We start from the raw sequence: 144,179 nt of genomic DNA, 5'->3' as shown, positions 1-144,179 counted from the left end.
AAGGCATCAGGACAATAGGCAGAAAAGATTGTTGGCCTCATTTGACTGAAGGACAAAAATGTCCTTGCCTGGACTGGGATGGAGATTTGTAGGTGAGCTTGACCCTTAACAACCATCGTTGATAGTTAGCCTATGATAATATAAGTGAATAGGTTTTGCTGCTATATTATCTCCCTTTTATTTAACAAGGGTGGTAAATGATTAAATGTCCAAGGGCCAAATATATATATATATATATATATATATATATATATGGAAAAGTCAAAGAGATAAATAGGTATCCCATGCATGTCAAGTAAGAAATAAGCAAACCCCATGTCATTAAAGACAGCATAAATAACTGAAAAATAAGTAGTGTGTTGATACATAGAAGGAAAAATAACATGCTGTTTGACATTTTTTTTAAATTCTCAAAATAAATCAAATAGACAGTACAATTTGTGTTCCTGCAACAGTCATAATTGTATCATCCAAGAAGTCAAATCCTATGAAAGGTATTGCATTGTTGAAGAATACAGATTTTAGCTGTCCTGGAGTGGGTGGTAGGCTTCTAATTCTTCTGGAAGTGGTACAGTTCTTTGAGCAAGCATCTCCTCTCAGTGGAGTGAAGGCTGTAGATGAAGTCGTGTGTACTGTGCGTCATGTTCAGTGCCTCCCTGGGATCCTTCTTTGGATCAGTGCCCAAAAGCTGGGCAGTAGGAATGCACTGTCTCTTTTAAAAATTTTATAGTAAATATAATGTCCCTATTCAGCACCTGATTGAAACATTCTAAGACCCCAAGTATATCCCTCTGTCCAATTCTGGTTCAGACCGTAGAGGTAAATTTAATATTTAAGGGGATGCACCATCCCCTTGTTTTAGAATTAGGACCATCAGAATGTGAATCTGGGACATGTATATTAGGATGGGATATATTTTCAGACAAAGAACACAGTGTCTTAAGTGCAAAAATTCTTAAGAACAGCAGTAAGGGGGCAGGCAAGAATGGTAGGGGGTAGCCTGGTGAGAGCGGGTGGAACAACCAGATCAGGTGACAAATAGCATTCAGTCGCACAGCTAAATGAGCCAGCTTTCTTAGGGCAAAAAGGCCAGCCCATAATTGAGAGCAAGCTTTGTGCCTGTGAAACAAAAAGGAGAGCAGAGTGGCAGCTGGTCGGTTACCGGCTGTCTCTCTGGACTTAGATTGTCCTCAGCTCATTTCACTTCCTTAGAGTCAGCTCAGTGGCTCTGCCTCTCAAGAGACCCAGCCTCTGAAGCACACTAGGCTTCCAGTAAGAATTAATAACAAAAGGATGGAGAGATGGTTAGGACCTGAGAGCTAGAAGCCAAGTAGCTGACAAAATAATTATATGGTTTGTCTGCATTAGGAGGGGAAGTTTCTTCCAGGCTGTCAGACATGCCTGATGACCTTGTCCCAAAACACCAGGAGAAAATAACATTTGAGTATTGAAGGGGGGGCTTGCCCAGGGGGGTCTTATCTGACTGAAGCCTCAGGTATCAGAGAGTAAGCTACAGTTAGAGGCAATTGGTTTTAAGGACTCTTTCTGCTTCAATTCCTGAGGCAGGGGTCAAAATTGCATTGGGTTTCCTGCCTCATAGAACCAATAAATGGATTACTAACACTGGAGTACTGATCTTTAATAGAAGCATAGCCCTCCCACGATTGCAGTAGTAGCCCTTCATCAAGCCTTCTCACTGAGTTAGAAGGCCATGGACAAGACAACATTGATCCTGAACTTGGCCACAGCCTCCACTTGGAGTAAGCAGAAGTGCAGGTGCCAAGACTTTCTACTCTTTTCATCCTAGACTAAAGTCTGTTTTGTTTGACAAAACAAACTTCCTTGCAGTCTGCTGCAGACTCTTTCTGAAACTATTTTAGGTACTACCCTGACCCCCAACCTGGGCATTTTGATCATAGGGGCAAGAACTACTGCTGGAGGGATAGGATCATAGGCACTGTCCATGTCAGTGAAGACTAACAAGGAAGGTGACTTAATGCTGAAGACTAACTCCTCACTTGCAATATGGCCAGCAGATAAGGAAGGCTACCTGGCAGAAAACAATTTCTCTCAAGCAAATTATTTCCAAGTTAAGCACCAAGAGGACCAAGTAAAAATTCTTGAGAAACAAAGCAAACAGTTCCACAATTTCAAACACTAGCATCAGTCCAAGTCAAAAAATGAAACAAAAGCCAAAAAAGACACTCGACAATGCCAAAGAAAACAAACTAGACAAACAAGTCCAAGAAAAAGCATTCTATAAGTGAATTCCACAGATGTTGTTACCTTCAGTACCTGGCCTAAAATGCATCTTAACCTTAGCTGCTTCAGGGATTAGGTAGACCATCTGATCCCACCTCCCAATGGGATACTAGAGTGTTCCCTAGATTCCTTTCTCCTCCTAGTGAATCCTCTAGGGCCTTGGTCTGTGACAACTAGCAAGTGGACCTGTCACAGCCATAAGCCCCTTACAGGAACAATCGTGACCACCGACTCGAGTCTAAACCTATTCCTGTGGGGACTCATATCCTTCAGACATCAGAGGGAGACAACACAAGTCAACATGAAACAAAGAGGAGACATGACACAGAGACAAAACAGAAAGTAACATAGAACACAAAACACAGATTTGCTGGAGCTTACCTCTGATCTCTCCACCAATTGTGGTCTGAAGGGACCACAGTTCCTTGTAATGCACCAAAATGTTGTAAGACCCCATATTGGACCAATTCTGGAGCACAACCCCAGAGCACAGTTTGGCAAAGTGACCACTGCAGTAGCATGAGGGTATAAAGTTTTTAATCCACGTACATGGGGTTGCTCATCCACACAAGGAGAGGCAATCATTTACAAAAAGAGCACACAACTTTTATTCATTATAGAGGGTAGACTTCCGTAAAAGGGTTAGCCCATCCATTAAACAATCACTAAATCTCTACTATCTTTTTATAATCAATTGTTCCCTCCTAGGGGAACTATGGACAAATATTTTTACAAAATCCAAAAATTTTTTTTTTAATTTTTAAACGTATTCTTTGTGTCCTGAGTGACTCCCGGAGTCATGTCACAAAAGATGACTGCAGAATGCTTGTCCCATCACTCAGCAAAAGCTCTGGGATGAGATGGGGCTTGGGAGCAAAAGCTCCAAAGGGGAGCAAGGGCTTCCAAAAACAAAGAAGACGACCAGCCTATTCACAGGGAATGACTTTCTCCTCCAGGACCCCTTCAAAGAAATGCTCATTGGGTGCCATTTGTGAGAGGTCTCAGGGTACCTGGAATAGAATTGGGTACAAAGGGTCCCAAAGAAGGAAGTTAAGATAAGAATCTGATCAAGGTGACAATTTTATTTTCCTCCAAGGCTGAATTTATACCATAACATGTGTAACAGAGGGAGCGGAGAAGTAAGAAACGTTTACTTAGGCCAAAGATACAATATTGATGTGGTGAGGAAATCAGCTGATGTTCATAATATCAGAAATGTGACACGTTTGTCATATTATTAGTCAGCAGGACAACTTTAAAATATTATTATTTTTCTTGATCACCAGATGTGTATTAGTATTTTGCACCTGGCTGTGTATTATCCATGAAAATAGTCATACTTAATTCTAACCATAATAATAACATCAACAATGCAGGGTGTCAAGGGCATCACTCCAAACAGAACTGAAGGGGCTTTCAATTCCATAAGAAAAACAACGACACAGAACCAGAGAATTCTGGTGCTAAAACAATATTCTGTGCATGGACAGAACTATGGCTCCAACTGCATATGTAACAGAGGATGGCCCTGTTGGGCACCAATGGAAGGGGAAGCCCTTGGTCATTCCCAGGTTTGACTCCCAGTTCAAGGGAATGTCAAGGTGCTGTAAGAGAGGTTATAGAAGAAGGGGAGGGGGATCAGTTAGGGCTCTTAGTGACAGGAAACTGGGAAAGAAGAAAATATTTGAAATTTAAATATAGAAAAATCCAATTAAATAAGCAAGAAAATTGGCTAAAAAATAAAAAAAATAAAAATGGAAGAAAGAAAAGAAAAGAAACTGCTAGCTAATCTCAACTATTGACTCAGAAACCTCAAGGGTCACTGTCAGGGAATGGTAGTTAGAGTAATACTAGTTAAAGACTGTGATGATGAAATCTCAACTAGAAGCACTTCTCTCTCCCATATATCAGTGTCAGACACAAACTGCACTATAGGAATCCAAAGCCTGGAGGAGTTTACTCGGAGCTAACCACACAATAGTTGTTTTTCCCTTCTTCCTTGGGACCTTTTCTTCCTGACAAAAAGTGTAAAGGTCATGAATTTTAAGAAAACAAATATGCCTTTCACAACACTTTGCTTTTGGAATAAAGTAATGAATGATATAAACCCACTGTCTTCCAGGAACCATAAGAACAGGAATGACCAGATGCTTTTGAGAAGCTCCCAACTTGGGATTCCATATAGGGAAGGCTCAGATAAAGGCAATTTCTTCAGGGATAGCACTCAACACCTACCAAAGACTCACTGAGCTTTCCCAAAAACCATATATTTCTTCCTTGTTTTATATACCAAGACAGAAGGCCAGCTTCCTTCTCTCCATTTCCAATGTCATCATCCTCTTTGTTATCACTCCCAAATTTGCTCTGAATTAGAGTCCAATTACTAAACCCTAGAAGTACTGGAGGTTTTATGAGGGACATTTGCTTTCATGAGAACAGCTGTGACATCACAGAAGCTAGGGCTCTCCAGGTTACAAGACAATTTTCAGGAAGGGCCTAATGGTGATATCAGTGAGAAATGCCATGGCCTACAGTTTTCCTTACACTGACCAGATTCGAGGGTTCCCATTCCAGGTTTGTCTCCTGTGACACAGTGGGAACCCTTATCTACTCCATCTCTCTGAAGCGAGAGAATTCTCTCGGCTTCACTCGTGGTAACATGCTCTGAATGGAGAAAGTTAGTCTGGGTTTGGCATGCTAGAAAATATGAGCATGGAGTGTACTAAGTTCTTCTAGATAATATTTTTATTCCCAGCTTCATTCCTTGGATATACAGTTCAATTTTCTAGGTTTTCTATGTTTCCCACAGCCAGTATTTTCCCTACTGACCTTTAATTGAATGAATATTGTATTTAAATTGCTTATTATAATTTGCTTGTTAAGGGGGTGTGTAAATATTCCTCAATGTGTACTCAAATATTCTGTTTTCCAATTCCACTTTCTCCAATGATTTTGGTCACAAAGGGGGCCCAGATATAGTGTGAGTATAACACTGTAAATACTGTGTACCTACTTCAAATGAGAAACTCCCAAATCCTTATTTTATCGAAAAATTACAAGACATCAGGAAACCAAAAGACAACATATATTATTGAATTCATTTCTCTACTCCCATTTGAAATCAATACACCCTATCCAGTTTCCAGTGTTTGCATGCCCAGACTTGAGGGTAGGATGATTTACCATGATTCTTTCTTAAGCCCAAATGTAAGTTACTGGACGAGGGGCAGGGAGAAAAATGACTAGAGGACCAGTTAAACATGTACTTCAATAGGTTCATAAAAACATGAGAGAGTCTACTTAAAATTGTCACTTGTGAATTCTACATTCTTGACATAGTTGGGCAGAATCCATTTTACTTCTCCACTTAACCTCTTAGGTGTAGGTGCCACCAAATGTATATATGTATACATCAGCCAACAAAGTTAGATAAAATTCATGAAGGTAAGAAGTGCATTCTACCAGGAACTGGATATAGATATTTAGTGAGAGACACAGATATACCATGTGAAATAAAGAAGTGAATGCTCGTAGCAAACCAGTGAACTGAAAATGTACCTGTTGTTGTTAAATTTTAAAAAAAGGATTAGAAGAGCTGAGGGTGATTTCTACCCCATAAGAACAACAATACAGGGAACCAGAGCTTTTTATTACTAGACCAATATACAAAGAAAGTACATGGACTGACCTATGGGTCCAAATGCATATGTGGCAGAGGATGCCCTCTTTGGGCAGCATTGGAAAGAGAGTAACTTGTCCTCTCTAGTTTGTCTACCAGTTCAAGGGAATGTCATGAGGCAGAAAGGGTGGTTAAAGAAGGAAATGGAATGGGTAGGGAACTTATGGTCAGGAAACTGGGAAAGGAAATAGTATTTTAAATGTATATATAGAAACATTTTGTTAAAAAGGAATTAATTTTGCTAAAATATAAAAAAATGAAGGAAAATAAAGCTGCAAAATCATCAGAATTATTGATTCTGAAAGCCGAAGTCATAATCATACTAATACTAGTGGAAAGACTGAGATGATGAAGTCTCAACTAGAAGCCCGTCTCTCTCCCAAATATCAGTGTCAGACACAAACTGCACAATAGGTGTCCAAAGCACGGAGGAGATTAATGGGTGTAGGGACACAATACTTGTTTTATCCTTCTTCCTTAGGACCTTTTCTTCTTGACAAAAAGAGTAAAGATCATGAGTTCTCAGGAAAACAACTGGGGCTTTCACAACACTTGGCTTTTGGAATAAAGAAATGAAGGGTTCACTTTCTCAGGAACCATAAGAACAGGGAAGTTCAGATGCATCTGAGATTCTCCCAGCTCCTGATTCCCTTATGTAGAAGGCTCAGATTAAGGCGATCTCTTCAGCGACCACACACCACATACCAAGGACCCACTGAGCTTTCCAAAAGACCACATATCTCTTCCTTATTTTTATACCAAGAAAGAAGTCAAGCTTCCTTCTCCCCATTTCCAATCTCTTCATCCTGTTTGTTATCACACCCTAATTTGCTCTTAGAGGATATTAGTAAAACCTATTGGTACTAAAGGAATATCTGAGAGCCAGTTGCAGTCACAACAATAGCTGTGACATCACAGAAGAAGGTACGGCACTCGATGTTACAAGAGAGTTTTCAGCGAGGGCTAATGATGAGGTCACTGAGAACAGCCGTGGCCTACCTCCTGAACACCTTTCCTTACATTGACCAGATTAGAGTTTGCAATTTCCAGCTATGTCTCCTGTGACACACTGGAACCCTATACATAACACATCTCTCTAAAGCTAGAGACTTTTCTCTGCTTCACTAGTGGTTACATGTTCTGAATGGAGAAATTTAGGCAGGGGGTTGGCATGGGTAGTAAAGATTTAGGAACCTGGAGTGTAGTAGATTCTTCTAGAGAATATTTTTATTCTGTATGTCACAGTTTTTTTCCTGTGACATACAGTTCAATTTTCTAGGTTTTCTCTGTTTCCCAAAGTCTACTAATTTCCCTACAGACCTTTGATTTAATGAATACTGTATTTCCATTTCTTATTGTAAATTCCTTGAAAAGTGACTGTAGGCAGCTGCGACGTGCCAGGCCTCAAAGTTTGTGCTGGTTTCTGCCTTCCACCCTCACAAAAGTGAGCTCTCTTTTCAGTACACTATTCCTTATTTGGCTCTGCCTGCCTGGCCTGCTGGCTTCCACATAGTGACAGCCTGTGTGCATGACCCACGTGGCTTGCAAGGATTGGCCAGCACTAGCTATTTAGGTGTGGTGCGGGGGTTCCCTGGGGTCAGAAGATTGTATCAAGAATCCAGAGTAAAACTGCTTGAAGAAGATCTTCACTATTCGTGTCTTCCTTGCTGGTCAAGGTTGGTTGCGGCAAGTGATGGCCCGTATGGGGATCTCCTGAGATCAGAACTTCTTGCAGTCAAGGCAGTGCAGGATAGTTCCCAAGGTAAAGTGTGACCATAAGAACTGCAGGAAATAAGTGGCTATAAATTCTCAGAGTAGTTAACAAGAAAGTTCTCGGTAGAAACGAACCGAAATTAGGAAGATGCTTGGTGAACTTCGCCGTAGCAGGGTAGAAAGTTTTTGTCATGGGGACCTCACAGTCTCATCCAATTTTTCTGGCTCTTCAAGAGGTGTTTGAGCATAAGAAAGTAAAAATAAAAAAGAGCACCATAGAGAGATTTTTGAGTGAATGAGATGTCATTGCCCCCTGGTTTGCAGTCTCTGATAATCTTACTGTGGCAATTTGGGAAAAATTTGGGAAAGACCTTGATTTGGCATGGAAACAGGGGACTCTAAGACCTGGGATCCATCCAGTGTGACTCTTTTTTTTTCTTTTTTTTCAGAGCTGGGGACCGAACCCATGGCATTGTGCTTCCTAGGTAAGCGCTCTACCACTGAGCTAAATCCCCAGCCCCTCCAGTGTGACTCTTAGTGCGTAGTTGTCTTGAGGATCAAAAATGTTGTCAGGCAATTATAGAGAAGGGGCAAGCTGCCCTAGAAATGCTTCAAGAGGAGAGGTCAGAAAAGCAGGGAACCACAGAGGACACAGACTCAGAAAAGACAGATACAGAGGAAGAAACAAATGGAACAGACTCATAAGAAGAGTTACAAGAGTTGATAGTTCAAACTCAGAAACAGTCTCTAAGGAATAGATGGAAGAAGAAAAGGAAAAAGCCTAAAATGGTGCAGGAACGTCCTGGTCGGTTCAGCTCGGCTCGTCCTCCTTGCAATGTTGTAGAGGGAGGAAGTAGAGTTGTGGACCTTCTGCCAAGAAGTGTGGAACCACTTCGCAAAGTACTGCATGTGACCAATTCTGTTTAATCAATAAAGGTATCATGAGTCTTTAGACTTTAAGGTGATCAAGTCCCTGATGGAATCAGCAGGACAAAAGGCATTATCATCTCATTTTCCATAGCTCAGGTTGAGGTCTTACACCGATTTTGCATGACTCCTAGTGATTGGACTAACCTTGCTCGGGCCTGTCTTAGTTTGGGACAGTACTTGGGCTGGAGAGCTTTTCTTATTGAGTTTGCGAATGAACAGGCTGCCACTATCTTTGCAGCAGGAGGCAGGCAGTCTGCCTGGGATAGAGGTATGCTGCTGGGTCAGGGACGCTATGCCAATGCTCAGACAGGGTGTCCAGGACAGGTTTAACAGCAGATTAATGAAGTTGAAACAAAGGCATGGAAATCCTTACCTAATAAGTGAGAAGTGAGTGGAAACCTCATCATGATCCTTCAAGGATCTATGGAGCCATTCTCTGACTTTGTAGTCTGATTTGTGGAAGCAGCAGGGAGAGTCTTTGGCGACCCCGATACTGCTATGCCCTTGATTAAACAGTTGGCCTATAAACGATGCACAAAGGAATGTTGAGACACTATCACTCCTTATAAGAATAAGGGACTTGAAGCTTGGATGAAGGTCTGTAGTGAAAAAGGGACCTTTGCCTAATGCTGTTATGCAGATGACACAGAGAAAAGGAGGAAGCTCAGGAGTATTTGTTAAGTGTGATCAACAGGAGCACCTAAAAAGGCTCCAGAAAGGAGAAGTCTATTCAGTATAGGAAGTAGCCAATGTCCAAGTCAACAAGGGCTGTGCCCAAAGTGCAAAAAGGGGAACCATTGCACTCATGAGTGCCACTCGGTAAATGACATCAATGGACAGACCCTTAGCTCGGGTTTGGTGGAGCAGGCCCAAAAAATAGACAGCTGAGTCCATGACCCCAGGGCCCACAAATATATGGGCCAGTCAAGAATCATGATGTAGAACAGTGTCACGAGAAATGGCCATTTCTTCGCCATCCGAGTGTCCAAGGAGAGCCACTAAAGGCTCTGCAGGACTGGACCTCTGCTCCACCGCAGACTCGTACTAATTCCTTGGATGGGGGTTCAGTTGATAGATATTGATTTTAAAGGACCCCTTGAACCTGGCACAGTAGGGTTACTTATAGGGAGATCATCTAAAGATTCAAAAGGATTACACGTCCATACATGTTTACTGACCCAGATTATACCGTGGTAGTCAAGATCATGGTAGAATCACCGAAAGGGATTATTGCCATTACCCCTGGGGACAGAATAGCCCAACTTTACTTTGCCTAGGATTCATGAAAGATTTACAGCTCAGTCTCAGAGAGGGGAGAGAACGGCTTTGGTTTCACAAGCTCCAACCTTACATTTTTAACCTTGGGTTTATACCAATGCCCAGTAATGGAGGTAAGGGTAGATGGAAAAAGGATCCTAGGACTGTTGGATACAGGGGCCAATAGAAGTATAATAGCTAAGAAAGATTGGCCCACTGGATGGCCAGTACAGGCCTCATCTCAAACATTACAAGGTCTTGGTTATGCAAGAGCTCCTGATATGAGTGCAAGACAACTAAGTTGGAGAGATCAGGAAGGGCATTTAGTAGTTATGCAACCCTATGTGTTGGATTTGCTCATTTCACTTTGGGGGAGAGATATGGGTTTCAAATTGACCAGTGAGTATTCTGAAATTTCACTAAAGATTATGAAACATATGGGCTACTTTCCCGGTAAAGGAATAGGGAAATACTGCAGGGTAGGACTAGCCCTATAACTGCCCAACAGGTTACCTGGAAAACAGAGGTGCCGGTATGGGTTCCTCAGTGGCTGTTTTCTTCTGAGAAGTTTGCCACAGCGAAAGCTGGCTACGAAGAATATAAATCCATCAGTATTACCTTGGAATATCCCAATATTTGTGATTAAAAAGAAGTCAGGGAAATAGAGACTGTTCCATGATTTACAAGTTATTAATCAACAGATGCAAATCATGGGCACAGTGTAACTTGGGCTTCCTCTTTTATCCTCTCTGCCAGCCTGTGGGCCTGTTGTAGTGATTGATATGAAAGATTGCTTTTCCGCCATACCTCTTTGTCCAAGGGATAGTGAAAGATTTGCTTTAACTGTTCCACCATGCAATCATGAAAAACCTGAACAACAATATGAATGGATAGTTTTACTACAGGGTAAGGCCAATAGCCCTTCTATGTGTCAACTTTTTGTGGGCAATGTCATCAACCCAATAAGACAGATGTTCCCTGCACTGAGATGCATCCATTTTATGGATGATATCCTTTTAACTGCGAAGAATGAAGAGATTTTAGATTTAGCATATGGAAATTTAGTTAAATTGCTAGAAGATAGGGGATTGATTATTGACCTGGAAATGTACAAAATGGCAATCTGGTAAATTATTTAGGAGTAAAAGTAAGTCCTTATACCATTATCCCCCAGAAGGTTAAATTGAGGAAAGATAATCTTAAGGCTCTTAATGATTTTCAAAAATTACTAGGAGATATTAACTGGGTCAGATGATATTTAAAATTACCAAATTTGAAGTAAAACCAATGTATAATAATTATTTGGGGATTCGGCCTTGGATTCTCCTAGACAATTTACTGATGAAGCATGGGAAGCTTTAAAGAAGGTTGATAAGGATTACAAGGTGCAATTTTACATCAATGGAAGGAGGGTGCAGACATTGTGCTATGAATTCTAGCCACCTACATGCAGCCCACAGGATTGTTGTTGCAAGATCGCCTTCTGCTTTGTGTTTATCCCAAGGCTTCTCCAGCTAAATCAGTAGAGTATTATTTTACAGCAGTTGCAAGATTAGTCCTGAATGGGATCCAACAGTGCATATAATATTTTGGTGTTTCGCAAACCTCTATCATAGTGCCTTATTACAGGTCAGCAAATGAAGATCTTGTGTGGCACTGTGGATGATTGGTCTATATTATGCTGTGGATTCCATGGAGAGATAAATAATCATTATCCAAAACACTCTTTGCCATCCTTCTTTAAAGAACAGCTCGTGATCTTTCTAAGGTTACCTCCAGTGTTCTTATACAGGAGGCGCCAAACATTTTTACAGATGGATCCAAAGATGGCTGTGGAGCTAATGTGATTAACCATCAAGAGCCAATTTTGTGTCAATATCAACACAGCCCTCCACATATAATTGAACTCAAGATTGTTCTGGAAGAGTATAAAAATTGTTCCTTTCCCTCTAATTTGCTCTCTGATTCATCATATGTTGTTAATGCAGTTGAGATATAACAAGTGGCTTGCCCTATTAAAATTAGCAGCACGGCATGCCAGCTGATGAGGGAAATTCAGGAATTGATCTGGAAGAGAGGTCACAAGTTTTTTGTCCAACATATTAGAGCTCATAAAGGTTTGCCTGTTCCTCTCAGTGAGTGAAATGATCTTGTGGATATATGTACCCGAATGGAGTTCATCTTCTTAAGCTCATCATTGGATCAAGCCCGATAGATTCATCAACAATTTCATGTACCTACTAAGACATTAGAGCAGAAGTTTCATCTGTCTTGAGCAGAAGGTCGACAGATAGTTTTAGGATGTCAACAATGTATCACCTTTCACCATCCCCGTAGTGTAGGGGTTAATCCTAGAGGCTTCTTGCCCCTAAAGATTTAGCAAATGGATGTAACCACATATCTGGATTTGGGACTCTAAAATACATTCATATTTCTGTGGATACTTGTTGAAGAGTCATTAATGCTACCCCTATGAGTGGAGAAAATGCATATAATGTTATTGTACACTGCCTATAAGCCTGGGCTGCTTGGGGAAAGCCTCAACACTTAAAAATTGATAATGACCCAGCATAAACTGCCAAATCTTTCACATCCTTTTATAAACAGATGGATGTGCAGTTGAGCCATGGACTGCCTTATAATCCCTAACGTCAAGGTATTGTTGAGCAAGCACATCGCACCTTGAAGGGATGCGTAATTAAACAAAAAGAGGAAATAGGCCACGGTTGAACCTCCAAGGAACAGATATCCCTAGCCCTTTTTACTCTTAATTTTTTTAATTTTGGATGACGATGGGCTTTCTGCTGCTGACCGACATCAGTGTTAGGCGGGCACGTTGAAAGGTTTTGTTAAATGGAAAGACATGATCACTGGCTCATGGCATGGACCAGATCCCGTGTTAGCATGGGCAAGAGGGTCTGTTTGTTTCCTCAGGACCAGCAAGATCTGTTTTGGTTCCCTGAATGATTGACCAGGAGGTGCAACAAGTATGAAGATCCTGCTGTTGCTGACACTTCTTGGTTTGACCCAAATGCTGGTCCAAACAGAGCCTCTGTGGGGGATACTATCAGTGTTCCTGAGACTCAATCCAATACGTCATGACTTTAAGTTCACTTCTCTAATTTTCTAAACAGTTGTCAAGTTATCTTCCAGGCAATTGGACAGGAGAATTCGATTTCTTAATGGATCAGGTACGTGTAGACATCTTGACCGTGAACTCCACATATGCTGATGGCTACAGGATTGTCATCTTGGAATACTAGTGCTATGAATCATCTGAAGGAGTGGGTGTTATGGGAACCCTACCTGGACTCTTGCTGCTGGTCTCCCTAGTGCTCCTGTGTTGTCTCGGTAGAATGAGGTTTGTTTAGTGGTGGCACGCAGTTATGGTGGTACAGGTATTTGCAGACCTTGAAGAAGGACAGTCCCCTCAATCCTGGCTTAAGGTCTTTCAGAAGACCTTGTTGTTCCTCAGGCCTGAGTATGTGTGAGTGACCCTGCCCAGTGATGGGCAACCTCCCTTTTATCTAAGGCATGGAACCTTGTGGGAGACAATGTGTCCTAAGACAGGTTTAATGAACAGATGTTCCTAAGACAGTGGGTTGCGGTGGAGGGGTCTCCATGCTCAGCGGTGCCTTTGCCTGCTTGAATAATTAAACAAAAAGGGGGAACTATAGGCAGCTGTGACATGGCACACCTCAAAGATGGCACTGGTTTCCGCCTTCCACCTTCCCAATGGTGAGTACTCCTTGTAGTAAGCAAGTCCTTATGTGGCTATGCCTTCCTGGCACTGAGGTCTTCTTCAATTTCTTTCCTCAGTGTCTTGAAGTTATTGTACAGATCTTTTACTTGCTTGGTTAAAGTCACACTGAGGTACTTTATATTATTTGGGTCTATTATGAAGGGTGTCGTTTCCCTAATTTCTTTCTCGGCTTGTTTCTCTTTTGTATAGAGGAAGGCAACTGATTTATTTGAGTTAATTTTATACCCAGCCACTTTGCTGAAGTTGTTTATCAGCTTTAGTAGTTCTCTGGTGGAACTTTTGGGATCACTTACATATACTATATCATCTGCAAATAGTGATATTTTGATTTCTTCTTTTCCGATCTGTATCCCCTTGACCTCCTTTTGTTGTCTGATTGCTGTGGCTAGAAATTCAATAACTATATTGAATAAGTAGGGAGAGAGTGCACAGCCTTGTCTAGTCCCTGATTTTAGTGGGATTGCTTCAAGTTTCTCTCCATTTAGTTTAATGTTAGCAACTGGTTTGGTGTATATGGCTTTTACTATGTTTAGGTATGGGCCTTGAATTCCTATTCTTTCTAGGACTTTTATCATGAAGGGGTGTTGAATTTTTTCAAATGCTTTCTCAGCATCTAATGAAATGATCATGTGGTTTTTTTCTTTCAGTTTGTTTATATGATGGATCACGTTGATGGTTTTCCGTATATTAAACCATCCCTGCATGCCTGGGATGAAGCCTACTTGGTCATGGTGGATGATTGTTTTGATGTGCTCTTGAATTCGGTTTGCCATAATTTTATTGAGTATTTTTGCGTCAATATTCATGAAGGAAATTGGTCTGAAGTTCTCTTTCTTTGTTGGGTCTTTGTGTGGTTTAGGTATAAGAGTAATTGTGGCTTCATAGAAGGAATTCAGGAGTGATCCATCTGTTTCAGTTTTGTGGAATAGTTTGCATAATATTGGTATGAGGTCTTCTATGAAGGTTTGATAGAATTCTGCACTAAACCCATCTGGACCTGGGATCTTTTTGGTTGGGAGACCTTTAATGACTGCTTCTATTTCCTTAGGAGTTATGGGGTTGTTTAACTGTTTTATCTGTTCCTGATTTAACTTCGCTACCTGGTATCTGTCTAGGAAATGGTCCATTTCCTGTAGATTTTCAAGTTTTGTTGAATATAGGCTTTTATAGTAAGATCTGATGATTTTTTGAATTTCCTCTGAATCTGTAGTTATGTCTCCCTTTTCATTTCTGATTTTGTTAAACTGGACGCACACTCTGTGTACTCTCGTTAGTCTGGCTAAGGGTTTATCTATCTTGTTGATTTTTACAAAGAACCAACTTTTGGTTCTGTTGATACTTTCTATGGTTCTTTTTGTTTCTACTTGGTTGATTTCAGCTCTGAATTTGATTATTTCCTGCCTTCTACTCCTCCTGTGTGTATTTGCTTCTTTTTGCTCTAGAGCTTTTAGGTGTGCTGTCAAGCTGCTGACATATGCTCTTTCCTGTTTCTTTCTGCAGGCACGCAACACTATGAGTTTTCCTCTTAGCACAGCTTTCACTGTGTCCCATAATTTTGGGTATGTTGTACTTCATTTTCATTAAATTCTAAAAAGTCTTTAATTTCTTTTTTTATTTCTTCCTTGACTAGGTTATTATTGAGTAGAGCATATTCAATTTCCACCTATATGTGGGCATTCTTCCTTTATTGTTATTGAAGACCAGTTTTAGGCCATGGTGATCTGATAGCACCCATGTGATTATTTCTATCTTTCTGTACCTGTTGAGGCCCATTTTTTGACCAACTATATGGTCAATTTTGGAGAAAGTACCATGAGGAGCTGAGAAGAACGTATATCCTTTTGCTTTAGGATAGAATGTTCTATAAATATCCGTTAAGTCCATTTGGCTCATGACTTCTCTTAGTTTGTCTACATCTCTGTTTAATTTCTGTTTCCATGATCTGTCCATTGATGAGAGTGGGGTGTTGGAATCTCCCACTATTATTGTGTGAGGTGCAATGTTTGTTTAGAGCTTTAGTAAGGTTTCTTTTACGTATGTCGGGGCCCTTGTATTTAGGGCACAGATATTTAGGATTGAGAGTTCATCTTGGTGGATTTTTCCTTTGATAAATATGAAGTGTGCTTCCGTATCTTTTTTGATGACTTTTAATTGAAAATTGATTTAATTTGATATTAGAATGGCTACTCTAGCTTGCTCCTTCTGACCATTTGCTTGGAAAGATGTTTTCCAGCCTTTCACACTGAGGTAGTGTCTGTGTGTATGTCTTTGTCTCTGAGGTGTGTTTCCTGTAGGCAGCAGAATGCAGGGTCCTCATTGCGTATCCAGTTTGTTAATCTATCTCTTTTATTGGGGAGTTGAGGCCATTGATGTTGAGAGATATTAATGAATAGTGATTATTGCTTCCTGTTATATTAATATTTGGATGTGAGGTTATGTTTGTGTGCTTTTCTTCTCTTTGTTTTGTTGCCAAGACGATTAGTTTCTTGCTTCGTCTAGGGTACAGCTTGCCTCCTTATGTTGGGCTTTACCATTTATTATCCTTTGTAGTGCTGGATTTGTTGAAAGATATTGTGTAAATTTGGTTTTGTCATGTAACATCTTGATTTATCCATCTATGTTAATTGAGAGTTTTGCAGGATACAGTAACCTGGGCTGGCATTTGTGTTCTCTTAGGGTCTCTATGACATCAGTCCAGGATCTTCTGGCCTTCATAGTTTCTGGCGAAAAGTCTGGTGTGACTCTGATAGGTCTGCCTTTATATGTTACTTGACATTTTTCCCTTACTGCTTTTAATATTCTTTCTTTATTTTGTGTGTTTGGTGTTGTGACTATTATGTGATGGGAGGTGTTTCTATTCTGGTCCAATCTATTTGGAGTTCTGTAGGCTTCTTGTATGCCTATGGGTATCCCTTTTTTTAGGTTAGGGAAGTTTTCTTCTATTATTTTGTTGATGATATTTACTGGTCCTTTGATCTGGGAGTCTTCACTCTCTTCTATACCTATTATCCTTAGGTTTGATCTTCTCATTGAGTCCTGGATTTCCTGTATTTTTTGGGCCAGTAGCTTTTTCTGCTTTACATTATCTTTGACAGTTGAGTCAATGATTTCTATGGAATCTTCTGCTCCTGAGATTCTCTCTTCCATCTCTTGTATTCTGTTGGTGAAGCTTGTATCAACACCTCCTTGTTTCTTCTTTTGGTTTTCTATATGCAGTGTTGGTTCCATGTGTTCTTTCTTGATGGCTTCTATTTCCATTTTTCATTTCTTCAACTGTTTGATTGTGTTTTCCTGGAATTCTTTCAGGGATTTTTGAGATTCCTCTCTGTAGGCTTCTACTTGTTTATTATTGTTTTCCTGTGTTTCTCTAAGGGAGTTCTTCATGTCTTTCTTGAAGTCCTCCAGCATCATGATCAAATATGGTTTTGAAACTAGATCTTGCTTTTCTGGTGTGTTTGGATATTCCATGTTTATTTTGGTGGGAGAATTGGGCTCCGATGATGCCATGTAGTCTTGGTTTCTGTTGCTTGGGTTCCTGTGCTTGCCTCTCGCCATCAGATTATCTCTAGTGTTACTTTGTTCTGCTATTTCTAACTGTGGCTAGACTGTCCTATAAGCCTGTGTGTTAGGAGTGCTGTAGACCTGTTTTCCTGTTTTCTTTCAGCCAGTTATGGGGACAGTGTGTTCTGCTTTCGGGCATGTAGTTTTTCCTCTCTACAGGTCTTCAACTGTTACTGTGGGCCTGTGTCTTCAGTTCACCAGGCAGGTCTATTGCAGCAGAAATTTGGTCTTCCCTGTGGTCCCGAGGCTCAAGTTTGCTCTCGGGGTGCTGCCCATGAGCTCTCTGTGGTGGCAGCAACCAGGAAGATGTGCGCCGCCCTTTCTGGGAGCTTCCATGCACTAGGGTTCCAGATGGCATTTGGTGTTTTCCTCTGGCGTCCGAGATGTGTGTGCAGAGTGCAGTCTCTTCTGGTTTCCCAGGTGTGTCTGCCTCTCTAAAGGTATAGCTCTCCCTCCCACGGGATATGGGTGTAGAGAACTGTTTTTCAGGTCTGTTTACTTCAGGTTCTGGCGGTGTCTCAGGCGCAGTTGTCCTGCTGCTGCTGGGCCCTCCCCTACGGGAACCCAGAGGCCTTATACAGTTTCCTCTTAGGCCAGAAATGTGGGAATGGGTGGGCAGTGTTGGTGGTCCCTTCTGCTCTGCAGCCTCAGGAGTGCCCACCTGACCAGGTGGTGAGGTCTCCCATGGGGTTTGGGAGCAGAGAACTGCTGTGTACCGGGATCTTCGGGTGTGGGACTTCCGGTAAACACAGGAAGTGCCCGGTCCTAGAGGAGTTTTGCCTCTGTGTGTCCTGATTTTACCAGGCAGGTTTCTTGCAGCAGAAAAATTGGTCTTACCTGTGGTTCTGAGGCTCAAGTTTTCCATTGGGTACTGCCTAATTCTTCTCCGTGGCGGCAGCAACCAGGAAGATCTGTGCCGCTCTTTCCGGGAGCCTTGGTGCACCAGGGTTTCAGATGGCATTTGGTGTTTTCTTCTGGTGTCTGGATGTGTGCAGAGTGCAGTATCTTCTGGTATCCCAGGCGTGTCTGCCTCTCTGTAGGTTTAGCTCTCCCTTCAACTTTCTCCCTATTTCTGATCTCTTCATCCTCTTTGTTATCACTCCCCAATTTGCTCTGAATTAGAGGCCAATTAGTAAACCCTAGAGGTTCTGAAGGATTTCTGAGAGGCAGTTGCAGTTATGGCAACACTTGTGACATCACAGAAGATGCTAATGCTTTCCAGGTTACAAGAGTGTTTTCATGGAGGTCCTAGTGATGATGTCACTGAGAACTGCCATGGCCTACCTGCTGAAGACATTTCCTTATATTGACCAGATGCAAGTTTGCACTTTCCAGGTATATTTCCTGTTACACAGTGGAAACCTTTATGTACTCCACCTCTCTAAAGGTAGAGAATTCTCTCTGCTTCACTAGTGGTTACATGCTCTGAATGCAGAAAGTTATTAAGGGACATGGCATGGGTAAAAAAAAGATTTAGGAACATGGAGTGTAGGAGATTCTTCTAGATAATATTTTTATTCTATATGTCACAGGTTCATTCTTGTGACATACAGTTCAATTTTCTATGATTTCTCCGTTCATCAAAGGTCAGTATTTTCCCTACAGATCTTGAATACAATGAATATTGTATTTCAATTTCTTATTGTAAATTCCTTCATAAGGGACTTTGTAAATATTCCTCAATGTGTACTCAAAATATTTGTTTTCCAATTCCATTTTCTGCAATGGTTTTGGTCACAAGTGGGTCCAGCTATACAGTGAGTATAAAAGTGTAAATACTGTGTAGCCACTTCAAATGATAAACTCCCAAATCCTCATTTTATCGAACAATTACCAGACATCAGTAAAGCAAAGGACAACCAAACTAGATAAGATTGATGAAGGTAATACGTGTATTCTGCCAGGAACAGGAAAAAGATATTTCCTGAGAGACACAGATACAGCAAGTCATATACAGAAGTGAATGCTGGTAGCAAACCCGTGAACTGAAAATGGACCTGTTTTTGGTAAACTTTGAAAAAGGATTAGAAGAGCTGAAGGTTATTTCAACCCCATAAGAACAACAAAGGCAATGAAACAGAGCTTTCTCGTACTAGATCAATATATAAAGAAAGTACATGGACTGAGCTATGCCTCCAAATGCATATGTGGCAAAGGATGACCTTTTTGGGTAACATTGGAAAGGGAAGCTCTAGTCCTCCCTTTTACATCTTTCAGTTCAAGGGAATGTCATGCGAAATAAAGGCTGGTTAGAGAAGAAGAAATGGAAATGTGAAGGGATCTTATGTGCAGGAAAATGGGAAAGGAAATAATATTTGAAATGTAAATATAGGAACATCCATTTAAAAAAGGCAAAAAAATTTGCTAAAAAATAGAAAAATAGAAAGATAAAAGGAAATTAAAAGCTGCCAAGTAATCAAGTGGTAGTCAGAGTAATACTAGTAGGAAGACTGAGGTGATGAAATCTCAACTAGAAGCACTTCTGTCACCATAATATTAGCGTCAGACATAAACTGCACTATAGGTGTCTAAAGCATGGTGTTTACTCTGAGTTAGTAACACAATATTTGTACTTCCCTTCCTTGTTAGTACCTTTTTTCTTGACAAAAAGTATAAAGGTCATGAGCTTAGGAAAACAACTGTGCTCTTCACAATACTTGGCTTTTGTAATAAAGAAATGAATGATATAAACTCACAGAATTTTAGGAAGCATAAGAACAGGGAAGTTCAGATGCTTCTGAGAGGCTGCCAGCTCATGATTCCCATATGTGGAAGGCTCAGATAAAGGCTATCTCCCACACAACTCTTATCTTGGACTCACTGAGCTTTCCAAGGACCACATATTTCTTTTTTTTTTATACCAAGACAGAAAGCCAGCTTAATCCCCTCCTCATATCTCTTCATCTTCTTTTTTCTCACTCCCAAATGACTGTTTACTCTGAATTAGAGGCCAATTAGTAAACTCTAGAGGAAATGAAGGAACATCTAAAGATCAGTTGCAGTCACAGCAATACCTGTGACATCACAGAAGAAGCTATGGCTCTCCAGGATACCAGAGATTTTTCATGAATGAACTAATGATGATGTCTCTAAGACTTGCCATGGTCTATCTGCTAAAGAGCTTTCCTTACATTGACCAGATTTGAGGGTTCCCTTTCCAGGATGTCTCCTGGGATACAGTGGAAACCTTTATGTACTCCATCTCTCTAAATCTAGTGACTTCTCTTTGCTTCATTAGTGGTTACAGGCTCTGAATGGACAAAGTTAGTCAGGGTCTTCGCATGGGTCGATAAAATTTAGGAATGGGAGTGTAGGAGATTCTTCTACATAATATTTTCATTCCCAGGTTCATTCCTGTGACAGACACTTCAATATTCTTCATTTTCTCTGCTTCCCAAAGGACAGTATTTTCCCTAAAGACCTTTAATTGAAGGCATGTGTATTTCAATTTTTCATTGTATATTCCTTGATAGGTGACTTTATACATATCCCTGAATGTGTACCCAAAAACTCTCTTTTCCACTTCCATTTTCTGCAATGATTTTCGCAACAAAGGTGCCTAGCCATTGAGTGAGTATAACAGTGTAAATACGGTGTACATACTTCAAATGGTAAACTCCAAATTCCTATTTTATCCAAAAATTTCCAGAAATCAGTATAGCGTAGGACCACATGTAGTATAGAATTCGGTTCTCGGGTCAATTTGATATCGGTTCTTCTATATGTCTGTTCCAGTGTCTCAGGGATAGATTTCAGGTGTTTGGATGATTCGTTCTTAAGTCCAAACATAAGATAGAGAAGTATGGGAAGGGATAAGAACGGTTTCAGGACCAGGGAAACCTCAACTTCAATAGTTTCATAATAAAAGTAGGGAATCTATTTGCCAATGCCATTTGTGAATTCTACATTCTTGACCTAGTTGCACTGAATCCATGTTAAAATTCCCCCTAGCTTCATAACTTTAGAAGCAACCAACAGTATAATATATATATATATATAATATTATAATTATTATAATATATAATTAAAATATTATATTATAATATTATATAATAATTATATAATATAATTATTATAATATATAATATAATTATAATATATATATATAGATATAGATATAGATATATAATCAGCCACCAAAACTATATAAGAATTATGAAGCTAAGAAGTGCATTTTACCAGGAACTGGATATAGATATTTCCTTAGAGACACAGCTAGAGCATGTCAAATACAGAAGTGAATGTTAGTGGCAAACCAGTGAACTGAAATGGACCTCGTTTTGTAAAATTTTTAAAAAGGATTACAAGAATTGAATGTGTTGTTAACCCCAAAAGAACAACGATGTCAATGAACCGGAGTTTTCTGGTACTAGACCAATATTCAAAGAATGAACTTGGACAGACAGACCTATGGTTCCAAATACATATGTGGTAGAGGATTGCCTTGTTGGCACCAATGGAAGGAGAAGCCCTTGGTCCTACCTTGGTATGTCTCCCAGTTCAAGGGAATTTCAAGGGTCAGAAGTATTGTCAGAGAAGAACAGATTGTCAACAGGTAGTGATGTTATGGGCAGGAAACTGAGAAAGGAAATAATATTTTAAATCTAAATATAGACTCATCCAGTTTAAAAACACTAAAATTTGATAAATAAAAATAAAAAAGGAAGATATAAAATCACATTTATTTACTCGGAAATCTAAAGTGGTATTCAGAGTAATACACGAGGAAATACAAAGATGATGAAGTCTCAACTAGAAGCACTTCTCTCTCCCAATATCAGTGTCAGACACAAACTGCACTATAGGTACCCAAATCTTGGAGAAGTTTACTCTGAGCTGAGGACACAATAATTGTCCATCCCTTCTTATTTAGGACCTTTTACTTTGGACAAAAAGAAAAACAACTGTGCCCTCTCCAACTCTTGGGTTTGTAATAAAGAAATGAATGATATAAACACCCTGATATCCAGGAACCATAAGAACTAGGAAGTCCAGATCCTTCTGTGAAGCTTCCAACATTTGATTCCCATATGTGTAAGGCTCAGATCAAGTCTATCTCTTCAGCGATACCACTCAACCCCTACCAAGGCTCTCTGAGCTTTCCGAAGTAACACTTATTTCTTCATTTTTTTATACTAAGACAGAAGGCAAGCTTACTTCTCCCCATCTCTGATCTCTTCATCTTCTTTGTTCTCACTCACAAATGGCTGTTAACTCTGAATTAGTGGCCAATTAGTAAACCGGACAGGTACTGAAGGAATATCTGAGAGGCAGTTCCTGTCAGGACAATACTTGTTACACCACAGAAGAAGCTAGGGCTCTCCAAGTTACAACAGATTTTTCATGTAGCTCCTATTTATGATGTCACTGAGAACTGCCATGTCCTACCTGCTGAAAAGCTTTCCTTAAATTTACCAGATTCGAGTCTGTCCTTTCCAGGTCTGTCTCCTGTGACACAGTAGAAACCATTATGGACTCCATGTCTCTAAAGCTAGAGAATTCTCTCTGCATCACTAGTATTTACAAGCTCTGAATGGGGAAAGTTAATCAGGGGCTTGGCACGGGTCCTGAAGATCGAGAAATATGGAGTGAAAGAGATTCTATTGGATAATAATTTTATTTATTGTTCCATTCCTCTAGCCTATAGTTCAATTTCTCAGATATCTCTCTTTTCTAAAGTCCAGTATTTTCCCTAAAGACCTTTAATTGAGTGATTATTTTATTACATTTTCTTATTGTACATTCCTTGATAGTGGACTTTATATACATATATATATATATATATATATACATATATATATATATATATATCTGAATGTGTAATCAAATGTTCTATTATCTGATTCCATTTTTTTCTATGATTTTGAAACAAAGGGGGCCCAGCTCTAAAGTGAATATAACCGTGTAAATATTTTGTATTTACTTAAATTATAAACTCCCAAATCCTTATTTTATCCAAAAATTATCAGACATTAGTAAAGCAAAGGACAACATAGACTATATAATGCATTTCTGCAGTCGCATTAGATAGCAGTTCGCTAATATCTACATTCCTGTGTTTCCAGGGCCAAACTTGGTGGTTTTGGATGTTTTAACATGATTCCTTCTTCAGTTCAAACATAAGGTTTATGACTTGGGCTGGGAGAGGAGTGGCTTGAGGTACAGTGAATCTTCTACTTCAGTAGGTTCATAAGAATAGGATGTAGTCTATTTGGCTTTGTCATTTGTGGATTCTAAATTCTTGACCTAGTTGCACAGTATCCATGTTAAAAATACACCAAACACCATAGCTGTACAAGGAACAAAATATATCTTAGCCATTCTGATTGGTGTGCTGTGGAATATCAGGATTTTTTTTTTTATTTCCATTTACCTGATGGCTAAGGATGTTGGTATTCCTCAGTTGAGAATTCATTGTTTAGCTCCACACAACACACACACACACAGACACACACACACACACACAGACACACACACACACACATACACACACACACACACACACATACACACACATTCACACACACACACACTGGGCAACCAAATGTAGATAACAGTGATGAATCTAAGGAGTCTATGCTGCCAGTGAACTGAAAACGGACATCTTGTTCGTAGGATTTGAGAAAGGATTGGAAGAGCTGAAGGTGTTTTCAACCCCATAAGAAAAACATTGCAAATGAAACAGAGATTTCTGGTCCTAAACCAATATTCAAAGACTGTACATGGACAGAACTATGGCTCCAACTGCATATGTGGCAAAGGATGGCCTTGTTGGTCACCAATGGAAGGAGAAGTCCTTGGTACTCCCTGGCTTTGACTCCAAGTTCAAGGCAATGTCAGCGGGCAGTAAGGTGGTATATAGAAGAAGGAGAGCAGAATCAGATGGGGCAATTATGGAAAAGAAACTGGGAAAGGAATTAACATTTGAAATGGAAATGTACAAATATCCAATTAAAAAAGCTATAAAATTTTATAAAAAATGAAAGAAAGAAAAGAAACCTGCCAGCTAATTACACGTATTGACTAAGAAATCTAAAGAGTCACTGTCATGGAATGGTATTCACAGTAATACTAGTGGAAAGACTGAGATGATGAAGTCTCAACTAGAAGCTCTTCTCTCCCAGATATCAGTGTCAGACACAAACTGAACTATAGGTATCCAAAGCATGGAGGGGTTTACACTGAATAGGGGAGACAATACTTGTCTTTCCTTATTATCTTCAGACCTTTTTCTTCAGGTCAAAAAGAATAAAAGCCATGAGATCTCAGTAGAACAACTGTGCCCTTCCCAAAAACTGGCTTTTGGAATGAAGAAACTGATTATATAAACTCTCTGACTTCTAGGAACCATATCAAGCAGGGAAGTCCAGACGATTCTGAGAGGATTTCAGCTCCTGATTCCCATGTGTGGAAGGCTCAGATCAAGGCTATCTCTTCAGAGAACCCACTCAACCCCTACCCAAGACTCACTGAGCTTTCCCAAGGACCATTTATTTCTTCCTTTTTATACAAAGACAGAAGGCCAGCTTCTTTCCCTTTTATCTCCCTCCCAAATGGCTGTTTAGCCAGAATAAGAGGTCAATGAGTTAACCCTAGACGTCCTCAAAGAAGATCCAAGAAGTGGTTGCTGTCACCATGACACTTATGACATCACAGAAAAGCTGGGGCTCTCTAGGGTAAAAGAGATTTTTCAGGGAGGGCCTAATGAAGATTTCACTGAGAACTGCCATGATCTAACTGTTGAATAGCTCTCCTTAAATTGACCAGATTTGAGGGTGCCCTTTCCAAGAGTGTCTCCTGTGACATACTGGAACCCTTACATACTATCTATCTCTGAAGCTAGAGACTTATTTTGCTTCATTAGTACTTACATGTTTGGAATAGAGAATGTTGGTCAGGGGCTTGGCATGGGTAAAAAAGATCTAGTAATATGGGGTGGAGGAGATTCTTCTGGATAATAATTCCACTCCCAGGTCCAATCCTGTGTCATACAGTTCAAGTTCCTGGGTTTTCTCTGTTTCCCAAAGTCCAATATTTTCCCTCCAGACATTTAGTTGAATGAATATTGTATTAAATTTTCTTATTTTACATTCTTTAAAAGGGGGCTTTATATATATTCTTGAATGTGTACTCAAAAATTCTGCTTTCCAATTTTATTTTTTGCAATGATATTGGCAACAATGTTGGGCCAGCTAAAGCGTGATTATGACAGTATAAATATTGTATTCATACCTCAAATGATAATATCCCAAATTCCCATTTTATAAAAAAAAATACCAGCCATCAGTAAAGCAAAGGACAAAACGGACCCTAGAATGCGGTTCTGAATTTCTTTTGGCTTGAAAAATTTTGCCTACAAAATTTAGTGGGTGTATTTGTGTCTTTATCCCTCCACTGGTGTACTTCCAGGCTACAGGATTTGGCCTCTTAATGTTCCATATCACAAATGTAAGTCACAGCTTAGGTCATCCTCATTGATTCATGATTGTACCTCCATTATCAAAGGTCTCTTTCTCCTCCTCAAGATTTCCCCTACCTCCTCATCTCTAAAAGTTCAATATTTCCTTTCCTTCTCTTGACTATCGGGTCATTTCTCCTGTCCCTTCCCTCTCAGGATCCATTCACTTCTTCCTTCCATCTCCCTTCTAGTTCCTTCCCTCATGCTGTCTCCTAGACTATTTTATTCCTCATTTTAGGTGAGAGTAAATCTTTTGCACTTGGGCCATTCTTCTTCTTTATCTTCTTTGTACCTATGAGCTTTGTGGAGGATGTCCTGTAGTTTATGGATAATATTACTTATAATTGGGCAATTTCAACAACCCTGTTGAATCATATTTTTATAGTAGTATGTTAACATTGAAAAATATAATTTAGTATGAGTGAATGTCAGGAGAAGCAAATTTGAGTAAAAAGAAACTTAAAACATAGATCAAATCACAGATTTTAAAAATTGCTCTAATAATAAAAAATCTCTACTATCATAAGGAATTACTATATCACAGGCAATTTTTTAAATGGTACTATACATTTGGCAGACAAATGATGTTTTTACCAAATAATTATGGATAATATGACTAAGATCAAATAAGATAAATATATTGTTGGTACTTTTCTTCAAACACGATATACATAGCATTAAACATTATGGTATTAGTTTTACATTTTAATATATTTTAACCTAATCTTTAAAGTAACAGGTCACCTTATGTTATGTTTGTAGAAATTCAGCGTCATCCTTGCTTCCTCAGTTCTTTGTTCCCACCTGCCCTATGTCTCTCACAACTTATACTAGTCTCTCTTCATTATTCTTACTTCTACATTCATATCCCACATGTTCAATATCTTCAATACCACACTGTTTAAAACCTTACGTTCTAATCTCTGCAACCTATACCAGTTAAATGAACTCAAACCACCTACAGTTTCACATAAATACAAGTATATTAAAAGGAGATTTTTTGATCTATATGAGAAAGAAAACATGGTATTTGCCTTTCTGAGTCTTTGTTACCTTACTCGGTATATTTTCTAGTTACATCTATTTTCCTGAATCCATCATAATTTAGTTTTCCTAGGGGTGATTGAAATACCATTGTGTATATTGTCACATTCTTATATATCTAAGCATGAATGAACATTCCTTACTATTCTCAATAAAAAAAGCAATAGATTTCTTTGTGAATAATATGAGAAAGCTCAGGTAGAGAAGTCAAAATTAATTACTGACAAACTAAGGAAATTTTTTAAAGATAAAAATAACTAACATATTGGTGGTTATATTGACTAGAGCAGTGAATGTTAAAGTTAATAAAGGATGTGCTATTTATAATATTTTATACTAATTAAAAATGTAGAATATTCAGTACTTTAGAGAATGCTTATAAAATTCTCAATCACAAAGTGATATTTCCATTAAAAATTAATCTTTTTATAAAATATTTTGGATATATATATGTATATACATATATATATATATATCCTTCAAAATAAAGGAAATTAAGAAGATACTGTCATAAAATTCAATAACAACACTAAAGACCGGTTATATGAATAAACAACAGACCAGGAGATTTTGAAAACTTCTCCAGTTAAATTAAGAGACTTAGAAAAGAGATAGCCTTTTAATAGAAATGGACATGTCAAACAAGATACAAAAATATCCTGGAACTCTACTAAGAATGGTTACTATGCATTCTTATGTGCTAAGGTTTCATCAACAATCATGGTACATGAAGAGAAGGTATATATCAGAAAAATAAATTCATGTTTAACAAAGTAACTTTCTTCATAAAACCCAAGCAGACACTTCTCTTTTTTGTGGCTTAAAAAGTATTTACAAAGCACGGCTTTTGATTATAACACTAATGTTTCAAAACTATCATTAAATATGCAAAAATCTTAACACAAAACCCAGAGTTTTGAGAGCAACCATACAAACTTAAGAAGGAAAAGAAAACATTTTAAAGTACATAGTTATGCGTAACGAAGTCTCCAGCTAACCAGTAACAGACGGGTCATATTTATTGTTCTATATATTCCTTAGAATACTCTCTCCCAGTTCATTGTTCCTTAGCATACATTATTGCTTATCTTTCTCTGTTTCTTATCTTCTGAGAGCAGGTGGTATTTCTCACAAAATTAGTTCAAAACATCTAATCTTCACTCCAACAAAAAGAAGCTGTTTACATTAGAGGAAAACCAATTAAAACTTTTCATTCTTTATTGTGCAACATTTTATATTTGATTTTTATATGCTTAATATATATCTACACGTTAGTGATGACCATTCAAGATTGGCCTGAAATCCACCATTCTTAATTCACAATGTAAAAACCCTTTAGCTAATCACAGAAAAGCCTTCCAAGTGTATTTACATAGGTTTATTAAATACAAATTCAGCTTATAGTTTAAGGGGTATAGTGATGGAAAACATCTTTTCATACATTTTCGGTGCCTTCATATTATTTTAAGCTAAGACACTACATTAGAATCAAGATAAAATTATTAACATCTTACTAAAATGAGAATTTTTTCTTTTTATAATACAGAACTTATTCTTAAACATTTTTGAGACAGTGTTTCTTCTATATCCCTGGCAGTACCAGAACCCTCTCTCTCTCTCTCTCTCTCTCTCTCTCTCTCTCTCTCTCTCTCTCTCTCTAGACAAAGCTGGCCTCATACTTAGAGTTCTGCCTGCTTCTGCTCCACAGTGCTAGGATTAAGGGCCTGTGCAACCACACTCCATGCTTTTCTACATCTTTAACTAGCTCTTGTCTGATTATATTCCAAATCTTATGAAGTTAGTTCCCTAAAGTACCTAGAAGAAATCCAATACCAAAAATATTTTTGGCATTTCTAAGTCCCTCTTCCCGAGATCCTGATTGATCTAGTCACATAGCTAGCTCTCTGAAAGAACTGAAACAACAAATTTTTGCTTTCATTACAGGAATAAAGAAAAGGCCTGTTCACTCCACAATCTCATGATATTTCGGAACAATTCTTCCAACACTACAAAGTGAAATCTCATAAAGAGACCGGTACCAGAAGCCTCTTACCTTCTATTTGGTTGTGCACACTGTGACCACCATTTCATTATAACCAGGTTGAACCCAAAGTTATTCTCTGCCCCAAGGATCCATTTCTATTATATTGTCATATCCAACATAGGATAGTAGTTGTAAACCTCCAAAACAAGGAAGGAAACTACACCCTAGGAAAAAGTAGGGAATTAATATTTCAACAAACCCAAAAGATGATAGCCACACAACCGTAATTCCATTTTTAACAATAAAAATAACAGGAAACAACAATACATTTTATTTAATATCTCTTATCATCAATGGACTTAATTCTCCCATAAAAAGATATAAACTAAGGGATTGGATATATAAAGTGGACCGAACATTTTGCTGCATACAGGAAACACACCTTAGTTATACAGACAGTCACTATCTCAAGGGAAAAGGCTGGAGAGAAATTCCAAGAAAATGGTCCCAAGAAACAAAACGGAATAGCCTTTCTAAGATTGAATAAAATTGACTTTCAACCAAAAGATATCAAATATGATAAGGAAGGACAAAATAATTGTCAAAGAAAAAATAATATTAAGATGAACTATCAATTCTGAACAATTATTTTTCAAATGCTAGGGCACCTAAATTCACAAAAGAAACATAACTAAAGCTCAAAGCATGTATTGCCTCCTACACAATAATATTTGGAGACTTCAATACTCCACGTTCATCAATGGACCGTTTGTGGAAAGTGAAACTAAACTGATACAGTAAAAGTAACAGAAATTATCATCCAAATGGATTTAGCATATATTTAAAGAATATTTCATCCTAAAATAAGAGAATATACCTTTTTCTCTGCACCTCAACGTAACTTCTTCAAACTTGACCATATACTCAGTCTCTAAACAGGTCTCTATAGATACCAGAATATTGAAATAATCCCATGCACTCTATCAGATTACAATGGAATAGGGCTGATCTTCAATACCTTCTTATTTTTATATTTGTTTTTATTATCGATATTTTCTTTATGTAGTATTTATGAAACATCATCTTTCTTGATAGTGTGGCACTGTGCAATCCAGGTTGGGTTTAGCCTAGTGATAATCCTTCCATTTTGCCTCTGTAGTATCAATAGTGAGAGCTCCATTCCATTCTTGGTTTGTATACTACATTGAGTGAACTCTTTGGGCACACAGTGCATTTAATATTTTACCTCTTTTCTTAAATATATATTTGTATTATTTCTTCTTACAAATTTATAGTATGATAATGACATTTTTAATTTCATGGTTTTTGAATGATTTCGATCTTATTTTGTTAATATTTTATCTCCAGTTTAAATGGACTTTTCTTTGTGAATACTTTTCCCTCTTTATCTATCTTTGTGTCATTATGTGATTTTTATTATTGTTTATCAATTAAAAATGCAATTTATTTACACCAGCCGGCATATAGGAAGGGGAACATAAGAGTTAGTTAGCTATTTGAATAGTATGGATAATTATTAAAAATAAAAATCTCTGAAATTAAGGACAGTGATGAATTTCACACTAGCCTCCCAAATTGATCCCAGGATAAAATTTTGCCCGTTAGTGGCCTGAGTTCAGGTGGTGCTGGAAATAATTTAAGAAGAATAAATACACAAACCACAGAAAAATTAAAGAACCCCTTTCCTTCATACACATAGATACATAATAGCATTACAGCATGGTCAATAAAATTAATTGAAGTGAACGTAAAGAACTATGTTGCTACAAGAAAGTGAGGACAAGGGAAGAATTTCAAACCACTGTGAACATTTGTTCCCAAAAAATGGTTTCTGTGCCAGGACAATAACAGTGTACTGAACCCAACTTTTATCTACACAAAGTGGGGAACTATGGCCTTAGTGGAAATAATGAAGACAGACAACAAAAACAATAGCAAAAGGGGGAATTAATAAAAGCAAAATTGGACCAGAAAAGAAATTTCTCCCATCACATAACAGTCAAAACATAAAATGCACAAAAGAAGAAAAAAACCATTAAGAGCAGTAAGGGAAATATATGGAGTAACACAAAAAAGCAGACCAATCAGAATTAAACTAGGCTTTTCAAAAGAGACTATGAATGCTGTCAGATCCTGGGCATATATTACACAGATTCTAAAAGAATAAAATGTCAGCCCAGGCTACTATAAAAACTCTCAACTATCGTAGATGGAGATACCAAGATATACCACGACAATAGCACATTTACACAATATACTTCAACAAATCCAGTCCTACAAAAGATAATAGATCCAAAATTCCAGCACAAGGCAGGAAAGTAAAAACCACAGAAAGCAAAAAATTAATCTACTTTGAAAAAGCACAAAAGAAGCTAAAGAATATAGCCACAGAAACATAACTTGACATCTAACAACAAAAATAATAGACAAAAGCAACCATTGGTCCCATATATAACTAAACATCAAAGGACTCAATTCTACATAAAAAGACACACACTAACTGACTGTATATATAAAGAGGATCCAGCATTTTTCTGAATAAAGTAAACACAATTCAATGACAAAGACAAATACTTCCTCAGAGTGAAAGGCAGGAAAACAATTTCCGAGCAAATGTTCCCAAGAAAGAACCTGGCGTAATCATTCTAATATCAAATGAAAGGGACTTTCAAGCAAAAGTTATGAAAACATGTAATGAAGGACATTTCATACTCATAAAACGAATAATATACCAAGAAAAACTCAATACTGAAAAACTATGCTACAAATTGAAGGGCATACACATTCATCAAAGAAACTTTACTAAAGCTCAAAGCATACATAATACGATATACAATAATAGCTGGACATTTCAATACCCCAGTCTCATAAATGGACAGATCATCGAAAGAGAAACTAAGCAAAGACACAAAAAAACTAACAACGTATGAACAAATATATTTAAAATATAATAATACAGCATTTCAACATAAAATGAATAATACACCTCCTTGCCATGGGCCATCCCTAAGATTGATCTTCTTTCTCCTGTTGGTTCTTCTTGAGGCAGCTGAGGAGGAAGAGTGTTAGCGGAGGGTATGACTTTTCTTACGAGATATGTGGTAAGAATTTGTCTTACAAGGTATTTCAGGTTGCTGTATAAAAATAAGTTTACTTATCTATGTCTAAGTCACTATGCTTTGCTACTGTAACTGGTCTGCCTTCTGAGACCAGAAACTGCAGTCTCTGGCACTTACCACTTCATTCTAAAACAGCAGGAGATAAAGTAGAGGATTACTTGCTGGAGCCTTTTCCCTTTTGTCCTTATGATTCTTGCTTGTCTGTCTAGGGAGAAGCTTGGAGAAATAAACTTCTATTAAACCATGAGAAGTGCATAGCAATTACAGAAGTAAAAAATTTTACATAGACAAATATGCATAAACATATAATTTCACACTTGGATTCAATAAATGTGCATTGATACATTTCCACTCAGATTCAGCTGGGACCACCTTACATGCAATCTCACATTTATATTCTTACACACACACACACACACACACACACACACACACACACACACAGGCATACATTCTCATAATTACATACCTACACAGACATTCATAATTACATATGCATATCGAGCAAAAGACCAAGGACCAGTGGAGAAAGATGAACTCCAATCTTTATTACAGACTGAAAGAAATCACTTCTTTAATGCTAAGTGAGTGAATTAAACCCAAGTTTGTAAAAGAAAAGGCTTGTTCCTTTTAACAAGGCTAAGCCTGAATTGCTATTAAGAAATGACCTTTTCTGGCCCATGGTAAGGACAAACCTGCCTGCACCTTCTGTTCTTTCCAGCTTCTTCTTTTTTCCTCCTTTCCCCTGCATTCTGCAGATTGCTCTCTTATGTTACATAAGTTATTCATCTCTACATTGCTTTTCAGCCCAGATCTTTTTGGCTCAGTTCTACTTAGCTCAGTTCTCCTTATCTCAAACTTGACATTTCAGCTCAGCCCCTCTCCAGCACAGTCCCTCTATCTCTGTCCTTCCTGTTCAGTCCTTCTCTCTCAGTCCTTCTGTTTGCCTTCTCTTTCTCCTCAGCACTTAAACATATTTAAGAATACATGATCACGTGTTACAATATTCATCAAAAGCTCATATGAAAGTTCAAAGCATAAATTGAAATATAATTTACAACATAGAATTTTTACATGAATATCCATCAGGAGCAATTATCTGGCTAAACATTCATCACCAGTGTCAGCTCTACAGGCTCACTGAAGATCAAAAACCATAGTTGTTAGTGAAGTTACATACATATAGGTAAACCCAGTCAATATCTTATCCTCTGTCCTTGCACCTGTAACAAACCGTTAGTTCTCTTTTCATGACTCTTGATAACTGATATGCATCCTCTTGGAATGTGTTCTGAATAGGAGAATGTGTTCTGTTTACTATCTCAGAACAATAAACAGTTGACACCAGGGAGACAGGCAGAGTTGTCATTGCTATTTTGATTATTAGAAAGAGACTTATAGCAGTCCCACTGTAAAAGAGTTTAATAACCATTGATATAATTTTAGGAATTATTGTAGGATCATTATTAAGACTAAAGATTCATCTATTTGTCTGTATAGCATCACTACAGGACAGTACAACTTCGTAGGCCTGCGGAGATATGCTCCAAAGGGGTGTGCTATTACTCAATGATTGTTATATATGCATAGCAAGTGCAAGGCCCTGGGTTCGGTCCCCAGCTCTGGAAAAAAAGAAAAAAAATATATCCAATAATAACAACAGGAATAGTATGTTAATAGCAGGAAACTTTCCCAAAGTGAATCCCTTACAACTTGCTTAACAAAGGTGAACCAGTTGTGGATAATAAAATAATCCGAGGCTGTTCATCTCAGGATGATCACCTGCTAGTTATTAGCTTGTCCTGTTATGGCTCCTGACACTTTCTTCTCAGTCCTATATGGTACCTTTTCCAAAACTGATAATATGATCCATCACAAAACAGGCCTCAACAGATAGAAGAAGATTGAATTAACCCATGCATCCTGTGAGATCACTACAGACTAAGAATTGTCTTCAATAACAAGAAGAACAACCAAACACCCACATATACATGGAAGCTGAGGAATGATTTACTCGAGGAGAACTTGTTAAATGAAGAAATAAAGAAAAAAATTAAAGACTTTTTAGAATTTAATGAAAATGAAGGCATAACTTGGGAACACAAAAAAGCCATGCTAATAGGAAAACTCATAGCTCTGAGCCCCTCCACAAAGAAAGAGGAGATATGATACACATCAGTTTGAAAGACTATATGCCTGAAATCTCAGAACTAATAAAAATCCAAATATACCGAGAGGACTAGACAGCAGGAAATAATCAAACTCAGGACTGAAATCAACCAATTAGAAACAAAAGGAATTCTATAAAGAATCCACAAAACCACTGGCTGGCTCTTCGAAAAATCCAGAAGATAGGTAAATCCTTAGTATTCAAATTAAAAATAACAAAATCAGAAGTGAAATAGAGATATAACCATAGAAAATGAGGAAACTCAAAAAATTATCAGATCCTACTATAAAATCCTATACTTAACAAAACGGGAAAGTAAGGATAAAATGGATATTTTTCTATTCCGATACAAGGTACCAAAGTTGAATCACGATCAGATAAACCTTCTAAATACTCCCATAACTCGTATAGTAGTAGAAGCAGTCATTAAATATCTCCCAAACAAAGATCCCAGGACCAGAAAGGTTTAGTACAGAATTCTCTCAGACCTTCATAGAATACCTAATACCAATATTTTGCAAACTATTCAACAATCTAGAAATAGAAGGAACACTACACAATTCCTTCTCTCATGCCACAGTTATGCTTATAACTAAAGCAAACAAAGACACAACAAAGAAAGAGAATTTCAGACCAATTTATTCATGAAAATCCCTGCAAAAATTTTCAGTAAATTTCTTGCTAGCCAAATCCAAGAGCACATCAAAACAATGGTCCATCATGATCAAGTACGTTTCATTCCAGAAATACAGGGATGGATTAATATACAGAACCAATCAGACTAATTCATTACAAATACCAACTCAATGAAAAAAACAAGAAATCATCTCATTAGATGTTGAAAAAACATTTTATAGAACCTACATCTTCATGTTAAAAGTCTTGGACATATCAGAAATTCAAGTACCATTCTGAACTCAGTAAAAGCAATATACAGTAAACCAGTAGCTGACATCAAACTAAATGGAGAGAAACGTCATGCAATTCCACTAAAATCATGAACTAGACAAGGACAACCAATCTCTCCCTACTTTTTAAATATACTATTTGAAGCCCTAGCCAGAGAAATTAGAAAACAATTGGAGGTAAAGGGATACATATTGCTAAGGAAGTATTCAAAATGTCACTATATCCCGATGATGTGACCCCACAAATTCCACCAGTGAACTACTAAGACTGATAAACAAATTTAGCAGAGTGGCAGAGAATAAAATTGATTCAAACCAATCAGTAGCCTTCCTCTACTCAAAAGAGAAACAGGCTGAGAAAGAAATTACAGAAATGACACACTGGACAATAGTTAAAAAGCATGTAAAAATACCTCAGTTTGACTCTAACCAAGCAAGTGAATGATATATATGACAAGAACACAAGTTTCTGAAGAAATAATATGAAGATCTCAGAAATTAGAAAGATCTCCCATGTCCGTGTATTGCCAGGATTAATATAGTAAAAATGGCCATTTTGCCAAAAGCAACCTACAGATTCAATGCAATCCCCATCGGTATTCCAACTCAATTCTTCACAAACATAGAAATGGCAGTTTGCAAATTTATTTGGAATAAAATAAATTACAGGATAGAGAAAACTTTTCTCAAAAATAAAAGTATTTTGAAGAAATTACCATCCATGAGCTCAAGTTGTATTACAGAGCAATGGTGATGAAAAACTATACTGTATTTGTATTGAGACAGGCACGTAGATCAATGGAACAGAACTGAAGACCCATAAAAGAACCCACACAGCTATGGCCACTTGATAATTGACAAAGGTTTTAAAACCATCCACTGGATAAAAAGATAGCATATTTTTTAAAAAAATTGTACTGTTTCAACTGAAGGACAGAATGTAGAAGAATGCAAATCAATACATTCCTATCTCCTGTACAAAGCTCAAGAAAAAGTGGACTAAAGACCTCCACATAAAACCAGAGAAACAAACTAATTAAAGAAAAAGCAGGGAAACGCCTTCAACACATTGGTACTGGTGAAAATATCCTGAATAGAACACCAATGACTTTTGCTCTAAGATCAAGAATCGACAAATGGAACCTCATAAAATTTCAAAATTAGTTTAAGGCAAAAGACACTGTCATTAGTTTCATACAGCAACTTACAGATTGAAAAAAGATTTTTACCAATCTTACATCCAATAGAGAGTTGATATCCAATATTTACAAAAAACTCAATAAGCTATATTCCAGAGAATCAAATAACACTTTTAAATAGAGGGCTACAGTTCTAAACAAAAGTTCTCAACTGATGAATATTGAACAGCTGAGAAGCACCTAAAGAAATGTTCAACATCCTTAGTCGTTGGGGAAAAGCAAATTAAAACAATCCTGAGATTCTACCTCATACCAATCAGAATGGCTAAGATAAAAAAGTCAGGTGACAAAGACTCTGGGAAAGATGTGGAGAGAAAGGAACACTTTGTCACTGTTGAAATTGCAAGTTCTTAAAACCATTCTGGAAACCAGGCTGGAGGTTCTGCAGAGAATTGAACATAGTATTTACTACCTGAGGACCCAGGTGTACCATTCAATGGCATATACCAACAACTTGCTCCAACCTACAACAAGGACACATGCTCCACTCTGTTCATAGCAGCCTTATTTATAAAAGAGAGAAGCTGGAAAGAACCCAGATGTCCCTCAAAAGAGAAACAGATTCATATAATGTGGTCCATTTACACAATGGTGTGGTACTCGGCTATTAAAAAGAATGACTTCATGAAATTCATAGGCAAATGGATGAAACTAGAAAATATCATCCTGAGTGAAGTAACCCAAACACAAATAAAGGCACATAGCATGCACCCACTGATCTAGAATGTCCCAGATACTAGGGATGCAACAGGTTCTCTGAACCCAACAGTGATGACGTTGGCCAACATCAACAACAACAGTGAAATTAAACTGAAGACACCACCTGCAGTAGATAGACATGGCCCCCAGTCTAAGGATGGGACCACTCCCCTGTCTCAAATATATTCAGTGTTATCCCTGTCTTATGGAAATGCAGGGGCAATTATAGAGCAGAGGCTGAAGGAAAGGCCATCCAGAGATCTGCAGACACCAAAATGGACACTGTTGCTGATGCTGAGTTGTGCTTGCAAACATGAGTTTGATATGCCTGTCCTCTGAGAGGCTTTGCCAACACCTGACTGAGACAGATGCAGATATTCACAGCCAACCATTGAACCTTGAACTGAGCCTAGAGATCCCAAAGGAAGATGTAGGGTAAGGGCTGATGGATCTGAAGGAGACTGTAATTAGAAGTAGAACAATGATATCAATAAACAGAGCCCTCAGAGGTCCCATGGACCTAACCACCAACCAATAGATTATACATGTTCTGGTAACCTACATATGTAGCAGAGAACTGCCTCATCTCACATCTGTGGAAGGGGAAGCACTTGGTCCTTTGGATGCTTGATGTCCCAGAGAAGGGAGATTCTAGAGGGGTGAGGAAAGAATGAATGGAGCTTGTGGAGTCACCCTCTTAGAGACAAAGAGGAGGAATATGTGGAGGTGGGGTACATGGAAAGGGGGTAATATTTGAAATATAAACAAGTACAATGGTTAATAATATGGCTAATAAAGGAGTGCTATTTTCCATACATTACTGCACAGGTTAGCTTGGAACATTTATTGATACCTAGATGTATATTTGTTCCTACAGTACCTGATATCTTGTTTCTCTGAGGAGTGTATCCTTAGATCTTCCTCTTCATTCAAAGAAGGAATAACACGTAACTCCTTTCTCCAAGCAAGGGTGGTTGTAGATATGTCTGTAAAAGGCAGGAGACATTTGTGCAATCTAATTGGGGGTCACCAAAACAAATATTTACAAGCAAAGCTTGTAAAACAAACAGTATATGTTCAATCAACTTTCCAGTATTGAAAGCATCCCAGCATTTCTGGCCAGACAACTGCATACTGTGTCAAGAGACATTTAGAATTTCATTATATGTGACTAGAGAAAATACTTTCCATTGTGTAGCATACTCACTATTTCAAAAATATCATCACGGAAAGAATATAAAGAGCTTTAGGACAAGAAAAAATAGTGAGTGAGACATCAAGGCAGAAGCATCACAGTAACACCTGGAACTCACATGGAATTCTAATATCAATCCCACACATTCTATGCTCTATTCAAATCCTATCACATGCTCATTCCCTTACACAATCCACCAGTGATTTTCTAGTCCCTGCAGTCTCTGAGGAGCAAGGATCTGGATCAGCCTTTCCCATTCTGTTATGAAGCTCCAACACACATCGCAGCACCACTGATGGCCTCCAGTTAGATGGATCTACCCTGGTGTAGTAGTCGTTTGACCGCACAGTCTCCTAAGCACCCCTTGCCCTGTCCATTCTTGTTGCTCCTTCCAGAATCCCGTGTCAAGACCCTGAAGGTGTGCACAAAAGAGGGAGCACTCTGGACTCAAAGGAAGACAGGACAGGGTTCCTCCTCATTCAGAAAGCTTGGATGATCACCCTGCTACTACAAGCAGGACTGACAAGTGAGGCATTTCCTGACTGCTCCGTGCAGACCTCGAGAGTGTCCTGTGCAGACCTCACGACTGCCCCATGCAGACCTCGCGAGTGCCCCATGCAGACTTCGAGACTGCCCCGTGCAGACTCGATGACATCCCCTCTCGAGCTTTGCTTGTTTCCTGAGATCAATGGTCACTCGAATTTGCACTGCTTTGCCTTCTGGACTTGTCCACAGTCCTCGGGAGAGAGAACCATACTCAAAGGATACAGCTTAACTGATCCTCGCCATGACTCACCACTGGCAAGTACATTCACTGCCCCTTCACGGGGTAGTAGCCAATTTGGCATTTCTTGTTCTATTTCCTTAAAGACTAAAAGGCCAAACGTGTGGAGAGAGGCCAGGGAGCTTCATCCCGGACTTTACCGTCTGATCATACACCGCTGATTTCCCAGCCTCCACGGCCTGGGAACACCATTAGTGTCCCCCAAGATGATTATAACACCGGACTCCAATGGGGGAAGCACTTGAAGGGTTCCCAGTCTCCGCAGCCTGGGACCCCCTTCAGTGTCCCCCAACCGGATTACAACATCCTACCCCAACGGGGGAAGCACTTGAACAGCAGAGACTCGAACGACTTTGCACCTCCGGGACTACTTAGACGGACTCGGCACAAGTTCAGATGCACAAAACTCTATGAAGACCAGATATTCAAAAAACCTGATGCTCGTGTTATAGAAATGCTACAGAAACTCAAAGATCATATAAAGGCTTCAGTCAATAAGAGGGCCCTAGACCCCAGAAGGGAACTGACCGAGAAGAAGAAATCAACAGTTGCAATTCCTCTGAGGGTTCCTGAGGGGATGAGTATTCGACTGACCAAGGATAGCAGATCACTGAGTAATCCAATGACCAGGGATACCAGAATATCTGCTTTACAGCCTGCTACCAGAAAACGAGTGGCCTCATCTTTAGTGTCCATTCTTGGGAAGATGAAAAAAAAAAGCGGGTTATGTCTACTGGGTTTGAAGAACATATAAACTTTGACGAGTTGGTAGCCAGAGTGCCTGCAACATCTACAAAACACAGTACTGGAGAGAACAGTGAAAGAGTCAAAGAAGATCACACTGTGCCTGGGCCACCATCTGCTGACTCTTCTACTGACAAACTGGGACAGGTAATTTCCCCACACCTTCCAGGTTCCCAAAATCCTACCCTATCTCGACATGGAGAACTTGGATTTCCCATTTTTCCCCAAGATGTTCCTACCCACCCAGGACTTTCCGGAAATAACCAAAAGTTTCCAATGTTCTATAGGGTTATTCCACATTTTCCCAAGTGTCCAAAATTGTTCCCACAGATCCTGAACGGAAAATCATACATTCTCCTCTTCCAGAAGGAGTGTTTTTCTTTTTCTTCAATTTTTATTAACTTGGGAATTTCTTATTTACATTTCAAATGTTATTCCCTTTCCAGGTTCCCATGTTAACATTTTCTTACCTCTTCCCACTCCGCTTCTATAGGGGTGTTCCTCTCCCGATCCACCCCCATATTACTGCCCTTCTCCCAACAATGGCATTCACTGGGGGTTCAGTCTTGGGAGGACCAAAGACTTCCCCTTCCACTGGGGTCCCTACTAGGCATTCAGTGATACCTATGATTTTGGAGACCAGGGTTAGTTCATGTATAGTCTTTGGGTAGTAGCTTAGTCTCTGAAAGCTCTGGTTGGTTGACATTTTTTTTCATATTGGGTCTCAAGTACCTTCAGCTCTTTCAGGCCTTGCTCTGATTCCTTCAGCTGGGATCCCTTTCTCAGTTCAGTGGCTTACTGCTGGCATTTGCCTAAGTATTTGCTGTATTCTGGCTGTGTCTCTCAGTAGAGATCTACATCCGGTTTCTGTCGGCCTGCACTTCTTTGCTGCTTCAACCATCTTATCTAGTTTGGTGGCTGTGTATGTATGGTCCCCATGTAAGGCAGTTCTCAATGACTGTTCCTTTAGTCTCTTTTCTAAACTTTGCACCCCTGTGCCCTACTATGGGTATTCTTGTTCCCAAATTAAAGAAGGAGTGAAGCATCCATATTTTGGTCATCCTTCTTGAGATTCCTGTGGTCTGTGGATCTTGGGTAATTTGAGCATTTGGGTTAATATCGACTTATCATTGACTGCATAACATGTGTGTTTTTTCTGTGATTGTGATGCCTTACTCAGGGTGATATTTTCTAGTTCCATCCACTTTCGTATGAATTTAATAAAGTCATTGTTTTGATATTTGAGTAATATTCCATTGTGTAGATGTACCTCATTTTCTGTATCCATTCCTCTGTTGAAAGGCATCTGGTTTCTTCCCAGCTTCTGGCTATTATAAATAAGGCTGCTATGAACATAGTGGAGCATGTGTCTTTGTTATATGTTTGGGCATCTTTTGGGAATATGCCCAAGAAAGGTATAGCTGGTTCCTCAGGTAGTTCAATGTCCAATTTTCTGAGGAACATCCAGACTGATTTCAAAAATGGTTGTTCTAGTCTGCAATCTCACAAACAATGGAGGAGTGTTCCTCTTTCTCCACATACTCACCAACATCTTTTATCACTTCAGTTGTCATCTTAGGCATTCTGACTAGTGTGAGGTGATAATAGCCCTCTATCTGTTGTAGGATTGGTAAAGATCTTTTTCCAATCAGTTGTTTGCCATTTTGTCCTAACAACAGTGTTCTCTGCCATACAGAAGCTTTGTAGTTTTATGAGTTCGCAATTGTCAATTCTTGATCTTAGAGCATGAGCCATTGGTGTTTTCTACTGGAAATTTTCTCCAGTGCCCATGTGTTCGAGCTGCTTCCCCAATTTTCTTCTATTAAATTGAGTGTATCTGGTTTGATGTGAAGGTCCTTGATCCAGTTGGAGTAATGGTTTCTACAGGGCAGTAAGTATGGATCAATTTGCCTTCTTCTACATGCTGACGTCCAGTTGAACCAGCACCATTTGCTGAAAATGGTATCTTTTTTTCCATTGGAGGGTTTTAGCTCCTTTCTCCAAAATTAAGTGACCATGGGTGTATGGCTTCATTTCTGCGTCTTCAAACCTATTCCACTGGTTTATTTGCCTGCCTCTGTCTCAATGTCATTGAGTTTTTATCACTGTTGCTCTGTAATATTGCTTGAGTTCAGAGATAGTGATTCCCAAGGAAGTCCTTTTATTGTTGAGGATAGTTTCAGCTATCCTGTATTTTTTGTTATTCCAGATGAATTTATGAATTGTTATGTTGAACTCTGTGAAGAATTGGATAGGAATTTTGATGGGGCTAGGAATGAATATGTAGATTGCTTTTGGTATAATGTCCATTTTTACTGTATTAATCCTGCCAGTCCATGAGCATGGGAGATCTTTCCATCTTCTGAAATCTCCTTCAGTTTCTTCAGAGACTTGAAGTTCTGCTCATACATATATTTTACTTGCTTGGATAAAATTACGCCGAGATATTTTAGACTATTTTAGACTATATAAGGTTGTCATATCCCTAGTTTCTTTCTCCGCTCCTTTAGTTTTGTGCAGAGTTATATTTATACCCGGCCACTTTGCTGAAATTGTTTATGAGACTTAGCAATTCTCTGGTTGTACTTTTGAGGTCACTATGTATACTATCATATCATCTACAAACAGTGCTATTTTGACTTTTTCCTTTCCAATCATTATCCCTTCGACCTCCTTCAGTGTCTGCTTACTCTGGCTAAGATGTCTAGAACTATATTGAATAAGTTGTGAGAGAGTGGGCAGACTTGTCTAGTCCCTGATATCAGTTGATTGCTTTACATTACCCTCCACTTAGTTAAATGTTAGTTACGGATTTGCTGTATATGTTTACGTATGGGCCTTAAATTACTGTACTTTCCAGGACATTTATGATGAAGGGGTGTTGAATTTTGTCAAATGCTCTCTCAGCATCTAATGAAAGGATCATTGGGCTTTTATCTTTGAGTGTGACTATATTATGGATTCTGTTGATGGTTTCCATATACAAAACCATCCCTGCATGCCTGGGATAAAACCGACTTGATCATGAGGGATGATTGTTTGATTTGTTCTTGGACTCGGTTTGCAAGACTTTTACTGAGTATTTTTGCATTGATATTCATAAGGGAAATTGGTTTAAAGTTCTCTTTTTAGGTTGGGTCTTTGTGTGGTTTAGGTATAAGAGAAATTGTAGATTCATAAAAGGAATTCAGTAGTGCTCCATCTGTATGAATTTTGTGGAATAGTTTGGAGAGAATTGGTATGAAATTTTCTATGAATTTTGGATAGATTTCTGTACTAAACCCATCTGATCATGGACACATTTGGTTGGGAGGTTTTTAAAGATTGTTTGTGATTCTTTAGCAGTTATTGGTTGTTTAAACTCTTTTTCTGTTCCTGAGTTAGCTTTGGGACCTGGCATTCATCTAGAAAATTGCCCTTTTACTCCAGATTTTCATGTTTTGTTGAATATAGCCTATTGTAGGACAATCTGATGACTTTTTTAATTAGCTCTTATTCTGCTGTTATGTCTCCCTTTTCATTTCTGATTTGTCAATTTGGACACAGTCTGTGTGCCCTCTGGTTAGTCTGAATATGGGTCAATGTATCTTGTTGATTTTCTCAAAGAACCAGCTTTTGGTTCTGTTCATTCTTTGTATGGTCCCCTTTTTTCTACTTGGTTGATTACAGCTCAGTGGTTGATTATTTCCTGTCATCTACTATTTCTGCGAATATTTGGTTCTTTTTGTTCTAGAGTTTAGGTGTGCTGTTAAGCTGCTGATGTATGCTCTCTCCTCTTTCTTTCTGCAGGCACTCAAGGGTATGAATTTTCCTTTTAGCACAGCTTTATTGTGTTCCAAAATTTTGGGTGCAGTGTACCTTAATTTTCATTAAATTCTAAGATGTTTAATTTCTTTCTTCATTTCTTCCTTGATCAAGTTATCATTGAATAGAGCATTGTTCAACTTCCATGTATATGTGGGTGTTTTTCCTCATTGTTATTGAAGAACAAACAGCCTTAGCAGCATGGTGGTCTGACAGGATTCATTGAATTATTTCTTTCTTTCTGTATCCTTTGAGGCCTGCTTTTTGAATGATTATATGATAAAATTTGGAGAAAGTGCCATGAAGTGGTGAGAATTTATATCCTTTTGTTTTATGATAGAATTTTCTAAAATAACTATTAATTCCAATTGGTTTATAACTTCTGTTATTCTGTCTATGTCTCTTTTAATTTCTGTTTCCATGATCTGTCTCGTGATGAGAGTAGGGAGTTGAAATCCCCTGCTATTATTATTTGCAGTGCCATATGTTCTTTGAGCTTTAGTAAGGTTTCTTTTATGTATGTAGGTCCCCTTGTATTTGTCACATAGACATTTATGTTTTCGAGTTCATCTTTGTGGATTTTTCCTTTGATTAATATGAAGTGTCCTTCTTTATGCTTTTTGATGACTTTTTGTTGAGTGTCGATTTTGCATGATATTAGAATGGCTACTCCAGCTTGCTTCTTCAGAAAATTTGCTTGGAAAATATTTTTCTATTCTTTTACTCTGAGGTAGTGTCTGTCTTTGTCTATGAAGTGTGTTTCCTATAGTGCAAAATTCTGTGTCCACATTACATATCCATCTTGTCAATCTGTGTCTTTTTCATGGGGAATTGAGTCCATTGAAGTTGAGAGAAATTAAGGAATAGTGATGGTCACTTTCTCTTATATTCATAATTGGAGGTTAGTTTATGTTTGTGTGCTTCTGTTTGTTTTTTTGTGAAAAGATTAATTTCTTGCTTTATCTATGATTTTACTTGCCTCATTGTGTTAGGGTTTGCCAGTTAGTTTCCTTTGTATTACTGGATGTGTAAAAGATATTGTATATCAGAAATATTCCATGTCTTCTAAAACATCTAAAAATCAATATTTCTCTCAAACTCTTCCTGGGAAACATTTACCATCAGTCATACAATCCCCAGGAACATCAAAATCTAAAAAGGGGTATCTAGACACTTAACCATCTGCCCAAAGGTCTTTAGGATGTTCAGCAATTTCTCCAAGACCTCAGTGAACCTAGAGAACAAAAGAACTAAAGCCATCTTCCCAGGGTATTTTCCCAAGAACCACATATATTTTCTTTTCTTTTATAGCAAGACAGAAGTCCAGGTTCCTTTTCCACATCTCTGATCTCTTCATCCTATTTGTTCTCCCTCCCAGTTGGCATTTTACTCTGAATTAGAGGCCAATTAGTAAACCATAGATATAACGAAGGAATATCTTAGAGGCAGTTACTGTCAAGACAACACTTGTGACGTCACAGAAGAAGCTAGGGCTCTCAAGAATGCAAGAGATTTTTTAGGCTGGGCCTAATGATGATGTCACTGAGGACTGCCATGGCCTACCTGCTGAACAGCTTTCCCTATATTGACCAGATTCAAGGGTTCCCTTTCCAGGAGTGTCTCCTCTGACACAGGGGAAACCTTTACGAGCTATATCTCTCTAAAGCTACAGACTTCTCTCTGCTTCATTAGTGGTTAGATGCTGTGAATGAAGAACATTAGTCAGGGTCTTGTGATGGCTAGAAAAGATCTAGGAACATGGAGAGAAAGAGATTCTACTGGAGATTAATTTTATTCCCAGGTCCAATCCTGTGACACAAAGTTCAATTTCCTAGGTGTTCTCATTTTTCCAGGTGCCAGTATTTCCTCTAAAGACCTTTAATTGAGTGAATATTGTGCTACATTTTCTGATTGTACATTCATTGATAGGGGACATTATATATGTTCCTGCATGTGTATTCACAAATTTCGTTTTTCCAATTCCAGTTTTTGCAATGAATTTGGCAATAAACGGGCTCAGCTATAGAGTGAATATAACAGTGTAAATATTGTGTACATCCTTCAATGATGAACTCCCAAATCCTTCTTTTATCCATAAATTATCAGACATCAGTTAAGCAAAGGACAACCTGGACTAGAGAATGTGGTTCTCTAGTTCTCTAATATCAACCTTCCTGTGTTCCCGGGGAAAGACTTGAGGATTTTGGATGTTTTACCATGATTCTTTCTTCAGGCAAAACATCAGTTTCTGGGTGATGGGCAGCACGAAGAATGGCTTGAGGTCGAATGAAACCTCAACTTCAATAGGTTATAAGAACAGGAGGGAGTCTCTTTGATATTGTCATTTGCGGCTCCTATATATTTGACCTAGTTAAAAAGAGTCCAAGTAAATATTCCGTCAACATTCATAGTAGTAGGAGCCACCAAAATGTATGTATATATAATATACATATATATAGATGATTTATATAGATAGATGATAGATATATAGATATATAGATATATAGATATATAGATATATAGATATATAGGTATATAGATATATAGGTATATAGGTATATAGATATATTAATATACCAGTCACCAAAACTAGATAGGATTGTTGAAGCTAAGAAAAACCTGCTGCCAGGAACTTGATATAGATCTTTCATAAGAGACACAGCTAGAATATGTCAAATACAGAAGTGAATGCTAGTGGTAAGCCAGAGAACTAAAAATGGACCTCATGTTTGTAGATGTTGAGCAATGATTGCAAGAGCTGAATGGACTTTCAACCCCATAAGAACAACAATTCAACTAAGCAGAGCTTTCTGGTACTGAACCAATATTCAAAGACTGTGTGTGGACAGACCTTTTGCTCCAACTGCATAGGTAGCAGTGGATGGCCTTGTTGGGACCCGATGGAAGGAGAAGCCCTTGATCCTCCCTAGGTTTGCCTCCCAGTTCATGGGCATGTCTAGGTGCAGTAACGGGGGTTATAGAAGAAGGTTAGTGGGACTGTTTAAGGATCTCATGGACAGGAACCTGGTAAAGGAAATAATATTTGAAATGTAAATATAAAAATATCCAATTAGAAAAAGCAATAAAAATTGCTAAAAAATAGAAAAAAAATGAGAGAAAAAAAGAAAATTTAACTGCCAGCTAATCGCACCTATTGACTCAGAAATCTAAAGGGTATCTGTCAGGGAATGGTAGTCTGAGTAATACTAGTGGAAAGACTGAGATGATGAAGTCTCAAATAGAAGCACTTCTCTCTCCCATATATCAGTGTCAGACCCAAACTGCACTATAGCAAGGAGGAGTGTACCCTGAGCTGAGGACACAATACTTGTCTTTTCCTTCTTCCTTAGGACCTTTCTTTCTGGGAAAACTTATAAAAGTCATGAGCTCTCAGGAATCAATTGGGCCCATTCCAACACATGGCTTTTGGAATAAAGAAAGTAATATTAACTCTCTGACTTCAAGGGACCATAAAAAGCAGGGATGTTCAGATGTTACTGATAGGCTCTCAGTTCCTGATTCCCATATGTTGAAGGCTCAGATAAAGGATATCTCTTCAGCAAACCCACTCAACCCCTAAACAGGGCTCACTGAGCTTTCCAATGGACCAAGTATTTCTTCCTTTTATATACAAATACAGAAGGCCAGCTTCTTTCTCCCCATCACTGTGCTATTTACCCTCTTTCTTCTCACTCCCAAATGGCTGTTTACTCTGAATTAGAGGCCAGTTTGTAAACCCTAGAGGTACTTAGGGAATATCTGAGAGGCAGTTGCAGTCTGGACAACACTTGTGATGTCACAGATGAAGCTAGGGCTCTCCAGGATGCAAAAGATTTTTCCTGGAGGCCTAATGATGATGCCACTGAGAATTGCTATAGCCTACCTTTTAAACAGCTTTCCTTACATTGACCAGATTCAAGGGTGCACTTTCCTGGTTTGTCTCCTGTGACACAGTGGAAATCTTTATGCACTCCATCTCTCGAAAGCTACAGACTTCTCTCTGCTTCATTAGTCGTTACATGCTCTGAATGGAGAAAGTTAGTCAGGGGCTTGGCATGGGTAGAAAAGGTCTAGGAACATGGAGTGGAGGAAATTCTTCTGGATAATATTTTTATTCCCAGGTCCATTCCTGTGACGTACACTTCAATTTCCTAGGTTTCTCTGTTTCTCAAAAGCAAGTATTTTCCCTACAGACCTTCAATTGATGAAATATTGTATTATTTTTTTTCTACATTCCTTGAGAGGACATAATATATATTCCTGAATGTGTATGCAAAAATTGTTTTCCAATTCAAGTTTTTGCAATGATTATGGCAAAAAAGGGGCCCAGATAGATAGTGAGTATAACAGTGTAAATATTGTCTACCTGCTTCAAATAATATACTCCCAATTCCTTATTTTTTTAAAAAAAATTCAGACATAAGTAAAGCACAGGACCACATAGAGTATCGAAAAAAAAAAAAAAAAGAAGTGAGTGCTAGTAGCAAGCCAGTGAACTTAAAATGGACCTCTTGTTGGTAGATTTTGAGAAAGTATTACAAGAGGTGAAGGGGCTTTAACTGCATATGAACAACAATGCAAATGAATCAGTGCTTTCTGGTACTAAACCAATATTCAAAGTAGGTACATGAACAGAACTATGGCGGGACTGAATACGTGGCAGAGTATGTCCTTCTTCTTCTTTTTTTTTTTTTTTGGTTCTTTTTTTCGGAGGTGGGGACCGAACCCAGGGCCTTGCGCTTCCTAGGTAAGCGCTCTACCACTGAGCTAAATCCCCAGGCCCAAGTATGGCCTTCTTAAGTATCAATGGAAGGACAACCCATTTGTTCTCCATGGATTAGACTCACAGTTCAATGGAACATAAAGGGGCAGTAAGGGGCATAATAGAACAAGAGAAGGAGCAGGATTAGGGACCTTATGGGGAGAAAATTGGGAAAGGAAATAACATTTGAATATAAATACAGAAATATCAAATTAATAATAAAGAATAAAATATGGTAAAAAATAAAAAAAATGAAAGAAATTAAAGAAAAGAGCACAACCAACTAATAACACCTATTGACTCAGAAATCTAAAAAGTCATTGACAGGGAATGGTAGTCAGAGTAATACTAGTTAAAAGTGGGGACAATGAGGTGTCTAATAGGATCACTTCTCTATCCCAGATAACAGGGTCAGACACAAAATGCACTAAATGAATCCAAATCATGGAGGAGTTTACTCGGAGCTGAGGACACAATAATTCCCTTTCCTTTCTTCCTTAGAAACTTTTTCTTCTGGGACAAAAAGGATAGGAGTCATGAGCCCTCAGGTAAACAACTATGCCCTTCCTAACACTTAGATTTTGTTAGAAATTTATGATATAAGCTCTCTGACGTCCAGGAACCATAACAAGCAGGGAAGTCCAGATGCTTCTGAGAGGCTCCCAACTCCTGATACCCATATGTGGGAGGCTCAGATCAAGGCTATCTCTTAAGAGATCCCACTCAACACCTACCAAGGACTCACTGAGATTTCCCAAGTACCATGTATTCATCCTCTTTTTTTTTTTTGTACCAAGACAGAAGGGCAGCTTCTGTCGTCCCATCTCTGATCTCTTCATCCTCTTTGTTCTACCTAAAATGGCTGTTTATTCTGAATTAGGGTCCAATTAGAAACACCTAGAGGTACAGAAGGAATATCTGAGAGACAGTTGCACTCAGGACAACACTTGTGATATCACAGAGGAAGCTAGGGCTCTCCAGGATACAAGAGATTTTTCAGGGAGCGAATTCTGATGATGTCACTGAGTACTGCCATGGCCTACCTGCTGGACAGATTTCCTTACATTGACCAGATACAAGGTGCGATTTACAGGAGCTTACCCTGTGACACAGCTTATCCTTCACATACTACATATCTCTAAAGCTAGAGACTTCTCTTTGCTTCATTAGTGGTTTCATGTTCTGAATGGAGAAAGTTAGTCAGGGCCTTGTCATGTGTAGAAAAGATCTAGATACATAGAGTAGAGGAGATACTTCTGGATAATAATTTTATTCCCAGTTAAATTCCTGTGACATACAGTGCAATTTCCTTGGTTTTCTCTCTTTCCTAAAGGACAGAATTTGCCCTACAGAACTTTGACTGAATATTCTATTATATTTTCTTCTTGTACTTTCTTTTATAAGGTCTTTGTATATATTCCTTTGTATATATATTTGTGTACTCAAAAATTGTATTTTCCAATTTATTTTTGCACTGATGTTGGCAACAAAGTGGGCCCAGCTATAGAGTAAATCTAAGACTTTAAATATTGTGTTCCAACTTCAAATGATAAATATCCAAATCCTTATTTTATCCCAAAATTACCAGACATCAGTAAAGCAAAGGACAACATGAACTACAGATTATGTTTCCTGTAGTCCCATTAGATATCAGTACTCTAATATCTAAATTCCTGATTTCCCAGGGACAGACATGAGAGTTTTAAGTATATTACCCTGATTCCTTCTTCAGGCCAAACATAAGATTCAGGAGGATGGGCAGGGAGAGAAATCACTTGAGGTCAAGATAAACCTCAACTTCAATAGTTTCATAAGTACAGGTGGTAGTCTATTTGGCATTGTCATTTGTGGATTCTACATTCTTGACCTAGTTTCCCAGAAACCATGTTAAAATTCCTAGCTGTAGAAGCCACCAAAAATGTGTGTTTGTGTGTGTGTGTGTGTACATTTTCTATATACTTTTCATACACCAAAATTAGATAAGATTGATGATGCTAAGAAGTGCATGCTGTCTGGAAATCAAGGGAACTGGAGAAAATTTCCTGAAACACCAATGGACTATGCTCTAAGATCAAGAATCAACAAATGGGATCTCATAAATCTGAAAAGTTTCTGTAAGGCAAAGGATACTGTGGTTAGGACAAAACGGCAACCAACAGATTGGGAAAAGATCTTTACCAATCATACAACAGATAGAGGGCTTATATCCAAAATATACAAAGGACTGAAGCAGTTAGACCGCAGGGAGACAAATAACCCTATTATAAAATCGGGTTCAGAGCCAAACAAAGAATTTACAGCTGAATAATGCCGAATAGCTGAGAAACACCTAAAGAAATGTTCGACATCTTTAGTCAATACAAGTCAAAACAACCCAGAGATTTCACCTCACACCAGTGAAAATGGCTAACATCAAAATCTCAGGTGAGAGCAAATGCTGGCGAGGATGTGGAGAAAGAGGAACACTGCTCCATTGTTGGTGGGATTGCACACTGGTACAACCATTCTGGAAATCAGTCTGGAGGATCCTCAGAAAATTGAACATTGAACTACCTGAGGACACAGCTATACCTCTCTTGAGCATATACTCAAAAGATGTCCAAACATATAAAAAAGACACGTGCTTCACTATGTTCATAGCTGCCTTATTTATACATGCTAGAACCTGGAAAGAACCCACATGCCCTTTAACATAGGAATGGATAGAGAAAATGTGGTACATCTACACAATAGAATATTACTCAGCTATCAAAAAAGGTGACTTTACGAAATTCATAGGCAAATTGATCGAACTGGAAAATATCATCCTGAGTGAGATAATTCAATCACAGAAAAACACACATGGTAAACACTCATTGATAAGTGGCTATTAGCTCAAATGCTCGAATTATCCTAGATGCACAGAACACGTGAAACTCAAGAAGGATGATCCAAATGTGAATCCTTCACTCCTTCTTTAAAAGTGGAACAAGAATACCCTTAGCAGGGAATACGGAGGCAAAGATGAAATGAGAGGCAGAAGAAACACCCATTCAGAGCCTGCCCAACATGGGGCCCATACATATACAGCCATCCAATTAGAAAAGATCGATGAAGCAAAGAAGTGCAGGCTGACAGTTAAAACATGTAAATCTCTACTGAGAGGCACAGTCAGAATACAGCAAATACACAGGCGAATGCCATCAGGAAACAACTGATCTGAGAATGGGACCTGGTTGTAAGCATCAGAAAAAGGATTCGAATAGCTTGAAGGAGCTAGAGACCCCATATTAACAACAATGCCAACCAACCAAGGCTTCCAGGGACTAAGTCACTACCCAAACACTATATGTGGACTGTCCCTGGGCTCCAACTTCATAGGTAGCAATGAATATCCTAGGAAGAGCACCAGTGGAAGGGGAAGCCTTTGGTCCTGCTAAGACTGAACCCCCAGTGAATGTGATTGTTGTGGGGCAGGAGGATGGGAAGGAAATCACCCATATAGAATTAGTGACACAATGGACACCTTTACATACTACATCTCCCTAAAGGTAGAGACTACTTCTTGCTTCCCTAGTATATACATGCTATAAATACAGAAAGGCAGGCACTGGGCATACAGAGAAAAGATCTAGGAACATGGGGTGAAGGAGATTCTTCTGGATAATCATTTTATTCCCAATTCCATTGCTCTGACATACAGTTCAATTTCCTAGGTTTTCTTTGTTTTCCACAGGTCAGTATTTTCCCTACAGACCTTTAATTGAATTAATTTCTTTTTAGATTTTCTTATTTTACAATCCTTGATAGGGGACTTTATAAATATATTCCTGTATTTGTACTCAAAACTTCTGTTTTCCAATTCCAATTTTTGAAATGATTTTTGCAACAAAGGGCGCACAGCTATAGAGTATAATAGTTTAAATATTATGTACCTACTTCAAAGGATAAACTCCCTAAAACTTATTTTATCCTAAAATTAACAGACATCAGTAATGCAAAGGACACCATGCAGTATAGAATGTGGTCCTGTAGTCCCATTAGTTATCAGTTCTCAAATATCTACCTTCCTGTGTTCCCAGTCCCTGACTTGAGTGTTTTTGATGTTCTACCATAATTCTTTCTTCAGGCCAAACATAAGATTTAGGAGGATGGGCAGTGAGAGGAATGGCTTCAGGTCCAGTAAAACCTCAAAACCAATAGGTTCATATTAACAGGGGGGAGTCTATTGGGCATTGTCATTTGTGGATACTACAAACTTGACCTACTTGCACAGATTCAATGTAAAAATTGCACCTAACCAGCTGTACGAGCCACCAAATGTATACTTAGCAGCCACCAAAATTGGTAAGGTTGATAAAGCTAAGCAGTGCATTCTGCAAGGAAGCTGATATAGATCTTCCCTGAAAGACACAGAAAGAATCTGCCAAGTAGAGAAGTGAACACTAGTAGCAAACCTGTGAACTATAAACAGACCTCTTGTTGGTATATTTTGAGAAAGGATTACAAGAGCTGAAGCGGTTTTCAACCCCATAAGAACAAAAATGCCAATGAATCAGAGATTTCTGGGTCTAAACCAATATTCAAAGAGTGTAAGTGGACAGACCTAGGGCTCCAACTGCATAAGTAGCAAAGGATGGTCTTATTGTGCATCAACGGAAGGAGAAGCCCTTCATCCTCCCTGGGTTTGACTCCCATTTCAGGGGATGTCAAAGAGCAGTAAGAGACGTTGTAGAAATGGGGAGAGGGACAGGTTAGGGACTTTATGGGCAGGAAATTGGGAAAGGAAATAACATTTTAATTGTAATATAGAAATATCCAATTGAAAAAAGGAAAAAAAATTGCTAAAATGAAAAAAAATTAAAGAAATTAAATAAAAGAAATCTGCCACCTAATCACACCTATTGACTCAGAAATCTAAAGGGTCACTGTCAGGAAATGGTACTCAGATTACTACTAGTGAAAAGACTGTGATGATGAAGCCTCAACTAGAAGCAATTCTATCTCCCAGATATCAGAGTCAGACACAAACTGCAATATAAGACTCTAAAGCATTGAGGAGTCTACCCTGACACAGTACTTGGTTTATCCTTCTCTGCTGAGAACTTTTTTTTTCTGGGAAAAAAGAATAAAAGCAATGAGCTCTCAGGAAAACAACTGTGTCCTTCCCAAAACTTGGCTTTGGGATAAAGAAATTAATGATATAAACTCTCTGACTTCCTGGAACCATAACAAGCAGGAATCCAGATACGTCTGAGAGTCTCCCATCTCCTGATTCCCATATGTGGAAGGCCCAGATCAAGGCTATTTCTTCAACGAACCTAACCAAACCCTACCTAGGAATCATGGAGCTTTCCTGGGGACCAAGTATTATTTCCTTTTTTTATATCAAGACAGAAGGCCAATTTCCTTCTCCCTATCTCTGATCTCTTCATCCTCTTTTTTCTCCCTCCCTAATTGCTCTTTATTCTGAACTGAAGGCCAATTAGGATATTCTAGAGGTAATATCCAAGAGTCAGTTGCTCTCAGCACAACACTTGTGACATCACAGAAGAAGATAGCACTCCCCAGGATACAAGAGATTTTATCAGGGAGGTCTAATGATGATGTCACTGAGACCTGCCATTGCCTACCTGCTGAACAGAATTCCTTACATTGACCAGATTGAAGGGTGCCCTTTTCCATGAGTGTCTCCTGTGACACAGTGGAATCCTTTACATACTACATCTCCCTAAAGCTACAGGCTTCTCTTTGCTTCATTAGTGGTTACATGCTCTGAATGGAGAAAGTTAGTCAGAGGCTTGGCATGGGTAGAAAAGATCTAGTAACATGGAGCGGAGGAAATTCTTCTGGTTAATAATTTTATTCCCTGGACCACTCCTGTGACATTCAGCCCAATTTCCTAGCTGTTCTCTGTTTTCCAAAGACCTGTAGAATTCTCCCTACAGACCTATAATTGAGTGAATATTTTATTATATTTTCTTATTGTACATTCCTTAGTAGGGTACTTTACATATGTATTCCTGAATGTGTACTCAAAAATCCGTTTTCCAATTCAATTTTTTACAATGATTTTGGCAACAAAGTGGGCCAAGCTATAGAGTGAGTATAACAGTGTATATATTGTGTATATACTTCTTATGATAGACCCCCAAATCCTCATTTAATCGAAATATTACCAGATATCAGTAAAACAAATGACAACATGGAATATAGAATGTGGTTCTGCAGTCGCATAATATATCAGAGCTCTAATATCTACATTCCTGTGTTCCCGGGTCCAGAGTTGTGGGTTTTGGATGTTCTGCAGTAATTCTTTCTTCAGAAAAACATAAGATTCAAGAGGATTTTTATTGAGAGGAATGGCGTGACATCCAGGGAAACCTCAACTTCAGTAGGTTTATAAGAACAGGAGGAAGTCTATTTGGCACTGTCATTTGTGGATTCTACATTCTGGACCTAGTTGCACAGAATCTATGTTAAAATTCCACATAACCTCATAGCTTTAGGAGATACCAAAAGGATATATATATATATATATATATATATATATAGATAGATAGATAGATAGATAGATAGATAGATATAGATATAGATATAGGTATAGATATAGATACAGATAAAGGTATAGATATAGATGATATAGATATAGATATGATGTAGATATAGATATAGATATAAATATAGATATAGATATAGATATAGATATAGATATAGATATAGATGATATAGATATAGATATATAGATATAGATATAGATATAGATATAGATGATATAGATATAGATATATAGATATAGATATATAAATAGATATAGATATAGATATAGACATAAATGATATAGATATAGATATAGATATAGATATAGATATAGATATAGATATAGATATAGATATAGATATAGATATAGATATAGATATAGATATAGATATAGATATAGAGATATAGATATAGATATAGAGATATAGATATAGAGATATAGATATAGATATAGATATCACAGGCACCAAAATGACATAAGATAGATGAAGCTAAGAAGTGCATACTGCCAGGAACAGGACATAGATCTTTCTTGACAGACACAGCTAGAGCATGTCAAATATAGAAGTGAATGTGTTGTAAAAATATAAAAATAACAAAGTAAAATTGCTTTTTAGCTGCTAGCTCTGGCACCATGGTGTCTCATGATATATGCTAGATATCTTGGCTGAAACCCATCCCCACTCCTCAGCGGCCCAGTTTCTCTTTCTTTCACACCCATTCATACACTCAAACACCCTCATAACAGAACACACAACACATTAATATTTGAACAAATTGATAAGATATAGTTGCCCACTTAAACATACAAAGCCCGGTATCATCCATCCCTTAGGAAAATTAATAACAACCTGTAAATGGACAGAGCAGAATCTCAAGGTCACCTAACATGGCTTCTCACACTCTCCTCTTCCTGTCTCTACTTTTTCCTCCGACTCCTCCTCTTCCTTCAAACTTCTCTCCTGCCCATCTTTCCTTCTCCTCCAATGATAGACCATCATCTATCCTGTACCTGCCCCTCACCTGTACTTTACAAATTCAATGAGTAGTTGGTTCTGGTGAAGTCACCTGACTTCTGAGTACATGACTAGGCACCTGTCCTTGGGGCAGTGGAATTGGCAACAAAATACAGATAACTTCATGGCAAACCACAACATTTCCCACTTTTTGTCCAGTTAAAAAGCCTTTGAACTTAACATAAATTGAGTACAATTATTACCATTCTCCCATTTATAAAGCATATGATATACTCAAAACCAAGTCCATCATCATATCAGTTAGACAGAACATTTAGTTCTTCATTCTAGCTTAAGAAAGGCTTAAAATCTACATTATATCTTGGCTAGCTTTTTTACCGTCTGATAACTATCCAATAAATATGTATATTCAGAGTTATACAGCCTGGTAAGTTATGAGATTATAATAAGTCTTCAACCCCATCAGAAATTTCAGAACAACAATATATCTATACACATAAGAAGCCTAAAAGTGAATCTAGAACTGACAGGTTGTAGAGACAAATCTCCACTAGCACAGTTCCCGGTTTGCAACAGGTGAGCGAAGTCTTCAGCCTTCTGGCCCAAAATCAACTGAGAGACTCTTGAAATGCATATTTTGCAGGGCTGATCACCCTTTATTGGCAGGGTTTATCAGTCAACTATTCTGCACAATTTGTCCTTTCCTGAACAGTATTAGTCTATAGATGAAATAGGCAGTTTTGTGCAGTGGCTGCCGAGTCACAAAGCATTGCCTCATTTGGAGGTAGACATGTTCAAATTCTTCATTAAATCCAGCAAGGGGAACTGTTAGGAGGATATATGTTTCAACAAAAGATATGTAACTCTAAATCTCAAATTTTTTGATTTCTGATAGTTTGGAACCCATCTATCTATGTAAGACAATCTGTACTTTTGTCTCCATATCCTAAATTTTATCTTGAAAATACTCTCACAAACTCAGAGCCATGATTTTATTTGAACCTTCACTCACAGTTTCAATCAACTCAGAAGTTTGTAATGACAACAATAGAAGGATTGGCTCTAAACCTTTTACTCTTAAACGTTTCTGACAAATATATTCTTTACCAAAACAATGATTTAAGCTTATTTACCAAATGAGATTATGACTGCACAACTCAATCTAGCTATTTCCTCCCTGTTAAATTATAAACATTTCTAAATTCCTCATGAAAACAAGTTTAGAATAAACACTTTTAGCCCTTCCAAATTCCAGGGAATTGGAGTGATGACTCCTCCATAAGTTCTTTAAGCTGGACATGGGCATTGATATATCCTTGGGGGTAGGGGGTGTGAAGAATCAAGCAAATGCTGTACCTGATGAGTCCTGACTGGACCCAGCTAAAATTCCTTGAGACCCCGATTCCAAATAGGTACACTCTCCAAAATACAACTCTCAAAACAAAGGTTTAGAATCGAGATATCTTTTTGATTGATTCTCCTGAATAAATTTTTCAGGCGGTATACCTCTATCAATTTTGATCAGTATGACTCCCTGAGGTTTCCAGAGCCTAATCACACTTTTTAAAAAGACAAAAACATAATCTTTCTCCCAAAATACTGTGTTCCTTAGTCTGAAACCAGAAAAGCTTGTATCTTGTACTCTCTCCCAGAGAAATAATATATCCCAAAAACTTAAAGTCACACCCATCATGAAGATTAAATAATCTTTAAAAAATTAAGTAAGGTAAACAATGAGACAGATAGCCTTTTGAACTCTGTGATATCAGGAAATTAACCCAAAATTCCTGTGGAGCCTACGTTAAGAGTATATGAGCTTCCTATTGTAAATATCAAAAGTATCCACAAACCCTAGCTAGCCGGCACCAATGAGCCATATGGCCTTTAGCGGGGTAATTCATAAAACAAGCTAAATACCTTTTATCAATTCTAATATCAATAATCAACACATCAAATCAGGACTTTTGCCCAAAATATCTCATTCTGTTTAAGCATTCCTTGGCAACCCAGTGTCTCTTGCTGCCACACACCTTCCTATCCTCAAACCCTCACATAAAAGAACACACAACACAATAATTTTGACCCAATTAATAAGATATAATTGCCCACTTAAACAAAGCACTTTATCATCCATCCCTTAGGAACATTAATAACAACCTGTAAAACACAGAGCAGAATCTTGACTTCACCTTCCATGGCTTCTCACCCACTCCTCTTCCTGTCTCTCCTTTATCCTCTAGTCTCCACCTCTCCCTTCAAACATCATTCTTCCCATCCATCCTTCGCCTCCCATGACAGGCCTACTTCTATCCTGTAACTCCCCCTCACCTGTACCTTACAAATTCAATGGGGAAGTGGTACTGGTGAAGTCACCTGAGTTCTGAGTATGTGACTAGGCAGCTGTCCTTGGGGCCGTGGATTTAGCATCAAAATACAGATAACTTCAGGGCAAACCAAAACAAGTACCTTTGATATCCTAGAGAAATCTTTCAAGCCTTTAAAAATTGCAAATGTGATCATGTACTACTTTTCTTCTCATGCTTGATGCTGAAAAAAGTGATACCCAATACTGTATGAGAACTACTCCCAAGGCCAATGTAACTTCATAAGTAAGAAATTTGTTATAGAATAACAAAGAGTAAGCAAAGTACTTTTTTCAGTTGGTTTCCCTTCACTGTAGGCAGTAATTTGATTTTAGAGAGCAATGGATAAGTATTGTACTATTTATCTTTAAATGTACCCGCATAAGAATCTTTACGAAAACTGAAATCTAAACATCTGTATAAAAATCTCATATCTGCTTTAAATGACCAAAATGCACATCTGTGATTGGCAATCCTTCTTAAATCCTATCATGAAGCTGAGGGTAAAACTGGGTCAGAAATTAATCATCAACAGTCCAGCCTTTGTGACAGTCACACCATTAGCCTGTGCTGCCATTGTTCTTGATGCCTGACATTAAAAGGTCCCAGCCTTTGCAAACTTTAAATTGTTCCATAAATTGTTTTTTACATAAGAGTCAGTAGGGAAAACATCTTATCCAGTTTCACGAACAATTTTATTTTTCCAAGTGCTTTTTAAGTTTTGTGGTCACCGCTGACCATTCTATATTTCTTCCGGCAAAGATGGAAGCACAGAACTGCCCCTGAGGTAATCCCTAAAAGACCTCAACCACTCTTATTGCAAAAGCCAATGGTGCTGCCCTCTGAGTGGTGGGAAGCTCCATGAGCATTTTCATGCACATCTTAGATTAATAGACATATGAGTGCAATAACCGAGCGACACTCTGCATGAAGTCCTTGTTGGGTTCTTGACTCACCAAGGTCCAACGACACTGTCCTGAAGAGTGGGCCGTACCCCAGGAGTTCTAAAGCTCTGCAATTCCTCCTTCACAGGCCTTGACCATATTTCATGTCAGAACCAAATTTGAACCATGCTTTTCCCCTGGATAGATTTTCAAATACTATACTGAATAGGGAGAGTGGGCAGCCTTACATTTTCCTCGTCTTTAATGGAATTGCTTTACGTGTCTTTCCATTTAGGTTGATGTTGGGTACTGGCTAGCTGTCCATTGCTTTTAATATGTTTCTGCATAGGACTGGTATCCCTGATTGCTCTCATGCTTTTAACATGAAGGGGGGTTGGAATATTTTTGCAAGCTTTTTCAGCATCTAATGTGATTATCATGTGATTTTTTTCGTTCAGTTTCATTATATAGTGGATTATATTGATGGATTTTCAGAAATTGAACCATCCCTGCCTCCCACTAGGAATTAATAATTGCATAACCTACAGAAGGGATCCCATATTGACATGCATACTCTAACAGCTCACCAAAAAAAACAAAAACAAAAACATGCAAACAAAAAACCATGCACCCTACAGAACAGATATAGTACTCACATACACACTCAAACATCCCAATCGAAAAAACAAAAACCAAAAAACAAGCAAGCAAAAAAAAAAAAAAAAAACCCTGCTCCTGCAACATCAAAACGGCATGAACTAAATAGGACTTCTCATTAATACCTTTAATTATTAATGGACTCTACTCAACAGTAAAAGGACACAGGATAACACAATGGATTTAAAAACAGGATCCTTCCTTCTGTTGCACTCAAAAACACAATCCAGCAACTGAGATAGACAAAACCTCAGACTATGGGGTTTGAAAAGCTTTTCCAAGCAAATGAACACAAGAAACAAGATGGTGTAGCCATTCTAACATCCAACAAATCAGACTTTCAACCAAAAGTAATCAAAAGAGTTGGGGAAGGACACTTTATATGCATCAGTGAAAAATTCACCAAAATGGCTTCTCAATTCTGGATGTTTATATGCCAAAGACAAAAGCAGCAACATTGGTGAGAGAAATATTGCTGAAGCTTAAATATCACATTTAACCTCACATATTAATAGTGGGGAACATCAATGGCCCACTCTCACCAAGGGCAGGCCGTTGAGACAGAAACTAAAAAAAAAATGATGTAACTAACACGGGGTTTAATTAAATTGACCTCACTGATATCTACAGAATAGTTTACACGAACACAAAAGTACACTCTTTCTTTTCAGTACCTCATGGCACCTTATCCTAAACTGATCATGTTCTCCCACTCTAAACAAGCCACTACAGATAAAGAAAGACTGTGCTAACCATTGGATCTTCTCAGAACGCCATGGATTTAAACTGGACTTCAACAATAAGAAAAAGTCTATAAACTCATGGAAATTCAATAGCTTGCAACTGAAAAACCACCAGTTCAGAGAAGACTTGAAAAAAAAAAGTTCCTAGAATTCAATCGAAATGACAGCATATCATCTCCAAACTTAAGGTACAGAAGGAAAGCAGTGCTAAGAGGTATGTGCACATGCAGCACAGAGCTATTTCATAATGAAACCGGAGAAACCCTACATTAGCAACTTCCCAGCACACCTGGAAGCTCTAGAATAAAAAGAAGCAAATACATATTAAAGGAGGGGACAAAAAGAAATGATCAGACTCAGGGTAAGAGTGATCTATCAGAAACAAAGAGAATACAAATACTAATAAAAAGAAGAGGTGGTTCCTTGTGAAAATCAAGCAGACAGACAAACCCTTATTCAGATAATGTAATAGGAGGTAAGACAGCATCCAAATAACAAAATCAGAAATGAATAGGGAGCCACATCGATGGACACTGATGAAAGTCACAGAATCATTAGGTCTCAAAAACATGCTGTCTACAAAATTAGAATCTCTGAATTAAAAGGATAATTGTGTAGATGGATAACACCACAGGTAATGGGAGGTAAGATAAACTATGTTAATTGCTCTACAACCCCTAAAGAGACACAAACAGTAATTAAAAGTTTATTCACTGCAAAATCCCCAGGGCCAGATTGATATAGCACAGACTTCTACCAGATTTTCAAAGAATTCTCAACCTACTCCAAAACACAGAAACAGAAGGAAAACCATCAAACTGATTTAATGACACCACTTTCGCCCTGACACCTAAATCACAAAACGACTCAACAAAGAAAGAATTACAGATGAATTTCCCTTACGAACATTGGTGGAAAAAAGACTAGGTAAAAAGCTCGAAAACAAAATCCAAGGACAGTTCAATCTGCCATCCAGTGCCATCTAGTAGGCTTGCTCCTGAGGATGCAGGAAAACCCATCAAAGTGATCCACCATGTTAACAAACTGAACTGAAAAAAAAAATTCTGCCCTCAGCACTTCACATTAACATGGGAGCTGCCCTTGGATTTTACTTTTTGGTAGTTGCGTATCATGCAATATATATATATATATATATATATCATATATATATATATATATCTCATATATATATATATCATATATATTTTAATAAAGTAACATATTAAATTGTTATATCCTAACAATATAATATATAACTAATATTAATAAATTATATTAATATCAACATATTGTATTATACATTAAATTATTATATTAATATGGTAAATATAATTAGTATTAATGTATTTTGTTAGTATATTAAATTAATAAATATGATATAAAATGTAACTGATATATTACATTAATATATCAAAATAAATATATTAATTATTAATATATTTAATATGAATTATTAATATTCGCTATTATACAATGGTGTGAAGGAGAAGAATTGAAGAAACAAAGAAAAAATGCAAGACTACCTCATTAGATGCTGAAAAATCCTTGGACAGTATCCATCGTCCTTCCCTATTTATGGTTTCAGGGAGACCAGGGATGTCAGGCACATGCCTAATGCAATAAAATACTAAAATGAATAAAAAATATTACACAAAATGCAATAAACCAAGCCAACAGTTAATATCGAAATAAGGGGGGGAAAGCAAAAGGCAATTCGACTAAATTGGAGAACGAGAACAGACTGCTCATCTCGCAGCATCCTTTCAGTAAAGTCCTTAAATTCCCAGCTAGAGCATTAAAACAAGCAAAGGAAGTCGAGGGGATGATATCGGAAAAGGAGAACTCAGTGTATCGCCATTCACACATCATATAATAGTGAACATATGTGATCCCAAAGTTTTACCAGAAATGACCTACGTATGAAAAACAACTTCAGCCAAGTGGACGGATTAAAAATTAAATGAAAATAATCTGTCATGCAAATGACAGAGAGGCTGAGAAGAAATTAGGGAAGAAATGCCATTCACAATGGATATATATATATATATATAATGCAATATAAAATAACTCTAAATTAACACATCAGAAACATATCTGGCGTGAACTACAAGTCTCTCAAGAGAGAAACTGAGGAAGGCAGCAGAAGACAGAAAGACCTCCCATGCTCACGGACAGGTACGGTTAAGAGAATCAAAGAGGCCATCTTACTTTTGGGTGAAGATACAAAGTTGCTATCTTGCAGTCAGTTGTGACATGGTTGCCAAGGTGCATGCAGGACAAGACGCAATCTTGCAGTCATGTGTGGAGTCAAAGACGACATCTTGCTGTTTGGGTGTGACATGGTTGCCCAATGGGCACATGTGACATCATTGGCTGTGGAAGCAGGTCAACCTGAAACATCTCTGGCTTTCTAGTATGCAGATGGTGTCACAATTTCTAAATCACATAAGTCACCAAAAATAACCAGGGTAAAAATCTCTGACAGAAGATGGCAGCCATTACTGGAGAAGGAAATGGTTTTGATGTATGTAAGAACAAACTGATCATGCCATGCCATTCAGTCAGCCCAAGCACCATTGGATGAGGAGATCTAGATTTAGAGACTGAATGTTTATAATTTTCTTGGGAAATTTTAGCCTGCTCGCGACAGTTCACTGTTATCAGGAAATATTTGAAGTGGAATAATATGCAGCTATGAAAAATGAGGACATTGTGAAGCTGTGGTCAACTAGATGGAACAAGTTGAAAAACCTGAAACTCCTCTGGGTGAGATCATTGAAGGCCTCGAGAAAAAGGAACACTGGGCCTGGAACACTGAAGACACAGAAGTCCATAGAATATACAAGAGAGATGTCTGAGGAAGAAACAGCTGCATCTAATGTATTATGGAGAAATGGTTATAGCCCCTACAAGGGGAGATCTCTATTAACAGAAAATTTGATCCACAAATACTATTGAGGAAAACACACAATCTGATTATTATAATTATAATCTAAAAATGTGTATTGGGCAGATCTAACGTTATCATAACTTATTCCCCAACCATAAAACCCCTTCCTACATATGCTTTCTCCAGGTCATATGGATTGTTTCCATCATTACTTCCTCCTCTTTTCCTTCAGTCCTCTCCCTTCCCCTCTTACCCACTTCTGCCTCTCTACCTAACCGATTGTCAACCATCCAGTACCAACGTTCCCATCAGGCTCTCAGTAATAGGCTCTACCATTTACTGACCAGTTAAATTGGGAAGAAGGTTCATATGCAATCACCTATGTCCATGATAGAGTGCTAGTCGGTGTGAACCCTCCTTTGAGGAAGCAGATAAATATCAGGATACAAATAGCATTTCCTGGGGGAAGAGCAAATCCGTATAATGCTTTGCATATCTATCCAGTGGATTCTGAGAAAATGGGGAATATTCTTCCTAAAGGCCTGGTCTTATATCTGAAAAGACCTCTGCCATACAAAAAGGAGATGTACTCCATCATGTTCCTAGTGGATTTCTTCATAATGAACAGAAAATAGATATAAGCAAGCAGCCCCTCAACCAAACAATGGCTACAGATAATGTGGTTCATTTACATAATGGAATACTACACACATATGAAAAATAAGGACATTGAGAAGCTGTGGTCAATTAGATGGAATGAGAAAGTATTGTCCTGAATGAGGCAACTGAAACCCAAAATAACATGAACATATTCACTTAAAATAGGGTATTAGCCGTAAAGTACACAATTCACACACTAAGATCTACGGAACCAAAGAGGATAAACAAGTAGAAAGTGCCAAGAAACATGCTTGAACTTCACTCAGAAGGAGGAGTAAACTAATGAGAGGAGGCAGAAGGAAGGAAAGGATTGGGTGCCTAAGGGGATGGGAAGGGAAATGGGGTTTGAGAATCATGTCTTGGGAGAGATGGGCAAGAGGGACAGAGGGGCACGAGAATAAACTGAAATAAGTGACTGTCCAAGGTGGGTGCTATCTCTATGATTTGCCAGCAATCTGGGATGGGTGAGGCTACCCCTGAGTCCAAGAGGGTGACTTTAGCTGAGACTCGTGACAGTGGGGATACAGATAATGAAATGTTCACTTTCTATAGCCACAGAGGACTCAAGTTGGAAGGATAAGGAGCCAAATCCACTCACAAAATTTTGACCCAGAAATTGCCCCCTCAATAGGAAAAACAGGGACAGAGATGCAATAGGAAATGAGGGAATGGCCAAAGGATATGTGGCCACATGTGAGACTTATCGTATTGGCAAACTACAAAACTGACATTATTAACAGTCCTTTCTTGTGTTTGCAGATGGGAGAGTAGCATAATTGTCCTGTGCAAGACTCCACCGAGCAGCCAACTGATACAGATGAAAAGGCACAGGGCTTGATATTAGGCAGAGCTCAGTGAGTCTCACTAAAGAACTGAAAGAAGGACTGAGAGAGTTAGAGGAGCACAATTGTCCACACGTGTGTACACTAAACATGTTGCCTGTCTGTGGATCCTGTTCTCCTACCCGGGCTGTGTTTTCAGGACCTGGTGGGAGACAATTAATCTAGTCCTGCAGAGACTTGATATGACAGGGGAGAGGGTGTGCCCAGAGGGGTCTTCTACTCAATAAGAGTAGAAGGGGAGAGGATAGGAAGAGGGACTGTAAACGGTGGGCGCCTGGAGGAGTGTCGTGACAGGGCAGCATTCTGAAAGTTACCTGGTGAATAGATACAACCATTCTAGCAAGGGGCGAAGGCATGACATCATGGGGATGGGGCATGACATCATAGGGGTGGGTGAATGACATCACAGTGGTCGAGGCGTGATATCATGAAGCTTAAGAGAAAATAGATGAAACTAGAAAAAAAAATCAGTTCAAGAGGGAACTGAGTCCTAGAGACACAAACATGGCAGACGTTTACCTATGCATGGTATCAGCTGTATGATAAATCATATTCTATCTACAATCTCAAGTGCAGAGAGGACAAAGGAAAGTAGAAGTCCCATGAGGGGAAAAACATCGACCTATCTGAAGAGAAAACTGGAACAGATTCTGTGAGGGAGTGAGGGCAACTGAGGATAGGAGTGGAGGGTCAGAGGGAAAGATGGTAGGATAGCGTGGTGCAGGGAGAACCGGCCAGAATTAGGGGACTTACTGGTTAATGTAGAAACTCGAGGGAAACACTGGTTTATTCATGGCGTCTAGAGGGCCACGTTCAGGAGGGATTAATCTGACAGAGAATGCAGAGTACGAACCTGCAATCCTTTGAAATCGAGCAAGTAGGACGTTAGGAGTGGGGATGTGGCACATTCAGTGGATTCGATTACTGAAGAGGTAAAATGGAGATCCCTGAACAACAGACCGATGCTGGGACAGAGATTATAAAGATATAGCAAATGAGTACTTCCTGGTACCTTAACCCTGCAACTGATGTAAATGCACAGGAAAACCCTTCCTGAACTCAAAGGTTTGTTTAGCCCTTGTTCACTCTGAGTAAAATATATGCACACAACCATAGTTTGTCCCTGAATACCTTCTAACAGAGCTGTGACACTGAAATCCTTGAATGAAGCCAAAATTCACTTGCACGCAGACCAATCTTCTGCTGACTGACTGTTTCCTGGGTTCACTTCATCCTTTCACATCTGTTTTGCACATGGACACTCTATAAAGGAGACAAGAGATGAGTGTATTTGTGTGTGTGTATGCATGCATATGTGTGTTTCTATGTGTGTGTGTGTGTGTGTCTCTGTCTGTGTCTGTCTATGTATCTGTATATTGGTTATCGTCTGTGTCTGTGTTTGTGTATATGTGTGAGTATGTGTGTGTATGTGTGTGTGTGTGTGTGTGTGTCTGTATGTGTTTATGTGTCTCTCTGTGTGTATACAAGTGTGTGTTGGTGTGTTTGTGTATTTGCATGTGTTTCTGTGTCTTTGTCTTTGTCTGTGTATGTCTGTGTCTCTCTGTGTTTATGTCTGTCTATGTCTCTTTGTGTGTGTCTCTGTGTATCTCTGTGTGTGTGTGCATATGTGTGTGTGTGTGTGTGTGTGTATTTGTGTGTGTTAGTCATGCTTAAGCTAACCATACTCACACAGATTGTCTGGATTGCATTTCTCTTTAGAAGGTTGGTGATTCTTTCTCTTGTCCTAAAAGACCACTCTGGTTCTCAACTCTCTGTGAAGCCATGACAGGTTGAGTGATTTTCACGTGTGAGGAGTCTGTCCTATTGAAACTTGCTTTCCTGGATACAATATCACACATCTCAACATTTACTATCCTTATTCAGTGATCCATCGAGGGAATTATTCCATTATTATTATTATTATTATTATTACTATTATTATTACAGGATTATTCCATTATATTGTTATCTGTGTTGTTACCGGAGTGCTAAAGTTCATTGACGGCAGGAAGAAAGATTTTGTTTCATGTGGGTCCCTTTGGAGACCATGGTTTTGTTCTTAGAACTGTAAGATTTATTTGCATGCTTCCAAGAGCAAATATATGCAAGTACAGAAAGTTCCTTGGTATTCTTCATGAGAGTGATACCCTCACATAGTCCTCTGATCTACTTGAGAAACAGAGAATTTAGATGGACAATGAAAAGTTTGGTGAGCAAAGACCAAGTTAGGGAGAAATAAGACAGTTTTCCACAATGTTTCAGGCTTTGGGGATTGGTAGACATTACATAACCATCTTTTAATTCATAGCAGGAATAGTCAAAATTATTAATAGAAGGCAGATAATTTTTACAACATATTTATGCTGGCTAATTTAAATATCCATATTTCATATCTGGAACCTTATATATTCTCTTTCAGGTTCTTCTTGAAGTTCTTTGAAGAAGTGAATACTGGTATGTGTTTATCTGTTCACATTCATAAAACATGGCCGTTGCTCTAGTGATGGACAGATGGCACATCGGTCAAGAGATTAAATGAATTTCTTGCCAAAGAAATAAATCTTCACCTTCATGGAGGCAGTTTCGTTCTTAGGTGCAGAAGTTTAAAATCCCGTGAGAATGCTTACTACAGCTACCATTTCCTATATATTGTAATATCCTAGGAAATGGGTTTTCTCTTTGCATTTTGTTTGAAGTGTTAAGATCTTCAAGGAAGTTTTGACAGCTTGTACTATTTGGAGATGTTGTCTTTTTTCTTTCCTATTGATGAATTTTGATGTATTCCCTGATGTATTTATTGCCTCTGAGTCTGAGATGACTATTGTCATCAACCTGTATATATAAACTTTACCTTTGAAACAAAGTACACTCACATGAGTTTAAGCCTTTGTACTTTTAATTGTGTAAATATTTGCAATAAAGAGAGCTTTAAAAGTAATAAAGTTGTGTGATTTGTGTAACTCTTTTAACAGATTCCCTTGTATAACTTAATAGAATATATAAATGGTTTTCCTTCATGCTGAATGTAATGAAGACAGTGTCTCTTCTAACAATATATGTAGTAATTTTGACCTCTATAAAATTTATTATGTGGATATCTTGCCCAAACATCCACCACAATTACTTATGGGATACTTCCTATACTTACTCAGTGTTTTTTCCTAAATATTGATTCAAAATGCATTCAGCAGAATAGATATTGAGGCAGATGGATGACGGGAGGAAACTGAATGGGAGGGGAGGTAGAGAAGGTAATGGGTAGGAGGAATTAGGTATAGTGGGTTTGGAGGAATTAGGTGTAGTTGGTTTGGAGGAATTATGTATAGTGAGAGCAGGGAAAAGAGAATGGAAATCACAAGTGTGGCGTGCACACCTCTAGGAAGTGCCAGAGACCTGGGAAAGGAAAATCCCCAGGGTGTCTATTGACGTGACTCTATCACTGGGGATACAGATCCTTAATTTGCCACTTCTGTAGCCACGCATGACTCCCAGTGATGTGACAAGGAAAAAAAGAAAAACACCCACATAACCTTCAATCCAACATAAACACAGCCTACAAGTTCTTCAGAGACAAAGATAGATACAGCAGACATGGAAGGAACGTCCAACCAATGTTTAGCACAGATTGAGACCTACTCCGTGGGCAAGCACTGACTCTTGACACATTAAAGATACTCTATCACGCTTTCAGACAGAATCCTAGCATAACGTACCTCTGTGTGACTCCACCCAACAGCTGAGAGAAACAAGTGTAAAGATTCACCACCAAACATTCACTGGAGCTTGGGGAGTCTTCTGAAAAAAAGAAAACTGGTGAAGAATTGATGCCAAGATGATATGAGGGACTACACAGGAAGACTAATAGAATCAACTTACGGGGACTCTTGGGGTTTGCCAAAGACTGAACCACTAACCAGAGAGTGAACGAGGATTGAACCTGAGCCCCCAGGACATAGGTAGCAAATGTGTAGATTTGTCTTTTTACAGGTGCCCCCGAAAATGGGTGTTGACATACTGTTAAGATGGAGCACTGATATTGGGATGTAAAGTGAGTAAATAAATAAGTGAATTTCAAAGAGAAACATGCCCCATCTATAGACAACATGTTTTGGAAAAGCCCATTTCTAGTTGTTCAGTACCTGCATGAAGACAAAGCATGTGGAGTGCTATGCCATTGAAGGCCATAATCCTTTTCATTCTGTTTTTCCATGAGAGTCCCCAAGTCATGGTTTGGCTAGTGTATGTCTGCTTCTGTCTGACTCAGCAGCTTAGTGGACTCTCTCAGAGGGAACCCATCCTAGACTCCTTCCTGCAAGCATAACAGAGTGTCATTAATAGTGTCAGGGATCGGTGCTCATCCGTGGAGTGGGTCTCAATCTGCACTAACCATTGGTTTATCATTCCTCACTCTCTGCTCTATGCACACCCCTTTCATTTCTTGTGGTCAGAATAAATTTTGGGTCAAAGTTGGTGTCTCTCTATCATTCCATTTGGTTTGCTCTCTGGCTACAGGAGATGACTTCTTCAGGTCCATATCCCTAAGGCTGTGAGTCTCAGCTAAGGAGACACCCATTAATTCATGGGCCTCTCTTACCCCAGCTCTCTGCCTCTTTCTGGATATGACCTCTACCTCTACACCCCTATCCATCTAGGCTACTGTGTCTGGCCTCAGTAGCAGAGGATGTGATCACAGAGACTAGATATGCAAGGTGAGGAGATACTTCTGGGGTCCACTCCTGCTCAGAGTAGAAAACGCTGGGGGAATGATTGTGAGAGGGGTGAACTGAAAGGGGGCAGTGTGCAGTATGTAAAGTGAATAAATAAACAACTATGAAAATAACTATGTCTACTTGAAGGTAAGAAGTAGGTGTGTGTGTGTGTGTGGGTGGATGGGTTTGTATGTAAGTAAGTAAACTTGAAGTAAAGAGCAGTTGTGCATGTGTCAGTTTGTGTGAGTGAGTGTATGTGTGAGTCTGTGTGTGTATGTGTGTGTTTGTGTGTGTATCTGTGTGAATATATATATATATATATATATATATATATATGAAGGAAAGAAGCAGGTGGGTGTGTGATTAATATTAAATTATCAAATTTGAGAAAACAGTGGTCTATGCAGAAGACAGGTCATCTTAGGCACTATATTTACAAAAAATGGCATTTGCTGAAGATGAAGAAATGATTCGGTGGTTAATAGCATTATCTCTTCTCCCAGAGAACTCTGGGCCAATCCCTAGCTCCCGAGTGACAGCACAAAAGTGGCTGTAATTTCAGCATCACAGAATCTCACACCCTCTTCAACCTCCTGGACACTAGGCATGGTTGTGTTGAACACATGAACAATCAGGTAAAACTGTTACATATGTACAACAATGTATAAATCAGAAGAGCACTTCCTTGTTGAAATAATTTGATTTTCGTGAATATTCATAGTGATGATCACAGTCAAATAAACACTTTATTGTTCTATAATGGAATTAAAGCAACTAAAAGTTAATGATCACATTAGTCACTTAAAATCTATTTACATAAAAATTGCAATAAAAATTTGCAGTAATGAAATTAAAATTTTACTAATATACGAATCAATAAACATTAATTTTCTCATATAGAGCTGAAAATAATACTTTCCACCTATTTGTTTGGTTTTTATAAATATTGCAGTTTGTAATTAGTTTTTTGTTGGTTTTTGTAGGAGTTCACTTACAGGTATTAGCCCATAAACTCTATATATTCATGAAGAATACAATACAGGAACTTAGGCTCTCTTGTGTTGAAAGCAGGAAGGTTGCTATCTCTTTTCCATCTTGTCTGATCAATTTTCTCTATGTACATTACAAGGATATTTTTGTTCTTGAATTCTTCCACTTTTGTGAAGCTGATAGCTGATAGATGATAAGTGGAGAATATTTTATTTTTGAAGATCATTTTTGAAGCTATTTCCTGATGTCTGCACTATCAATGTTGTAGATTTTCCAATGCGTGGCCAAATGAACATCTATTCAGGGTCTAAACATGCCTTATAACTACAGTTGTTTTGTCTTTTTAAAGAAGAAGTCAAAAGGGATGGTGTTTAATGTAAGGTACTCTGTGAGAGAAAACAGGAAGGAGGACAGCATTTGAGACATAAATAAATTAATAAAATAAATATAACAAAAAAAGCAGATGTCAAACTATACAGGAAAATCAAATTTAATTGATAGGAAACAGTATGGTTTTGTATCATAACCTACTTCCTGAATTTTATATACTTTAATCAATCTAATGACTATTTCTCAAAAATCAGAAAATTGAAAAAAAGTGTTACAAGTAACACAGTAGGTTAACCAAATCATAACAACAATGTTTCTAGAAGTGTACACTTTCTATGCCTGTATCCATTCCAGAAATCCAGTTGACATGTAGTTATTACATTTCCTACATCATTCTATTCTGTGATAATTCATTACTATTTTCATCTTCTGTGACCACACCTTTGTAGATAAATAATTACTTTGCTAGAATGTCTCTGAATTTGGATTTACTCAGTGCTTTTCTCTTTTAGATTGAGATTACTTGTACTTGACACAGATACCAAAAAGTGTTTCTTGCTTTGATTAACGCAGTTAAACATTAGGAGGATGCCTGTCATCTTAACAACACCCAATTACAGAGCAAAAAAATATTTTAAATTATTTTCCTTTCATAGTTAAAATATTTTAATGTGTTTTTCTTTTGTATTTCCTTTTAAAGTAATAGAAGTTATAGAAGAATTACTTAAAACCTATGGAAAGAGTGTGTGTCTCTTCAATACTTTAGGCATTGTTGTCAGGATCTCAGTCATTTTTTTACCAACATTTTGACCTGAGTGGTCCTTACTGAATGTAAGTAGACTCAGAACAATGAGTCAGAGGAGAATATAATTATTGTCTTTCTTTTTGGGTGACTCATGCCTAAAACAATACTGTAGTTTTAGTGTCATGGTAATTTTTTTTAATGTCTTCCATATTTTCAGCACACTTAAATGGAATTTTATTTTTGTTTCATTATACTCATAAAGACTCAAGATGCTAATTTTATGTTATTTTATTTTCTTGTTGAATAGCAAGCTGAATCTAATCATCTGGCAGTAGCTGACTTTTATATTTGTAAATATATTGCCACATGTACACCCACTTCCATTCCTGTACAATGTGTGCATGCATGCTTAGGTGTGTGTGTATGTGTGTGTGTGTGTGTGTGTGTGTGTGTGTGCATGTGTGTGTGTGTGTGTATGTGTGTGTGTGTATTTATCTGAAACTATGATATTGATGTTGAGAATCACCTGGCTGAAATTCTTCTCCATAGCTCTATTAGAAATCAAAGGGTGAAGGAAAGACTACTCCTGTTCCAAAATCATAGGCCCTGGGTGCCCAGAACTGAAGTATGGACTGACCAAATGGTACACAAAGCAGAGCCTAACAATTCAGTGTCCCTAGAACTACTTAGCAGTTCCAGTCCAATGCAATGAATTTACATGTACTGGGGAATATGGAATTGTAGCATCACGGGCTGAGATCATTTACAAACCATGTCTGGAAGATTTCCAAATTTCTCAGAATGGATATAGAAATTTTCAAGGTCCCTGAGACATTAGCATGTGGTTTAAACTCTGCCCAGATGAAAACGTTTAATTACTGGAATAATCTACTAAAGTAATTTAGTAGTAAGCATACTTTTCAATTGTTTGCAATTAAGCATGGTGGTGAACAAAGAGAACATTCTAAAACAAAGTTATGTTTCTTAAAGTTTATTTCAAGACAGCAAGAAAGAGCACAGTGGTTTTGTTTTCTTTCTTTCACAGACTTTGCACCTTTTTGAAAGAGCACTTTGGGACCCTTAATTACCTATTTATTATCAGAACTTTCTTCAGACCCAGATTTCTTCTCAGTGCTGCCTTGACATCTTGGTTCATTAAGCTATAGATGATGGGGTTCAGCATTGTTGGTATGGGAGATGACAAAGAATTTATCAACTCCTTGTGGGTGGTTAGAATTGAGTCTCAAGTAGCTTTATCTCAACCCTAGAAGAAACAAATTCCCCAGGGAACAATTGCCAAATGGGCACATACCTCACGACTCATTTGGGTTGCACAGAGATGCGGGGCCATACAGTGGCCAAAGGCCATGACTGCCAATAGGCAGCACTCAGTTATATCAAAAAGGGTGAAGAAAAACATCTGTGTGGCACATCCCTCATGAGAGATTCTTTGATCAGAAGCTCATGCAGAATGTTTACCATGGGTCTGAGTTCAGTTTCAAATGCTGTATAAGCACTCATTCAAATTAAGGAAAAGAAAACCTTGACTGTATCTCAATTTTTTCCCATTCTTATCATTCACTAGTTATCAATGTTATGCAGAAAAACTGATCAACCCACTCATTTTTATGTTTTCATGTTGCCATAGTTATAGTCTTTTCATTCATAGCAGGAATAGTCAGAATTATTAAATAAAAGAAGGCAGATAATTTTAACAACATATTTATGCCGACTAACTTGAATTCCCGTATTTTGTCTCTGGATCATTATATATTCTCTTTCAGGTTCTTCTTGAAATTATGAAGAAGTGAAAACCGGTATGTGTTTAACTGTTCACATTCATTTTTTTCATCTTTATTTACTTGTGTTTAACTGTTCACATTCATTTTTTCATCTTTATTAACTTGAGTATTTCTTATTTACATTTTGATTGTTATTCCCTTTCCTGGTTTCCAGGACAACATCTCCCTAACCCCTCCCCCTCCTTTTCCATATGGATGTTCCCTTCCCCATCCTCCCCCCATTACCACCCACCCGGCAGCAATCACCTTCACTGGGGTTCAGCCTTGGCAGGACCAAGGGCTTCCCCTTCCATTGGTGCTCTTGCTAGGCTATTTATTGCTACCTAGGAGGTTGGAGCCCAGGGTCAGTCCAGGTATAGTCTTTAGGTAGTGGCTGAGTCCCTGGAAGCACTGGTTGCTTGTCATTGTTGTTCATATGGGGTCTTGAGCCCCTTCCAGTCCTTTCTCTGATTCCTTCAGGGGTTTGCTGCTGGCACTCGCCTCTGTATTTGCTGTATTCTGGAAGTGTCTCTCAGGAGAGATGGACATCTGGTTCCTGTCGGCCTACATTTCTTTGCTTCATCCACCTTATCTAGTTTTGTGACTTAATATGTATGGGCCACATGTGAGGAAGGTTCTGAATGGGTTTCCCTGCTGGCTATGTTCTAATTTTTGCCTCGCTATTCCCTTCTAAGGGCATTCTTGTTCCCCTTTTAAAGAAGGACTGAAGCATTCACATTTTGGTCATCCTTCTTGAGTTTTATGTGTGCTGTGTATCTAGGGTAATTCAAGCATTTGGGCTAATAGCCACTTATCAATGATTGCATAACATGTGTGTTTTTCTGTGATTGGTTTACCTCACTCAGGATGATATTTTCCAGTCCATCCATTTGTTTCTGAACTTCATAATGTCATTGTTCTTAATAGCTGAGTAATATTCCATTGTGTAGATGTCCCACATTTTCTTAAGGGCATTTGGGTTATTTCCAGCTTCTGGCTATTATAAATAAGGAATTCTGCACTAAACACATCTTGATCCGGTCTCGTTTCAGTTGGGAGACCTTTAATGACTGCTTCTTTTCCTTTAGGAGTTATGGGGTTGTTTAAATGGTTTATCTGTTCCTGAATTAACTTTGGCACTTGATATCTGTCTTGGAAATTGTCCATTTCCTGCAGATTTTTATGTTTTGTGGAATATCAGCTTTTGTAGTAGGATCTGATGGTTTTTTGAATTTCCTGAGATTTTGTAGTTAGGTCTCCCTTTTCATTTCTGACTTTGTTAATTTGGACACACTCTCTGTGTCCTCTCCTAGTCTGGCCAAGGGTTTGTCCTGAGATTTTGTAGTTAGGTCTCCCTTTGTTGTTGATTTCAGCTGTGAGTATGATTATTTCTTGCCTTTTACTCTTACTGGGTGTATTTCCTTCTTTTTGTTTTATACCTTTTAGGTGAGCTGTCAAGATGTTGACATATGCTCTCTCCTGTTTCTTTTGAAGGCACTCAGAGCTATGTGTTTTCCTCTTAGCACAGCTTTCATTGTGTTACATAAGTTTGGGTATGTTGTACCTTCATTTTCATTAAATTCTAAGAAGTCTTTAATATCTTTCTTTATTTTTTCCTTGAGCAGGTTATCAGTGACTAGAGGATTGTTTAACTTCCACGTATATGTGTGCGTTCTTTCCTTATTGTCATTGAAGACCAGCTTTAGCCCATGGTGGTATGATAGGATGCATGGTATTATTTCTATCTTTCTGTATCTCTTGAGGCCTGTTTTATGACCAATTACATGGCAAATTTTGGAGAAAGTGTCATGAGGGGGTGAGAAGAATGTATATCCTTTTGCTTTAGGATAGAATCTTCTATAATTATCTGTTAAGTCCATTTGGTTCATGACTTCTCTTAGTTTGTCTATGTCTCTGTTTAATTTCTGTTTCCATGACCTGTCCATTGATGAGAGTGGGGTGTTGAAATCTCCTACTCTTATTGTGTGAGGTGCAATGTGTGCTTTGAGATTTAGTAAGGTTTATGCCCTCTTATTTGGGGCATAGATATTTACGATTTAGAAAGTCGATTTTATTTGATATTAGAAAGACTGCTCCAGTTTGATTCTTAAGACCATTTGCTTGGAAAGTTGCTTCAGCCTTTCACTCTGAGGTAGTGTCTGTCTTTTTCTCTGAGCTGTGTTCCCTGTAGTGCAAAATGCTGGGTCCTCATTCCATATTCAGTTTGTTAATCTGTGTCTTTTTAGTGGGGAATTGAGTTCATTGATGTTTAGAGATATTTAGGAATAGTGATTGTTGCTTTCTATTATTTTCGTAATTTGAGGTTTGTTTATGATTGTATGCTTCTCTTGTCTGTTTTATTGCGAAAGGTTAATTTCTTACTTTATCTATGGTTTTGTTTGCCTCCGTATGTTGGGCTTTGCCATTTATTATCCTTTGTATTACTGGATATGTAGAACGATATTGTGTAAATTTTTTTTTCATGGAATATCTTGGTCTCTCCATCTATGTTAATTGAGAGTTTTTCAGGATACAGTAACCTGGGCTGGCATTTGTGTTCTCTTTGGATATGTATGATATCTGTCCAGGATCTTTTGCCTTTCATAGTCTCTGGTGAGAAGTCTGGTGTAATTCTGATAGGTTTGTCTTTATGTTATTTTTCCTTTTCCCTTACTGTCTTTAATATTATTCTTTTTTATGCATTTGGTATTTTGACTATTATGTAATGGGAGGATTTTATTTTCTGGTCCAATCTATTTGGAGTTTTTTAGGCTTCTTCTATTTTCATGGGCATCTTTTCCTTTAGGTTAGGGAGTTTTCTTCTATGATTTTGTTGAAGATATTACTGTCCCTAGATGCTGGCAGTCTTTATTCTGCTCTATACCTTTTATGCTTAGGTTTGAGCTTCTCATTTTTCCTGGATTTCCTGTATGTTTTGGACTAGGAGCTTTTTCTGTTTTACATTATCTTTGACAGTTGTGTGGATGTTTTCTATGGAATCTTCTGCTCCTGAGATTCTGTCTTCTATCTCTTGTATCCTGTTGGTGATTCTTGCATCTATGACACCTGGTCTCTTTCCTAGGTTTTCCATCTCCAGTGTTGTCTCCCTTCATGCTTTCTCTATTGTTTTTATTTCCATTTTTATCTCCTGGATGGTTCTGTACATTTCTTTCTCCTGTTTTGTTGTTTTTTTCCAGTAGTTTTTAAGGTATTTTTGTGTTTCCTCTTTAAGGGATTCTAGTTCTTTACTTCTGTTGTCCTGTATTTTCTAAAAGGATTTATTTATGACCTTCTTAACATCCTCGATTGTCTTGATAAAATGTGATTTTAAATCTAGATCTTACTTTTCGGGTGTGTTTGGATATCCAGTGTTTGCTTCGGTGGGAGAATTGGGCTCTGATGACCCCAAGTTGTCTTGATTCCTGTTGCATGTGTTCCTGTGCTTTCCTCTCACCATCAATTTGTCTCTGGAGTTAGCTTGTCTGACTCTTTCTGACAGTGGCTTTACTGTCCTGTAGGTCTGTTTCTCAGGGCTGCTGTAGACTTGTTTTCCTGTTTTCTTTTAGCCAGTTATGGGAACAGAATATTCTGCTCTCAGGCGTGTAGTTTCTTCTCTCCAGTGGCTTTCAGTTGTCCTTGTGGGTAGGAAAGAGCAGGACCTGCCCCTACCACTCCTAGGTTCCACTGATGGTGGTTTGCACAGATGGCACAAGGTATTTTCCTCTTGATTCTGGAATCTGGGCAGAGAATAGTCTCCTCTGGTTTCCCAGGAGTGTCTGCTCCTCTGAAGTTCTAGATCCCCCAACCTCAGAAATTGGGTGCAGGGAGCTGTTTGACCAGTTCAGTTCAGATCCAGGCACAGTCTGGAACATGGTGTTCCTGCAGGATTACTCCTCCTATATTCCTGTGTCCAGAGGCACTATGCAATTTCCTCTTGGGCCAGAGATGTGGGCAATGATGGCCAAAAGTGTCAGTCTCTCCTGTCCTGAAGTCTCAGTATAGCCAACACTTCTGGGTGATCAGCTCTCTCTCCCACAGAATCTAGTAGTAGGGAGTTATGGGCCAGGATCAGTGAGGTTTAGGTGCCAACTAGAAACTGGAAGTGCCTTGTCCCAATGGAAATTCTGCCTTTGCATGTCCTGAGTCTATCAGGCAGGACACTTGGAGGAGAAAATTTGGTGTCACCTCTGGCCTCGGGCCTGAAGTCACTCCTCGGGCTGACTTTCAGCTCTACAGGAGTGAAGCAACCAGAAATGTCCTGCCCCTACTGCTCCTACTTCCCTATGCACAGGAGGCTAAGATGGATCTTGTTTTTTTTTCCTTAGGTCAGTAATGTGAGCAGAATTCTCAGGAGTTTCTGCCCCTCTGATGGTCTATGTTTTCCCCACCCCACACGATATTTGGGTGTAGGACGGGGTTTGGACCAATTCAGATCCAGGTGCTGTTTGGACTGCAGGGCTCCTGCAGCTTGACTGCTCCTATATTCATGTGTCAAAAGGCCCTCTGCAGTTTTCTCCTGGGCTAGGATGTGGGCACAGGTGGGCAGAAGTGGCAGCCTCTACTTCCCTGAGGTCTGAGTATTGCCCACTCTTCCAGGTGATCAGCTCTTTGTCCCACAGTGTTTCCAAAGGAGTTTCAAATGTTCATTTTCTATCCTACAGTTCTCAGTCTTTCCAATTCTCCTCCAAAGAGTGTTGAACAAGACCCCTCTGATCAATGGGAGGTCCAACAGGCCCCATCAGATAAAGAGGGCTGTATAACTTCTCTTAATGTTAATGTCACTGATTTCTCAAATTCCACAAATCAATTAAGTCCTGCCCCCTCTCCACATGAGACTATCATACCTTCGCCAGCTGCCAAATCAGGGCAGATAGCTCTGTCCACTCACAAAGACAGTTAAAGATGTCCCCCATCTCCATCAAAGTTCCTTATGCAATCTGCTTCAGGTAAAATGAGTTTGAAAACTGATTCTGATGACAAAGGGGATTTCAGAACTTCCCTTTTAAATGAAGAGGACCTTTACTATTAAAAATAGGTTTAAACCATCACTTATGGTCCAAGGGGACAAAATACAATCACAAATTTCCAAGTGAACCACATAACACACATAACAGCCCAAGCAGAGACAAAATTTTCTGCATGTACACCATAAGATCATGGACCATTGCCAGATTCAGAAGGGGCTCTTGGGAGTTCCACACCCACGCAAGATGTGGTAGAAAATTCTGAGTCCACCCAAGGAACTCTTGTGGCTTCTGCACATAAAAAATGTGATCTAGCACCCTCACCAACTCCCCCAGTACTTCCAATGTCCCTATATAACAGAGAATTATTTAAATATCCTCTACCACCAAAAAGGACCCTCCTTTTTGTCATCAGGCTCAAAAGAGCCAAGGTTATTACATCACACAGTTAATGAGCCATGCAGACTCCATATTGATACAATGTGAAGAGAAGATAAAACATCCCCTACCTCTTCAGGGGACTCTATGTCATTTTGTCCTGAAAAGAGGGGCTCCAAAATTTTCCACATGTACATCAGAGATGCTAGAATTTCCCAAAACTACATGATTCTCTGAGTACTAGTCTATCTCACAAAGAGTCTGTGGGACAAGAATAATCTACAAAAGGAGTTCTACCCACAGCCACATCTTTAGAAAAGACTTGTGGATGTGACACATATACAAAATAATTTCTTGGACATATTCCATCTGTAGAGAATGTCATGGGTCCACCCATATGTAAAAAGGCGTGGTGGATCGTGTAATGCAAACACCAGTGTCTGTAGCATCCTAGACATCTGAAGAAAGGGATTCCTTGGATTCCATTTGTGTGAAAGAATGCATAGTACCTCCGCAAACTTCACAGGAGGTTATAGGAACGTTTTTATCTCCTCAAGAGCAGCCATCTTCCCCAACTACAGAAGATGATACACATTCTTCCAAATGTGCACAAAGTGTTGTCAGTCCTTCTTTATACCCACAAGCATACCCAGAATATCTGACAAATACCTCAAAGGCTCTGGATTTTACCTAATTTTACCTAATTTTCTGAAGGGGCCTTGGAACCTGCTTTGCCTATCAATCAGGCTAGGGAACCTGACACTTGTATACAAAAGTTTGTTTCCAGTTCTCCAGGAGAAGAAATTTTTCTTGTATCTTCCACAATTACACAACGATATCTAGAAATAAACTTATCTGCTCAAGACACTCTCAGACCTCTCACATACGTCCAGTATGCTCTAGGAGATGTCACATCTTCAGAGGTAGATCTAATATCTACCCCCCATTCTGATGTCACTGTTAGGATTTCTACACATATACATGGTACATTAAGACCTTCCTCATCTGAGAAGTATGTCTTAGGATCTACTCCATCTGAACAGCATGCTTTACAACTATCCCCATCTACCCAAGTAGATTTAGTTCACATGTCCACTCTGTGGAGAGATAGTTGACATTCAATGGAGCAGAGATAGCTCTTTGCAATAACACTAGTGTTACTCAAACCTGACAGTCAGAGATCTAATAGAAACTTTGACTATTTCAAAACTTACATAGAAATTCAGTCAAAATAGATCATGGACTTAACTGTAAAACAAGAAAATAGGACACCAATAAAAACGTTAAGACCGAGATTAAAAAAAAAAAGAAAAACAAAAGAAAAGAAAGAAAATAAATCTTCAGACCAAGGCCTTGGTAAAGAGTCATTCATACAAGGAAATATTGAAAAATAAACTTTGCCTGTTAAAGGCCACATTAGCAGGAAACGCTGCAGCAGAAGCTTCTTTGTGTAGCCCTGGCCAACCTGGAACTCTCTGTAGACGAGACTGATCTGAACCTCAGGGATACACCTACCTCTGCTTCCCTAGTGCTGGGATTAAAGTCACGGGCCACCACGGCATGTCTGGGGTAATATATTTTATAAAAACTACCAGATTTTAAAAACTACCAGATGAATGTTACCTAATATGTAAAGAACTCAAGAAATTACAAAAAAAAAAAAAAAACTAATAGGAAATACAAACAAGGGTGGATTGAAAACATACACTGATAATTCATCAAGAAACAAGAAATTCCAAATGAAATGACTAAATTCCAAATTAATCATCTAGCAGAGTGTCACCTGTGCTTGCGAATTGCTCTGCTGAGTGACAGGTCAGAAACGAAGCAGCCTCTGATCTACTGAAGTTCTCCAGAAGTGTGTTAAAAACAAAAAAAAGCTCCTTTCTGGGACTGGGTCAGTGTTTGAGATGGCTGGCTGTTCTTCTTGAGGAACCAGGGTTAATTCCCAGCATCCATTTGGTGGTTCGCAACTACCTAGAACTTCAGTTCCAGAAGGTTCCATACCGTCTTCTGACCTCTAAGGACATCAGGCTCACACATGGTTCAGACATTCATGCAAGCTCAACCTTCACATTCATAAAAATCTTAAAAGGAAGAGAGAGACATTCTCTAGTATTTCACTTATGCTTTCTACATGCTTCTGTCACACCACGGAGCTCAACCAACCAAACTCAGACACTGGAGTCTTACACAGAAGGTAAACCTTACAGGTAGAAAAGGAATAGTATTTCACATTTATGAACCTATAATTTAGATGAGTGCCTCTTTCAGGGAAGTGCAGTTCATAAGGGAGCAATATAGCCAGTCCCACTCTGTCTATATTCCCAAGGTCATGTTCCAGCTCTTGACACACAAGGGCTTTTCACTCCAATGCTTTTTTAAAATTCTTTCTGGCATAGTACTTGGTTAAATTGAAAGAGGGAGGTAATGAAACCTTACTGTAGGGAATGCAAAATTAGGTAAGAGATTAGAAAAAAAATAATTAGAATCATTTAAGTAGTGTTTGTTTGAGGAGGAAGACTTGGGTGGGGAGGTGTTTGGTGTGTAGCTTTGGCTGTCCTCAAACTAAAAATCCTCTTGACTCAGGCTCTCAAGTGCTGATATTACTGGGCTATGCCCCTACACCCAGCTGTGAAGTTCTTGATATAGTGTGTGTGTAAGTGTCAGGGACAAGAAGGACTACCCAGCAGTTTCTACACTTTGTACCAGTTTTCTTTGCTTTAGTCTTTCTATACCAGAGATGAAATATGTTGAGTAGGTTATAATATTAACTTTATTTGGTAAGTGTTGATTCACCTTGTGTAAACAGGTAAAAATTTTGCCTTTAAAGAAGATATGCTCTAGGATCTAATTCAAAACCATTAAAAAATATGTACAAAGCACTGAGAAGCCTGCCTGACTCAAATGCAAATGCTATGTGTTGGTGAAATATTAGTTGATGATGAGATTTTTCTTTTCTTTTCCACTAAATAGAACAGAAGCACTAATTTACTGTATTAAAGAAATTTCTTTCAATGTTTCAATGAAAATCATATACCGCATACTATTCAGAGTATCACTGAAGAGGCCAAGGTGTAGCTGAATATAAGGATATGCTTAGCATGCTCAAGACTTTGTTGTAAATTCCCAACATGTGTATGTGCAATGTGTGCACATTTTTGTCCACTACACTCTTAGAGATATATAGATGACATGTCTTATTAATTACCATAATAGCCAACTTCCTGATTTTTTTCAATACTTCCTTTAAAATGTATTTTATTGGGACTGGACAGATGGCTGGATATTAAGAGCACTGGCTGTTCACCAGAGGATACAGGTTAAATTCCTAGGACTCACGTGGCAGCTCACAAATGTCTGCAACTCCAGTTACAGAAGAGTCTGAATGTATATATGCATATACACATATGCATACATATAGATAGATATAGATACAGATACAGATACAGATACAGATACAGATACAGATACAGATACAGATACAGATACACACACATAAGTATGTATCTCCATCCCCATATAAAAGGGAGGTGAACACAGACTGAACAAAGTTGTCTTCTCATTTCACATGTACATAACGTCACACCAGAGCCCCCATTACATATACATTAATAATGAAATAAAAATGTACAAAGAACATGATGCTAGGCAAATTATACATACTAGCTAAATCATTTCCCACTTGAAATAGCATTAATATCTCTGTTTTTTTTTTCTAATTCAGAGATAACTTATTCCCTGGCAGAGGGAGGATTTACTTTCCTATTGGAGCTGACTCCACACTGTCTGAACCAATGCTGTTGCCATTAGTGGGACGGGCATGTACCTGGCTTGGCACTCAGTGGATGTGGTGATTAGGACAAGGAAACAGGAATTGGGTGTATCTTCTGATAAACGCATGCTGCATTATTCTTGCTTCACTGTACATCTGTGCTTTCTCAAACACAGTTCTGTTACATGGAATAACAGCACAACACCCTATCTGATTGGTTCTGTTTTGTTTACCTAGATTTTAACACTGTGACATTGGGTAGTACTCAGGGCATTTGCCAAGCTTAGAAAGAAGACTAGTACAACAGAAATGATCACAAGGCCTTGAAGTGAATTCTAGCACTGTTATCCATTTGGTAGTGTGGATTTTGAAGTTTGATCTTTTATGCATATTCATACCCTTGGTTCTTCTACGTCCTAACTGGGGGGCTTGGGCAAATATCTTAACCATTGCTTTAAATCCCTTCCCTATAAAATTAAAGTCAAGTGTTTGTCTCTCTCAAAGACTCTCTCATTGATTTGCCTAGCTAAGTTTCTTTAACCTCTCCAGGCCTCAATCCTAGGTGTTGTACTTTGTACATGGGGTCTATATCACCTAGCCCTAACAAGCATCTTGCTAAGTAAGTCTAGACTGTGCAAACCCAACATACATTGGAGCACCTACATCTGCCTTCAGTAAGAACCTGTCAGCTTGGCTTAACCAGGGTCTCTAATCCAATGTTTCCTTTTACGAATTCCCTTTCCTTAATTTCTTGGCTATAAACCCTCATTTCTTTGTTACTGATGTAAGTGGAGTTGCAAGCACAGAAAGAATAATGATCACTTTTCCACAATTACAATGTTTCTCAATAAAATGCCACTTTTAGACCTGACTAGCTCTGCTTCCCCTATCCAGGGCTGCTATGAGCAAAGTTAATTAGTACATGTTAAATATTTCCAATAGTGTCTAGCCATGGACACAGTCCATAAATGTCACATTTGACATCAGAATTTTTTCTACTTCTTCTGTGGGCATAGAGGTCAATGTTAGAGGTCTTTCCTAAGGGACATCCATCTTCATTTACCCCCTGAGATAGGGCCTCTCTTACCCTTAAACTTCCTTGGCTTATGTCTTCCAGGTGATGGCACTATACTTTGTCAGGCTACCATGTGATGTTCCATGTCCTGCAGCTGCCAAATCTACTGTAAACATATTACATGCTTTCATTTTCCTACTGTAGAATGCCATAAGCATGTCTTAACTTTCCCCAAGTTCTCTTCCTATTCTAGATATGGAAAGGGATTTACTGGATCGAAAGATATATATATATATATATATATATATATATATATATATATATATATATATATATATTGGTTTTTGAGACAGGGTTTCTCTGTGTCAAACTCACCTTGTAGACTTTGCTGGCCTCCATCTCAGAGATATGTCTGCCTCTGCCACTTAAGTGCTGGTATTAAAGGCATGAACTACCACATCTGCATAGAAGATAATTTTTCAAAATAACAACTGTGTGAGAATAAATGCTCACTGCCCTGTAACTTTACTGGCAGTGACAACATCACCCAGCAGATATTAATTAACTAGCATTATTCTGCTACAAGTGAACTGAAACACTCCTAATGTGTTTATTCTGCAAAATTATGGTTAAGAGCTTTGAAAATTAAGGAGTCAATTTTGATTGTTTTCCATGTGGAGGTCATGCTGCAGCTGAAATATCGATCATTTAAGCTCCCCATTCCCAAGGCAAGAGTGTTCTTTGCCTCAGTGATGCTCGGTTTGGTGATCACTTTTGTGTTAGGCAGGGCATGCTACATTTGTACCTGCTGTGAGTTTTCTTAGTCAGCAAGAAAAGAGGCTTTAAAACCATTTGTGCAATAGGACTTGCTTTCTTCAGTGCCACACGAGGATCTTCCCTTGATAAGGCTTGGTTCGTGGGGTGGGGCTCTAGAATTAACACCCATGGATCAGCCCCACTCCCTATTGAGAGTTAAGAGCTAAGCACAGATAAAACAGGGCAGAAACAGTTCTACTGGATGAGTTCTACCTACTCCAGTGAGTTTCCAGCGGACCCAAAGGGTTTCCATTATGTAAGGTACAAAATTTTGGGTGCATTTATATGTGGCAACAACAGCTGATGAGTAATCTTACTATGGTGAACTGTATAACACTTTGAAGAGACTCATATATAGTCTTGTCTGCTCCCAAAGTAAGACATATTGTAGAAATGAGACCTTATTGTCTATTTGCCTGCTCATTTCTTCTGCCTTTTCTTTTCCAGATAAAATATGTCAATATAATAAATTCACTGGTTTTCACTGATAGCATCAATATGAAGTCATATGTATAGATTACAATGAAAATTTAGGATTCTACCAAGTCTCAACTTTCTCTCCAATCAGACATTGTTGTAAAAGTTAAATTCAAATAATAATCATCTTTGCTTCCTTCAAGCCTCAAAAATCTTACAACTTCTGAACAATAGAATATTATAGATACTTTAGAATCTTTAAACTATTTTTATGAGTATTACAAAAGCTATATAACATAAATTAAAATGCTGTTTTTTTGTTGTTGTTTTTTTGTTTTTTTGTTTTGTTTTTTTGTTTTTTGTTTTTTTTGTTTGTTTTTTGAGACAGGGTTTCTTTCTGTAGCCTTAATAATCCTGACCAGGTCTTGAACTCACAGAGATCAGTGTGCCTCTGCCTCCCAAGTGTGGGGATTAAAGGTATGTGCCACCACTATCCAGTTGAAATGCTGTCTTTATTATAAGAACAATTAAGAAAAATCAATGTAACAAGAGAAAGAATTAAAACAGAATTAAGGTGACAACACAGGTGTTACTTTTTACAAGTTTTCAGTGAAGAAGAAGGTAAAGGTTTAATTTTTTTCCACGCTATAATTCATATTATATAGAGAAATAATTTATCTATACATGATTTATATATAAAAACAATCATACCTGTTTAAAAATCAGCATAATATCAGCAGAAAATGGCAACTACTAATTAGGAAAAAACCCAATATATTTATATTTTGGTGTCCTGCTATCATCATCTTGGAGACAGATTGTAAATCAGTATCTTCCCATGTGAGGGCATTGAAACGGAATGTAATAACTTCCAAAAGAGTTAATGTTTTGAGCTACTTTCAATAGTAAGGCAAAAATGAGAACATTTATCCAAATATGTTTTTTTTCCTTTTCTTGCTAATAGCACATATATCTTTTAATGTTAAAAGAACAAAAATTTCCCAAGAGAAATAAAAAGCACAATTATCATTTTTACTATAGTATAAGCAGATCAAAATGTGGACCAGAAGCCTATTATTCAGGGCAGCAAAAGAGGAGCAAATGGCTGAACCCCAGAGCAGCAGCACTTCAGGACTACATGTGCTCACTCAGAATAATGAAGCAGCTACTTCTGCAGAGGTCCAGACTGCAACCGAGAAAACCTCTCTGAGAGGATAGGCCTTCAGAGAACACAAAGAGACCAAGACAAGACCTGGGCACCAATAACATGGATGTGAATGAGCTCTACATATTGTATACTTCAAAAATGTAATAACTAATCCTACCTTAACCTAAGAAATCACAGGAAACATGACATGTAAGTACCCCATCCTCATCCGCCACCAATCCCTATTTTTTATGTATACAGTAAGGTTCTAATTCTACTAGGATTTTATGTGTATTACAAAAGGTAAGAAGTTGGGGTTGGGGATTTAGCTCAGTGGAAGAGTGCTTGCTTAGCAAGCGCAAGACCCTGTGTTCAGTCCTCAGCTCCGAAAAAAAAAAAAAAAAAGAAGCTACAAATGTCATACAATCTATTGAAATACTCTCTCCTTACAATTTGCTAGATGCAATAATGTCACATCTTTCTGCTCCTATACTTCCCAAATACCTTTCTCTGCAAAGCAAAGAAATCTTAAAGAAACCAGAAATTATTTAAGTTATTTCCCATCTTTTCCAATCCAAATTTCCAAGAAAACACTTGTGGGAGTTTTCAAATGTGATCATGAAAGAAATATGAATCTTTGAACACAGAGATTGGCTGCTAGCTGAAATCTTTTGTCTCCAAAAATCAATGACAGCAAATAACTTATTTAAAATATGTTTCATTTTTAATATAACAAAAGAGGCTAAATAAATATTATCAGGATTTATCTTCCTAAATAGGCTGCCTAAATCCTCACCTACAATGATTCTAAGTGCAGAGTTAATGAATACACCTCCATCTTAACCAATCATGCAGCATAAAATAAAAACAACCACTTCACTGTAACAATTTTGAAAGTGCACTTCATACAGTGCTGTTACTATTGTAACCCAGGCAGTCTAGTTCATTGAAAGAATCACATCAGAGTCTAAACAAGGTCATGTCATGGTCTTTTACTCTTCTTTCCTCACAAATGTTTCTTTTGCAACAGCCTCAATAGAACAGTATCTACATAATTAGTCATTTTGATTAGATTCTTTTGTCTCAGTAATTATTTCTAAAGACTTTGTTTTATAGGACACTGTCCAATAAAATAACCTAACTAGGGCTGGGGCAATGGCTCAACTGGTACGACGGGACGTCTGCCTAGCAAACTGAAGCCCTGAGTTTAATGTCAATCACCACAAAAATGTGGTTGTTGTTGTTTTTACACATTCCTGTAATCCTAGCACTTAAGAGGGAAACAGAAGGAAGGGAGTCAGAAGTTCAAAGTCATGCTTGCTACATAATGACTTTGAAGCTAGTCAGACCTATGTGTGGCCTAGCCCTGTCTTTTTTAATTCTTATGTGAGACTTGTACTTTTTGATTTGTTTAGTTCTGTTCTGTTTTTTGTTTTCTCCTTCAAGACAGGTCTTTTCTGCTTAACTGTGGCTATCCCAAAATTCAATCTATAGACAAGAGTGGCCTTAAAATCAAAGATCTACCTGCCTCTGCTGCGATTAAAGGTATGCACTGGTACCACCTGGCATGAGATCCAATCTTAAAGAAAGAAAAAAGGGAAGGAAGGAACGAAGGAAGGAAGGAAGGAAGGAAGAAAAGAAGGAAGGAAATGAAATCTGATCACAATTCAATGTCAAAATTTTGCCATGCCAAGTTCTAGACTTTTTGGTACAAAAATTATTTATGTATCCAATATGAAGCAATATTAAAATATTTTTAAAACTTTAGGGATATGATAAACAAAATTAATAAATGACCGCTCCATTTTTATCTCCATGGCATTCATGCAGCAAGCACACTTATAAAGTCTATACCATGATTTCAGGACAATTCTTACAATGATTCTGTGAAGTAAATAGATATAGGTATTATTATCTCCACTGAAAGATGTAGCAATGTGTAAGACAAACACAGCCGTGACAAATGGGTCAAGGGAAACAGAAGAAGGAAGCAGATTTACTTCTCCCTTACACCGCAATGTGATGCAGGATGAGCCCCGTGGCACAGTGACCACATGGCACACCGCACTCAGGGTCCTGAGCACGAGCCTGGTATCACAAAATAAAAATAAGGAGCCAGGCAGTGTTACACACTTCTGTAATCCCAGAACTTGAGTGGTTATGGCAGGAGGATCAGACTTTCATGGAAATTCTCAGCTGCATGTTGTCTGAATGTCATCTTTTATCTGTGGCATAGCAGGCTGTGTGAGAGATTTGTGCTAATGGTTTTACTGATCACTGCTAACACAAAATAGTATAATAGAAGCCTTTCAGAATATGTGGTTTTACACCTCCATAAATTTACCACTTTAATCATTCCTTAGTATATAGAATTTAACAAAGCTCTATAATTTTAAATCAGATATAAGGAAATAATAATAATATAATATGACATTGTTTTGTTTTTGAGAAAAGAATGTAATTTACTATCAGTTTATATATATATATATGTGTAGCAGACAAGTTATCAATGCATCACATATATCAATGTAAAACTGTACCACATTAAACTGTAGTTAAATAGGAAATATATATATATTTACTAGTACAGAACTGCTTCATGTAGATAAATTATGCTGGCTCAAGCTTCTGTTCACATTCCCCAGCCCCCTGTGATACTGGGGACAAAGCATCCATTTCCTCATAAGCCAACTGTTCAAACACAGAGGTCAGAAAACAACCTGATGCAGGCAGTTCTTTTTCTCTACCATGGGTGCTCAGGGACTGAACTCAATTTGTCAAGTTTTGCCTCAGGTGCCTTTACTTGTGAAGCCATTTTGCCTTGCCCAACCCAACCTTCTTTGTACTTCTTCTTACATCGTGCTAAGGACTGACCCCCAGAGTTCCATGAATGACAGGTAAACTTTATATTACTTATTTTGAGACAGGATCTTATTATGTTGCCAGGTTGGACTGAACTCACTCTGTAAGTAAGACAGGCCTTGGACTTGTAATCCTTTTGATTTGTTAAAGGTCTTTATGTAAACATAAATTCCTCAAGGCTGAGTTTCAATCTGAGCTTCATGATTGTAAATTGTGTGAAGACCCTAACCAGACTGCGTTAGACTGTCCCTTTGAAAGCCACTCATTGTTCAATCCTGTGTCTGAACATGCCTGTGACTATCCAAATCTGTCAAATGTGTTCTCTGTGTGTGGAGAGCTTGGCATCAGTGTCTTCCCAGTGTCTACCTTATTTATTGAGAAAAGGTCTCTGATTTAACCTGCAGCTCAATGACACCATAATATGACTGGCAAGCAAGTCACAGTGTCTATCTACCCAGAGCTGGTGTTAAAGGTGCTTACTGCCTTTCACAGCCTTTGCATGGGTGTTGGGGACAAATTAACTACAGCCCTAAAATATGTGCTTAGCAGGGCACCAGCCCTTACAAATTTGAAAGCTAAACATGTTATCAGACATCCCAGATCTATACAGAGTTCCCCTTGTTTTGCTGCAGTCTGCATACTTGCAGTGACCACCAATGTGATAAATGCACTCATTTATGTTTTTCTTTGATCGGTATCAAATAACAATGTGATCACCTCCAGTGGTTTTATCTTGAGTCTGTGCTCCCAGGCTACTAGCACTTAGGTTTGCCCCAAGAATTAAATATCTCTTATTTCCTGAGGTGAGTGCTATATTTTGTGTCAGTAGCACCTACCAGCAATTTTAACTTCCTAATGAATATATTACTAGTATAATCTATCCTAGAACTCATTTATATCAAAAATGGGAGGCAGATGTTTCTGATAATTCAGTAAAAGAAGCCATGTAGCATCTTTTACCAAATGAACTGTCAATTATTTAAATAATGGTGCATACTGATACTGACTGCTGGCATTCCTTAGCAAGAACTTAAATTATGAAGTCGTGGGGATGTGTTTTTCTTCAGTGAAATACTCAATTAAATTCTAGCACTTAACAAGAATGGCTACAATTATCAATACTATTCTATCACAGAACCTATGTCATACTGTGAATGTTCAGGGACTCCAATGTCACAGTACTAACAGTGCCCTCATCTGACATTGCATCAGATACATGTTAGAGCAACAGTAGTTTTGTAGTTCTGAATATATCTCCCGATAGAGCCGCACAGAAAAGTTTACTGAGAACAATTTATGTGAGTATTTAAAAAGGACTTTACTAGTCTGCATTAGTCACAGCTCTTTGCATTGTGTAAAATGTGGGCTGATGCTATCTATTCAGCAGACAAAGAAGGAATACATTTTAGTGCAAGGATGGGAAATCACTGATTGACAGTTCTTTGGAAATGGGTAAAAATTGAAAAGGAGTGTCTGCCTTTGGTTCTGAACTTAAAAGCTTTTTTTTTTTTCTATTCCAAACGGAAGAGCAGTAGCAAGTCATAGCAGGATGCCATGGAGGTGAGAAACTGGAGGGATCAGAGAACTCAATTTGCAGTTAAATGTGCTGTAAACAATCCTTACAAGTTCCTCAAAGAAAATGATTAAAAATATACTTGGTTGTGAGAGGGATTCCTGTGCACCTAGCCATTTCTTAACCTCATTAATACACAAGGAAATTTAAACCTCCCCAGTGCCCCCAAGAAAAAAACAAAAAAACGTCAAAAAAAAACCACTCTAAACGACTAAATAAAAACCCAAGGCACACATAGGTTAAAGCCACTGAGCAACAGACAGTATTGAAAGAGCATCGCAATTCTTACCAACTGACTGAAAGTCTTACTGATAATAACTGTTAATTGAAATGAGATTAAAACTGTATTCAAGGATAAACTGAGATGACCAGGTTTTGGAGCCTCAGCAGAACCAGCAGCAGGGATGGCAGAGTCCAGAACAACAAATTGCAGTAGTAAGGGCTCAGATGGTAGACCTCAGCCTACCTTTGTGAGTGCTGTAAAGGGATGGAAATGTCACGGTGAAGAAAGTCGTAGAATATTTGTCAGGCAGCATTTACTGGATGAGGAAAGGCTCTTCTTGTATCATGGTACCAGCACAGGCACTGGATGAAGCGAAGCCAAGTAGGAATGCACTGAACAGTGACTCGCACTCCATAAGTATATCTGTTGCAAAATTCTGGTTCTGTGAAGATTTTAAAGAAAACAATATCCCAATTCAGATAAATTAACTGTTCATACCATTTTGTCACACAGTACAACTACCCATCAGCATATCCATAAAACCCTAATCCGGGGGTTCACAATCACTTTCTCCTATGCAGACAATACTTGGGCAACTTCTTTAGTGGTTGAGAAACTGGAGAAGATGAGGTGACTACTGGGCAATGGTTTTTGAGATTTCTAAATATCCTAGAACAAACACAAACAACTTTGTACTTTTTTCAAGGGTAATGAAACTACAGGAAAAGAGTCTATGAAGAAAAGGAAGAAAAACACATGCTTTGTTGTATGACTTTAAACAGGAAAATATAGAAATATCATGAGTACCAAGACAGCTTTGTAAGCGGCAAGTTACTATAAACATTTACCAAGAGCACATGTTCTATGGCCTCGTCATAAACAGAGAAAGCTTATGGGTCTTTATTGTTTTTTATTGCTGATCTACAGTAGTTTTTGTTTTGGGGACAGGATTTCATTTATGCACCCCAGAATGACCGACAATCCTATGGTTTCAGCCTCCTCAGTGCTGGGATTGCAGGGTTGTGGTGGCCGGCCATACCCAATTTATCATTATCTTTTGTGAGTACATGCTAGATCTGTCTACATTAGATCTTTGTTATTATTGCAAACTTCCTAACTAAATGAACTTGGCATCAACTAAGCATGGGTAAAGAGCCAGAAGAAGGTCAAGATTTCTGTATTGACCAGGATGTTCTTTCTCAAAGCATCTGGCCTGATTCTAAGCAATCAGTACTTGGATCACTGGCACCTACAATGGCATCCTTAGCATTTCTATGAGGACAAGTTGATGGCACTCTAGCAGTTGTGAAACAGCTACCAACACATATGAACGTTGAGGAATAACTGCAGAATTCTTTAAGTGTAAGGTGTAAATGTATTGGCAAGTGGTTGACTAAAATCTTAATACAACTTAAAAGTCAAATAAATGATTTCAAACAAGGAGATTTTTTTATGTGAATGCTAAAAGAAGAGAATCGTGCTTGTAAATGCATTATGGCTGCTGTGTTTCCCTCTGACTCTCAACACTGCTATCTTCTCTGTACCTGAGGGGAGATAAATAAAGACAGACAGCTGGCCTTATCTGTTTACCCTCCCGCTCACCAATACACACAATAATCAAACAAAAAATGGTTCTGAGGTTAGAGTGTAATGCACAATATTAGATATATAAATTGCATGCATAAATAGTAAACTCAGAGTAATATTATCTATATTTACTAAAAACTCAGCTCGTCATCTATGTTAAAAAAATAAAAAAAAACAAACAAAACCCTCTTTCCCTTTAATTCACATGAAAAGAAAGAATCTTTCCCTGACTTACTTCTTCCCTGACTTATTTAAACTTTTAAGGATTGACTTCCCCCAGTTTTTCAGTACTGGGTACTGAACTCTGGAGTCCATTTGAGACAGGCAAGCATTTTGCTACTGAGCTACACAACCCTCTCCTTCCTCTGCATCCCAAACACTTTTTTTGTCTGCAGACTCATGGGGGTCAAGGTCAGTTACTAGAAGCATAAAGGTGATTTGTGGGTTTACTGGGGAGATAGCACAGTGAGTAGAGAACTTAAGGTGCAAGTGTGAGGATCTGAGATTGAGTGCAAGGAATCCTAATAAAAAGCAAGATTTTATAACATGAATCTATATAATCCCTGTGCTCCAGCAACTGCATGTCTGAGTGAGATAGGAGAATCTTAGACACCTATAGGCCAGTTTTTCTCGCATAGCCGAGGTAAACAGTAGAGAAACCGTGCCTCAAAACAAGATGGAACAATGACTGCTGTGGTCCTCTGATATTCTAACATTGCAGGGGCTCACATTTACATTTATGGAAAATACAAACACGTCAGGTTTTAAGTTACTTATAGATGAACAAATAAAGATAAATTTATTGTAATCCTGTAAATTTAAGTTACTGAGTTCATTGAATAGACGAGGAAACTGCTGTAGAAAAGAAGAGTTGTCCATACGACCAAAACAAAGTCCCACCAATTGTGGAGCTGGAACTGAAATTCAGGCAGAGTTCTGCTCTTTCCAGGGCCGCTTGGTAATCTGGTTGGTTGTGTGTACTGTAGACGTTTCATGTATCCTAGACAGGTAAACTATAATTACCCTATATGCACAGAAACAAGTTACAAAATTATCATAACTCTCATCAATATTAAATTGTATGATTTGGGTACATAATACTTTTAAGCAAAGTATTGGGAAGGAGAACCTTGAAGTTTTGGTTGTAATTGCTCACCTGTCTTTCTAGCTACAGAATTCTAATAATACAATGAAAACAGTCAATAAGAAAGTTCATATAAATGCCCTTGCAACTAGGCTTATAACTTTATGTTATAAAGTAGGCAATTCTGAGGAAAAAGCATCCAAGAAATAATAAAGTTCTGTATATCACTTAATTTCAATTGGTTTTCTCTTTGATCCATTCAGACTAGACTTCTCCAAATATTGTTAAAATCCTATTATGCTCCATGTAGTATTCTAGTGCTTAGAGACAACAGTCCAGCCATAAAGGTGTTTGGGACCAAGTCCAACTATTTCATACATATCAGTGGCATGTAGATACTGTCATGTCACAAGCATTTGAAGAAAACTAATATGGGCTAAAGGGATAGAAAAATAGAGAGGAGACCATTTTAGTGTAGTGAGAACACAGAATGCCTCACTGAAAATACAGCATTAAACAGAGATTTAATTGAAGGGAAAGAATAAGGCAAAGAGACACCCAGGTAAAGAGCTCCCTAAGCAACAGATATGTTCAAAGACTCATGAATTCAACTGAGTGGACACGGGAAGAAAAACAAGATAGGAAGTATCCAACAACTAAGGTGCAACATCCTTGAACATACTCTTTACTATGGAGGAGGAGGGGATGAAGAAAGGAGAACAGAAGGAAACCACCTTGCACAGACCTGTGGTTAGAAGAAGCTCACGGTAGATGCATATTGTTGTACGGTAAACAAGAAACAAATCTTGTGACAAAGATAGTAATACTGGATGGAGTGAAGAGTGATAAAATTCAAAGAATATGAAGACACAGTAATAAGAATTCTTGTGGTCCCACACCCGCGGATCCCGGCCCGCAGCAGCTCTCTGCACCCAGACCCGGTGAGAGAGAGGCCCAACCGCCTGGTCAGGTGGGCACTCCTGAGGCTGCAGAGCGGAAGAGACCACCAACACTGCTCACCCCTGCCCACATCCCTGGCCCAAGAGGAAACTGTATAAGGCCTCTGGGCTCCCGTGGGGGAGGGCCCAGGAGCGGCAGGACCCCTGCCACAGACACCGCCGGACCCTGAAGGAAACAGACCGGATAAACAGTTCTCTGCACCCAAATCCCGTGGGAGGGAGAGCTAAACCTTCAGAGAGGCAGACAGGCCTGGGAAACCAGAAGAGACTGCTCCCTGCACACACATCTCGGACGCCAGAGGAAAAAGCCAAAGACCATCTGGAACCCTGGTGCACTGAAGCTCCCGGAAGGGGCGGCACAGGTCTTCCTGGTTGCTGCCGCTGCAGAGAGCCCCTGGGCAGTACCCCACGAGCGAACTTGAGCCTCGGGATCACAGGTAAGACCAAATTTTCTGCTGCAAGAAAGCTGCCTGGTGAGCTTGGGACACACGGAAGCAGAATTTCTCTAGAACCGGGCACGTTCTGTGTTTACCGGAAGTCCCACACCCGCGGATCCCGGCCCGCAGCAGCTCTCTGCTCCCAGACCCGGTGAGAGAGAGACCCAACCGCCTGGTCAGGTGGGCACTCCTGAGGCTGCAGAGCGGAAGAGACCACCAACACTGCTCACCCCTGCCCACATCCCTGGCCCAAGAGGAAACTGTATAAGGCCTCTGGGCTCCCGTGGGGGAGGGCCCAGGAGCGGCAGGACCCCTGCCAGAGACACCGCCGGACCCTGAAGGAAACAGACCGGATAAACAGTTCTCTGCACCCAAATCCCGTGGGAGGAAGAGCTAAACCTTCAGAGAGGCAGACAGGCCTGGGAAACCAGAAGAGACTGCTCCCTGCACACACACATCTCAGACGCCAGAGGAAAAAGCCAAAGACCATCTGGAACCCTGGTGCACTGAAGCTCCCGGAAGGGGCGGCACAGGTCTTCCTGGTTGCTGCCGCTGCAGAGAGCCCCTGGACAGCACCCCACGAGCAAACCTGAGCCTCGGGACCACAGGTAAGACCAAATTTTCTGCTGCAAGAAAGCTGCCTGGTGAACTCAAGACACAGGCCCACAGGAACAGCTGAAGACCTGTAGAGAGGAAAAACTACACGCCCGAAAGCAGAACACTCTGTCCCCATAACTGACTGAAAGAGAGGAAAACAGGTCTACAGCACTCCTGACACACAGGCTTATAGGACAGTCTAGCCACTGTCAGAAATAGCAGAACAAAGTAACACTAGAGATAATCTGATGGCGAGAGGCAAGCGCAGGAACCCAAGCAACAGAAACCAAGACTACATGCCATCATCGGAGCCCAATTCTCCCACCAAAACAAACATGGAATATCCAAACACACCAGAAAAGCAAGATCTAGTTTCAAAATCATATTTGATCATGATGCTGGAGGACTTCAGGAAAGACCTGAACACACTTAGGGAAGCACAGGAAAACATTAATAAACAAGTAAAAGCCTACAGAGAGGAATCGCAAAAATCCCTGAAAGAATTCCAGGAAAACACAATCAAACAGTTGAAGGAATTAAAAATGGAAATAGAAGCAATCAAGAAAGAACACATGGAAACAACCCTGGATATAGAAAACCAAAAGAAGAGACAAGGAGCTGTAGATACAAGCTTCACCAACAGAATACAAGAGATGGAAGAGAGAATCTCAGGAGCAGAAGATTCCATAGAAATCATTGACTCAACTGTCAAAGATAATGTAAAGCGGAAAAAGCTACTGGTCCAAAACATACAGGAAATCCAGGACTCAATGAGAAGATCAAACCTAAGGATAATAGGTATAGAATAGAGTGAAGACTCCCAGCTCAAAGGACCAGTAAATATCTTCAACAAAATCATAGAAGAAAACTTCCCTAACCTAAAAAAAGAGATACCCATAGACATACAGGAAGCCTACAGAACTCCAAATAGATTGGACCAGAAAAGAAACACCTCCCGTCACATAATTGTCAAAACACCAAACGCACAAAATAAAGAAAGAATATTAAAAGCAGTAAGGGAAAAAGGTCAAGTAACATATAAAGGGAGACCTATCAGAATCACACCAGACTTCTCGCCAGAAACTATGAAGGCCAGAAGATCCTGGACTGATGTTATACAGACCCTAAGAGAACACAAATGCCAGCCCAGATTACTGTATCCAGCAAAACTCTCAATTAACATTGATGGAGAAACCAAGATATTCCATGGCAAAACCAAATTTACACAATATCTTTCTACAAATCCAGCACTACAAAGGATAATAAATGGTAAAGCCCAACATAAGGAGGCAAGCTATACCCTAGAAGAAGCAAGAAACTAATCGTCTTGGCAACAAAACAAAGAGAATGAAAGCACACAAACATAACCTCACATCAAATATGAATATAACGGGAAGCAATAATCACTATTCCTTAATATCTCTCAATATCAATGGCCTCAACTCCCCAATAAAAAGACATAGATTAACAAACTGGATACGCAACGAGGACCCTGCATTCTGCTGCCTACAGGAAACACACCTCAGAGACAAAGACAGACACTATCTCAGAGTGAAAGGCTGGAAAACAACTTTCCAAGCAAATGGTCAGAAGAAGCAAGCTGGAGTAGCCATTCTAATATCAAATAAAATCAATTTCCAACTAAAAGTCATCAAAAAAGATAAGGAAGGACACTTCATATTCATCAAAGGAAAAATCAACCAAGATGAACTCTCAATCCTAAATATCTATGCCCCAAATACAAGGGCACCTACATATGTAAAAGAAACCTTACTAAAGCTCAAAACACACATTGCACCTCACACAATAATAGTGGGAGATTTCAACACCCCACTCTCATCAATGGACAGATCATGGAAACAGAAATTAAACAGTGATGTAGACAGACTAAGAGAAGTCATGAGCCAAATGGACTTAACGGATATTTATAGAACATTCTATCCTAAAGCAAAAGGATATACCTTCTTCTCAGCTCCTCATGGTACTTTCTCCAAAATTGACCATATAATTGGTCAAAAAACGGGCCTCAACAGGTACAGAAAGATTGAAATAATCCCATGCGTGCTATCGGACCACACGGCCTAAAACTGGTCTTCAATAACAATAAGGGAAGAATGCCCACATATACGTGGAAATTGAACAATGCTCTACTCAATGATAACCTGGTCAAGGAAGAAATAAAGAAAGAAATTAAAAACTTTTTAGAATTTAATGAAAATGAAGATACAACATACTCAAACTTATGGGACACAATGAAAGCTGTGCTAAGAGGAAAACTCATAGCGCTGAGTGCCTGCAGAAAGAAACAGGAAAGAGCATATGTCAGCAGCTTGACAGCACACCTAAAAGCTCTAGAACAAAAAGAAGCAAATACACCCAGGAGGAGTAGAAGGCAGGAAATAATCAAACTCAGAGCGGAAATCAACCAAGTAGAAACAAAAAGGACCATAGAAAGAATCAACAGAACCAAAAGTTGGTTCTTTGAGAAAATCAACAAGATAGATAAACCCTTAGCCAGACTAACGAGAGGACACAGAGAGTGTGTCCAAATTAACAAAATCAGAAATGAAAAGGGAGACATAACTACAGATTCGGAGGAAATTCAAAAAATCATCAGATCCTACTATAAAAACCTATATTCAACAAAATTTGAAAATCTTCAGGAAATGGACAATTTCCTAGACAGATACCAGGTATCGAAGTTAAATCAGGAACAGATAAACCAGTTAAACAACCCCATAACTCCTAAGGAAATAGAAGCAGTCATTAAAGGTCTCCCAACCAAAAAGAGCCCAGGTCCAGACGGGTTTAGTGCAGAATTCTATCAAACCTTCATAGAAGACCTCATACCAATATTATCCAAACTATTCCACAAAATTGAAACAGATGGAGCCCTACCGAATTCCTTCTATGAAGCCACAATTACTCTTATACCTAAACCACACAAAGACACAACAAAGAAAGAGAACTTCAGACCAATTTCCCTTATGAATATCGACGCAAAAATACTCAATAAAATTCTGGCAAACCGAATTCAAGAGCACATCAAAACAATCATCCACCATGATCAAGTAGGCTTCATCCCAGGCATGCAGGGATGGTTTAATATACGGAAAACCATCAACGTGATCCATTATATAAACAAACTGAAAGAACAGAACCACATGATCATTTCATTAGATGCTGAGAAAGCATTTGACAAAATTCAACACCCCTTCATGATAAAAGTCCTGGAAAGAATAGGAATTCAAGGCCCATACCTGAACATATTAAAAGCCATATACAGCAAACCAGTTGCTAACATTAAACTAAATGGAGAGAAACTTGAAGCAATCCCACTAAAATCAGGGACTAGACAAGGCTGCCCACTCTCTCCCTACTTATTCAATATAGTTCTTGAAGTTCTAGCCAGAGCAATCAGACAACAAAAGGAGATCAAAGGGATACAGATCGGAAAAGAAGAGGTCAAAATATCACTATTTGCAGATGACATGATAGTATATTTAAGTGATCCCAAAAGTTCCACCAGAGAACTACTAAAGCTGATAAACAACTTCAGCAAAGTGGCTGGGTATAAAATTAACTCAAATAAATCAGTTGCCTTCCTCTATACAAAAGAGAAACAAGCCGAGAAAGAAATTAGGGAAACGACACCCTTCATAATAGACCCAAATAATATAAAGTACCTCGGTGTGACTTTAACCAAGCAAGTAAAAGATCTGTACAATAAGAACTTCAAGACACTGAGGAAAGAAATTGAAGAAGACCTCAGAAGATGGAAAGATCTCCCATGCTCATGGATTGGCAGGATTAATATGGTAAAAATGGCCATTTTACCAAAAGCAATCTACAGATTCAATGCAATCCCCATCAAAATACCAATCCAATTCTTCAAAGAGTTAGACAGAACAATTTGCAAATTCATCTGGAATAACAAAAAACCCAGGATAGCTAAAGCTATCCTCAACAATAAAAGGACTTCAGGGGGAATCACTATCCCTGAACTCAAGCAGTATTACAGAGCAATAGTGATAAAAACTGCATGGTATTGGTACAGAGACAGACAGATAGACCAATGGAATAGAATTGAAGACCCAGAAATGAACCCACACACCTATGGTCACTTGATTTTTGACAAAGGAGCCAAAACCATCCAATGGAAAAAAGATAGCATTTTCAGCAAATGGTGCTGGTTCAACTGGAGGGCAACATGTAGAAGAATGCAGATCGATCCATGCTTATCACCCTGTACAAAGCTTAAGTCCAAGTGGATCAAGGACCTCCACATCAAACCAGACACACTCAAACTAATAGAAGAAAAACTAGGGAAGCATCTGGAACACATGGGCACTGGAAAAAATTTCCTGAACAAAACACCAATGGCTTATGCTCTAAGATCAAGAATCGACAAATGGGATCTCATAAAACTGCAAAGCTTCTGTAAGGCAAAGGACACTGTGGTTAGGACAAAACGGCAACCAACAGATTGGGAAAAGATCTTTACCAATCCTACAACAGATAGAGGCCTTATTTCCAAAATATACAAAGAACTCAAGAAGTTAGACCGCAGGGAAACAAATAACCCTATTAAAAAATGGGGTTCAGAGCTAAACAAAGAATTCACAGCTGAGGAATGCCGAATGGCTGAGAAACACCTAAAGAAATGTTCAACATCTTTAGTCATAAGGGAAATGCAAATCAAAACAACCCTGAGATTTCACCTCACACCAGTGCGATTGGCTAAGATCAAAAACTCAGGTGACAGTAGATGCTGGCGAGGATGTGGAGAAAGAGGAACACTCCTCCATTGTTGGTGGGATTGCAGACTGGTAAAACCATTCTGGAAATCAGTCTGGAGGTTCCTCAGAAAATTGGACATTGAACTGCCTGAGGATCCAGCTATACCTCTCTTGGGCATATACCCAAAAGATGCCTCAACATATAAAAGAGACACGTGCTCCACTATGTTCATCGCAGCCTTATTTATAATAGCCAGAAAATGGAAAGAACCCAGATGCCCTTCAACAGAGGAATGGATACAGAAAATGTGGTACATCCACACAATGGAATATTACTCAGCTATCAAAAACAACGGCTTTATGAAATTCGTAGGCAAATGGTTGGAACTGGAAAATATCATCCTGAGTGAGCTAACCCAATCACAGAAAGACATACATGGTATGCACTCATTGATAAGTGGCTATTAGCCCAAATGCTTGAATTACCCTAGATCCCTAGAACAAACGAAACTCAAGACGGATGATCAAAATGTGAATGCTTCACTCCTTCTTTAAATGAGGAAAAAGATTACCCTTGGCAGGGAAGGGAGAGGCAAAGATTAAAACAGAGACTGAAGGAACACCCATTCAGAGCCTGCCCCACAGGTGGCCCATACATATACAGCCACCCAATTGGACAAGATGGATGAAGCAAAGAAGTGCAGACCGACAGGAGCCGGATGTAGATCGCTCCTGAGAGACACAGCCAGAATACAGCAAATATAGAGGCGAATGCCAGCAGCAAACCACTGAACTGAGAATAGGTCCCCTATTGAAGGAATCAGAGAAAGAACTGGAAGAGCTTGAAGGGGCTCGAGACCCCAAATGTACAACAATGCCAAGCAACCAGAGCTTCCAGGGACTAAGCCACTACCTAAAGACTATACATGGACTGACCCTGGACTCTGACCCCATAGGTAGCAATGAATATCCTAGTAAGAGCACCAGTGGAAGGGGAAGCCCTGGGTCCTGCTAAGACTGAACCCCCAGTGAACTAGTCTATGGGGGGAGGGCGGCAATGGGGGGAGGGTTGGGAGGGGAACACCCATAAGGAAGGGGAGGGGGGAGGGGGATGTTTGCCCGGAAACCGGGAAAGGGAATAACACTCGAAATGTATATAAGAAATACTCAAGTTAATAAAAAAAAAAAATAAATAAATAAAAAAAAAAAAAAAGCATTCTTGTTTGTGTAAGTGATAAAATATGAAGGATATGATTTGAAAACTAAGTATTGGCCAAAGGTCAAGTATCATGTGTGCTGTCCCCAGCGAGTAGTGTTACTAGTAGTAACAGTGAGGAACTGACTCTAACACTATGACAAAAGTGATGTGCCTTCCTACAGACCTGAAGGGTTCAATTTATCAAGGACTAAAATCTTTACGAACATGAGCCAAAAGGAATAAAAGCCATGAGCTCTCAGGAAAACAACTGTGCTCTTCCCAAAATCTGATTTTTGGAATAAAGAAATGAATGATATAAACTCTCTGACTTCCTGGAACCATAAAAGGCAGGGAAGTGCAGATACTTCTGAGAGGATCCTGCTCCTGATTCCCATATGTGAAAGGCTCAGATCAAGGCTATCTCCTCAGTGAAACCACTCAACCCCTACCCAGGAATAACTGAGTATTACCAAGGACCACTTATTTCTTCCTCTTTTTATACCAAGACAGAAGGCCAGCTTCCTTCTCCCCATGTCTGATATCTTAATCCTCTTTGTTCTCCCTCCCAAATGGATGTTTACTCTGAATTGGAGGCAAATTAGTAAACCCTAGAGGTACTGAAAGAATATCGGTGAGCCAGTTGCAGACTCAACAACATTTTGACATCACAGAAGATAGGGCTCTCCAGGTGACAAGCGATTTTTCAGGGAAGGCCTAATGATGATGTCACTGAGAACTGTCATAGCCTATCTGGGGAACAGCTTTCCTTGCATTGACCAGATTCGAGGGTGCCCTTTACAGGTATGTCTCCTGTGAAACAGTGAAATCCTTTACATACTAAATCTCTCCAAAGGTAGAGACTTCTCTTTGCTTCGTTAGTGGTTACATGTTCTAGATGGAGAGAGTTAGTCAGGGGCTTGGCATAGGTAGAAAAGATCTAGGAACATGGAGTGGAGGAGATTCTTCTGGATAATAATTCTATTTCCAGGTACATTCCTATGACATTCAGTTCAATTTGCTAGGTTTTCTCTGTTTCCCAAAGTCCAGGATTTTCTGTGCAGAGCTTTAATTGAATGAAAATTGTATTACATATTCTTATTGTATATTCCTTGGTATAGGACTTTATATATATTCCCAAATGTGAACTTAAAAATTCTGCTTTTTAATTCAATTTTTGCAGTGATTTTGGCAACAAAGGGGGGGGGAGCTTTAGAGTGAATATAACAGTGTAAATATTGTGTACTCTCTTCAAATGATAAACTCCCAAATCCTTATTTTTTCCTAAAATTACCAGAAATCAGTAAAGCAAAGGACAACACAGACTATAGAATGCAGTTCTGTAGTCCCATTAGATATCAGTTTCTAATATCTACCTTCCTGTGTTCCCACGGCCAGACTTAAGAGTTTTGGGTGTTTTACCATGATTCTTTCTTCAGGTCAAACATAAGATTCAGGTGGATGGGAAGGGAGAGGAATGAGTGACGTCCTGGTATACCTCAAATTTAATAGATTCTTAAGAACAGAAGGGAGTCTATTTGGCATTGTCATTTGTTGATTCTACATTTTTGAGCTAATTGCACAGTATCCATGTTAATATTCCACCTAACCTCATAATTGTAGAAGCCACCAAAGTATATACCCAGTATATATATATATATATATATATATATATATATATATATATATATATATATATATATATACAGAGTAACAAATATAGATAAGATACATGAACCAGATATAGATCTTTCCTGAGAGACACAGCTTGAGCTTGTCAAATACAAAAGTGAATGACAGTGGCAAACCAGTGAACTTAAAACAGAACTCTTTTTGGTAGATTTTGAGAAAGTATTACAAGGGCTGAAGTGGCTTTCAAATCAATAAGAACAACAATGCCAACAAACCAGAGCTTTCTGGTACTAAACCAATGTTCAAAACTGTACATGGACAGATAATGGCTCCAACTGCATATGTAGCAGAGCATGGACTTGTAGGGCAGCAAAGGAAGGAGAAGCGCTTGGTCATCCATAGGTTTGACTCCCAGGGAATGGGAATGTCAAGGGCCAATAAATGTGGTTATAGAGGCATTGGATGGGGACTGCTTAGGGATCTTGTAGAAATAAAACTGATTAAAGACAAAATATTTGAAATGAAAATATATAAATATTCAAGTAGCGGTTGGGGATTTGCTCAGTGGTAGAGTACTTGCCTAGCAAGTGCAAAGCCCTGGGTTTGGTCCCCATCTCTGAAAAAAAGAAAAGAAAAAAAGAAATATCCAATTAAAAAGTCAAAAAAATGTTAAAAAATAAAAAGAAAGAAAGAAATCATACAAAAGAGAACTGCCTGCTAATCAAACCTATTGACTCAGGCATCTAATGATTCACTGTCAGGGAATGGTAGTCAGTAATACTAGTGGAAAGAGTAAGATGATGAAACATCGACTACAAGCATTTCTATCTCCTAGATATCAGTGTCAGACACAAACTGTACTCCAGGATTCCAAAGCATGGAGGAGTTTACACTGAGGTGAGGATACAAAACTTGTCTTTCCCTTATTCCTTAGGATGTTTTACTACAGGGCACAGAAATAAATGTGATGAGCTTTCAGAAAAACAATGAACCCCTTCCCAACAACTGGCTTTTGGAATAAAAAAAATGAATGATATAAACTCTGACTTCCAGCAACCATAACAAGCAGGAAAGTCCCGATGCTACTGAGAGGCACCTGGCTCCTGATTCCCATATGTGGAAGGCTCAGATCAAGTCAATCTCTTTAGTGAAAACACTCAATGCCTACTCAGGACCCACTGAGATTCCCATGAATCATGTTTTTCTTCCTTGTTTTATACCAAGATAGAATTCAAGCTTCCTTCCCAAATGTCTGTTTACACTTAATTAGTGGCCAAATAGTAAACACTATTGGTACTGAAGGAATATCCAAGAGGCACTTGCAGACACAACAACACTTTTGAAATCACAGAAGATGCTAGGGCTCTCAAAGGTACAATAGATTTTTCAGGGAGGCCCTAATGATGATGCCACTGAGAACTGCCATGGCCTCCCTGCTAAACAGCTTTCCTTACATTGAAGAGATTTGAGGGGGCCCTTTCCAGGATGTCTCCTGTTAAACAGTTGAAACTTTTATGCACTACATCTCTCTAAAGCTAGAGACTTCTCTTTGCTTCATTATTGGTTACATGTTCTGAATGGAGAAGTTAGTCAGGGGCTTGACATGGGTAGAAAATATCTAGATCATGGAGTGGAGAAGATTCTTCTGGATAATAATTTTTCCCCAGGTTGATTCCTGTGATATACAGTTCAATTTTCTATGTTATATCTCTTTCCAAAAGACCAGTATTTTCCATACAGACCTTTAATTGGGTGAATGTATTATTACAATTTTTCATTGTACATTCTTGGCTAGGTCACTTATATATATTCCTGAATGTGTACTCAAAACTTCTGTTTTCTAATTTAATTTTTGCAATGATGTAGGCAACCGAGGGGGCCCAGCTATAGTGTGAATCTACCAGTGTATATATTGTGTTCTACTTGAAATGATGAACTCCAAAATACGTATTTTATCAAAAATTACCAGACATTAGTAAAGAAAAGGAAAACATGGATTATAGTATGTGGATCTGTAGCCATATTAGATATCAGTTCCCTAATACCATCCTCTAAAATAAAAAGAAGCAAATACATATTAAAGGAGGAAACAGCAAGAAATGATCAGATGTGGGGTGAAATTGATCCATCAGAAACAAAGAGAATACAAAGATCAAAAAAAAAAAAAAAAAAAAAAAAAAAAAAAAAACAAGAGCTGGTTCCTTGGGAACATTAACCCGACAGATAAACCTTCAGACAGAAAATGTAATAGGTGGAGAGACAGCATCCACATAACAAAATCAGAAATGAACAAGGAGCCGTATCAATGGACAGTGATGAAAGTCACAGAATCGTTAGGTCTCACTTCAAAAAACTGCTATCTCCAAAATTCGAAGCTCTGAACGAAGAGGATGATTGTGTAGACTGATTACACTGACCACAGGTAAAACAGGCAAGATACATTATGTAAATAGCTGTACAACAGCTAAAGAGACACAAACAGTAATTAAGTTACCCCACTGAAAGAGCCGCAGGGCCAGATTGTTTGAGTGCAGACTCCTACCAGATTTTCAAATAATTCTCAAGCTACTCCAAAAAACAGAAACAGGAGGAAAATGCCAAACTGATTCCATGACACCACTGTCGCCCTAACACGTAAATCACAAACGGCTCAACAAAGAAAGAATTTCAGACGAATTTCCCTTGCGAAAATTGGTGGAAAAAATACTAGGTAAAATGCTAGAAAATAATATCCAAGGGCATATGAACACCGACACTCAGTACCATCATAGGCTTCCCCTGAGGCTGCAGGAGTGGATCAATCTATGCAAACCTATCAAAGTGATCCACCATATAAACAAACTGAAGTGAAAAAAAATATTCTACCCTCAGCATTTCCCATTAACATGCGAGCTCCACTTGGCGTTAACTTTGTGGATGTTGCATACCATGCAGTATATTTATATATGTGTGTGTGTATATATATAAAATATTATTATAATAAATTAATATATTAAATTTTTATATACTAACATTATAATAATATAAGTAATATTAATATACTATAGTAACATATTAAATGGTTATATATCAATATGATAAAATATAATAAATATTTCTAGACTATATTAATACATTGAATTAAATTATTATAAATAATAAATATATTATATTAATATATTAAATTATTATGTATTGATATCATGATAAAATATAATTAATATTCATATATTATGTTAGTATATTAAATTATTATATAGTAATAATACTATAACTCTCTTACCTGCTTCTGACTCTCTAGCTAACCCCACCCTCAACCCTCCAGTACCAATTTTCCCCTCTGGCTCCCTGACATAATCTCTAGCATTTACTGAACAGTTAAAATGGACACAAGGTTCATATGTGACCCCCTTAATCCATGATAGAGTTCTAGGTAGGGGCAACCTCCTTTGAGGAAGCAGATAAATATCAGGATATAAATACGATTTGCAAGGGGAAGATCAAATCCGAATAATGACCTAGCATATCTATCCACTGGATTCTGAGAAAATGGAGAATATTCTTCCTAAAGACTCAGCTATACTACTGCTGACCTTATATCTGAAAAGACCCCTGTCATACCGCAAGGACATGTGCTCCATAAAGTTCTTAACTGCATTTTTCATAATGAACAGATAATAGAAATAACCCAGATTCCCCTCAACCAAAAAATGGCTACTGAAAATGTGGTTCATTTACACTATGGGATACTACTCAGCTATGGAAATAAGGACATTGTGAAGATGCAGTCAAGTAGGTGGAATTAGAAAGTATTGTTCTGAATGAGGTAACTGAGACTCAAAATAACATGGACATACTCACGTAAAAGAGGGTATTAGCCATAAAGTGCAAAATTCACACACTACGAACTACGGAGACAAAGAAAAAACACCCAAGGAAAATGCTTGAATTTTACTCAGAAGGAGGAATAAAATAATGAGAGGAGGCAGATGGAAGGAAAGGATTTAGTGGTTGAGGGGATGGGAAGGGATATGAGGTTTGAGAATCATTTCTTGGGAGAGATGAGCAAGAGGACCAGAGGGCCAAGAGAATAAACTGAAATCAGTCACTGTCCAGGGTGGGTGCTATCTCTATGGTTTGCCTGCAATCTGGGATGGGGGAGGCTGCCCTGGCGTCGATGACGGTGACTTTAGCTGAGACTCGTAGCAGTGGGGATACGAATACTGAAATGGTCATTTTCTGTAGCCACGGAAGACCTAAGGTGGAAGGATAAGGACACAAACCCACCCCCAAAATTTTGACCCAGAAACTGCCCTCTCTATAAGAGACACAGGGACAGAGATGGAAGAGGAATTGAGGTAATAGCCCAAGGATGAGTGGTTGGATGTGAGACTTATCCTATGTGCAAAGGGCAAACAATGACATTATTAATGTTTCTTTCTACTGTTTGCAGACAGGAGGTAGCATTATTGTCCTCTGCAAGGCTCCACCAAGCAACCGACTGACAAGGAGGCTGAGGCACCCAGCCAAATATCGGATGGAGCTCAGTGAGTCCCACTGAAAAGCTGAGGGAAGGACTGAGAGAGGCAGAGGAGCACAATGGTCTTCACGTGGGTTCACTAAACCCGTCGCCTGTCTGTGGATCCTGTTTTCACACCAGGGCTGCATTTGCAGGACCTGGTGGGAGACGATGAATGTAGTCGTGCAGAAAGTTGATGTGCCAGGGGAGAGGGTGCTCCCAGAGGGGTCCTCCACTCTCTCAGAGAAGAAGGGGAGAGGATAGAAGGAGGGACTGAAAATGGTGGGAGCCTGGAGGAGTGTGGTGACAGCGCAGCATTCACAATGTTACTTGGTGAATAGATACAACCTTTCTAGCAAGGGGCGCCAGCATGGCATCATGGGGATGGGGGCATGACATCATGGATGTGGGTCATGACATCGTGGGGGTAGACATGACATCATGGGAGCGGGACATGACATCATGGGGGTAGGGGAATGATACCATAGGGATGGGTACATGATATCTTGAAGCTTCAGGGAAAACAAATGAAACTAGAAAATAAAATAACACCCCGAGAGTGAACTGAGACCTAGAGACACAAACATGGCGGGCGTTTACCTATGCATGGTATCAGTTGTGAGATAAATCACATTCTATCTACAATCCACAAATACAGAGAGGACACAGGAAAGGAGAAGGCTGGTGAGGGGGAAAGCATCGACCTGTTTGAAAGGAAAACTGGAACAGATTCTGTGGATGAGTTCGGACGACTGAGGACAGGAGCAGAAGGTCAGATAGTGTGGTGCAGAGAGAACTGGCCAGAATTATGGGACATATGGGTTAATGCAGAAACTCGATGGATGCACTGGTTAATTCATGGCATCTAGAGGACAACCTCCAGAAGATTTAATATGATGGAGAATGCAGAGTCCGAACATTCAATCCTTTGAAATCAAGCAAGTGGAACCTCATGGTTGGGGATGGGGCACATTGGGGATGGAGTTGGTTTCTGAGGAAATCAAATGGAGATCCCTGAATAACAGACGGATGCTGCGACAGAGATTATAAAAGCTCAAGCAAATGAGGCCTTCCTGGTACCTTAAGCCTCCATCGATATAAATGAACCCGAAAACCCCTTCCCCCTCTCCAAGATTTGTGTAGCTCTGGTTCAACCTGAGTAAAATATATGCCAACAGCACGTCCCGGAATACCTTCTAATAGAGTTGTGACACTGAAAACCTTCGATCAACCCCCAACTCACTTGCAGGCAGACCAAGATTAATTTCTGTGGCCACTTCATCCTTTTGCTCCTGGACACTCTAGGAAGCATACATCAGAGATGTGTGTGTGTGTGTGTGTGTGTGTGTGTGTGTGTGTGTGTGTGTGTGTGTCTGTGTGTGTGTCTCTGTGTGTATGTGTGTGTATATGTGTGTAAGTGTGTGTCTGTGTGTGTGTGTATTTTTATGTGTGTGAATGTCTATATGTCTATGTATCTGTGTGTGTTTTACTCTGTGTATGTGTGTGTGCATATGTGTGTGTCTCTGTGTGTGTGTCTGTCTGTTTGTCTGTCTGTGTCTCTCGTTGTCTTTTTGTATGTGTTTGTGTACATATGTGTGTGTATTTTTATGTGTGTGAATGTTTGTAAGTCTATGTGTCTGTGTGTGTCTTACTATGTGTATGTGTGTGTGCATATGTGTGTGTCTCGGTGTGTGTGTCTGTCTGTTTGTCTGTCTGTGTCTCTCTGTGTGTGTCTTTTTGTATGTGTTTGTGTACATATGTGTGTTTGCATGTGTGTGTGTGTATGTATGTGTGATAATCATGCACAAACTAACAATCCTCACATACAATCTGGATTGCTTTTTTTTTTTGGAAGGTTGGCAATTGTTTATCTAGTCCTAAGAAAAGACCACCCTGGTTCTCAACTCTCTCTGTGAAGTCATGACAGGTTTAGTGATTTCCACGTATAAGGAGTCTGTCCTAGTGAAAATTGCTTTCATGGATACAATAAACCTTGAAAAACACATCTCAACATTTACTTACCTTAGTCTGTGATCCCTTGTGGGGATTATTCCATTATTATTATAATTATTATTATTATTATTATTATCATCATCATCATCATCATCATCATCATCATCATCATTATATGTTATTATTATTATTACAGGATTATTTCATTATATTATTGTTTGTGCTGTTACCAGTGTGCTAATGTTCACTGATGGCAGGAAGATTTTTGCTTCACGTGGGTCTCATTGGACGGCCATGTTTTGTTCTTGAAACTGAAAGTTTCATTTACATATTTCCAAGAGCAAATATATGCAAATACAGAAAGTTCCTTGGTCTTCTATATGAGAGTGACACCCTCACGTAATCCTCTGATCTATTTGAGAAACAGTATTTAGACAAGGAATGAAAGGTTGTTGTCCAAAGACACAAGTTAGGGAGAAATAAGACAGTTTTTCACAATGTTTCAGGTTTTGGGGATTGGTAGACATTAAATAACCATCTTTTCATTCATAGCAGGAATAGTCAAAATTATGAAATAATAGTAGGCAGAAAATTTTAACAACATATGTATGCTGGCTAATTAAAATTCCCATATTTCATCCCTAGAACATTATATATTCTCTTTCAGGTTCTTCTTGATATTCTTTAAAGACCTGAGAACTAGTATGTGTTTATCTGTACAGATTCATAAAGCATGGCTGTCACTCTAGTGATGGACAGACAACAGGAATGTCAAGAGACAGACTGACTTTCTTGCCAAAGGAATAACTCTTCACGTTCACGAAGGCAGTTTTGGTCTTAGGTGCAGATGTTTAAAATCCCCTAAGAATGCTTCCAACAACTACCATTTCCTATATGTGGTAATATCCTAGGATATGGGTTTGTTTTTTTCATTTTGTTTCAAGATCTACAAGAAAGTTTCGAGTGTGTATACTATTTGGAGATGTTGTCTTTTCTCTTTTCTATCGATGTATTCTGGGTTGTAGAAACTCAGGCATTTTCTGATTCATCTCTCACTGTAGGGGTTGCAAATGAGATGAGTCTTAATCAGGAATAAAGGAAAGAAGACAGGTAAGGTAATAGAGAACTCCCTGATGTATTTATCCCCTGTGAATCTGAGATGACTGTTGTCATCAACCTGTATATCTAAACTTTAACTTTACAACAAAGTACACTCACATGAGTATGAACCTTTGTACTTTTCATTGTGTAAATATTTGCAATAAAGAGAGCTTTCAAAGTAATAAAGTTGTGTGATGTGTGTAACTTTTAACAGATTCCCTTATATAACTTAATAGAATATACAAATGGTTTTCCTTCATGTCGTATGTAATGCAGACAGTGTCTCTTCTAACAATATATGTAGTAATTTTGACATCTATAAAATTAAATAAGTTCATACCTTGCCTAAACATCAACCATAATTACTTATGAAATACTTCCTATATTTACTCAGTGTTTTTTTCCTACATATTGACTTTAAACTACATTTAGCAGAATAGATAGTGAGGAGGATGGAGGGAGTTAGGAAACTGAAGGGGAGCGGAGGTAGAGAAGGGAGTGGGTAGGAGAAATTAGGTATAGGGAAAGCAGGGAAAAGAGAATGGAAATCACAAGTGTGGGGTGCGCATCTGTAGGAAGTGCCAGAGACCTGGGAAAGGTGAGGCTCCAGGGTGTCTATTGGGGTGACTCTAGCAGTGTTGATACAGATATTAATTGGCCACTTCTGTAGCCAGGCATGACTCCCAGTGATGTGACAAGGACAAAAATCCACCCACAAAACCTTCCATCCAAAATGAACACAGCCTACAAGACCTTCAGAGACAAAGATAGATAGAGCAGACATGGAAGTAACATCCAACCAATGGTTAGCGCACATTGAGACCTAGTCAATGGGCAAGCACCAATCTCTAACACTAGTAAAGATACTCTCTCGTGCTTGCAGACAGATTCCTAGCATAACTGTTCTCTCTGTGACTCCTCCCAATAGCTGAGAGAAACAAGTGTAAAGATTCACCCTCAAACATTAAATGGAGCTTGGGAAGTCTTTTGAAAAAAAAAATCGTTGAAGAATCAAGGCCCAGATGATATGAGGGACTCCACAGGAAGAGCATTAGAGTCAATTCACAGCAACTCTTGAGGTTTGCCAGAGACTGAACCACTTATCAGAGAGTGAACGTGGACTGAACCTGAGCCCCCAGGACATAGGTAGCAAATGTATAGCTTTGTCTTTTTACAGGTGCTCCTGGCAATGAGTGTTGGCATCCCTTGAAGTTGGAGCAACGATTTTGGGATATAAAGTGAGTAAATAATACATGAATTTTAAAGAACCACATATCCCATCTACAGATAACATGTTTTGAGAAAGCCCAATTCTAATTTTTCATTACCCGCATGAAGACAAAGCCTGTGGAGTGCCTATATCCTTAGAAGCCATAAAACTTTTCATTCTGTTCTTCCATCATAGTCCCCAAGCTCCACCCATGGTTGGACTAGTGGGTTTCTGCATCTGTCTGAGTGAGCGGCTTAGTGGAGTCTCTCAGAGGGAACCCAGACTATACTCCTGTCTGAAAGCATAACAGAGTGTCACTAATAGTGTCAGGGATTGGTGCTGGTCCATGGCGGACGTCTCAATCTGTACTAACCATTGTTCGACCATTCCTCACTCTCGCTCTATCTACGGACCCTGCATTTCCTGTGGTTAGAATAAATTTTGGGCCAAAATTTGGTGTCTCTATCACTCCATTTTGGTTGCTCTCTGGCTATAGGAGAAGGGCTCTTCAGGTTCATATCACTGAGGCTGTGAGTCTCAGCTAAGAAAACACCCAATGATTCTTGGGCATCTCTCTTACCCCAGCTCTATGCCTCCTTCTGGATATGACCTCTACCTCCCTACCCTTATCCAACTTGGCTGCTTTGTTTGGACTCAGTAGCAGAGGATGTGATTAGCATCACAGAGACTGGATATGTATCATTAGGGTACCCTGTGGGGTATCATGAGGATAACCCTGTGGGGTCAGAAACTCATCAGAGGAGAAAGGGCTGGGAGAAAGATTGTGAGAAGGGTGAACTGGAGGGGGGTAGTGTGCAGAATGTAAAGTGAATAAATAAACATATAACTATGAAAATAACTAAGTCTACTTGAAGTAAAGAAGCAGTTGTGTGTGTGTGTGTGTGTGTGTGTGTGTGTGTGTGTATGTGTTGTCTGTGTGAGTATATGTATATGAAGGTAAGAAGCAGTTGTGTGTGTTAATATTAAATTATCACATTTGGTAAAACAGTGGTCTATGCAGAAGACAGGTCAGCATAGGCCCTATATTTTAAAAAAATGGTGTTTGCTGAAGATGAAGAAAAGATTTGGTGATTTATAGGATTATCTCTTCTTCCAGAGAACACGGGCCAATCGCCAGCTCCCATGTGACAGCTCACAGGTGGCTATAATTTCAGCATCACGGAATCTCAAACCACCTTCAACCTCCAGGGCACTAGGCATGCATGTGTTGTACACGTAGACAAGCATGTAAAACACTTACATATGTACAACTAAAAGTAGAAAGCAGTTCCTGGTTTACATAATTTGATTGACAGGAATATTCAAAGTGATAATCACAGTCAAATGAACAGTGTATTGGTCCATAAAACAATCAAAGCCAGAAAAAGTTAACAATCACCTGAGTCACTTAAAATCTATTTATTTTAAAAATTGCAAGAAAATTTTGCAGTAATAAAATTTAATTTTTATTAATATACAAATTAATAAACATTAGTATACTCATATATAGCTGAAAAGATATACTTTCCACATATTTGTTTAGCTTTTATAAATATTGCAGATTGTGTTAGTTTGTTGTTGGATTTTGTAGGTGTTCATTTCCAGGTATTATCCCATAAATTCTGTAAACTCATGCAGAATACATTACAGGAACTGAGCATCTCTTCTGTTGAATCCACATAAGTTGCTATCTGTTTCCTTCTTGTCTGATCATATTTCTCCATGTATATATGAACAAGGATATTAATGTTCTGGGATTCTTCCAGTTTTGTCAAGCTGATAGCTGGTAGCTGATAACTGGAGAATATTTAATTTTTGAAGACCATTTTTGAAGCTATTTCCTGATGTCTGCAATCTCAATGTTGTAGATTTTCATATGCATGGCCAAATGAACAGCTATTCAGGGACTAAATATGCCTCATAACTACTGTTATTTTGACTTTTTGAAAGAAGAAATCAGAAAGGTATGGTCTTTGGGGTAAGAGACTCTGTGGGGGAAAACAGGAAGGATAACAGCATTTGAGACATAAATAAATTAATAAAATATATAAATACCAAAAATAAAGCATTATTCAAACTATATAGGAAACTCAGATTTATTTGATAGGAAACAGTATGATTTTATATCGTAACCTAATTCCTGAATTTTATATACTTTAATCAATCTGATGACTAATTCTCAAAAATCAAAATTGAAAAAAAAATTTAAAGTAACACAATCAGTTGACCAAATCATAAGAACAAAGTTTCTAGAACTGTACACTTTCTTTTTTTTTCTTTTTCTTTTTTTTATTAACTTGAGTATTTCTAATTTACATTTCTAGTGTTATTCCCTTTCCTGGTTTCCGCGCAATCTTCCCCCTAATCCCTCTCCCTCCCCTATTTTATGGGTGTTCCCCTCCCCATCCTCCACCCATTGCAGCCCTCCCCCCAACAATCACATTCACTGGGAGTTCAGTTTTAGCAGGACCAAGGACTTCCCATTCCACTGGTGATTTCCTAGAATATTCATTGCTACCTATGAGGTCAGAGTCCAGAGTCCAGGGTCAGTCCATGTATAGTCTTTAGGTAGTGGCTAAGTACCTGGAAGCTCTCATTGCTTGGCATTGTTGTTCATAAGGGGTCTAGAGCTCCTTCAAGCTCTTCAAGTTCTTTCTCTGATTCCTTCAACTGGGGTCCCATTCTCAGTTCAGTGGTTTGCTGCTGGCATTCGCCTCTGTATTTGCTGTATTCTGGCTGTGCCTCTCAGGAGTAATCTACATCCCTCTCCTGTCAGCCTGCACTTCTTCGCTTCATCCATATTGTCTAATTGGATGACGGTATATGTATGGGCCACATGTGGGGCAGGCTCTGAATGGGTGTTTCTTCTGTGTCTGTTTTAATCTTTGCCTCTCTATTCCCTCCCAAGGGTATTCTTGTTCCCCTTTTAAGGAAGGAGTGAAGCATTCACAATTTGATCATCTGTCTTCAGTTTCATATGTTCTAGGAATCTAGTGTAATTCAAGCATTTGGGCTAATAGCCAATTGTCAATGAGTGCATACCATGTGTGTTTTTCTGTGATTGGGTTACCTCACTCAGGATGATATTTTCCAGTTCCAACCATTTGCCTATGACTTCCATAAAGTCATTGTTTTTGATAGCTGAGTAATATTCCATTCAGTAGATGTACCACATTTTCTGTATCCATTCCTCTGTTGAAGGGCATCTGGGTTCTTTTCAGCTTCTGGCTATAATAAATAAGGCTGCTAAGGACATAGTGGAGCACGTGTCTTTTTTATATGTTGGGGCATCTTTGGTGTATATGCCCAGGATAGGTATAGCTGGATCCTCATGCATTTCAATGTCCAATTTTCTGAGGAACCTCTAGACTGATTTCCAGAATATTTGTACCAGTCTGCAATTCCACCAACAATGGAGGAGTTTTCCTCTTTCTCTGCATCCTTGCCAGCATTTTCTGTCACCTGAGTTTTTGATCTTAGCCATTCTCACTAGTGTGAGGTGAAATCTCAGGGTTGTTTTGATTTGCATTTCACTTATAACTAAAGATGTTGAACATTTCTTTCGGTGTTTCTCAGCCATTCGGCATTCCTCAGCTGTGAATTCTTTGTTTACCTCTGAACCCCATTTTTTAATTGGGTTATTTGTCTCCCTGTGGTCTAACTTCTTGAGTTCTTTGTATATTTTGGATATAAGGCCTCTATCTGTTGTAGGATTGGTAAAGGTCTTTACACAATCTGTTTGTTGCCATTTTGTCCTAACCACCGTGTCCTTTGCCCTACAGAAGCTTTGCAGTTTTATGATATCCCATTTGTCCATTCTTTATCTTAGAGCATAAGCCATTGGTGTTTTGTTTAGGAAATTTTTTCCACTGCCCATGTGTTTACGATGCTTCCCTAATTTTTCTTCTATTAATTTGAGTGTATCTCGTTTGATGTGGAGGTCCTTTATCCACTTGGACTTAAGCTTTGCACAGAGTGATTATCATGGATCGATCTGCATTCTTCTACATGTTGATCTCCAGTTGAACCAGCACCATTTGCTGAAAATGCTATCTTTTTTCCATTGGATGGTTTTGGCTCCTTTGTCAAAAATAAAATGCCCATAGGTGTGTGGGGTCATTTATGGGTCTTCAATTCTATTCCATTGGTCTATCTGTCTGTCTCTCTACCAACATCATGCAGTTTTTATCACTATTGCTCTGTAATACTGCTTGAGTTCAGGGATAGAGATTCCCCCTGAAGTCCTTTTATTGCTGAGGATAGTTTTAGTTATCCTGGGTTTTTTGTTATTCCAGATGAATTTGCAAATTATTCTGTTTAACTCTTTGAAGAATTGGATTGGTATTTTAATGGGATTGCATTTATTCTGTAGATCGCTTTTGGTAGAATGGCCATTTTTACTATATTAATCCTGCCAATCCATGAGCATGGGAGATCTTTCCATCTTCTGAGGTCTTCTTCAATTTCCTTCTTCAGAGTCTTGAAGTTCTTATTGTACAAATCTCTTACTTGCTTTGTTAAAGTCACACCAAGGTACTTTATATTATTTGGGTCTATTATGAAGGGTGTCATTTCCCTAATTTCTTTCTTAGCTTGTTTTTCTTTTGTGTAGAGGAAGGCTACTGATTTATTTGAGTTAATTTTATACCCAGCCATATTGCTGAAGTTGTTTGTTAGCTTTAGTAGTTCTCTGGTGGAACTTTTGGGATTACTTAAATATACTATCATATCATCTGCAAATAGTGATATTTTGACTTCTTCTTTTCCGATCTGTATCCCCTTGACCTCCTTTTGTTGTCTGATTGCTCTGTCTAGAACTTCAAGAACTACATTGAATAAGTAGGGAGAGAGTGGGCAGCCTTGTCTAGTCCCTGATTTTAGTGGGATTGCTTCAAATTTCTCTCCATTTAGTTTAATGTTAGCAACTGGTTAGCTGTATATGGCTTTTACTATGTTTAGGTGTGGGCCTTTAATTCCTATTCTTTCCAGGACTTTTATACTGTAGGGGTGTTGAATTTTGTCAAATGCTTTCTCAGCATCTAATGAAATGATCATGTGGTTCTGTTCTTTCAGTTTGTTTATATAATGGATCATGTTGATGGTTTTCTGCATGGTAAACCATCCCTGCATTCCTGGGATGAAGCCTACTTGATCATGGTGGATGCTTGTTTTGATGTGCTTTTGCATTCGGTTTGCCAGAATTTTATAGAGTATACTTGTGTCAATATTCATAAGGGAAATTGGTCTGTAGTTCTCTTTTTTTGTTGGGTCTTTGTGCGGTTTAGGTATAAGAGTAATTGTGGCTTCATAGAAGGAATTCGGTAGTGTCCCATCTGTTTCAATTTTGTGGAATAGTTTGGATAATATTGGTATGAGGTCTTCTATGAAGGTTTGATAGAATTCTGCACTAAACCCATCTGGACCTGGTCTCTTTTTGGTTGGGAGACCTGGGTTGGGAGTTATGGGTGTTTTTAACTGGTTTTTCTTTTCCTGATTTAACTCGGTACCTAGTATCTTTCTAGGACATTGTCCATTTCCTGCAGATTTATAAGTTTTATTGAATATAGGCTTTTATAGTAAGATCTGATGATTTTTTGAATTGCCTTTGAATTTGTAGTTATATCCCCCTTTTCATTTCTGATTTTGTTAATTTGTACACACTCTCTGTGTCCTCTCGTTAGTCTAGAACTGTACAGTTTCTATGCCTGTATCCAATCCAGAAATCCAGTTGACATTTATTTATTACATATCTTACGTCACTCTGTTCTGTGATAATTCATTACCATTTTTATCTTCTGTGAACACACCTTTGAAGATAAATAATTACTTTGCTACAATGTCTCTTAATTTGGATTTGGCCACTGTTTTTTCTCTTTTAGATTGAGATTACATGTACATGACAGTGATACCAAAAATGTTTCTTGCTTTGCTTAATGCAGTTAAACATTAGGATGATGCCTGTCATCTTAACAACACACAATTACGGAGCAATCCATTTATTTTAAATTATTTCCTTTCCTTAAATTATTTAAATTATTAAATAATAATAATAATATTTAAAATTTTAATTTATTTTTCTTCTGTATTTCCTTTTAAAGTAATAGTAGTTATAGAACTACTTAATGCCTATGGAAAGACTGTGTGTCTCTTCAATACTTTAGGCATTGTTTTAGCATCTCGGTCATTTTTTTAAAAACATTTTGACCTGAATGGTCCTTACTGCATGGATATAGACTCAGAACAATGAATCTGAGGAGTATATAATAATTATCGTTCTGTTTGGTTGATTCGTGCAGAAAACAATACTGGAGTTTTAGTGTCATGGTAAATTTTTTAATGTCTTCCATATTTTCAGCACACTTAAATGGAATTTTATTCTTGTTTCATTATACTCATAAAGACTCAAGATGCTAATTTTATGTTATTTTATTTTCTTTTTGAATAGCAATCTGAATCTAATTATCTGACACTAGCTGACTTTTATATTTGTATTCTGTCACTTGTAAACCCACTTCAATTCCTGTATAATTTGTGCATGCATTCTTGTGTGTGTGTGTGTGTGTGTATGTATGTATGTATGTGTGTTTGTGTGTTTATCTTAAACTATGATATTAATGTTGAGAATCACCTGGCTGAAATTCTTTTCCACCGCCCTATTAGAAATCAAAAAGTGGAGGAAAGGCTACTCCTGTTCCAAAATCATAGGACCTGGGTGGCCAGAACTGAAGTATGGACTGACCAAATGGTACACAAAGCAGAGGCTAACAATTCACTGTCCCGATGACTACTTAGCAGTTCCAGTTCAATGCAATGAATTTACATGTACTGAGGAATATGGAATTGTAGCATAATGAGCTGAGAACATTTACAAACAATATCTGGAGGATTTCCAAATAGCTAAGAATAGATATAGGGAATTTTCAAGGCCCCTGAGACATTAGCATGTGGTTGAAACTCTACCCAGATGAAAACATATAAGTACTGGACTAATCTACTAAAGATATTTAGTAGCAAGCATACTTTACTATTGCTTGCGATTAAGCATGGTGGTGAATAAACAGAACACTCTAAAGCAAAGTTATGTTTCTTAAAGTTTGTTTCAAGACAGAAAGAAAGAGCACAGTGGTTTTGTTTTCTTTCTTTCACAGACTTTGCACCTTTTTGAAAGAGCATTTTGGGATCCTTAATTAACTATTTATTATCAGAACTCTCTTCAGACCCAGAGTTCTTCTCAGTTCTGCCTTGACTTTTTGGTTCATTAAGCTATAGATGATGGGGTTCAGCATGGATGTCACTGTTATATGTAAGATGACAAAGAATTTATCAACCCCTTTTGGGTAGTTATATTTGGGTCGCAAGTATTTTTTTCGCCACCCTACAAAGCAACCTATTCCCCATGAAACAATTGCCATATCAGCACTTACCTCATGACTCATTTGTGTTGCAAATTGAAGCAGGCCATACAGTGGCCAAAGGACATGGCTGCCAATAGGCAGCACTCAGTTATACCAAAAAGTGTGAAGAAAAACATCTCTGTGGCAAATCCCTCCTGAGAGATTCTTCAGATCTCACTACAAGGCTCTCCATATCTTAGGTATGACAGAGCCAGTGTAACCAATTTCCAGGATACATAAGTTTGCCAGAAAGAATTTCATGGGGTTGTGTAGAGATGGACTAGTATAGATAGCAAAGGTTATGAGAGCAGAATGAGGGTGAACAGGAGGAAGTATTCTCCAGGAACCTCACAGATCTTGGCAATTGCAAAGCATTTAACAGACAAGCTCTTTTCCTGCCACAAAGAGCATTTGAAACAATTGACACTCATCTCCTGGAAGACAGAGCAGTAAGCCATTAGAAGGTTCCTTGCAGATGAGAGATATTAATTTTTTAATACATTTACCAAACATTGAGCCAAGTGTCCAAACATTTACAAAGATGGTGCAAACTTGTAGTCCTGGCACTAATGAAGCTCAGGCAGAAGGTTTACCATGGGTCTGAGTTCAGATTCACATGCTGTATAAAAATTAATTCACAATAAGGGAAAGAAAACGTTGACTGTATTGCAATTTTTTACCCATTCTTCCCATTAGCTAGTTATCAATGTTATGCAGAAAAACAGATCAACCCACTCATTTCTATGCTTTTGTGTTGCCACAGGTATAGTTTCTCCAACAACCCTGTGTGTGTGTTGGGGCCTATTGTCCTCTGATTGCTATTATGAATATTCAAACCCACACAATATAGGTACCATTTCCTCAAGACTCATTATTTTTGAATATAAAGTAAAATCAAATAATCATTTGATAAATAAATGATTACTGGTTTTAATACATAGACTAAAAGGCAAGGCACATCTCGATGTCTGCACAGCAATGTGGTCCTTAGAGAAGCTTTTTCAGATGTGTAAAGTGAGGCATGAAGGTGAAGAGGATCAACCAAACAACACCATACACCTTCATGCCACAGCATTCAATATGACAGCTGGTATTTGTAACTTAATAGTTAATGTCTCTTTATAGAACATGTTTTCTTAGTAGAGTATCACTGCATAGGCATTACATTTCTGTTTTCTTAATATTGTTCATGATATTCTATCAATCAGACTATTGATCTAAATAAAGAAAAAAATAAAAGATGTATTGTCTTGACATGTAGTCCAAGCTAACCTGAAATTCCTAATTTCTCTCCCTCAGTCTCTTGAATGTGAGTATTCTAAGAGCAAGACATGGTGCCTGGCTTGATAGAAATTCCTTCCTATACTTTCATCCAACATCTTAGAATTCCACCAAACTACCTGTATTTCTATACACATAGTATCTATACAGTTCATTCCCCTTTGCTCACTTTAGCATATGGCAACTACTGTGTGCTTGCTAGGTTATTTACATGGAAAACTGTTCATTTCCAGCAGAGCATTGTCTGTTTTCAAATATCATACTTCTCTTCTGTCTATAGTTACACTCTGTTTTTCACAATGTAACTGCTAAAGTAGATGTTAGCATTGTGGTGGTGACTCCTTTTCATCTTCTTCACATTGTAGCCTTATATGGAGACTTAGTAGGGACTGCAAAGTTCTTATCATTATGTTTACCATCCTTACCAATCCATGAGCTCTCGTGTAATGAGAAGCTCCAGTGTTTAGCTTACTTTGCTTCCTTGGGGAATCTGCCTGTCCCTTCCCCTTACATCTTCTGAAATTCAGTCTCATGTCCCTCAAATATTGGAATGTGGCAAAATCATTTTTCTCCTTGTCTGATAACTTTTCCCTTCAAATGAGATGTCCTTTCCTGTTTGGTGGAGTGTATATGTATTTGCTGAAGTTTGTGTTTTGTTGCCAAAAGATATACCACTTTTTCCTGACAAGAGTAGTGTAGGAGACATCACCAGACTGTTAGGCTCTCTCTCTATTCACTTGTTATAATGAAATGTCAGAGGTATGTGAATAGATCAGCACATGGTTGATCCACAAATCAATTGTTGGTTTCAGTATTTCCAAATTATAAGTAAGTAAACATGTTACCTATGTTCATAAATAAAATGTAAGACATACAGTCACATACACACACACACTCACTTTTATTCCACATACACATGTGTGCCTATATATACATGCAGAGACAGAGACACCTAGAAACACAATAGAGAAAAAGCACATAGAGATTGTACATGAATTAAAATGTTAGTATAAGCAACACTAAAGGAAAACAGTATTTGTTTACATTCTCCTTCACCATTTGGTCACTTATAAACATGGCTAAGAAAAAAATGTATTCCCCATAAATATTCTTCTGTGTGAATAAGTTAATTTCCCAAATCACTTAAGTTGATCGGGTGTGGAATGCTTGTCAGCTACATGGGTCATGAGCATGTGTGCATGTCTACCCACAAACATTTTAGATTTACCTTTGTGTACACTCTATTTTGGGGAATTTCTCACCATAATACATAATTTTCGTATCTATTCATTAATTGATCACTACATTAATTTGCCTTTGGGGATAATGAAAAACACAGATCCCCAAAACAACAAAAACAACAAAAAAGATAAACAATGCATAGTTTTCTCATGGAGGAAGGGGACATAGTCAGGTATAGTAGCTTATTAGATCTATTAGATTAGATCTGACCCATTCATGCAAAAGTTATAAAAATCTAAGTTTAGAGATCATAGGGTAGACTTAAAGCTCTGACAATTATGAAGCATGAGTGCTGTTGTACTTACTTGACCATACAGTTGACTCTGCTTTGTAGAAAAAATGCTGGAATGCTAGGATTCTATTGTGATGCATTTCACACTTATTTGGTGTACTGTAAATATTTCTCCATATTAAATTAAAGCAAACACACAAACAAAAACAAACAACCTTCCCACAGTCAGCACAGAAAATGACTACATTTTTAATTTAACATATTTTTAAAGCAACTTCTTTTCATTAGTAGGTTCAGTGTTTGTATAGGTAGCTCTCTAGTTAGAGAGTGAGGCCTTGCCTCTCCCAGTTAAATTTCCAGAATATCAAGTCTAGAACCAGAATGTTATATTTACATTTGAATTTGTGCAATAAAAATGATTCACTAGAAATCCTGAGATTTCATAAAAGAAATCTTACTAAAGCTAAAAGCACATTGTGCACCTGGCATGATAATAGTAGGAGATTTCAACACCCCATCCTCATCACTTGATACTACGTGGAAACAGAAATTAAACAGAGATATAGAGAAAGCAATAGAAGTTATGAACCAAATGGATTTAACAGATATTTATAGAATATTCCGTCCTAAAAATAAAAACATACATTCTTCTCATAACCCCAGGGAACCTTCTTCAAAATTGACCACATAATCGATCCCTCAACAGACCCTAACAGATACAGGATGATAAAAATAATCCCATGCATTCTATCAGATCACCACACACTAAGACTTGTCTTCAGCAATAATAATAATGACAGAGAGTCCACATATACATGGAAATTGAAAAATACTTTACTCCATGACAACTTGGTCGAGGAAAAAATAAAGAATGAAATTAAACACTTCTTAGAACTTAATGAAAATGAAGATACAAAATTCCCAAACAAATGTGACACAATGAAACCAGAGCTAAGAGAAAAACTTACAGCTCTGAGTGCTTGAAAAAAGAAACAGGAGAGAGCATATGTCAGGAGCTTGATAGACCATATAAAAGCTCTAGAGCAAAAAGACATAAGTAAACCCAAGCTGGGTAGAAAGCAGGAAAATATTAAACTCAGAGCCTAAATCAACAAAGTAGAAATGAAAAGGATGATAAAAAGAATCAACAAAACCCGGAGCTTTTTCCTTGAGAAAAACAATAAGATAGATAAACCCTTAGCCAAACTAACCAGAGGTCAAAGGGACTGTACCCAAATTAACAAAATCAGAAATGAAAAGGGAGACATAACAACAGAATCTGAAGAAATTAAAAAAAATCATCAGATTCTACTATAAAAGTCTATATCCAACAAAACTGCAAAATCTGGAAGAAATGGATAATTTCGTAGACAGATACCAGGAACCAAAGATAAATCAGGAACAAATAAACTATCTAAACAACCCCCTAATTCCTAAAGAAATAGAAGCAGATATTAAAAGTCTCCCAATCAAACAGTGCCCAGGTCGAGATGGGTTCAGTGCAGCATTCTATCAGACCTTCTTAGAAGACCTCATACTAATATTGTCCAAACTATACCACAAAATTGAAACAGGTGAATCACTAGTGCATTCCTTATATGAATCCACAATTATTCTTATACCTAACCCACACAAAGACTCCGCACAGAAGGAGGTCTTCAGACCAATTTCCCTTATGAATATTGATGAAAAATACTCAATAAAATTCTTGCAAACCGAATCTAAGGACACATCAAAAAAAATCATCCATCATGATAAAGTAGACTTGAACCCAGGGATAAAAGGATGGTTTAATATAGAAAAATTCATAAATGTAAGCCATCATGTAAACAAAGTCAAAGATAAGGAGCACATGGTCATTTCATTAGATGGTGAGAAAGCATTTGACAAAATTCAACAACCTTTGTGGATAAAAGTCCTGGAAAAAATCACAAATTGAAGGGCCATATCAAAACATAGTGTAACAAATATACAGCAAGCCTGTAGCTAACATCAAAATAATGGAAAGAAACTTGAACCAATCCCACTAAAATCAGGGACAAGACAAGGCTGCCCAACTCTCTCCCTACTTATTCAAAAAAGGACTCCATATCATAGCCAGAGAAACCAGACAGCAAAAGGTGTCAAAGGGATACAAATTGGAAGGGAATATATCAAAATATCACTATTTGCAGATGATATGATAGTATATATTTAAGTGGCCCCAAAAGTTCCATCAGAGAACTTCTTCACCTGATAAACAACTTCAGCAAAATGTCAGGGTATAAAATTAATTCAAACATGCCAGTAGCCTTCCTCTCCTCAATGGATAAACAGGCTGAGAAAGAAAATAATGAAATCATACACTTCACAATAGTCCCAAATAATAAAAAAATATCTTGGTGTGAGATTAACCAAGCAAGTGACTGATCTGTATGACAAGAATTTCAAGTATCTGAAGAAAGAAATTGAGGAAGATTTCCGAAGATCGAAAGAGCTTCCATGCTCATGGATTGACAGGATTAATATATTAAAGATGACCATTTTGCCAAAAGCAGTGTACACATTCAATGCAACTTCCATCAAAATTCCTACTCACTTCTTTAATAGAGATAGAGCAATTTGCAAATTCATCTGGAATAAGAAAAAGCCAGGATAGTTAAACTATCCTCTACAATAAAAGAACTTCTGGGGGAAATCATCACCCCAGAACCCAAGCAGTATTACAGAGCAACAGTGATAAAAACTGAATGGTGTTAGTACTGAGACAGACAGGTCAACAAGTGGAATAGAATCGAAGACCCAGAAATGAACCCACACACCTATAATTTGATCTTTGGCAAAGGAGACAAGACCATCCAAAGGAAGAAACATAGCACTTTCCAAAAATAGGGCTGGTTCAACTGGAAGCCACCATGTAGAAGAAGGCAAATTACCCCATTCTAATGACCATGTACAAAGGTTAAGTCCAAGTGAATCAAGGACCTACACATCAAACCAGATGCACTCAAACTAATAGAAGAAAAGGTATGGAAGAGTCTTGGTCACATGGGCACTGGAGAAAATTTCCGGAAGAAACACAAATGACTAATACTCTAAGATCAAGAATTGACAAACAGTACCTCATAGAACAGCAAAGCTTCTGTAAGTCAAAAGACACAGTAATTAAGACAAAACTGTAACTAATAGATTGGGTTAAGATTTTTACCAATCCTATATCTAATAGTGGGTAATATCCAAAATATACAAAGAACTTAAGAAGTTAGACTCTAGAGAGCAAAAATACCCTATTAAAAATGGGGTACAGTGAGTTACAAAACATTCTCAGTTGAAGGTTATCAAAGGGCCAAAAAAACAAATTAATAAATGTTCAACATCCTTAGTCATCAGGGAAATTCAAATCAAAACAAATCTAAGATTCCACCTCACACCAGTCAGAATGGCTAAGATATAAATCTCAGGTGACAGAAGATGTAGGTGAGGATGTGGAGAAAGAGGAACACTCCTCCAATGTTGGTGGGATTGCAGACTGGTACAATCTTTCTGAAAATCAGTCTGAAGTTTCCTCAGAAAATTGGACATTGAACTACCTGAGGACCCAGCTCTACCTCTCTTGGACATATACCCGAAATATGGTCCAACATACAACAGAGAAATATATTTGCCTGTGTTCATAGCAGCCTTATTTAATATAGTTAGAAGCTGGAAAGAACCCAGATGCCCTTCAACAGAGGAATAGAAACAGAAATGTGGTACATCTACACAATGGATTATTACTCAGCTGTAAAAACAATGAATTCATGAAATTCTAGCCATATAGAAGGAACTAGAAAATGTCATCCTGAGTGAGGTTTCTCAATCACAGCAAAACACACTTGATATGCATAAAATGATAGGCAGATATTAGCCAAAAAGCTTGAATCATCATGCCATACACAGACCTCATGAAATCAAGAAGGATGACCAAAATGCAGATGCTTCACTCTTTCTTTAAAAGGGGAACCAAAATACCCATGGGAGGGGATAAGGAGGCAAAGTTTATAACAGCAACTGAAGGACTGCCATTGAGAGCCTGGCTCACATGTAGCCCATATATGTAGAGACACCAAAACTAGATAAGATGGATGAAGCTAAGAAGTGCAGGCTAACAATGACTGGATATTGATCCCTCCTGAGAGACACAGCGAGAATATATCAAATACAGAGGCAAATGCAAACAGCAAACCACTGAACCAAGAACCAGAACCCTGTTGGAGGAATTAGAAAAAGGATTGAAAGAGCTGAAGGGATTTGCAACCCCATAATAATAACAATGCCAATCAACCAGAGCTTCCAGGGATGAAACCAGAACAGAAAGACTATACATGGACAGACCCATGGTTCCAACTGCATATGTAGCAAAGGATGGCCTTGCTGGAAAAAATGTAATGAGAAACTATTGTTTCTACCCAGGTTGGACCCCCAGTGTAGGGGAATGTGTGGAGATGTGGGGAGGCCATGGGTGGGAATGTGAACTTCATTAGAGAAGCACAGGGGGAAGAGTTAAGGTGCTTATGGACTGAAACCTGGACTGGGAATAACATTCGAAATGTAAACAGGAAATCTCCAACAATGAGAGAGAGAGAGAGAGAGAGAGAGAGAGAGAGAGAGAGAGAGAGAGAGAGGGACGGAGGGAGAGAGAGAGAGAGAGAGAGAGAGAGAGAGAGAGAGAGACGGAGGGAGAGAGAGAGAGAGAGAGAGAGAGAGAGAGAGAGAGAGAGAGAGAGAGAAGGAGGAGGAACAGGAGGAGGAGGAGGAGCAGGAGGAGGAGGAGGAAGAGGAAGGAGAAGAAGAAGAAGAAGAAGAAGAAGAAGAAGAAGAAGAAGAAGAAGAAGAAGAAGAAGAAGAAGAAGAAATTGAAAAAGAAAGAGAACTAAACTTCTATTCTTCTCCATCCCCTCTCTTCGTCAGCTGTTGTTTAGGCAGTCCTGTTAGTGAGATGTTATAAGCATAATTTCTGGTGTTACTTTGAGACACCATCTCATAGTAAACTTTAGTGTCTTACAACCTTCTTGCCCCATCTTCTGTAATGTTCCTCAGCCTTGAATCAAGTGACATTTTGTAGATAGAGCCATTGAGACTGGGCTTGAAATTTCTATCCTGCATTTTTTATGGCTGGGATTTTTGCTGTGATGTTTGTTGCAGAGACTGTAATTAATTCTGTATGTAAGGACACATGGCTTAGATTGTTGTTAGGTATGATACTGGCTTAAGTAAATAAGGGGCTGTACATTCTCCTTCATACCCACAGCTTCAATAGTCTTATATACATGGGTAAATTAATACTACCATCCATGTTCATTGAACAGGACTTAAGCCAAGTTAGAGAACTGTTGGCTATCACCATGCTATTTTCGACATTGCACTGCCCTTATGGTTATGCTACCTTGTTGATCATTGTGTTTTACAGGCACGATGTGAACAATCATTTGAAACTGAGAAGACTGATGATTGTAATTACAGGTTGTACTAGAAATTCGACCGCTGCCTGGCACATCATAATGTATAAGAATATTGAGCTTCTGATAGGCAGCAGGATGTAAAAGTTAAATTAATCTTAACTAAAAAAAGGAAATTAAAATTTTCCTGCTGTAGCATGTTTAATTAATTGAAGCAAAACAAAATCGATTTACTTGGTGTTGCGGAAACATCATTTGACAATCTAATACTAACTCCTTTTAAGTGATTAAAGGGCACAGTAGCTGTCATACTGTGTAAAATTGGCATCAGGATTGTGACGATGAAATATCCTCTGTTTTATGCAAATGCATAGTAATAATGAACAAAATTATATACCAAGCTTCATGCTTTAGGTAACTAATTGCATGTATTCAACTGTATCTAAGATAATTTCATATTAGGTAGGTATCAAATGCATAATATTTATGTTTAAATTATTATTTAATTATTAAAATAAGCATACTAGAGTTACCAAGTGGACATGGAAAATAAAATAAATTGAAATAATCAAAAATATTTATTAAAATCCAAATGATGAAAACATTATATATATAAAAGCAGTCTGGAGCTAGATGTCACCTGAAAGTTTTATAGTGTGATCCAGTGAGGTGGCCGAGCAGATAAAATTTCATGCCATGAAAAACCAAGAATCTAAATTTGATACCTACACATAAATGTTTTGAAGATTTCCATATTCACTACATGAACTGAGCACATAAAAGCTTACAAAGAATATTAATAATGAGACTAATAAGAACAATAATAATAAGAAAAAGAAAAAAAAACAGAACTCTAGGAACATTTTAAAGCAATAATGTATTGTACTGGCCTTAAACACATGAGATGGATTGTGTAAAGAAAGAGAGAACTGCAAACTGTAAAATTAATATAGTCATTGCAGATGAAAGAAACAGATATTGACCCAAGGTTCTATAAGTAAAAATTTGAAAGATTTACTGCATAATATTAACATATTTAATCAAAAACACCTTACTATGATAAAGGAAAGAAAGCTGAAAAAAATAATGTCTGAATGTAGTCTCAGTACCTAGAAGGTGGCAAGATGTCTCAAATTCAAAGATACACTGAAATACATGAGAAAATGATGAATAGATTGATTTTATTATGGAATAAGTATTGTAGTATTAGCTTAGTGGTTAAGAGCACTTACTACTCTTTAGAGCAAACATGTTCAGTTTCCAACACCCATGAAGCCCCTTGCAACCAGTTGTAAAACAGCTTCAGGGGATCTGACATCTCCTGGTCTCCCCAAGTGCCTGTGTTCATATGCACAAATCTACATAGACATTCACACATAACTGATCATTAAAATAAAAAAGATTCATGAATGTATTATCTGCACATATTATGAATACTAAACATTCTACATATGCAAACAATTGATGCAAAGTAATAAGAATGGACAAAATCACAAATAGTATGAAGAATAAGTTAAGGATTAATGCTTACACAGTTCAGTAAGCAAAAACGCTAAACTTCACGACTGAATTGCAATAAACATTTTAAAAAGTAACTAGCATTTGAATTTATGAGTGAAAATATTTTAAAATTTATTTTATTTATTTACATCCTGAAATTGTGTCATGTCCCTTCCCACAGTTCCTCATCCCATTCCAACTCTTCCTTCCCTGACTTAAAGAGGATGCTCCCCAGATCCTGCCAGGCACCATAATCCCTGTGGCCTCAAGTCTCTCAAGGATTAGGCCAGACCTGGCAGTCCTGTGCTATACATGTGTCAGGGCCTCAGATCACCTTGTATATCCTGCCTGGTTGGTGTCTCAGTGTCTGGGAGATCCAGAGGTCCAGTTTAGTTGCGACTGCTGATCTTCCTATAGAGGTTGCCATTCCTTTCAACTTCTTCAGTCCTTCCCCTATTTATAGAACTGACAGAAGTCAGAGACTGAAGCCTTTTTAAAATATGTGTACCATTTAATTTTGAATGGTATAATATGTGTTCTGATATAAAATTGATGGCAATATAAATTTATTATAGTCTTCTGAGATGGAAATTTGGCAATATTTATACAAGTATTACATTACTTAAGAGCCTTGACATCATTCCAACAATGTGTTTTGTAATTTATACAAAATATAATGTAAATAATCACCATTGAGTACTGTGCCTGAGTCAGTGTCCATGGTGACTTTCTGTAGTGAACTTTAGCTAATGAAGATGAAATTAATCTGAAAGGCACAATAAGGTTATTATTTAAACAAATGAGTATACTACCATTTATTAAATGCATGATATTCCATGAAGAAATTCCCTATGAACATGTATTCAAGATACATTGTTAAATGAAAAACAAATGACAGAATATTGCCTGGGTCCTGCTACGACTGAACCCACACTGAGCATGATTTTGGGGGAGGGCAGCAATGGGGGAAGGATGGTGAGGGGAACACCCATAAAGAAGATGGAGGGGTTAGGGGAATGTTGGCCCATAAACCGGGAAAGGGAATAAAATTTGAAATGTAAATAAGAAATAGTCTAGTTTATAAAAAAAGAAAATGAAAAAATGACCTGTTCTGTCCCACGGTAAAGAGAAACCTGCCTGCACATTCTGTTATTTCCAGCTTCTTCTCTTTTACTCATCTCCTCTGCAGATTGCTTTCTTATGTTACCTATAGTCTCTAAGTTGTTCCTCTCCATATTTCTTCTCTGCCCATTTCTTTTTGGCTCAGTTCTACTAAGCTCAGTTCTCCTTAGCTCAAACCGGACTTTTCACCTCAGCCCCTCTCCAGCTCAGTCCATCTGTCTCTGTCCTTCCAGTTCAGTCCTTCTCTATCAGTCCTTCTGTGTGTCTTCAATTCCTCCTCAGCACTTAAACATATTTCAGAATACATGATCCCATGTTACAATGTTCATCACAAGTTCATATGAAAGATCAAAGCATAAATTGAAATATAATTTACAACTGAGAATTTTTACATGAATATCCATCAGGAATAATTATCTGACTAAACATTAATCACCAGGGTCAGATCTACAGGTTCACTGAAGGTCTAAAAACACAGTTATTAGAGAAGTTATATACAGATAAACCCAGTGAATATCTTATCCTCTGTCCTTGCACCTGTAACAAACCGTTTGTTCTCTTTTTATGACTCTTGATAACTGTTTGGCAACCCCTTGTGTTCTGAGTAGGAGACAGTCTGTTTACTATCTCAGAACAATTAACTGGTTACACCTGGGAGACTGGCAGAGTTGTTATTGCAATTTTGACCATTAGAAAGAGACTTATAGGAGTCCCACTTTAAAAGAGCTTAATACCCATTAATGTAATTTTAGGAATTATTGTAGGATCATTATTAAGATTTATTTATTTGTCTGTATAGCATCACTACAGGACAGTACAACTTCGTAGGACTGCAGAGATCTGCCCCAAAGTGGTGAGCTATTATTCAATGATTGTTATATATGTCTAATAATAACAACAGGAATAGCATTTTAATAACCGGAAACATTCCCAAAATGAATCCCTTACAGCCTTGCTTAATAAGGGGAAACCAGTTGTGGATTATAAAATAATCTGAGTCTGTCCATCTGAGGATGATCACCTGCTAGTGAAGCTAAAAGCTTGTCCTGTTATAGCTCCAGACACTTTCTTCTCAGTCCCACATCGTACCTTCTACAAAACTGACAATATGATCTATCACAAAACATGACTCCGCAGATACAAGAGGATTGAATTAATCCCATGCATCCTATGAGATCACTACAGACTAAGAATGGTTTTCAATAACAACAAAACAACCAAAGACCAACATATACATAGTAGCTGAGGAATGACTTACTCGAGGAGAACTTGTTCAAGGAAGAAATAACGAAAAAAATTAAAGACTTTTTAGAATTTAATGAAAAGGAAGGCAAAGCTTGGCAACACCAGAAAGCAATGCTAAGAGGAAAACTCATAGCTCTGAGAGCCTCCACAGAGAAACAGGAGCTATGATACACCAGCAGTTTAACAGAACACCTGAAATCTCAGCACCAATAAAAATCCAAATACACCAAGAGGACTAGACAGCAGGCAATAATCAAACTCAGGACTGAAATCAACCAAGTAGAAACAAAAGGATTTATATAAAGAACCAACAAAATCAGGGGCTGGTTCTTTGAAAAATCCAGAAGATAAGTAAACCCTTTTTTTTTTCAAATTAAAAAAAAAAACAAAATCAGAAGTGAAATAGAGATATAACCATAGAAAATGTGGAAACTCAAAAATTATCAGATCCTTCTATAAAAGCCTATACTTAATAAAACTGGAAAGGAATAAATGGATAATTTTCTAGACAGATACAAGATTCCAAAGTTGAATCAAAATCAGATAATCTATCTAAATACTCCCATAACTTGTCAAGTAGTAGAAGCAGTCATTAAATATCTCCCAACCAAAAGATCCCAGGACGAGGAAGGTTTAGTACAGAATTCTCTCAGACCTTCATAGAATTCATAATACCAATATTCTCCAAACTATTACACAAACTAGAAATAGAAGGAACACTACACAATTTCTTCTCTCATGCCACAGTTATGCTTATAACTAAAGCAAACAAAGACCCAACAAAGAAAGAAAATTTCAGACCAATTTTTTCATGAATACCCATGCAAAAATTCACAGTAAATTTCTTTCAAGCCAAATCCAAGAACACATTCAAACAATGATCCATCATGATCAAGTAGGCTTCATCCTCATGATACAGGGATGGTTCAATATATACAGAAACCAATCACCAATCAGCCCAATACACTACAAAAACAAACTCAATGAAAAAAACAAGAAATCATCTCATTAGATGCTGAGAAACCATTTTATATAACCTACACCTTCGTGGTAGAACTCTTGGAAATATCAGAAATTCAAGTACCATACTGAAGAACAGTAAAAGCAATATACAGCAAACCAGTAGCTAATATCAAACTAAATGGAGAGAAACTTAATGCAGTTCCAATAAAATCAGGAACTAGACAAGGACACACACTCTCTCCCTACCTTTTCAACATAGTATTTGAAGCCCTAGCCAGAGTAATTAGAAAACAATTGGAGGTAAAGGGATACATATTGCTAAGGAAGTATTCAAAATGTCACTATATGCCGATGATGTGACCCCACAAATTACCCCAGTGAACTACTAAGCCTGAAAAACAACTTTAGGAGAGTGGCAGAATATATAATTGATTCAAACAAATCAGTAGCCTTCCTCTACTCAAAATAGAAATAGGCTGAGAAAGAAATTATGGAAATGACACCCTTAACAAAAGTCAAAAAGCATATAGAATACGTCATATTGACTCTAACCAAGGAAGTGAAAGATATACATTACAAAGACACAAGTCTTTGAAGAAATAAATTGAAGCTATCAGAAATTAGAAAGATCTCCCATGTTCATGTATTGGCAGGATTAATATTGTAAAAATGGCCATCTTGCCAAAAGCAACCTACATTTTCAATGCAAACCCCATCAATATTCCAACTGAATTCTTCACAGACATAAAAATGACAGTTTGCAAATTCATTTGTAATAAAATAAATCCCAGGATAGGGAAAACAATTCTCAAAATTAAAAGCATTTTGGGGAGAGAGCCCTTGGGCAGCACCCCGCGAGCAAACTTGAGCCTCAGGACCACAGGTAAGACAAACTTGTCTGCTGCAAGAGAGATGCCTGGTGAGATCGGGACACACAGAGGCAGAGTTCATCTAGGACCGGGCACGTCCTGTGTTTGCCGGGGGTCCCACGCCCGCGGATCCCGGGCCCGCAGCAGCTCTCTGCTCCCAGACCCTGTGGGAAAGAGACCTCACCGCCTGATCAGGTGGGCACTCCTGAGGCTGCAGAGCGGAAGAGACCACCAACACTGCCACCCCAGCCCACATCCCTGGCCCAAGAGGAAACTGTATAAGGCCTCTGGGCTCCCGTGGGGGAGGGCCCAGGAGCGGCAGGACCCCTGCCTGAGACACCGCCGGAACCTGAGGGAAACAGACCGGATAAACAGTTCTCTGCACCCAAATCCCGTGGGAGGGAGAGCTGAACCTTCAGAGAGGCAGACAAGCCTGGGAAACCAGAAGAGACTGCTCTCTGTACATACATCTCAGACGCCAGAGGAAAACACCAAAGGCCATCTGGAACCCTGGTGCACTGAAGCTCCCGGAAGGGGCAGCACAGGTCTTCCTGGTTGCTGCCGCTGCAGAGATCCCTTGGGCAGCACCCCGCGAGCAAACTTGAGCCTCAGGACCACAGGTAAGACCAACTTGTCTGCTGCAAGAAAGCTGCCTGGTGAACTCAAGACACAGGCCCACAGGAACAGCTGAAGACCTGTAGAGAGGAAAAACTACACACCCGAAAGCAGAACACTCTGTTCCCATAACTGACTGAAAGAGAGGAAAACAGGTCTACAGGACTCCTGACACACAGGCTTATAGGACAGTCTAGCCACTGTCAGAAATAGCAGAACAAAGTAACACTAGAGATAATCTGATGGCGAGAGGCAAGCGCAGGAACCCAAGCAACAGAAAACAAGACTACATGCCATCATCGGAGCCCAATTCTCCCACCAAAACAAACATGAAATATCCAAACACACCAGAAAAGCAAGATCTAGTTTCAAAATCATATTTGATCATGATGCTGGAGGATTTCAAGAAAGACATGAACACACTTAGGGAAACACAGGAAAACATTAATAAACAAGTAGAAGCCTACAGAGAGGAATCACAAAAATCCCTGAAAGAATTCCAGGAAAACACAATCAAACAGTTGAAGGAATTAAAAATGGAAATAGAAGCAATCAAGAAAGAACACATGGAAACAACCCTGGATATAGAAAACCAAAAGAAGAGACAAGGAGCTGTAGATACAAGCCTCACCAACAGAATTCAAGAGATGGAAGAGAGAATCTCAGGAGCAGAAGATTCCATAGAAATCATTGACTCAACTGTCAAAAATAATGTAAAGCGGAAAAAGCTACTGGTCCAAAACATACAGGAAATCCAGGACTCAATGAGAAGATCAAACCTAAGGATAATAGGTATAGAAGAGAGTGAAGACTCCCAGCTCAAAGGTCCAGTAAATATCTTCAACAAAATCATAGAAGAAAACTTCCCTAACCTAAAAAAAGAGATACCCATAGGCATACAAGATGCCTACAGAACTCCAAATAGATTGGACCAGAAAAGAAACACCTCCCGTCACATAATAGTCAAAACACCAAATGCACAAAATAAAGAAAGAATAGTAAAAGCAGTAAGGGAAAAAGGTCAAGTAACATATAAAGGCAGACCTATCAGAATCACACCAGACTTCTCGCCAGAAACTATGAAGGCCAGAAGATCCTGGACTGATGTCATACAGACCATAAGAGAACACAAATGCCAGCCCAGGTTACTGTATCCTGCAAAACTCTCAATTAACATAGATGGAGAAACCAAGACATTTCATGACGAAACCAAATTTACACAATATCTTTCTACAAATCCAGCACTACAAAGTATAATAAATGGTAAAGCCCAACAAAAGGAGGCAAGCTATACCCTAGAAGAAGCAAGAAACTAATCGTCTTGGCAACAAAACAAAGAGAATGAAAGCACACAAACATAACCTCACATTCAAATATGAATATAACGGGAAACAATAACCACTATTCCTTAATATCTCTCAATATCAATATCCTCAACTCCCCAATAAAAAGAAATAGATTAACAAACTTGATACGCAACGAGGATCCTGCATTCTGCTGCCTACAGGAAACACACCTCAGAGACAAAGACAGACACTACCTCAGAGTGAAAGGCTGGAAAACAACTTTCCAAGCAAATGGTCAAAAGAAGCAAGCTGGAGTAGCCATTCTAATATCAAATAAAATCAATTTTCAACTGAAAGTCATCAAAAAAGATAAGGAAGGACACTTCATATTCATCAAAGGAAAAATCCACCAAGATGAACTCTCAATCCTAAATATCTATGCCCCAAATACAAGGGCACCTACATATGTAAAAGAAACCTTACTAAAGCTCAAAACACACATTGGACCTCACACAGTAATAGTGGGAGAGATCAACACCCCACTCTCATCAATGGACAGATCGTGGAAACAGAAATTAAACAGAGATGTAGACAGACTAAGAGAAGTCATGAGCCAAATGGACCTAACGGATATTTATAGAACATTCTATCCTAAAGCAAAAGGATATACCTTCTTCTCAGCTCCTCATGGTACTTTCTCCAAAATTGACCATATAATTGGTCAAAAAACGGGCCTCAACAGCTACAGAAAAATAGAAATAATCCCATGCGTGCTATTGGACCACCACGGCCTAAAACTGGTCTTCAATAACAATCAAGGAAGAATGTCAACATATACTTGGAAATTGAACAATGCTCTACTCATTGATAACCTGGTCAAGGAAGAAATAAAGAAAGAAATTAAAAACTTTTTAGAATTTAATGAAAATGAAGGTACAACATACCCAAACTTATGGGACACAATGAAAGCTGTGCTAAGAGGAAAACTCATAGCGCTGAGTGCCTGCAGAAAGAAACAGGAAAGAGCATATGTCAGCAGCTTGACAGCACACCTAAAAGATCTAGAACAAAAAGAAGCAAATACACCCAGGAGGAGTAGAAGGCAGAAAATAATCAAACTCAGAGCTGAAATCAACCAAGTAGAAACAAAAAGGACCATAGAAAGAATCAACAGAACCAAAAGTTGGTTCTTTGAGAAAATCAACAAGATAGATAAACCCTTAGCCAGACTAACGAGAGGACACAGAGAGTGCGTCCAAATTAACAAAATCAGAAATGAAAAGGGAGACATAACAACAGATTCGGAGGAAATTCAAAAAATCATCAGATCTTACTACAAAAAACTATATTCAACAAAACTTGAAAATCTTCAGGAAATGGACAATTTCCTAGACAGATACCAGGTACCGAAGTTAAATCAGGAACAGATAAACCAGGTAAACAACCCCATAACTCCTAAGGAAATAGAAGCAGTCATTAAAGGTCTCCCAACCAAAAAGAGCCCAGGTCCAGTCGGGTTTAGTGCAGAATTCTATCAAACCTTCATAGAAGACCTCATACCAATATTATCCAAACTATTCCACAAAATTGAAACAGATGGATCACTACCGAATACCTTCTACGAAGCACAATTACTCTTATAGCTAAAACACAAAGACCCAAAAAAGAAAGAGAACTTCAGACCAATTTCCCTTATGAATATCGACGCAAAAATACTCAACAAAATTCTGGCGAACGGAATCCAAGAGCACATCAAAACAATCATCCACCATGATCAAGTAGGCTTCATCCCAGGCATGCAGGGATGGTTTAATATACTGAAAACCATCAACGTGATCCATTATATAAACAAACTGAAAGAACAAAACCACATGATCATTTCATTAGATGCTGAGAAAGCATTTGACAAAATTCAACACCCCTTCATGATAAAAGTCCTGGAAAGAATAGGAATTCAAGGCCCATACCTGAACATGGTAAAAGCCATATACAGCAAACCAGTTGCTAACATTAAACTAAATGGAGAGAAACTTGAAGCAATCCCACTAAAATCAGGGACTAGACAAGGCTGCCCACTCTCTCCCTACTTATTCAATATAGTTCTTGAAGTTCTAGCCAGAGCAATCAGACAACAAAAGGATGTCAAGGGGATACAGATCGGAAAAGAAGAAGTCAAAATATCACTATTTCCAGATGATATGATAGTATATTTAAGTGATCCCAAAAGTTCCACCAGAGAACTACTAAATCTGATAAACAACTTCAGCAAAGTGGCTGGGTATAAAATTAACTCAAATAAATCAGTTGCCTTCCTCTATACAAAAGAGAAACAAGCCGAGAAAGAAATTAGGGAAACGACACCCTTCATAATAGACCCAAATAATATAAAGTACCTCGGAGTGACTTTAACAAAGCAAGTAAAGGATCTGTACAATAAGAACTTCAAGACACTGAAGAAGGAAATTGAAGAAGACCTCAAAAGATGGAAAGATCTCCCATGCTCATGGATTGGCAGGATTAATATAGTAAAAATGGCCATTTTTCCAAAAGCAATCTACAGATTCAATGCAATCCCCATCAAAATACCAACCCAATTCTTCAAAGAGTTAGACAGAACAATTTGCAAATTCATCTGGAATAACAAAAAACCCAGGATAGCTAAAGCTATCCTCAACAATGAAAGGACTTCAGGGGGAATCACTATCCCTGAACTCAAGCAGTATTACAGAGCAATAGTGATAAAAACTGCATGATATTGGTACAGAGACAGACAGAAAGACCAATGGAATAGAATTGAAGACCCAGAAATGAACCCACACACATATGGTCACTTGATTTTTGACAAAGGAGCCAAAACCATCCAATGGAAAAAAGATAGCATTTTCAGCAAATGGTGCTGGTTCAACTGGAGGTCAACATGTAGAAGAATGCAGATCGATCCATGCTTATCACCCTGTACAAAGCTTAAGTCCAAGTGGATCAAGGACCTCCACATCAAAGCAGACACACTCAAACTAATAGAAGAAAAACTAGGGAAGCATCTGGAACACATGGGCACTGGAAAAAATTTCCTGAACAAAACACCAATGGCTTACGCTCTAAGATCAAGAATTGACAAATGGGATCTTATAAAACTGCAAAGCTTCTGTAAGGCAAAGGACACTGTGGTTAGGACAAAACAGCAACCAACAGATTGGGAAAAGATCTTTACCAATCCTACAACAGATAGAGGGCTTATATCCAAAATATACAAAGAACTCAAGAAGTTAGAATACAGGGAAACAAATAACCCTATTAAAAAATGGGCCTCAGAGCTAAACAAAGAACTCACAGCTGAGGAATGCCGAATGGCGGAGAAACACCTAAAGAAATGTTCAACATCTTTAGTCATAAGGGAAATGCAAATCAAAACAACCCTGAGATTTCACCTCACACCAGTGAGAATGGCTAAGATCAAAAACTCAGTGGACAACAGATGCTGGCGAGGATGTGGAGAAAGAGGAACACTCCTCCATTGTTGCTGCGATTGCAAACTGGTACAACCATTCTGGAAATCAGTCTGGAGGTTCCTCAGAAAATTGGACATTGAACTGCCTGAGGATCCAGCTATACCTCTCTTGGGCATATACCCAAAAGATGCCCCAACATATAAAAAAGACACGTGCTCCACTATGTTCATTGCAGCCTTATTTATAATAGCCAGAAGCTGGAAAGAACCCAGATGCCCTTTAACAGAGGAATGGATACAGAAAATGTGGTAATCTACACAATGGGATATTACTCAGCTATCAAAAACAACGACTTTATGAAATTCGTAGGCAAATGGCTGGAACTGGAAAATATCATCCTGAGTGAGCTAACCCAAACACAGAAAGACATACATGGTCTGCACTCACTGATAAGTGGCTATTAGCCCAAATGCTTGAATTACCCTAAATGCCTAGAACAAATGAAACTCAAGACGGATGATCAAAATGTGAATGGTTCACTCCTTCTTTAAAAGGGGAACAAGAATACCCTTGGCAGGGAAGAGAGAGGCAAAGATTAAAACAGAGACTGAAGGAACACCCATTCAGAGCCTGCCCCACATGTGGCCCATTCATGTGCACCCATCCAATTAGACACGATGGATGAAGCAAAGAAGTGCAGACCGACAGGAGCCGGATGTAGATCGCTCCTGAGAGACACAGCCAGAATACAGCAAATACAGAGGCGAATACCAGCAGCAAACCAGTGAACTGAGAATAGGACCCCCGTTGAAGGAATCAGAGAAAGAACTGGAAGAGCTTGAAGGGGCTCAAGACCCCATATGTACAACAATGCCAAGCAACCAGAGCTTCCAGGGACTAAGCCACTACCTACAGACTATACATGGACTGACCCTGGACTCTGGCCTCATAGGTAGCAATGAATATCCTAGTAAGAGCACCAGTGGAAGGGGAAGCCCTGGGTCCTGCTAAGACTGAACCCCCAGTGAACTAGACTGTTGGGGGGAGGGGGACAATGGGGGGAGGGTGGGGAGGGGAACACCGATAAGAAAGGGGAGGGGGGAGGGGGATGTTTGCCCGGAAACTGGGAAAGGGAATAACACTCGAAATGTATATAAGAAATACTCAAGTTAATAAAAAAAAAAAAGCATTTTGGGGAAATCACCATCCCTGAGCAGAGTTGTATTACAGAGAAATGGTGATGAAAAACTGTTTCGTATGGTATTGAGACAGGCAGGTAGATCAATGGAATAGAATTGAAGACGCAGAAATGAACTCACACAGCTATGGCCAGTTGAAAATTGATAAAGGATCTAAAACCATCCAGTGGAAAAAAAAGATAGCATTTTTTTTTTTAAAATGTGCTGTTTCACCTGAAGGGCAGAATGTAGAAGAATGCAAATCAATACATTCCTATCTCCTTTTACAAAGTTCAAGTACAAGTGGATTAAAGTCCTCCAAGTAAAGATCACCAGTGGAACAGGAAGCCCTTAGTCCTGCTAAGATTTAACCCCCAGTGAAAGTGATTGTTGAGGGGAGGGCGGCAATGGGGGGAGGGTGGGGATGGGAACACCCATATAGAAGAGGAGGGGGAGGGAATAGGAGGATGTTTGCCTGATAACCGGGAAAGGGAATAGCATTTGAAATGTAAATAAGAAATACTCAAATATATAAAAAAAATTAAAAAAGACCTCCAAATAAAACCAGATACACTGAAACTAACTGATGAAAAAGGAAGGAAAAACTTTGAACACATTGGTACTGGGGAAAATTTCCTAATTAGAACACCACAGGCTTTTGTTCTAAGATCAAAAATTGAAAAAATGAAACTTCATAAAATTTCAAAGTTTCTGTAAGGCAAAGGACACTGTCATTACTTCCATATAGCAAGAAACAAATTGGGAAAAGATCTTACCAATGCTATATCCGATGGAGCGCTAATATCCAATATATACAAAAAACTCAATATGCTATCCTCCAGAGAATCAAATAACACTCTTTAATAGTGGGCTAAAGTTCTAAACAAAAATTCTCAACTGATGAATACTGAATGACTGAGAAGCACCTAAAGAAATGTTCAACATCCTTACTCGTTTGATTGGGAGAAGTCAATCAAAACAATCCTGAGATTCTACCTCATACCAGTCAGAATGGCTAAAATAAAAAAGTCAGGTGACATCTGACTCTGGCACGGGTGTGGAGAGAAAGGAATCCACTGTCACTGTTGAAATTGCAAGCTCTTAAAACCACTCTGCAAACCAGGCTGGAGGTTCTTCAGAAACTTGAACATAGTATTTACTACTTGAGGATCCAGCTGTACCATTTGATGGCATATACCCAAAACTTGCACCAACCTACAACAAGGACACATGCTCCACTATGTTCATAGCAGCCTTATTTATAACAGATGGAAGCTGGAAAGAACCCAGATGTCTCTCAAAAGAGAAACAGACTCATAAAATGTGGTCCGTTTACACAATGGTGTGGTACTCAGCTATTAAAAGGAATGACTTCAGGAAATTCATAGGCAAATGGATGATACTAGAAAATATCATCCTGAGTGAATTAACCCAAAAACAAAAAAAGGCACATAGCATGCACTCACTGGTAAGATGGTAATCTCTAGAATGTCCCAGATACTAGGGATGTGACAGGTTCCCTGGACCCAACAGTGATGACATTAGCCAACATCAACAACAACAGTGAAATTGAACATGAAGACACCACCTGCAGTAGATAGAGATGGCCCCCAGTGCAAGGATGGGACCACTCACCCATCTATTATTAAATCAGAGTTATCCCTGTCTAGTGGAAATGCAGGGCAAATATGGAGCAGAGGCTGAAGGAAAGGCCATCCAGAGATCTGTAGACACCAAAATGGACACTGTTGTTGCTGCTGATATCTGCTTGCAAACAGGAGTGTGGTATGGCTGTCCTCTGAGAGTCTTTGCCAACACCTGACTGAGACAGATGCAGATATTCACAGCCAACCATTGAACTGAGCCTAGATATCCCAATGGAAGATGTAGGGGATGGGCTGAAGGAGCTGAAGGGGATTGTAATTAGAGGTAGAACAATGATTTCAATTAACCAGACCCCTCAGGGCTCCCATGGACCTAACAACCTACCATTGAATATACATGGTCTGGTACCCTACATATGTAGCAGAGAACTGCCTCCTCTCACATCAGTGAAAGGGAAGCACTTGGTCCTTTGGATGCTTGATGTCCCAGAGAAGAACAATTCAGAGAAGAGTGATTTTACAGGGGTGAGGTAAGAACGAATGGGGGTGTTGGGGACACACCCTCTTAGAGAAAAATAGGAAGAGTATGTGGTGGTGGGGTTTATTGAGTGGGACCAGGAAGGGGGTAATATTTGAAATGGAAGGAAATACAATTGATAATAATACTAATAATAAAGGAGTGGTATTTTTCATACATTATTTTACTGCACAGGTTAGCTTGGAACATTTATTTTTACCTAGATGCATATTTCTTCCTACAGTACCTAATATCTTGTTTCTTTCAGGAGTGTACCCTTATATCTTCCTCTTCATTCAAAGAAGGCATAACAGTTAACTCCTTTCTCCAAGGATGAGTGGTTGTAGATATGTCTGTAAAAGGCAGGAGATATTTATACAATCTAATCAGGGGTCACCAAAAGAATTATTTAAACCAAAGCTTGTAACACAGATTGTGTTCAATCAACTTACCAGTATTGATATCATCCCAGGATTTCTGGCCATTGCACAGAATGTCAAGAGACACTTAGAATTTCAATATATGTGACTAGAGAAAATATATTCCATTGTATAGCATACTCAGTATTTCAAAAATATCATCAAGGAAAGAATATTAAGAGCTTTAGGCAAACAAACAAAAAAAAACCAGTGATACATCAAGCATAAGCATCACAGTAACACCTGAAACTCACATGGAATTCTCATATCAATCCCATGCATTCAATGCTCTATACAAATCCTATCTCATGTTTATTCCTTAACACAGTCCACCAGTGATTTTCTAGTCCCTTCAGTCACTGAGGATCAAGGGTCTGGATCAACCTTTCACATTCGGTTAGGAGGTTCCAAGGCACATCACTTCACCAATGCATGTGTAAGAGGCGATTGACACCACAGTCTCCTAAAGCACCCTTTGCCATTTCCATTCATGTTGCTCCTTCAGGAATCCCTTGTCTTGTCCCATGACAGTGTGCACAAAGCAGGTAGCACCCTGCACTCAAAGGAAGAGAGTCGACAGGGTTCCTCCTCATTCAGAAAGCTTGGATGATCGCCCCGATACTACAAGCAGAACTGATAAGTGAGGCATCTCCTGGTTGGGTCGTGCAGACCTCGCGACTGCCCGTGCAGACCTCGCGACTGCCCGTGCAGACCTCGCGATTTCCCCATGCAGATCTTGCGACTGCACGGCACAGACGTCGCTACTATGCATGCAGACGTCCCTACTGCCCCGTGAAAACTCGAGGACAGCCCCTCTCGAGCTTTGGTTGTTTCCTGAGATCAACGGTCACTCGAGATTTCCCTGCTTTGCCTTCTGGTCTTTTCCACAGTTCTCGGGAGAGAGAGCAATACTCAAAGGATACAGCTCAAACGATGCTCACCATGACTCACGACTGGCAAGTACATTCACTGCCCCTTCACGTGGTAGTAGCCCATTCGACATTTTTTGTTTAATTTCCTTAACGACTAAACGGCCAGATGGGTGGAGAGAGGCCAGCGAGCCTCATCCCGGACTTTACCCTCTGACCATGCGCCTCCGAATTCCCAGCCTTCATGGCCTGGGAACCTCTTCAGTGTCCCCCAAGATGATTACAACACCGGAGTGCAATAGGGGAGTCAGTTATAGGATTCCCAGACTACACCGCCTGGGACCCCCTTCAGTGTCCCCCAATCAGATTACAACATCCTACCCCCACGGGGGAAGCATCTGAACAGCAGAGACTCGAGCGACTTTGCATCTCCGGGACCTCTTAGACGGACTCGGCACAAGTTCAGATGCACAAAACCCTATGAAAACCAGAGACTCAAAAAACCTGATGCTCATGTTACACAAAAGCTACAGAAACTCAAAGATCATATAAAGGCTTGAGTCAATAAGAGGGCCCTAGACCCCAGAAGGGAACTGACAGAAAACAAGAAATGGACTGTTCCACTTCCTCTGAGGGTTCCTGAGGGCATGGGTAATCCAATGACCAAGGAGAGCAGATCACTGAGTAACCCACTGACCAGGGATACCAGAACATCTGCTTTACATCCTGCTACTAGAAAAAAAGTGGCCTCATCTTTAGTGCACATTCTTGGGAAGTTGAAAAAAAAAAGCGGGTTATGTCTACTGGGTTTGAAGAACATATGGTCTTTGACGAGTTGGTAAACAGAGTGCCTGCAACATCTACAAAACACAGTACTGGAGAGAACAGTGAAAGATTCAAAGAAGGTCACACTGTGCCTGGGCCACCTTCTGCTGACTCTTCTACTGACAAACTGGGACAGTTAATTTCCCCACACATTCCAGGTTCCCAAAATCCTTCCCTATCTAGACATGGAGAACTTGGATCTCCAATTTTTATCCAAGATGTTCCTACCCACCCAAGACTTTCCGGAAATAACCAAAAGTTTCCAATGTTCTATAGGATTATTCCACATTTGCCCAAGTGTCCAAAATTGTTCCCACAGATCCTGAACGGAAAATCATACATTCTCCTCTTCCAGAAGGAGTGTTTTTTTTTTCTTCAATTTTTAACATGGGAATTTCTTATTTACATTTCAAATTTTATTCCCTTTCCAGGTTCCCAGGTTAACATTTTCCTAGCCCTTCTCACTCCCCTCTCCCTATCCCCCCCACATTACTGCCCTTCTCCCAACAATGCCATTTACTGGGGGTTCAGTCTTGGGAGGACGAAAGACTTCCCCTTTCACTGGTGCCCCTAATAGGCATTCAGTGATACCTATGATTTTGGATCCTAGGATCAGTTCTTGTATAGCCTTTGGGTAGTAGCTTAGTCTCTGGAAGCTCTGGTTGGTTGGCATTTTTGGTCAAATTGGGTCTAAATCCCTTTCAGGTCTTTCAGGCCTTGCTCTGACTCCATCAGAAGGGTCGCACTCTCAGCTTAGTGGTTTGCTGCTGACATTTGCCTACGTATTTCTGTAATCTGGCTGTGTCTCTCAAGAGAGATCTAAATCCGGTTCCTGTCGGCCTGC

The sequence above is a fragment of the Rattus norvegicus genome, chromosome Y, assembly GCF_021556685.1.
Source record: "Rattus norvegicus strain SHRSP/BbbUtx chromosome Y, alternate assembly SHRSP_T2T, whole genome shotgun sequence".
NCBI classification, from domain to species: Eukaryota; Metazoa; Chordata; class Mammalia; order Rodentia; family Muridae; genus Rattus; species Rattus norvegicus.
This window is presented reverse-complemented; position numbering follows the sequence as displayed.